A 144,179-nucleotide genomic window follows, 5' to 3' on the forward strand; every position below is an offset into this window, starting at 1 on the left:
CCTGCCACATGCTTTTTTCAATGTGCAAAGCCCAACTGTCAGTTGCCTCTTCACACAATGCATTCTGGGTAACTAGCATACAAGGTTCTTGGGTGGTCATTTTCACTTTGACCAACATAAACTTTGTCCTGACATCCATCATGAACCAAGTTTCCTCAAGGTTAACAAGATGCAGTCTTTAAAAAAAAAAAAAGGCAGGATCCTATTAATGAAGCTTTTAAGTATTCTTAATAAGAATAAATTACCATCTATAGAAGAAAGATTTCAAAAACTAATAATCAAGTGTAATTTGGAACTATTTTTGAATAAAGAACTTGATTAAGCCAATTTCTCAAAAATTACAAGAAGTATTTTGTCATGTGATTTTTAAAATTAGTTCTTAAATTTTTAAGCAAAAAGTATGTGATTTAAGTGAAGTTCTACTTCCAAGTACTTTCAAAAACAACAGTGACTTAGGCAAATGAGATTAAGATGCTTTTTTTAACAAGTAATTAATTATTTATTGGCTGCTAGGAAGCACTCTGTTTCATCTATGCCTTCTGTGAGGATATACTAAACATATGTTCATTAAATATTTTATAATATTCCACTTTCTTAAAACATCATGACAAATAGATATCACGACTCACAGCTTACCTATCTTGACGTATTTTCAGCTTAAACTGCTCTTTCAGACAGTGACTCATCTTGTAATAATGTTCATACACTTCCCAGCTAAACAACCACTTTATTCTTCCTAGTACATGGGCCTCATTCACTGTGTGTTAGTGCAGTTTAAAGTCAGGCTCGAACCTGTGGATATAACCCATTTAAATACCCAAAGACCCTGACAGTCAAAAGACATTCTTCAAATTTTCTTTCAGAGATGACTAAAATCTGACTTCATAACATTAACTTCATGTAGAAGGAAAAAGTATTGGGACATGTATATTTGATAAAAAAATAAATAATTAATTAAAAATTCAGAAAAATGTTTTTGTTGAATGTAATGTATATGTGATGTCAACAGGAGCTTCACAAGAACATGTTGAAGGTCTTGGTAAACATGAAATTAGGTATAAGTGGCAGTTCTGTTTGGTACAGAATGTATCATCACCACAGGAATTTCTCTTGTGCCAGGCAAACCCTGATCTAGAGAAAACACCCAAGATTTGTTTTCCATATTCTTGATTCCTATGTAAATGGAATTTTACAGCAGGCATGTTGAGTTTCTTTGTTCATTGAACATAATGATATTTGTAAATTTCCGGTTGATATCAAAACTTACTTGTGGTTGCAAGTTTTATTAGTCTGAGTGTTTAATTCCAATTTCTTTTAATTGCAGGTTATTTCCAGTGTGGAGCTATGATGAAAAATGCAACTATAAAACTAAAAAAAATCAAATCACATCAATGTAGCTCTAAGTGCAGCTGCTGAGCTGTGTCTAAGCATACCTGAGCTGAAGACATTTCCCTACTGCATCCAAAGTTCTTATGGTATTTGGCATCCCAGAAAGAAAAAATGAGAAGCTAAGTATCTCTACATCTAAATTACTTACTTTTCTACCTTAGGGAAGAAGGAGTTTGTTTGGCTTCTGGTTTTGGGGGAATACAGTCTATCATGGTAGGAAGGCACATGGCAGTATCCCAGCCATACTCAGGAAGCAGCTAAGAGGTGAATGTTGGTGGGTGTCAGGCTTTCCTGCCCTTTTAGTCCTATGGTCAGCCCACACACCTCACATTTAGAGTGGGCCTTCGCTGCTCCTCAGCTCATCTCCTAGGTGACTCAAATGCACTCAGGTGGACAATCACAGTTAACCACCCAATGACCGGGTACAGAAATCTCTGTTGTTGTAACCCTTTTAGTTGCTGCAGGGTTGATCCCAACATTTCCCTGAAGAGTAAATGTTCAGCCCTTGTTCACTCATTTATTAGCCATTTGTGTACCTCCTGTGGGGATTATGCCCACTGGCTTTCTCTCTCTCTCTCTCTCTCTCTCTCTCTCTCTCTCTCTCTCTCTCTCTCTCTCTCTCTCCCCGAGACAGAGTTTCTCTGTGTAGCTTAGCGCCTTTTCCTGGAACTCACTCGGTAGCCCAGGCTGGCCTGGTACTCACAGAGATCTGCCTGGCTCTGCCTCCCAAAGGCGTGCGCCACCACTGCCTGGCTTTTTCTCTCTTTTTACTTGAATTATAAAACTTATTTATGTTCTGAAGAAAGTGACATATGTCGAATGTTTATGTTAAGACTTTTTTTTTTCCAGAAGCCTGCCTATGTCTTTTTTGTTTCTTTTGTTTTGGTTTGGGGTTTCATGTTGTTCTGTTTGTTTGATTGTTGTTTTGTTTGTTTGTTTGTTTTGTGATGAGGTAGGTTCCCTGGCTGTCTGGGAACTCATTCACCTAATAACCAAGATAGCCTCAAACTCAAAGAGATGTGCCTACCTCTGCCTCCTCTGTGCTGGGATTAGAGGCCTGAGCCATGATGCCTGGCTTCTATTTATTGTCTTAACGGTGAACACTCACGAGCACATGGTTTAGTTTTGTTGAATTTTGGTTGGAAGTTTTTTGTTTTACAGCCATTGACTTCTGAGTCACTTCAGAAAGCTTTGCTCAACAAAAGTAGTGAATATGTTACTATAAAACCTCTGGAAGATTTTCTTTTTAATTTTAGCTTTATATCCAAAACTATAATTCATCTCAAAGTGTTCTTTGTTTATGATATGAGATGATCTTTTTTCCCTTTTTTTAAACTTTTTTAAAAATTATATTTGTGTTTTAATTTTACACATCAGCCATGGGTTCCCTCTGTCCTCCCCCCTCCTGCCCCCACCCACACCTTTCCCCAGCCCCTCCCCTCCATTCCCATCTCCTCCAGGGCCAAGACTCTCCTGGGGATTCATTTAAACCTGGTGGATTCAGTACAGGCAGGTCCTGTCCCCTCCTTCCATGCTGAGCATGTGTCCCTGTATAAGCCCAAGGTTCCAAACAGCCAGCTCATGCACTAAGGACAGGTCCCGGTCCCACAGCCTGGATGCCTCCCAAGCAGTTCAAGCTATTCAATTGCCTCACTTATCCAGAGGGCCTGATCCAGCTGGGGGCTCCACAGCCTTTGGTTCTTTTCTTTATAAATAAGAATAAACGGTATTTTGAGCACTATTATTGAAAATGTGTTAGTTTCTCCATTGAATTGCTTTGCTATTCCAGTTTAAAGCCATTTGCTTTGGCAAATGCAAGTCTGTTTCCACATTCTTCAAAACATTTGAAGCCACGACCTTGTCTCCAGTACAAGGTCTGGTCATGTATGGTTTCCTGAATTTTTCTCCTCTGTGACTCCTGCGACTCTGACGGCTGGAGGGTGACTGTCATCACTTTCTGCTCACCCTTCTCACCACGTGTCTCAATCCTCTCTGACATCATCACATCTCAGCAGGTCACATATGTACATGCCACAGAAGAGCCTTGTTGACTGTCCTCTCTCATAGCAACTCCAGACTACTGCTATCTCCCCTTCCGGGTCATGCCTGGATCGTGGGAGAGTGCCTCTCAGCTCTTTTGTGCTGACTCCCACCTGCCTCAGACAGGAGTCTCTTCCCAGAGCTCTCACAGTTCCCTGACTTGTCCTTAGGCTTCCCAGGGAGGGCTAGTGAAGTCGTGTATTAACATGGTCAACAGCGTAGTGCCCCCCATATACTGAATGCTTGGGGTTTCTAAAGGATTTTCCAGGCTTACTTACTTAAAAAAATAATACTTGGAAGTCCAGTTTTCCTATCATGTGTGGCAACTTCTTCCCTGCCATTTTACAGAAGATGGAAGTAAGTAAGTGCTGGTTCCATGTAGCAAACTCACCACAAGAGTTATGTGCTGTGAAAGAAATGCCCAGAGTAACAATCTGACTGCTGAGCTGTGTTAGCACTGTTCTCTTAGCTATGTGACTGCAGATCATAGACGCTAAAAAGTGCCAACAGTAGGAGCCTTCTGTACACGACACTACGGGTTCACCATTGGACAGTGGACATATCCTCAACAATCACGCCTAGTGTACTAATTTAAACAGCAATGTAGTATAGATGCATCGATAGGGAAGAGTATATGGTGGGATTGGGGTCAAATAAGATGAAAAATTCTCCTCCACTGGTAAAAATAATCAATAGAGAAAGTCTAGAACTAAAAAATCAATAAAGGCAGATGGATCAAGTGTAGGTCAGGGCATTGCACTTGTCATTGGTCTCATGAAGTAAAATCATGCCTATGAAGGATTTGGATTAAAATCAGGACACATATTTAACAGAGCAGAACAGGTGTGTGTGTGTGTGTGTGTGTGTGTGTGTGTGTGTGTGTGTGTGTGTGTGTGTGTGTGTGTGTGTGTGTGTGTGTGTGTGTGTGTGTGCGTGTGTGTGTGTGTGTGTGTGTGTGTGTGTGTGTGTGTGTGTGTGTGTGTGTGTGTGTGTGTCCCCTCTGAGTCGTTGCATGGTCTTCTTTTCTCCTGGATGCATTTTGTACCAAAATATAATTTCTCAGTTTTGAATAATGGTGAGATGTTAGCACTTCCATTTTAAGTAAGGGAGGGAGAGCCATCCGCAGGGAGAAAACAGCCTCATGAATAGGCTGAAATGCACTTCTTTTTGTAATAGCAGCTCACAAGTTTACATAATCACAGCAATAGATTGCGCCAAATAAATGCTCTTTCTAATACACCACGCAGGTAAAAACAGCATTAGGAGCAACATTTCTGAGGGAAATAAGTCATAATGTTAGAGGGAAAGGCACACAGTAAAGGGAGAGGACAGCTCAGACCTGTGTGGCTTACTGGAAATAGCCGCTAAATGGGCTGTGAAAAATGAGAAGCCCAAGGCGAAGGTAGGGTGGTTTATTCGATGGACTTACTTGGGATCTTCTGGTATAGCCAAGCTTTAGTGAAGCTCTATTTCTCCCTCATCTCAAAGTATAAGTAAAAGACTGCTAGCCTTTCCTCCCCTTCTTCCATGGATTCTCTGATTTCCAAGGGAGTGACCTGATAGAGACCTCCAGTTTAGACTCTCTTTTTCTGCATAATGTCTAGCTGAGGGTCTCTGCACCCACTCCCATCCTCTGCTGGAGGAAGCTTCTCTGACAAGTGGACACGGCACTGATCTGTGAGCATAGTAAAACATCATTAGGAATTCTTTCTTTCTTTCTTTCTTTCTTTCTTTCTTTCTTTCTTTCTTTCTTTTCTTTTCTTTTCTTTTTTTCAGTCATGTTTGGTTCTACCCTAGGTCTCTGGGTTATCGAGCCTATGGTTGCTGGCCATCTGAGCAGTGTAGGACATGGGCTCCCTCTTGAGTTAAACCAAACATTGGCTGGCCACTCCCCCACCCAAGTTCTGCGCCACCACTGCCCCAGCACATCTTGCCCACAGGACAGATTGTAGATCGAGGGTTTTGTGGCTGGGTTGGTGTCCAGGTTTCTCTGTCTGTAGTCTGCAGAGTACCTTCCCACACCAAAGAGACTAGAACTTAGGGGTGAAAGCTCCAGGCCTGCACAGGCTCAACTTCTCTACCTTCAATGAGCTGTGTGGAACTCGTCATCAACAATGCAGCCCTGCTTTCAGTTTTCAGAGAGCAACCCTCTGTCCGTCCTAGCATCAGCCTGGAAGACACCAGGAGAACATGGTCCACTGAATCAACTAAGCAGGGCTCTCATGGGCTCATAGAGACCTGAAGTGGCAAGCACGGGGCCTGCATGGGGCTGCACCAGGTCCTCTGAGTATGTTCTATGACCATTAGCTTTCTTGTGGGACAGTGGGAACAGATGTATCTCTGATTCTTTTGTCTGCTCTTGAGATTCCCTCCCTTCTATTGGGTTGCCTTCTCTAGCCTCGGTATGAGAATTTTTAAAATTTTCTTATTGCACCTTGTTTTATCCTGTTTGACTGTCATTTTTTGGAGGCCTGATCTTTTCTGAAGAGAAAAAGGAAGGGGAGTAGATCTGGGGGAGAGGTGAGGAGCAGAGGGAGAGGAAACTGTGGTTGGGATGGACTGTATGAGAGATTCCATTGTCAACAAAAATACAACAAAAGATTGAAACTTTTTTGTTCTCTTCCTGTTCTCACACACACACACACGTGAAGGTGGAGATTAGCGGGCAATCTCCAGTGTAGGAAGTTCTCATCTTACCTCTTGTTTGAGACAAGGGCCCTTGCAAACCACTGTGGATGCCAGGTGAGCTGGTCCACGAGTTTCTGGGGCTTTTCCTGGCCGTGCCTCCCATCTTGCCACAGCAGTGCTGGTACTACAGGTGTGCACAGCCATGTCTAGATATCCTGAGTTTGGGGACGATGCTTGCAGAGTAAGTGCTTCCCCCACTGACCATGTCATCAGCCCCACATTACCTTTTAAACTTTAAAAAATAATCTCCCCATTTGCTGGATCACACACAGAAGTGCTTTAGAAAAAAGCAAATACTTGTTAGCTGTTATCTGAACTACATCCTTTCAGGCATAAATGATTCACCACTTAATTCCATTTAATTCCTTCTTACCTCTTCATACTTCAGAGGAAATTTGGTAAGAAATGAGATGCCCTTATTTATTTTTCAGGATTTTCCTACATACCTATTGCTAACTTTTCCTTTCTACTCAGTATGTAACTTTCTTTACACATGAAAAACACTTGGGGCTGATACAATGAAAGTCATGACCAGAAGCTCCTGGGTTTGAGTAAATTTCTTTCTAAGAGAAGTTAATACATTTTCCACTTGAGCATGCTTTCTTATATGAGAACTCTAGGCATAAATTTCCTTAGAGCCATATGCCATTATTAAGTGAGGGTCCAAGGAACTGCATCCTCTTTCCATTTAGAATATAAAGAAAGTAAAATTAAACCCCAAACTTTGGCTATAGAGACTGAGTTTGTAGGTATCTGGAGTATTTGGTGCTCTTAAGACCAGGTCTGAATATCTTCTGCTTAACTAAATATTGTTAGTTCTGCTCAGAAGATGATTGTGAGTCATTATGTGGATGCTGAGACCCAAACCCAAGCCCTCTGCAAGAGCAGCAAGTGCTCCTAACCTCTGAGCATCTCTCTAGCTAAGATGTCAATTAACATCTAACTCAGTTACACTCAAAGCTAAGTGTACAGAGGATTCCTAGCTGAGAAAAAGGCTGGAAAGCTTTGGAATATGCCTCAGATGGAAACAGAGGGTATTGTAAGCCTTAGACAAAGAACATAGGACCAACTCTAACCAGATGCTGACTAGAAAGATCCTAACAATTAGCAGACACAACTGTGGATCAGGCTAGTTGATCTAGTGGAGAGTTGGGGCTATTTCACTCTAGTGGAGAGAAAGACAACCCTCTAACATTTTCTAAATATAAAGCCAGGGGAGGTATAGACCTTCAGAAATATAAGAAGACAAGGAAGGTCCCATTCAACACTGATGTGTCCTTAAATATATACTTTTTTTTTTTTTTTTTTTTAAGAGATGCATGTATCTTTAGGAAGGGCTTACCTCAGGGTACTCACTCAGGTATACACTTCATAGCTACAAGTATAAAATAGGGTACAATGATATTAAAAGAACATTTTAGTAATAAAGTATATTTGATTGACATGGTAAACTATAGTAATCAATCTATGGCTCACAATAAAATTTAAAATACCACAAAATATTTCGTGTTTAAAATTTTAGAAAATAGTGAAAAGATGTGCTAAAAGTATTTATCTCTAGGAGATAACTCTATATGTACAATATTGAGGGTTTTATTCATTAGACATGGAATTATCTAGTCTCCCATCATGAACATATAGCGTGTCTATAAAAGTGAAGGACAGTTTTAAAGAAGAAAATGATCGTGTCAGTGATGATGATGAGCATAGCCGTGTTTAAATCAGAGAACAAGGAAAGTGTGGACTTGGCACTCCCCAACACCCCAGTCAGTGAAACTTCTGTGAGTCTTCAGTGCTTTTAAAGTATATATTTCCTACTTTAACATTTCCCATTTTGATCCTGTGCTATTTATCACAACCTTCAAATAAGCTAAGGTTGGAGATTTATGGATTCATTATCTGCTCCTTTAGTTACAAGAGCAATGGGATGCCAAAGAGAGAAGATTTCCCTGAGACCACCTTCCTAAAATCTCATGTGTTTGGGAAAACAAATTATGCCTGCTTGAGATGACTCGATCATCCTTGCAGGTTACATGATAATGTGGCACCGGGAGTGTTTTTGCCATTGGCTAGGGAGAATGGGTGACCAGTTCTTACAAGGGTAGAAGGTTCTTGGAGACCTCGGAGCAGATATGTCTTAGACTTACTTTTCTTGAGTAAACGAAATTTGATGCTGTAAAGGGGAAAGAAAGGAGCTAATGCAATCCGGAGTGCGGAGAAGGCGTTGAGAAGTGGAGAGATGGGGTTAGCAAGCGTAAGTCAGACACTGACGCTTTCAGATCCAGGCTGACTATATTGCTGTTGCATTTCCAGGACAGTCTTAAGTTTTAAAATTTGTTTCAATAATTCAAGTCCTTATAATTCTTCCTGATTTTTCCTATGATGTCCATTATTTGCTACTCTAGTGCAGTTTAAAGCTGACCCGTTTGACCATTTCTAGGTAACATAAGTCACCTTTCAAACTACTAATTAGAATTGTGTAAAGTATAATCAAACATCTTTTCTTAGATATACAATAACATTCCAGAAACCCCAAGGTAAAATATACCTTCATTCAAGGATGTTGTACTAGAGCATTGTGATAAAAAAAAAATGGGTAGATTTATGTGATAAGGATAAAAGTGGAGATTTGAGTGTGTGTGTTAGTGTGTGTCTGTGTATTTGTGTCTGTGTGTCTATGTGTATGTGTGTGTGTCTGTGTGTGTTTGTGGGGGTGTGTTCTGTGTGTATGTGCATGTATGTGTGTGTGGAGGAGGTGTCTGTGTGTGTGTGTGTGTGTGTGTGTGTGTGTGTGTTTGTGTGTGTCTATATGTATATGTGTGTGTCTGTGTGTGTTTGTGGGGTTGTCTGTGTGTATATCTGTGTGTCTGTGTGTGTTGGGGAGTGTCTGTGTGTATGTCTGTGTGTGTGTGTGTGTGTGTGTGTGTGTGTGTGTGTGTATACTCTCTTTTCTTTGGGATAGTAACATAAACACTATGTAGACACTCCAGGGATGCATGGGCCTTTAAATATATTCTTTCCATACTCTATGGCTTAATGGAATCTTCTGTTGTGTCTTTTATCTTAACAGGGAGATTTCCTCTCTCCATTGGCCTTGACACTGCCTGGGATTCAGAAGATGAGTTGAATTAAAACATTCAAATCAGAAGGACCAGAGACCATAGCTCACCACACAAAGTGCTACACTGAGTCCCAGGGGAGCCAGATTCATGATAGAAAATCTGTTAATATGGTATTGCTGTCCACTGTCTTCCTCAGACACACATTGTTTTCACAAACCCCTTTGGGTGAGAGGGCACTGCCTGGAACTTCTGTAGTAAATCCAGACTTTCTGACAGGACCCTTCAAAGGAAATGTAGGTAACACAGACATCCAGTGGTTGTACAGGAAATGGCTGCAATAGCTAGAGTGACCCAAATATGTGAAGTGACAAGACCCCTGACTATCCAGGTCCTTTCATATGGACTTTAAAAAATACTGGGAGAAGCTTAGTATTTTATGAAAGACCAATGTGGCCTAAAAATGTCATTTGAATCTTTCAGAACTGTGTGTGCAATGTCAGAAAGAATATAAGCTACACTCAGAGACTACCTGGCATGTCCATAGTAATGCCCCCTTGATAATTCCTTTCAGAATACAACCTTCACTTTGAGTGAGCTGAGAAATTCCCTGGAAGATTGCTGGAGACCAATCTATGTGGACACTGCCCTCCTTTTTAGACACCAGCTGTCACCTCTTTTAGCTCTTCAGGATGTGGCTTCTGGGGCCCTAAAGAAAAATCACCTGAAGTAACAATTTTGTTACTAAGTTACTTGGGGAAACACTACACAGAAAAATGCCAACTTACTAGGTTTTAAGGAAAATGGTGATGAAGAAAATAATAAATAATTTTGCTCTTTCTCTGGGAGAAAGCAGTACATGAGGTACTTGAGGTCAAAGATCATATTTTATTTTCTACAGAGGGAACCTAAGATGAGAGCACTAAGCACTGAGCAGGATGCTTCTGTTTTTTTTCCTCTGCACGAGGGGGTGAGTGAGTACAGAGTACAAAGACACAGTGCCCAGGAAGGGAATCGAGGACAGGTGCAATTGCTAAGAGGAGAATTCCAGAGCTCCACATAAAATTCATGGGCTAATACTCAGCACCCATCTGTGTCACCTCCTTCAGGAGCCGTGTTCTGTCTTCCTTTGGCTTCTTATGGCCTCTCTAACATGCCCGTGAACACAGATCTACCAATGTGATGTGACGAACCACTCTACAAAGCTAGATGTTAGCTTATACTCCTCCTCTGTCACGTGTAATTGCAAGCACAGTTGCTACTGTCATGGAGTAGACGGTCTACTTCAGAAGGGAGGACAGTTATAAAACAAGGGAGATGCTGTGATGAGAGCCCTAGAGGAAATTGGTCCAAATAAGTTTATGATAAACCAAGGTACCCACAGAGTGTAGTCAGAGATGTAAACTACACTTTGTCCTCTTCAGATTCAACGAAGCACACGTCTCAAACTGCAGTTCAGCAATCCAACTTCCTAGCAGTTTTGAGCCACCACAGTAAACCAAGTGACCCTGTAAAAGGGGAGCTGGGGGTGTGTATGATGTGTACAGAGACTGCTAAGGCTGGAGTTGAGCCTACTTCTATGCCACCTCCTGTGGTGCCCTGCAGTCCTATTAGACTCATGCTTTACATATGACTCTGCTGCCTCACTCCCACTGTGTCCTTGAACTCTTACATATTCATAGTGCACATGATATTTACAGAGGGGAGAATTTGTCCTTTTAAATTGACAAAGCTTTTCCTATAGTTGGAGTTTTCCTGCCTGGCCCAGTCAGGACAAATCTCTCTTACCTGCCAGTCCCACAGTCGCTCAGACCCAACCAAGAAAGCACACAGAAACTTACATTGTTTAGAAACTGTATGGCTGTGGCAGGCTGCTTGTTATCTACTTCTTCTCTCTTAAATTAACCCATTTCTGTTAGTCTATACTTTGCCACATGGCTTGTGGCTTACTGGTGTCTTTACATGTTGCTTTTCATGGCGGTGGCTGGCGGTGTCTCTCTCCAGCCTTATACTTCCCAGAATTCTTTTCTCTCTTGTCCCGCCTATACTTCCTGCCTGGCCACTGGCCAATCAGAACTTTATTTACACAGAGCGATATCCACAGCACTTCCCCTTTTCTTTTTTTTTTTTAAAGGAAGGTTTTAACTGTTACTTAGTACAATTACATATAACAAAACAATTATCAAGCAAGAATTACAGTTACAATATTAAAGAAGATATCCTATCTATCTTATATTTGTGAGTCTAAGGTTTTATATCTAACTTATCTTTTATCATAATTGAGGAAATTATAACTATCTAGTCTTCAACCACATCAAAGACCTCAGAAGGATATAATATTACCTGAGGACTGGGAGAAGGCTGCAAGCAACTTTCAGGAGTTTTGCAGGGTAGACAGAGACAGCTGGTAGCCTGAACAGTCACCTAATGTTCCTTTGTAAAGTTGGGGCATTTGTCTTCAGCCCACAGGGCTAGAGTCTCTCGGTCACTTCTCTCAGTGTCCTGTAGAATGTCTGGCAGTTTCCTCTGTGAAGCAGGAACCTGCAGGACCATTTTGTCAAGCAAAGTTTAGTGGTCACCTTTCTGTGGGTCCTGCATGTCCAGTCGATCAAGCAGTCCAGGCAAGAAGAGTTCCTTGTCCAAATGGCTATTTTTGTCAAGGTGAAGATAAACTCCATATGAAGTGTCTTCAATGCCCATCCTCCTCTCTGAAGTAAAACGGTGCTGCCAGGAGCAGACATGTCTCACTTTCCAGAAAGTCTAAATTTTAAAAATATTTTAAATGCCATATTCTGTAGGTCTTTGAAGTATTTGAAGATTACCTATCTATTTGAAATATCTCTATGTATATGTAGAAGACTTAAGTAACATGGCTACAAATATGATTATCATAGATGACTAATTATTAATCTATTTTTAATTATCCATTACAATTTAAAATGAGCTATGCAAACGTAATACCTTAAACATGAGTAGAAATATGCACACAGTATAACAAAATTAACTTTAAGTTTGTATCAATAGACTAAAATCTATACCAATGTAAAACATTTTAAACAAGTTGTTGCTCTTTAGAAGTAAGTTCATTAATCTACCCTTTCATCCTATTATATCTATATCATATCCCCTTTTTATCTTTAGAAAAAGATTGCATTTATAATCAACCTGTTTTAAATAAAATAGTGGTTTTTCTCTGTCCCACACCAGAGGGCTCTTCTGATTTGGGACACAAGAATCTCTTAACCTTTTCTTTTAGCAATATGTCTGGATTTAGAGAAGGAGTGAGCCAATTCCATCTCCAAAGCCAGCTGGGAATTTGGGCGTAGTTTCTCTTACTACTTCCTGCTGGAGGGGGGCGCTGTATCTTTTGGGGACATAAAGAAAATTTTAGGATTATGGAGTAGTCCGTGAGGATAAACCTCTGAGCCAGTTGCCTTGAAACCATTCTGGATGTCAGATCATCTGGGCCATGGTGTCATCAGAGACCTTTCAGGTGGTCTTGGCTGATCAAACCTGATGTATCTTAATCTGGAACAAATCTACAGCCTCTGGCTTTCTGTGGAAACATAAGCAGAGACTCTTTTCCAAAGCAACATATCTTTATATCCAAATTTTGAAGTCAAAGTACCTTTAAAATTTACATATTTGTTTAACTCAACAGCTTTTACGATCAAATCTTTTTTTGTGGTTAAAAATCCCAAAGACAACATAAACCAGATTCTCTGTGTAATATCCATCTTTGTAAGACTGAAACACCACTGTGGCTGCTGGCTCCGCCCACCTCAGCTTCCCAACATGGTGGTGGTACAGTTTACCACCAGCTCTGGGTCTAGAAGCAGTTCTATCAAAGCAGTATATAGCCCAGAAACTTTTTTTTTAACTCGCAAAGGCTAAATCCACCACGCAGCAGAGTAAAGTACCACTTGTAGATTCCTCATTCCAGCCACACTGCAGGTCAGACACACATGCCAGGAACCCGCCATAGTAGCTCAAACCAGCAGGCTGCCACTAACTTGAGAGAAACAACTAGTAAGCTGTTTTTAGCTCCGTTTTAGAATCTTTTTTCTCAGGTTTTAGGTGGAAACTCTTGCCCCACGTTGGGTGCCATTTGTACTTGGAGTTTTCCTGCCTGGCCCAGTCAGGACAAATCTCTCTCTTACCTGCCAGTCCCACAGTCGCTCAGACCCAACCAAGAAAGCACACAGAAACTTACATTGTTTAGAAACTGTATGGCTGTGGCAGGCTGCTTGTTATCTACTTCTTCTCTCTTAAATTAACCCATTTCTGTTAGTCTATACTTTGCCACATGGCTTGTGGCTTACTGGTGTCTTTACATGTTGCTTTTCATGGCGGTGGCTGGCGGTGTCTCTCTCCAGCCTTATACTTCCCAGAATTCTTTTCTCTCTTGTCCCGCCTATACTTCCTGCCTGGCCACTGGCCAATCAGAACTTTATTTACACAGAGCGATATCCACAGCATTCTCCCATGGTGAGTTACCCCTATAATGGTAAATTTATTGTTCGAATTTGTTGTAAATGCAATAAATTGTTAGTCATTCTTGCAATGGTTTCTGTAGAGTTCAGTTATTTCTGGAATCAAAGTTTACTCTGCTGCCCAAATGTATGACTTATGAACAATCATTGGCTTCATCATTGCCATCCAATAGCACAGTCAACACTTGTATCCTTACTTCGCCAATAACATATTTATCATAACAAAAACAATGATTGTTTTCTAAAGGAAGTGTACTTCAGGATCTGTGTTCTCCAGATGGCTTGGAATCTGTTGTACTTTACTTTCAATGGTCACCCACAAGCATTTGAAAGAAGTTGCAGGTTTGGGCTGGTACCCATCCACACATAGCTGTGAATTCCAGGGAGAGCTCAGAGACTTACATGCATCACCTCTTGATGTATGCCAAGCTCCGGGGTGCTCAGGGAAGAGTAGTCATTTTGTAACTAATGTAAATTGCAGTGCCTGTGTGTAGCTCTGTGATTCGAAGTGACATCCTATTAAAGGTGTTCCTGACACAAACAGGATTGGATGGTAAGAGGAGAATTAAACAAGAATTATACTTGGCTGGTAACCTTAGACTAACCATCTTGAAGAAAAGCACAACCACCTCTTTCTTTCCAATTCTTTTTACATCATGATATATTCACTCAAGTAACACCTTTGGAAATTGCAATTTATAAATCAGCACCACTATTTTATATCTTTCTTTGTTTGCTATTATCTGTTAAGACTTTGTCAATGATGAAAGTGTTGTAGTAGAGTCAGATTAATATTCCATGCTAGTTGTGACCTTAGTGTTTTCTTAATTCAAAACAACAGCTAACAAGTGGCCCTGCTTTTGTGACTCAATGATAAGAACATGGACTCTTTCATTAGCCAGCTCAGTAAAATAAACAGAATGAAGAAATAATCTAAACCATGACCTATTCCAAAGCATGCAGTCTCCCTGCTTTCCTAACACTTAATGAGCTACAGTGCAAAGGAAGCCATTTGGTGGACTTGACTGCAATGCAGCCCCCACATGTTTGATTTCTGACTGAAGGTCACAATGAAATGAGAGGTGCTGAGGGTCATACTGCCATTCAATAAAAATTGGTATGAACAATGTAAGCAGTTAAATTCTGCAGTAGTTGTGGGGTAAAAATATTGCAGTTATCATTAAAAGGACATGGACAAACTCTGGCATACAGCAGAGCTTTAAAATGAGTTGGGAGGAAGAGCAGGACTAGGAGAATATTGTATTCACAGTAGAAGATGACAATATATAGCTAGTGCAGGAAAGTGTTGAAGGAGGAATGGGCAAGAGAAGGGGCAGGGGCCAGGCCGTCATAAAGGCAAGATTCTGCTAGCAGTCAGCAAATGCACCAAAAAGAACGGCATCTAGTTACTTGTTATGGAAGACTATCAGTGAACACTGAAAAGGGGGAACATTTGCCATTCTGATTCTGCTTGAAACCAGGCATTGCTTAAACAATTCCTCTAAGGAAATTCTGGACATAATGGTACTGCACTGGTTTTCAACCTGAGACTATCCCCAGGAAGACAAAGTCTAAGTCCTGCACTAGGGGCACAGGAAACACAAAAGTTGAGTCAATGACAGGGTTGGGAAAGAAGTCACCTACTCAAGACCTGCACCTCACATCTAACTTAACTCAAACAGTCTTGCTAATCAGTAATTTCACTGCACTTTGTGATATGTTAAAATGCACGGGACAAAATGGTTAAGTGACTTAGCCAGAATAAGGTGACTAAGATCCCTGGATGACATCTGTCTAGACATAGCTATGAATTCCTGAAGCAACTCAAGAGACAAATGCTCTTTGATGTCAAATTTCATGATACCCATTCTTCTTAAAAGTGTAACCTCAGAACCTGCTACCAGCACTATGCCTAAGGGAAATTGTTAAGATTGTGAATTTTAATAGGATCCTTGGTCACACATTATACAAGTAAATTTTGCAAAGGCACTGTTACCTGACTCCTTGGCTTAATTTGAAGGTCTAGGAATTCCTAGAGGCATTCTTTTCTTTAGATGTATTTTATTTTATTAATTATTTCATGTGTGGATATGTGGGCATAAAAAAATGCAATGGGTGTGAGTGTGTATGCTTGAACATAGGCTAGAAGTGGGTGTTGGAAGCCCTGGAGCAGAAATTATAGGCACTTGTGAGCTCGGTTCTTAGAACTAAACTCAGATTCCCAGCAAGAGCAGTGCATGCATTTAACCGTTGGGCCGTCTCTCCAGCCTCCTAGAGGCTCTCTTAAACTCTCCTGAGTCATGGGAAATGCTACAGATCAGATGAGGGTCTGGACTCATTTCTGAAAAGGACTTTATGAGCATCTGCACATGGCTATGCACAGTTATATTACTCTCTGAGAGGGGGTGACCTCCTAAATCCTATGCATGGTCAATCTAGCCATGTGTTGCCTCCATGCTAACATGTTTCCTGAGAAATGATGAAGGCAGAGAACTCAAAACAAGCATGGAAAAATGTATTACATGTAAACTCTTTTATAAATGGCAATCAGAATAATTGTTTAAATTTAGGCAAATCATGTATGTGGGGATGGGGTGGGAAGGAAATGTTAGTACTAGCATAGTTTCCACTAATGATTATTGGTACACAGCCATCAGAAAGACAGATGGATTTTGAGTCAGTTTTATATCTGTTCCTAACTTCTTGACAGTGTGCCTCCCTGAATCCAACACCTGAGGCTTATGTCACTGGTCCTTGTGGCCACAGATTGCAAATATTAATTCAACAGAGCACTTCCTATGTTCTTTTTTAAAAGTACAGTCAACATGACTAAGATATGAAGTGAATACCCAGGGACCAGAGAATCCTCTGGAATGCCAATATCCTTCTGAATGCCAGTCAGATGCCTCAGATGGCTATGATATCACAATTAGGAAGAAATGAGACTTTTTTGCATCCAAAGTTAGCAGTCATTGCTAACAAGGGGTGTTCTGTTTGGCAAATACACTCTCTGACCAAAACAAAGAATCTATCAAAAGCCATTCAGGTTAAGAGCAAGTGGACAGTGTCCCTGTAGCCATTTAGACAGAAGCCTGTGGCTGCCAGCATGCTATGGGGGAGAGGTGTGTGGCTGGCTTATTCTTCCCATAATGCACTGAAGAACCAGGCCAAGTTCCCCCTAAGAGAATGACCATCAAGTACATGCCCTGTGATTGCTGTTCAGAACTGAGTGCTTTGTAGAAGTTGTAATACTCTGGGGTTTTCATACCTTGACAACCCCAGGGACATCAACGGCTGGTGTTCTTGTGAGATATAGAGTGAAAATCTTCTCAGATGAAATGTTTGAAGCCATGCTATTAATAATGCTGTGTCTAGCAGCTGCCTTTATTTATTCATAAATATAGTTCAAACATAGTCCTTGTCAAAGGAGAGAATTTTTCTTTTACTGTATAAAGGTAATTATTTCAGGTTGGATAAACTTAATGGTGCATTTACCATGTGGGAAGAGCAAAGAAAACACCAGAATAGAATTATATAAAGAAATAATGTAAAAATATGAACTTAAAAGTTATTTTGATCTCTTGAATCTGACACAATTTCCCACCCCTGGGTATTAAACTCATATTTATTTAAAAAGAAATACAAGTGGCAATAAGACATAAATACATGCACAGATGAATTCAGAATACCAGGGAGTTTCTTGATGGATTGTTTTTTTTTTTGTTGTTTGTTTGTTTGTTTTTTACATATCACTGACAAAAGTCAAATATTTCCAAGGCTGTTTCTCTTTGAATCAGTGCCCAAGAGAGACAAACACTCTCTCGCCAAAAAAAAATAAATAAATAAAAAATAACATAGATGAAAGTGCTCTGTGAACTTTAAAGAATCATACATGTATAAAAGAAGTATTATTATTGCCATCTGCCTGGTACATCCTGAGAAGATGGCTTACAGATACATTGGGAGCTTGACTTTATTAATTCATCTCAGGAAACTGAACTTGGCTGAGACCAGTGATTTTTAAATCCTTTGAAAAGGATGCTGCCTGGCATATAGAACCATTACTGCTTTGGCATCCTCATTTCTCCTGCAGGCTCTGTACTGTCACATACTGAGAGATCATTTTTTTCCTCCTTGGCCTCACCTTAAGCCCATCACATTGTATTTCTGCTAAGCCTTGCTGTAGCTGTCCTCAGTCTTATGTACTGATAACTTTACTTGGGATGCTCGTTCTCTCTCCCAGCCACGTCACCCTCCTCTCACTTCTCAATTCAACTGTTCCTAGTTGCCACTCCACGGGACTTCCTCTGCTTGGTTTATCTTGATCAGAATAATTAGTTTCCACTTATTAGTTTCCCTTATACCAAACAGTGTTCAGTGAAGTGTAATTTAGAAAATCTTCCTTTCAAAAAGCCTTCTTTGTCCCAAGATTTTTCCATAGCCCTTTTCCGATTCTGTAGAGCCCAATTCTCCACTGGCACAGGTGCCCCTGTGACTTACATGACCCACGTGCTGCATGTAACATGTCACCTTGAGTGATTACTTGCTGATATTGTCCATTTGGTGTTTCAAGGACTCATCAAAATTACAGAGATGGTGCTACCAGACAGTGATGGATTTTATGAACCTGATATTTATCTGTAGGGAGGCGTTGATTTAAAGTCTTTCTTTTGAACTAAGAATAACACATCTAATTGTTTTATGTTGCAATATGACTCCTCTTTCTCTAAGAAAGACAGAAAAGTCATCAGTGCAGCCCATGGAGACTTTTAACTCTCCATTACCACACTTTCCTTCCCATCTTTCGCTACGCTGGCCATTCTGGATTTTCTTTTGCCCTAAGAATACCCCTGTCCTTGCTGACTGAAGTGTTGTCTGTCACTCTTTGCACTTCCCTGACCCAATCCCTAATAATTGACAGCTCAGCTCACCTGTCACTTTCTCTAAGAGGTGATGTATGAATGAACACCTTGAACACACCTGTGTTCCTTGATATCCTTCATAGAATTGATGGAGACCAAATAAGACCTCAGATGATGGGTTTGATAATGAGATGCTTCTGCTGGTTGAAAAGCTCCTGAAGGCTGACACTGTGGCTTTCTTACAGCATCTGTCAAAACATTCACACAGAGTAGATTTCCAATAGCTGAGGTTCCAGTGTGACTGACATGTGAATTCCTAGTGGAAAGAGGTGATCACAACAGTAAAGGTAAATGACCTGGATAGGCTGTATTCCATGACAATAGTCCAAATATCTGACATTATTCCCAAAGGCTAAATTTAGCAGTTTTTAAATCTGCTTCTGTGTTACAACTGTCTCCTTATTTCCTTTAATTCCTGTTTCAAAATTGTGGGATGAAGAAATAAATTATAGGATAAAAGCATGTCTCTGTTTCATTAAGTTTTCTTCTGTGTTGTGTCAGGTAGAGTCCACAATTAGGACCAAAGGACTCATCACATAGCTAAACACCTTACATAACACATTCCTTAGGGAGAACACAATTCAGTCACTAGACACAATTAAGGAATATTGAACCAAATCTCTTGGAAATAGGATTTCCTCTGGGCAAAATATTCATCCATGGCAAGCATATGTTGAGTGTGATTTGCCTGTAAGTGCAGAGGGCTTCAGTCATAGCACAAGGTCACAGAAGAGAAGGAAGAGTGATGCACTCTTTCGGATTTCTTGTTGCTTGGGGACAGAAAGCAGGGAGCAGCACATTACTTGATTTTCATTTTGCGTATGTTGGTTTCATTTTATAAGTTATTGAATTTGATGGCCATAAACTACAACATCAAAACATATAATTCCCTCTTTACAACTAGAGCAACAACAGCAAAAGCAGGTAATTCTATTGATTCACTCTTCCCAGATAAAGAATGAGATTATATAAAATAGACTTGTAATTGGGTTATAAAAGTCTCTGGGCTCACAAATTATTTATTAGTTCTGCTTGTGTTCCCAGGCCCCACCTCATAGTCCTTTCACTTTATTGCCAAAGAGAATGTGCAGATAATATCCTCTCATACATCTTTTCTTTACTTGAAATAATAATAAAAGAAAAGCAAGAACGTATTTGTCAATGGGATGGTGTCTATCAATCTAATTTTTATTTGCCTTACCCTTACCTTGCCCATTTGCCATTTGATATATGATTTTGTGCTTCTTTCATTATAGGTAATATATGGCAAATATTTTCAGCAATTAGGGCGGTAGGTGAGATGTAAACATGGTATCTTCCAGAAAAATAATACTTCCTGGCCAATGGAAGTGTAGGAAGTGTGAACTTTGAAATAGAGATAAAAGATTGACCTAACAGCAGAAATATGAAAGGTTAAATTTAGATGGTGTTACATACTCACTTGATCACTTATGTTAACTGGAAGATGGTTGTATATGACCACTTCATCTCTTATGTCAAGTTAAAGGATTTTAATAAGTATAGACTTGAGTTTTCTAAAACCAGCTGTGCTGTCTCATTTCAGGGACTTTGAGTCCCAAAACATTCCAGATTTTAAAACCATCTTGTATTTGTTTATACAATGCAAGTGGGAAATTAGTCACTATAAAATACCATAAACAATGTGACTGGCATCTTGATCTCCCCTTCCTCAGACAAATAAATATTGGAGAGCGACCAATTTCTCTTTAACAATTAGATTGGAAAATTAAAGTTAAAAACGGCACATTTTCCCAAATTTTTAGCAATAGAAATGCTAAAATGCTTAGTAACTTAAGACAGTATAATAAAAAATATAGGTAAGAATTATAAAAGTTTATTAACATTTTTTAAGTTGCATATGAGTGTTGAATGCATGTGAGTATACATGTGTATGGAGTACCCTGCTTTATCTCGCCTCTCCACATGCTTCCTCTTTTTTTTTTTTTTCCATTTTTTAAACTTTCTTTTTATGTATTCTTTCTGTCTTTCAAATCATGCAGGTCAATCCTATTCATTTCCCTATTCTTTCATATCTGCCCTTTGCCCTTGTAATCCCCCCAAAAAATAAAATTAAATTTAAGACAAAAAAGAAGGAAAAATCTCAAAATGGAAGCTGTAGTGTGACACAGTGAATCACATAGTATATACCCTTTTGTCCATAGATCTTTACTTGCAAGTGTTCCATACAAAGAGTCATTGATATGGTTGAGGCCTCTGGTTTCTGCTACACTACCGATGCTGGGCCCTCATTGGAATCTTATTGGATATTCTGTTGTTGCCCTGTGTCTTGGAGATCCTGCAGCTTTGAGTCTGCAGGATCGGTCACCTTCACATGTTCCAGCAGATCATAGATTAGATGGATGTTTGGATGGGTCAACACATAACCCTGGTTCTGGGTCTGGATAATTGCAGGGTCTGCCAGCTCCCCCTCTTCCTCACCATCAGGGTGAGCTCTCCAGCATTGCTCCATTCTAGTTCACCCCTTGCTGCAATGAGCAAGGGGTGGGGTCAGTTCTCCTTCTTTCATTCCCTCAGGGTTGGCTCTCCCACACCTGGACCATCAAGGCCAGCTCTGCTGTGTTGCCCTGGCAATGTATAGGGGCCACTCTCCAGAGTGCTACGGCTGGTGAGGGGCAGGGACAGTTCTGCTCTTATCATCTCAGGGCCAGCTGTCCCACCCACCACAGTTGGCAAGGGGCAGTGGAGGAGGCCATGCCCCTCCTACCCCACTATATGGCAGTTAAGGGGCAGGGCCAGATCTTTCATACTCTCAAGCTCTCAGGTCCATTTCACCTGTACCTCTGTCAACGGGATCAGCTCTGTTGTGCTGCTCAAGTGAGGTGCAGGGCCTGCTTTCCTAAGTGCTGCAGCTGATAAGGGGGAGGGCCAGCTTCCTCACTAACCACACATGGTAGGGGCATCCTTTTAAGACAGTGTACTGCACTGAACCTGGAGCTAAGATGATGGCCAGCAAGCCCTAGTAACCCTATTCCTCCATGTAGTACAGGGTAGGCATAGCCACAGCCAGCTTTCCAAGGATGCTGGGGATGCAAATCTCAGATCCTCATGCTTGTTCAGGAAGTATTCTTACCGCTGAGCTATCTTCTCAGCACCTATGAACAATTACATTTTCATCAAACCAAATGGAGTCCAACAAATTGGCCTTTTTAAAACTTCCACAAGTACAGCTTTAAAAATTGTGAGAATAAAACAACAGTATTTGGGAAAATGTGAAACACTAACGTAAACATTATTTTTCTATGTACTTTCCTTGAAGGAGGATCACCTCAAACCAAAAAACCAACAATAACAACAACAACAAAGCCCTTAATTTTCTACAACAGATAAATTAGGGAGTAGGGAGATGCCTCAGTTGGGAAAGTGCTTGTGTGACAAGCAAGACAGTTTGGGTTCAGATCATCAGCACCCATGTAAAATGTCGGGGATGTGGCAGGTACCTGTAATCCCACTTTGAAGGGGTAAAGACAGGAGGATCTCTAGGGTTCGCTGGCCAGTTAGTCTGACTGAACTACTGAGTTTCAGGTCAAGGAAGAGACACAGCCTTAAAGGCAAAACAAACAAACAAGGTAGAAAACAATGCACAAGGCACCGAAGTCAACCTCTGGCTTCCACACACTTGTGCTCACACACACACACACACACACACACACACACACACACACACACACAAAATGTGTATACACAAACATCACATTCAGCTAAACACAAACTAATAAAAAAAGGTAAAGAGTTAAAGCTCGGTTGATAAAACATATGAACAACTTTATTCAGCATCTTCTGTTATATTACAAATATGTACAACTGCAGTAATAAATTAAAAATAAGCAAGCAGAACAGGCCTAAGAAGAGCTCTTCCCCACCCCCCTTATCTCCCCGAGTTCATCTGATCCAAGTGGCTCATTAGCTTCTGCCTAGGCAGCTTTGTTTTCCCAGCAGATCTCAAATGCACAGAGCTGTGCTGCCTTGGCACAGCAGGCAGAGGTGTAGTAAGAGTGGAAACCCTGATGAGGACCACCTGCCATCAAGAAGTGTTGATGAACATTTGTACAGTATGGATAAAACTCTGCACAAATTCCCTGATATTTTTCTCTTCCAGTTCCTCACATTCCTTGCAGCCAGATTCTGTTACATTCTGCAATCAAGAAGAAAGAATTAGATCTGTAAGCAGAATGTATTTCTTCGTTGGGATTATTTTACTACTTGAAACACATGGTGGGGTCTTCAGACATAAAAAAAAACATTGACAAATTAATATCATGTTAAGTAAAACTATAAGAAAGAATTAAGAGATTTGATAGCAGATGTTTCTTCTCACGTTGGGTTAAGATCTTTGCAAATGTACAGGCTATGCATGTTAGACTATGTTCTTCCTGCTTAAAGCCTGTCAAGGGATTCTGTTTCTCTTTTGAAGCCCATGTTTCCCTGAATGTTTCACAGCCTGTGTGAGGTGTCCTTACCTATTGCATCTTTCCATGGCCTTGAATGCTATGCCCTTGAGATACCAAGAGAGCATGTGCCTTTCTGTTACACACACACACACACACACACACACACACACACACACACACACACACACGCATGTATGTGTGTATGAATGTATGCATAAACACCTACTTTTAACATTTTTACACTACTGTTGTCTAACCATTCCTGAGAAGCATAACCATATATTTTCGTTTCCCAGCATTAAGTACAAGGCCTGGAAAACAGTAGCTACTTGAAGGATTTTGGTTGATTTGAACTTCTTAGGCAAATGCCATAAACATTGCTTCAGAGACAACTAGAATATTACAAGTGCAGCAATCATGGATAAACATTTTAGAGATCTTCTAAACTACGAAGTCTGCACCAGCGGAAATCAAAATTAGATTTCACATCCATTAGGCACTTGGAATTCAGATTCCCCAGTGTTCATCAGGCACACACTGAATGGCAGGCTTTCTCATAATGCTTACACTGCTCTCTACTTGGTCCTGAAAACAATGGCAGAGAGGACAGCAAAGCTCCTAAGCAGCCCATCCCCACTGCCACAGTCAACTGAAATCTACACAGATCCCCCAACCCTGCAGTCCTGATCACTTTTCTAGTACTTAATCCAAACAGTCACTTTGGGGTGGCACCAATATGCAACCTAAAGCTCAGCATTGATACTGTCATGAGTTATCTGTTGAATTTCTCGCCATTAATAAATGGCAATAATGTAGCACAGAAGTACTTTAACCATGAATAGATTTACTTGGTAAGTATCTCGAGTGATGAATACCTGTAAGAAGTGTATGTTCTGGAAATTGTAATAAAACATGTTTAAAAAAAAACCCTAAAGTGTCTACGCTCTGAAGCTGACTTACTTATGGTGACAAATGGGCAATTATTGCTTCTAAATAAAAGTGTGGGACATGTGGAGATGGGCACAGACAGTGACAATGTGGGGAAAGCACAGCGAATGTAAATATTGTCATCAGTGAGAAGGTGACATCTGAGCAGACACCCAAGGCAGCAGGCATTTGAGAGGAGAAGCTAAAGCTTCTCAAGGCCATTTCTCTTCCAGTTGAGTCTGCCTACAGACATCCCTGAGTGTCCCGGACACTCATTCCCTGACCTCTGGGTAACATACTAGCTTATTGGCTAACCCTTCTCTACACCGGAACCCTAGATCCCCCATACACACTGGCTTTCTCTGTTCCTACTGTGCTTAATGACTAACTGGCTGGTTCACACATTCACTGATTGGCTATTCACGTTTCTGCCTTCCTTTCTCACAGGGACTCTGGGGGCTTTGGCACAGCATGCTGAAGTACTTATTAAATGAAATAATTTTATTACTGTGTCTCCTCTGGTGACAAAGTTCCTTTGTTTCTACCTTATTTTACTCTATGGTTGTGCCATTCAAGCCACAATTAATTCCATGTACTTCAGGACAGTTTGTGCAACTCACTCCTCGGCTGACCACAGTAGTCACTAGTATTTGCTTTCTCCTAACCCTCCCTGCTCGTGCTTTCTAGGATGTTCCAAATAGTACTTGACTCATTAACACTTCTGCTTATGATGATTCTTCATGATTTTAGAAGGTAAGAAGACAGGAGGTGGAGGAGACTACGACTCTTGTGCAGTTCGCTGCACAAACAGGACCACGTGGTTAGCTCTGGGTTTTCCAAGTGCATCAACATTCAAACAGAAATAAAGACAACTAGATGTCAAAAAAGAAAGGAGATTAGTCTCAAAGACTGATTTTGAGGATTTAGTGCCTTACCAATCTAAAGCAGAAGGAGCAGTATGTGACACTAAGGACTAGCTCAATAAATGTGAGCTACCATTTCTGATGTTAGACACTGGATCACATCAATGTCTATCCACAGCACCTATGCACCTGCTTGTCTCTCCCACTAAAGCACACTGGCTGACACTATTCAGAAATGTCTGTTTACCAAGGGAATCAATGAGCTTAGGAATCTGTGCATGCCTGCTCTGGTACCACCTTTGAATGCCACTCTACTGGCACCAAATTCTTTTCTGTGTGCCCCATGGGAGAATCTGCTTATGTATGAATGCCTTATCCCAAATAAGACAAAACATCAGATGCAGCTCACTATGGCTACTGGATCACTCACCTTGGTAGAAGACAGATTGCTCTTTGCTAGGAGCATCACATTGTTTACTGTTTCATTAAGGCGTGTGTGACTGTACTCGTGTGAAATGACCTGTAATTCCAGCAGAAAGCACTTCATTGCAGTAAGTTTGCAACCAGGCTAAAAACAAGAGTTTCAAAGATCCAGTTTGAGACAAACAAACAATTTTTTTCCATTCTTCATTTTCACATTGATAAGTCTTTGATTTTTTTTAAAAGAAAATATCAACCAATCTCATCTAGTTATCTTACAAAGAAACATAATACCCATACTGCTTAGTTTTAACTCTTAACTTGACACAACCTAGAAGATCATCTTAATGAGCAAGTATCTATCAGCTTAACCTGTAGGCATGTCCCTCGAGGCTTATCTTCATTCTGAATTAATGGAGGAAGACCCAAACTACTGTGGGTGGCACCATTCTCTAGGCAGGGGGCCCTGAGTGGTATAGGAGATAGCTGACAGCAAGCAGGCAAGCAAGTTCTTGCAATTCTCCTGTCTTTGTTCTCAACTGTTAATTGGATGCTTTATGTTCCTGACTGATTTTCCATAATTATGTATAGATGTAGCCATTTTGTTAAATAAGAAACACAGAGCCAATTGCAGAGTTAAAAGCCAAGAGATCAGAGCAATAGTAAAGAGCTATAAACCTTACCCTTCACTGCCGCTCCTGTCCTTCCCTCTGCAAGAGACCTACTTCTGTGTGTTTTCCCTTTTTATAGACTTTCTGTTCTGCCTTCTCATTGGTTGTAAACCCAACCACATGGCCTACTGGTCACTGCGTGTTTGTACAGACCTCCAGGTCTTCTATGGTTGGTATTGAGATTAAAGGCATGTGTCGCCATGCTGGCTGTATCCTTGAACACGCAGAGATCCTGCCTAGCTCTGCCTCCCAAGTGCTGGGATTAAAGGTGTGCAAACCACCACTGCTCAGCTTCTGCTATGGCTTGCTCTGACCCCAAGGCAACTTTATTAATATACAATAAAATCACATTTCAATACAAATAAAATATCACTATAATTATGGACTATGACTTGGAATTGCAAGCCAAATAAAGACTTGCTTCCCCAAATTGTTTCCTGTCTGTGTACTCCTAAGGGATTTTATTTATGTAGGAAGCCACTTTTTTCCCTTATTTGGTTTTGAAATTAAAACTAAAACCAACAACAGTGAAGGAGGGTGGCACTAATGTAAGGAAGGAAATGGGTGTCAAAGGCCACCATTCCTCACTGAGCATGCCTCTTCCACTCTGTGGGTGATACCGCAGTCTCAAAGTAACTGAATATTTGTAAAAAACAGTTAGGGTCAGACTGTATGTTCACATTTTAAGGAGTGATAACTGCCAGTCATTCTGTCCCTACAGTACTGAGCAGAAAGAATTCTAAGAACCTCAAGGGAAAAGTCAAAGCAAAGGCAGGGCCTACTCATGGGCTGGCCAAGCCAGGAAGGGATTGTGAGTGACAGGATAATAGATTTATTGTAAAAGTTGCTTTACAAAACCCTCAATGTTAGAAATGAATAAATAACAAAAAAGAGAGGAAAACATTTAATGGGATTCAACCGTAATTAAAATTAGGACATGTCTGAATCTAAAGTCTAGTCAAAATAGTTTGCTGAGTGCTTTCTGATTAGGAAAAAAGCAGAGAAAAACAGAAAATACACTAAAATCACAGGAGAGCACACCCAGGTGTTTGGTGAACATCTAGTTGTCTGAGTTCCAGACTCTGCCTTCTCCTCACCACATCAGTAGTAGGGTGTACAAATCTTCACCTGGACAAGTTGCGCTTGGCAGTTTTGAACACACAATAAGCAGTTTGGTTTTGAACACACAATAGGCAGTTTGGTTTTGAGCACACAATAGGCAGTTTGGTTTTGAGCACACAATAGGCAGTTTGGTTTTGAGCACACAATAGGCAGTTTGGTTTTGAGCACACAATAGGCAGTTTGGTTTTGAGCACACAATAGGCAGTTTGGTTTTGAGCACACAATAGGCAGTTTGGTTTTGAGCACACAATAGGCAGTTTGGTTTTGAACACACAATAGGCAGTTTGGTTTGGGTTCTAGTTTTGCTTCTGCCTTTGTTACTTTGACAAAATATCCGACAAAGAGCAAAGACTTCGGGGAGAGAGGATGTCTTTTCTGTTCCCAGGTCCAAGTTATGGCCCATCATAGCTGGGAGGTCAAGGCATGGGAACTTAAGACAGCTGCTCAGACGCACAGTCCCGAGCAGAGAGAGAAGTGTGCAGCTGTGCAGCTGTGCAGCTGTGCCCACCTAGTCTTCCTTATTCTCGGTCCAGGGTTCCGCCTGTGAAGCTGGGCTGCCCACATCTGGAACGGATCATCACCACAGTTAACCAGATTAGAAAAATACCCCGCAGACACAGCCTCAGGCAAAAACCCCTGACCTTCTTAGGAGGCTATTTTAAATTGTGACATGCTAACAATTCAAATTAAAATTTCCAAGCAGTGGCATTGGAGATCATCATTTGGCTTTAGTGACAGTGTAGAGTCCAAGAAGGAATCACTTGACCAAATGCCTATAGCCATCACTATAATGAAGCTACTCTGTCATTTAGAAATTCTAGTACATTATTTGGATTATGTTTTTTATCACACAGAGATTAGTGAAAGAACTTCTTGGCAAGTGTAGTGATCCATGTGAAACACAAAACATGGATGCTCATGAGTTGTTTGCTATAAACATTATTGAAGATGGTAACACAGTATAGCACTAGAAATAATGGGTACGTTGGAGACAATTAGATTAAACTATTTAATGTAACTCTAGCATCTAATTCCATGATGATCAAACTGCATCATAGAAACATATAAGAGATTTTGCATGACACTGATGGAAAGGCAATTTTTTTCCATTTTGATTTGGCACCATTACAAAAGCATCTATGTAGCTCTTTGTCCTAAGTCAAACTTCAATGATCCCTTAGAAATGTCATGAGGGAAACACTATGAGAATCCACCATAAGTTAGATTTTAAAACTGTAACTATTTCAGTGAAGTTATGGTAATATGGCTGAAAAATTGGAAAATAGCAATTCTGAAAAATGAACTATACTCACATGAAAGTCACTGTCAGTGTATAAAGTAACATCAATATGAATAGACTGAAACGAAAAGATGAAGTAATATGAAAATTTTAGATATGATAACAACTTCCTGTAGACATTATATTTAGGCCCCTAAATTAACTTTGAATTTTGCAATGATTTTAAGTTCCAGCAATTATGAGAGAGCACACAGAGAGCTGCTGCAATCCCTTCTCTCTGTTACCTTGCTGGCACTTGCTTAGACACAACACAGTTTTCTAACAGCGAAATTCATGTTGATGTAATGTTTCTCCCTTCTCCAGAATTTTCCAGTTTTACCCCCTTGCCCAATCCTATACTGTTATCATTTCTAGAATATGAAAGAAATAGAACCATAGAGAATGCAACCTTTTATGATTGGCTTTTTTAAAAAATAACACTTTGAGCAGATGTGTTATGGGGGGTGGGGAGCACAATGTCTTGAGCTCTTTTGCATTCCTTTATCTGATTCCAGTTCCCTCCATTGATAATAGACTGCATATATTACGTACATTTGTTTACCTGATTAGTGGGCTTTTATACATGGTTACAGTTTGGGTGTTTAATGCCCCAAACTCTTGGGTCCAGGGTGGAAACGGTGACACCTCTGGCAAAAGGATCCAGGAGAGGGCCACAGGTCATTGACATGTGACCTGAAGGGCATTGTAGGACTTTCACCTCTTCATTTTTCCTTATTTTTGCTTTCTGGACATACTGTGACCAACTTGTTTTGCCATTAGAAGCTGGCAGCCCCACCAGAGACCCCAAATCATTAGTTTAAAGCCATCAGTCAAAATACAGTCTTTACTTTTTAAAGTTAATTATCTCAGGTATTTTGCTATAGTCATGGAGAGTTGATGAATACCATTGCAACAGAAAAAATATACAGAATATCAGGGTTCAGTTTCTATGATATTTATGATGGGCTTTGAGAGATAGGCAATGGCATGTACCACCATTGTCACAGTACACCGTGACAATGCTCTGCCGCCTCATCCTTTCCTGCTTTCATTTTTTCTTTTCGTTTTTTTTTTTTTTTTCTGTTTTGTTTTGGTTTGGTTTTTCAAGACAGGGTTTCTCTGTGTAGCTTTGTGCCTTTCCTGGAACTAACTTTGTAGACCAGGCTGGCCTCAAATTCACAAAGATCTGCCTGTCTCTACCTCCTGAGGTGCTGGGATTAAAGGCATGTGCCACCACTGCCCAGCCCTTTCCTGCTTTCTAACCGCTGCCAACCATCCATCTTTGTGTTTGTTCTCTGATTCTGTCTTCTCTACAAGGACAAATAGCTAGAATCACACAGCACGAAGTCTTTGTAGGCACAGCTTTCACTGTATGGTGTGCATTCAAGGTGTTCGTTTCCTTGGCTTGCCCACCTATTTCTTTCTGTCCCTGGATAATACTCTACTGTGTGGATACACCAAAATGAAGATCATGGTGAATAAAAGTGGTAATAGATTTGTTTTCAGTCCCAGGGAGAAGCTGTCTTTCACTTACTAGCAAGAGTGGTAGTTTGAGGTATGCTAGTACATATTTTATATTAAGTTGAAGAAGTTGCTCTCTGTTCCTCCTCTGCTGAGGTATTTTGTCTTGTACCAGTTCTACAGCAGTTTGCTGAAGCTACTATAATTTCATATGAGCTGGATGGCTTAAATAAAGACATGTAATTTTCTCAAATTCTGAAGGCAATCAGTCTCAGAAAGATGTGCCAGCAATGGTCTCCCAAGACTTCTCTTTTTGCCTCATCAATGCCTGTCTTGTATTCTCCTTGGGAGTTCTTCCTCCTGTGAATGAATACCTGTAGGACTGATTTCTGTTCTTCTAAGGACATTGACTATATTGATTTCGAATCATCCTAACGACCCTGTTTTAACTTAAATTGCTCTTTAAATATCCTGTATCAAGACATAATCACATTATGGGGTATGGACAGTAGTTAAGAAAGGAAAATCCCTCTTGTATAAGAGGTGTTGTATTTATCACATCTTTTCTAAATCAATTGATATTATTTCCTTTTTAGGGTCCTGATATGTCAGACTGGATTGCTTGATTGATCTTCAAATAATAAAAATATTTATACTTAGAATAAATACCATATGTTAATAATAAATAATTATTTCTTTTAATACACTGATAGATCGGACTGGCAAAAGCATAATTGAGGAATTTTATATTAAGTTCATGAGAGTTGCTTGTCTTAATTTCATATTTCACATCAGGCTACAATCAATCTCCCAAACTGGGGAGGATGGACTTCCTTTCTCCCATTCCCTGGAGGAGGGTAGGAACATCATTCACAATGCTTCAATAGCTTTCAAGATGCTGGAGCTAAGCCAGCTGTTACTGAAGGTTCTTCTGGGAGGTTCTGTATGGTGAATTGAATGATGTCATTGGTTAGAGTGGCACTTGAACCCTCAACTTCATCATTCTTATGTTTGGGGAGCTTGTGGTCTTTGAAGAATTTGCTGATTTCCTGTAAGTCATTGGTACAAAATGTGAAGTTACACTGGGGGAAACCATGATGAATTTTATCCCCAAAGATTCTTTGCCAATAGCCACCAATCATGCATGATACTAGTGCTTATTAATTTCATTGATTTTTTTTCTCAAATTAGTACCTTTATATTTCAGTGATTTGCCCACCTCTCTCCTGATTTCAGCTTCACTAATTTCTGCTCTGATAATCTATTCTTTTCCTCCCTCTCTTTGTGTTGAACTTATTTTGTGATTGGTCTAATTTAGGTTACTGGTTTGATCTTAGCACTTTCCCTCTTTTCTAGTACACTGATTTAATTTTTAAAGTTTACTCATCCTTAGCAGTTCACATCTTAACATACTGAGTTTCATTTTATTCAGTTCTATGTGGTTTTTTCCATATATTAGAGAATCAGTCTTTAACCCATGAATTATTTAGAAATATATTATTTAATTTATAAATTTGGGGGACTTTCCTATTGTATTATTTTCACCTCCAATTTGATTCTGTTGTGTTCTAAACATACTTTCTGCATGATCAAAATTTGGTAAATTTCATGAATCTTAATTTGTGGCTCAGGATATATTTAGTCTTGGTAACTATTGTTCCATGGGAGTCTTTAAAAGTTTGTTCTGACACTATGGGGTAGAATGCTTCATGCATTAAGTACATCACATTAGTTGGTTTTTTCATGGTGTCTATCTTTCTGGAATTTTTACTTCATAATTTAGTTAGTTATTGGGCTGGAGACAGTGAAATCTACAACTGGAATCTTAAATTTGTTTCTCCTTTGAGCTTGATTTTTGTGTCATGAATTTTGAGACTTTGTTTCTCAGTGCATATATATTAAGAATCAATATTTCTTCCTCATGAATTTTCTTCTGTCATTAATATTGCTGTTGGCATTAGCCATCACATTGGCTTTACTTGATACTAATATATGACTAATCATTGCTGTAGGATAATGCCCTTGTACACTGGTTTAATAAAATGCTGATTCACCAGTAGCCAGGCAGGAAGTGTAGGTGGAGTGAGCAGGCAAGGAGAATTATGGGAAAGAGAAGGGCTCAGTCAGAAGTCACCAGCCAGACACAGAGGAAGCAAGATGTGAAGGCAGAACTGAGAAAAGGTACCAAGCTAAACATAGGTAAGAATTATGGGTTAATTTAAGTGTAAAAGCTAATCAGTAATAATCCTGAGCTAATGGCCATACAGTTTATAAGCAATATAAGCCTTTGTGTGTTTACTTGGATCTGAGTGGCTGTAGGACTGGGCAGGAAACTTCCAGCTACAAATTGTGCCCAATGCAGGGCAAAAATTTCCACTCAAAACATGAGAAATCTTTTTTAAAAGGTTCTAAAATGGAGCCAAGAGCAGCTTCCTAGTTGTGTCTCTCAGGAAAGCTGTGATACAGAGATGCTGAGGCCTGCAGACATGAACCACAGTATGGCGGTTTCACGGCATATGGGTTTGAGTGCAGCATGGTGGATTCCTGCAACTGTACACAGTGGCATCTGTGACCTGTGCAGCACACTGTGTGATGGATTTAGCTTTCGCTTGTATTTTTTTTTTTAAAAAAGAGGTTTTTGGGCTACCCACTGCTGGATGAAGTCATAGACCCACTGCTTCCCAGAGTCTGGTGGTGAGCATGGTTCCACCAAAGCTGGTGGTAAATGTAGTTCTGCCATGTTGGAAACCTGAGGTAGGTGGAGCCAGCAGCCAAAGCTACTATTTCAGTCCTAGTAATGCTATAGTTTAAAGCAATAGACTCACAATAAAACAGATTCAGATGAAATAAACCTATAAATGGTTTACAATGTGTATAAAATATATGAAGGCTTGAAAGATAGAGAAAATAAATATAGACAGTTATATAAAGAAATAGAAAGTTTTAAAAAGTAAAGTCTCTAAGGAAAAAGTAAAAGTAATATAAAAATAAGCCACATTAAGGTGGAAATCACACAGAGAGTCTGGTGTATTGTCTTTGGGAATTTTAAGTGCAGAGACACATTTCATTGTAAAAGCTGCTGAGTTAAATCAATATGTATATTTTAAAGTTATCTTGATATCAAAATTTATGTCTAAGGTTATGTTGCTTTGAAAAAGAGGTTCTGCTTTTGTTTCCACAGAAGATGAGAACCTATGGATTGCTTCTAGGCTAATATATTTGACTAGCCAAGACCCCCTGAAAGGTCTCCAATGACACCATGGTCCAGATGATCCAACACCCAAGTACAACTTCAAGACAACTAGCTCATAAATGCAGCCCCACAGACTACTCCAGTCATGACTTGACCGTAATTCTTAATTTTCTCAGGATCTCCATAAGATTGCCAGTGCCCTCATCCAGCAGGAAGTAGTATGAGAAACTATGCCCAAATTCCCAAAATATTGTTTATAAATGTTTATTTTTATTTAAAGTGAGTTGATTATAAATGCAATATCTTTCTAAAGAATAAAAGGAGATATAAATAAGATAGGATAAAGAGTAACAACTTGTTTAAAATGTTTTCCATTGATATGGATTTTACTTTATTGATACAAATTTAAATTTAATTTTGTTATACTATGTATACATTTCTACTCTTGTTTAAAGTATTTTGTTTATGCAACTCATTTGAAATTATAGTGTATACTTGAGAAATATAGATTAATAATTAGTCTTCTATGATAGTAAAACTTATAGTCATATTAAGTTTTCTAGATATACATAGATTTAATTCAGTTAGGTAGGTAATCTTCAAACACTTCAAATACCTACAGGCATTTAAAATGTTTTAAAAACTGAGACTTTTCTGGATAGTGAGACACGTCTGCTCCTAGCAGCACCAATTTACTTCAAAGAGAAAGATGGGTGTCAAAGATACTTCATATGGAGTTTAACTTCTTCTTGGCAAAAGTAGCCATTTGGGCAAGAAACTGTTCTTGCATGGACTGCTTGACAGAATTTTGTATTGACTGGACATGCAGGACCATAGGAAGGTGACCACTGAATTTTGCAAGGCAAAATGGTCCTTCAGGTTCCTGCTTTGAAGAAGAAACTGCCAGACATTCTACATGACACAGAGAAAAGTGACTGAGAGACTTTAGGTTTGTGGGCTGAAAATAGATGCCCCAACATTGCAGAAGAACTTTGGGTGACTCTCTAGGCAGGCAGCTGTCTTTGTCATGCTAGATTTTTGGAAATTGCTTACAACACACTTCCTGTTTACTTAGGTAATATTATATCCTTCTGGGGTCTTTGATGTAGTCGAAGACTAGATAGTTATAGTTATAACTTTCTTTGGTTATGATAAAAGATAAATTAAATATGGACAACTTTAGACTCACAAATATAGGATAAATAGAATATTTTCTTTAATTTTGCCAATACAAATAGACTAGATATTGTAACTGTAACTCTTACTTGATAACTGTTCTATTATGTTAAAGTTAAAACCTTCCTTTTTGATTAGACAGAAAATGGGAAATGCTGTGGAATAATGTCCTTGTACACTGGTTTTAATAAAACACTGATTGGTCAGTAGCCAGGCAGGAAGTATAGGTGGAGTGAGCAGGCAAGGAGAATTCTGGGAAGGAGAAGGGCTCAGTCAGGAGTCACCAGCCAGACACAGAGGAAGCAAGATGTGAAGGCAGAACTGAGAATAGGTACCAAGCTATATGGCTAAACATAGATAAGAACTATGGTTAATTTAAGTGTAAGAGCTAGTCAGTAATAATCCTGAGCTAATGTTCATATAGTTTATAAGAAATATAAGCCTCTGTGTATTTACTTGGGTCTGAGTGGCTGCAGGACTGGGCAGGACACAGGAAAACTTCCAGCTACAAATTATAGTCTTGATTGCAACTTTCCTCTTCTTGGTATGATTGATGATTTTTCCTTGTATCTAGGTGATAGCTATTATGTTAGGATTCTGTTGTAATATGCAGTCAATCACCTGTTGAGTTGTCTTGCCTGAAGCCTGACTTGCTATTATGTGCTGTGACTCTAATAGCAGCTTAGTTTTCAGGACCTCAATGGACCTTCCATTGTAATCCTCGCTGACTACTGAGGTAAGAATCACTTTTTCATACCAGGCTCCTTGGCTTCTTCAGGAGGTGACAGAAGACACTGGCCTGTGGGGACAAAACATGCCTTCCAGGACTGTCATTTAGGATGGTATTCCTGAGCTTTCTTGACTAGATTCAGCAGGACCTGCTCCTAGGGCATCTGGTTCTTCTAGGCAGGACAAGTTTATCTACAAGACTCGGAAAAGGCACTTCATTCTAGAGCTAATGTCACAGTGGGTATCTTTTATGAAGTCTGTTTTCCAGATAAGAAAATCAGCTTCTGACTTGTGAGGAGTGGGGCTCTTTGGACTACATTTCTTAGAAATTGCATAGTTCCTTGAAAATTTTGTTCACTTTTTTTGATATTACTCTTCTTATAACTTTTCCCATGTCCACACCCTTTCCCTACCATTCCAGCTTTGTGTATTCCTCTTTTTTCTTTTTTCTTAAATCCATGAAGTGCAGCCCACATATCTTATTAGACGTGTGGCCCTTCACTGGCGATAGATAACCTAACAGGGGTGACCCCCTTAAGGAAAACTTATTCTCCCTCTCCCAGCAACTATTAATTGCTAATATTGCCTCAACTGGGAGTGAACTTCATGTCAACCTCTGCACTTGATGCTGGGATTTTATTTGGCTTGAGACTGTGTGGGTCTATCAGTTCATATGCACAGCTGCCATGTTGTGTCATCTACTGCCTCAGGATTTTTCCACCATCTCTTCTACAAAGATCCCTGAATCTTAGGAAGAGTGTATATGATAGAGATGTCCTATTTAGGGCTGAGTATTCCACAGTGATTTATTCTTTGCACCTTGGGCAGCTGTGGATCTCTGTGTAATCACCATCTACTGCAAAGAAGGTTCTCTGATGAGGATTTGGATATGTACTAGTCTATGGGTATAGTGATAAGTCATTAGGAGTCACTTTCATGCTATACATTTAGCAGAATAATAGTAATAAGTTCTCCACTAGAGCATAGGACCCATCTAGCCACAAGTTCTTAGCTCTGATAAAGGTGTAAGTTTTAACAATAATTAGAATTTGAAAGCAATGCCTTATGAGGCTTTGCAAAGTTCATATATTTCTTCATAAATATTATTGTTTCAAATGGTATTTCATGGGATCTTATAGAAAAATACAAGAGATGCATACTTCATAGCTATCATATATTCTTCTGTAAAAATAAATCACATCAATTATCTTATCAAGCGCTGGCTCCTACATACCACAATACCAATCTTCCAGGCAAGATTGGCTAATGGCATGACTGTTTTGAACAACTAACTGATCTTAAGAAACTTCATGCCAAGCACTATAATCCTGATCAAAAGCCCATAACCAGGAGGTCGTACACTCTAGGGTAGAACCTGCTACTGATATTTTCTTAATGGTCATGCTGTCAAATTACCTTCTATATATTTATGGCTGTGTCCACAGACCTGGTATCTTATCAGCCTTGGTCACAGAAACTTCTTTTTTCAGTGTAAAGCAATCAGTGCTGAGGCATAATTAGTCAATGTGCTACCAAGAAGAGACTGACTTCTCTGCTCTAAATGAAATATCTTTATCAACCTTCTCCCTGTCCTGCTCAGGGAGGACAAGCTCAGGGAATATTGAAGAAAAGGAAGCAGAGAAGTGTAAAAGTCGGAGGGTGCAGGAGAGTGCAGTTAGACGCTGTCTTCTGGCTGTGAGGTGGCTCTCATGTGCACAAACTCACAGCAGTTTGTTATTTACACAGGAACTACTAGTCTGCCAAAACGACAGTAATGACTGAGTGTACTCTCGTGGCTCTGCCCCCATAAGGAGCTACGGGCACTTGATAGCTAGTGGGGGAGGGGGAATTATTCTCTTTTGATCATGCTACCACTCCGATTTTCCTGCATTCCTGTAGACAGCCACATAGCCATGTACATACTGGTAACACTAATTGGACTTAGTGGGTTATCATAAAAAGCAAAGAAAAAAAAAAGATACAATGCTGGGAGTGGACACAGTGGGGAGACAGAAAAGGGGGCTTAAGAGGAGTGAAATGGGAAGCAGATATGATTGTATTTTCCTATATTCATGTATGAAATTCTCAGAATAAAAAAATACTTTGCAAATAAAATATATCAAATATGAACTTTAAACAAAAAGAAAAATGAAAATGAGTACTCACTTGAATATCAGATTTAATAATATTTAGATCAGCTAACACATCTTCCCAGTTGGCCTCTGTTTTGGGGAGACCTACCCCAACACAGCTGAAAAACAACCCAGAGACAAACACATGAAAGAGGGCTGTTGTCTGACTGTGTACATATGCAGAGAACAAGCAAGTTCATGCTTTTCTCACTACAGGACAAGCTAGTCTCATTCTGTCTCTGTGATCCAATAGCCCAGTGGGTGAATGGAAACATCAAATATACAGTACAACTTGATACTCTGAGCTAATCGAGGAAGACTGTCCAACCTTGAGGATTAGAGAAAGGCTAATCAGATCGTTTGTTAAGTAACCACGTGCAGTTTGTCACAGTGAAATGGGAATAGCGTCTGATGTGTGGCACACTCAATAAATGTTCTTGAACTATTAATTTTCTTGAAGCACAGGTTCTAGGAGACCTAGGGCTAGCAAGTGTAAAGATTAAGCACTGATCTTTTTCATTGACAATTGTGAGAATAAGTGTCCCTTACAGCATGCTAAATGTGCCCCTTTCATGATGTGCACACTATTCTAATGCTAGGGATGATTTTATAAACACTGAAGACATAGCTCAATACAAGATGGATGATCACAAATTTATTCACTTTGGTTAAAACTGAAATTTAATATTCAGAATAAAAGACACATTGATCATGTGACTGTCGAGTGATTCTTATAGCCTCAAGAAAAACAATTATTCTCAGAAGGGTCATGAGCAAAGTATGTCAGCCAATGACAATCTGCCTAATGAGAATAATTTACATGCAAGATACCAGTAAATGGAATACTTACAGCAAGAAGCTCAATTGCTTTGGGGGATAGAATATGCATGTGGAATACTAGCAAGGTGCAGAAACCCTCAGTTAGGTATTCACCAATCCCTGAGCATCTCCACGGTCCCTGACCATCCTTCTTGTCCTACCCTGAAGACTGAAGGCCACACCAAGTAAACTAAACACAGTGCAGTTTCAACCAGGAGAAATTCAAGGACAAATGATCGTGACCGTTAACATGATAATAGTTATAATTAAAGATTAAATTACCCCCAAATGAAGACATGAATGCCAACCTCAGTTAAAAAATGACTGTTTAGAAGGAAACACAAGTACCACGAGATGGTTGTATTCCTCATATATGGTTTCTGGAAAACATAATCATAGACACTATGATAAATATCTCTAGCTGAAAACATGTAAGACTTCATTTAATTGTATTTTAGGTCCAAAATTGTAAAGATGTTATTTCATAATCAATGGTCTTTATCAGAAACAGTGAAATTTCAGTTATTCTTCTGTTTTGTTTTACTCTAATCTCCAACTGTCTCAATGTATAAAACTCTCTAGTAGACATTTTTCCAGGTGAAGGTCAATGATAAACTGACATTCTTAGCAGTTGACATACACGCCCTTAAGACTGGTCAGCTCTTTCTGTCCTCACTGGCTTCCTCTCATCCTCCATCCTTTTTAGTAGGCCCCATATTATATACAGCACACATTAGTAATGGGAAACAATAACAAGCAACTAATTGTACATTAATTTCATGCAAGTATATGGAAATTAAAACACATTATTATCACATGGAGAAAAATTAGATAAAAATTAAACTGATAAAGGTATTTGGGCCAGATAGTGCATGCCATCACTCCTAGCACTAGAGAGGCAGAGACAAGAAATTCTGTGAGATCAAGCCTGATCTATATGGTGAGTCCCAGGCTACCCAGGGATACATAGTGATGAGACCCTGTCTCAAGAAGTACATGCTTTCCCATTCTATCAGTCATGATGTGACAGCTTTTCCTGGTTATTTAGAACCTTTTTTGTCTGAGACAAACCCCAGATTAGATTCTTTGGCCTAATGCTTTGGTGTTTTCAAAGCTTTGACAGTTACAGAGAGCCATGTCAGCCACCACCTCAACCACCAGAAGTAGGTGTTCTATTTAGTCCCACAGAAAAGATGCATAACACCAGACCTCGCCCTCAGAGGCGTAATTTATGTGGTTGATAGACATTTAGAGAACAAGGGAGACTGGGCAAAGTAAAACAATACATCACCAACAGCATGGGGAGAGCGAGCAGACTGTTAGTCTTGTTTTCAAAAGCCCACATTACTTATCTTTAAAATAAAGACAAACCTTGGGAAAACAGATGTCTGTCACAGTTGAAAATGTTTAGAGAATAATCATGCTACTTATTATAAACTAGAGAGGAGATTAAGGTGACCTTATAAGAAAAGCAATAAGCTATTTTTGTTTGCTTTTTTCTTACCAAAATTTTCATTACTTAATGCCCAGATAAATGCGTAAGTGTTGAAGAGCTGGCTATGGTGATGGGCTTCCAGCAGCCTTCCATCCAGAACACCTCCTGGAATACAACAAACAGTAAATGATGACAACCACCATCACAAATGGCAGGGGCAGGGACAGACAGGAAAGAAGCATCTGCTCCCCAAAGGGACCCTACATGCTCCTTGACACATGCATTGCATCAAACACCCCTGAGAACATTTGGAAACCTGGTCTGGCCTCTTGACTGCCAAAACTAGAACCAGGTTTGCTGGGTACAAAAAACAAAGGCTTTCTTCTCCCCACTGTGTCCCAGATCTAGGAGATTTCAGGGCCCTATCAATCAGAGTTAGAGGTATTCAAATACATAGATTCAAATAACTACCAACTTATGATCTAATTTATAGTAACAGCTATATCTACAGGCTTCAAAGGGACATTTTAGGTCTGCTCTTCAAAATAATCAATTAGAATGCCATTTAAGAATTTTCTCAATAACAAAATTATGTTTTCTCTAACTCAAAGTAGAGGAACATGTAATGATTAAACACTCCCATTGAACTCCATTTTATTAAAATATTTAAACTCAAAAATGTGAAAAATGGACAGTCTTCCTAGACTTAAAAATGATATATATTAATTGACCTTACAAACAAAAATATTAATATCTTTTGCTTCACTCATATAATGTATCACAATTATCTTAATTTTTCACCCTTTTAAGATGCTTTCTAATTTGTAAATATTTGCTGTAAATTATGTTACCTTTATTTTTACATTGTGTGTATATATGTGTCATTATGTGTGTGTCTATGTGTCTGCATGTATGTGTGTGTCTATGTATGTCTGTGTGTGTGTCTGTATGTGTCCATGTGTCTGTATATCTGTGCATCCTTGTGTCTGTGTGTCTCTGTGTGTGTCTTGTGTGACTATGTCTGTGTCTGTCTGTGTGTCTGTGTGTGAGACTATGTGTGTCTGTGTCTGTATCTGCAGGTGTCTGATGCACATATCATAGTTCATGTGTGGAAGTTAGAGAACAAACTGTGGAGGCCTCCTTTCTCCTTCTACAATGTGGGTTTCTGGGATCACTTGGGTCATCAGGCTTGTCAGCAAGTGTCATTAACTACTGAGCCACCTTGCTGTTCTCTATACATGCAGTTCTTAAAAGGGGGAAAAACTAGCATCTACCGGGGTATAAAATGAGGTACTAGAGCATGTGGGCAGTGCCATGCTCCTGTGCGATCTTGACCCCGTGTCCCATGTGGCTCTGGCATTGGACTTGCCCTTCCAGCAGCTGTTCATACTAAACTTGCAATTACAAAGACCAGAAAGGCTGAGCCTTGTTTATACCTGTGGCTGATGTTTGCACCCAAAGCCTAAGTTACCTGACCCACAATGGAAAGCACAAGCAGCAAAGACTCAGAGGCAGCTTGGTCTCCCCAGTCAGCCTCAGTTAACTTTGGACGGTTTCTCTTTACTTTCTGACCTACACCTCAGTAGTGCTTGATTAACTTTTCCTCGGGTCCCCTGCTGTCCTTTGTTTGGGAAAGTGTTCTGACTGGAGCCTTTTTACCAAGGACCACGACTTTCCAGTTCTCCAGGAACAGGAGCTTCTTACAATGTGTCTGCATGGGCTCCTGGCATGGTAACAACCTGCAAGGGACAGGCCACCTAGAGGAGGCAGAAAACTGGATTTAAAACTGTGCAAGACAAGGAAGTGAGTATTGTAAGAACAGAGCAGAGAGGCCCAGGAACTTGAATATGTTAAGGGCTGCAGAACAATCTGCATGGGGTGTTTTCTTTCCATGTTGTAAGTCTTCAGAGCAAAGTGTTATTCTAATCCTAGCTTGACAAATGGGCAGTTGTTAGCTATGAGTGAGGACTGAAATTGTGTGACATTGGGTAAAGCACCTGAGAAAGGACTCGTGTACCTAAGCAGTGTGTTTACAGAGTGCTGAGTCATTTTCTAAACAGCATGAAAGAGGGCAATACAGTGGGTGTGTCACTACTGTACAAAGCAGAATCATTTACTGTCTAGAGCCAGGCAATTAGTAGTTCATACTTGAAAAGTTTTGTAGTTTGGTCATAATTATATCAACATCCACTACAGCTTGAAAGTAGCTGCAGGTGATGAATGGGTTGGCTGCAACCCAATTCAGCTTCATTATCAAAATAGGTGGCTGGAGCTTGAGACTCGCCAAACATCTCATGATAAATAAATATTTGTTTTGCTAACAATGCCTCCCTCCTGATGATCCCATACTCCAGCCTCATTTAAACACAGCTGAAAAAGTCTACGTCTTGCACCTTCTACTGGTGGTTTCTCAGTAACTGTCCTCAGGCTGCCCGGGAGGGTTAGCGGAGCACTACAGGAACCTCACCTAGTTTCCATTAGGACAAGTTGTTAGGAGGAAGCCAGCCTGGCTTACAGCTTCTCCATGTGCTCTGTCCTTCTTACACACACTTTCACCACGGTGAAGCCACGCTGTCACCAAGGCCAGACCGAGGAGGCCGCCTGGTATTGCACTTTCACTGCAGAGCAGTGAGTTCAACACACCTCTTTTCTTTAGAGGTGGCCGGCCTCAGAGGTGTTGTAACGCAACAGGAAATAGATTGGCACATGGCTCTAAAGCTTACAGTCCACCATAAAAAAACAAGTGCCCAGTTAGGGTGGTTTATGCTTTTCAAACATCACCTCACATCAAGATACACAGGCGTGTATATATGAAATAACTTAATGCTCTCGGGGATGATGAAAATGAGGTAAGTTGGTCAGCTGACAAAACTGTCCCAGAATAGACCTCACACATGGAATTAGGATGGAACTGCCAGGTACTGAGCATAAGGTTTGGGCCACTATGCAAGCACTATCCAAGAAACATTAATCAAACAAAAACTAACTTAAAATTGATGTAAAATAAACACAAGGCACTTTAGTTTGTCATTTACAACAGATGAAAAGCACACACAGGAGGCATATACTAGGTGGGCTTTTCCAGGTTTATTTTATTTTATTTTTGATATTTAGTAGAAATGTTTTCAAGGGCTATTTTCATAAGTGTTCTTGAAAAATTCTAGATTAACCAGCTCTGTGGGACAGACATCCTGGACAGCTTCTTTGGAAAACATAACACCCAAACTTAACCCACTGTCCAGAAGCAATCAGTCATTAGGTCATCTCATTCCAGAGATACATTAAAAGCACATTACTCCAACACTCATGAAGGAACACATTCTTCTCAGGCATTTTACATGGGAAGAAAGCTGGAAATTATGGCAGAGAGCTAAAAATGACAATATACCATCTAAAAGGAGTTCTAGAAGGAAATGGAAAAGATTAAGTAGCCAAAAATCCCCAACAGGAAACTTCAAGGAAGTAAAGAAAAACACAAGCATTTACACTGAAGGAAGATAAAAAGGGCAAAAATAAAGTAAGCAGTTTAAAGGACAGACATGCTCACAGCGAGAGTCAGACAGATCTGATGAGGCTATACAAGACCAGGAAACCAAACAGAAGACTACGTTAGCCTGTCTGCACTGAAGAGACAGCAAGCAACGCTGTCTCATACCAGATCTTAGAAAATGTAAGAACTGGGGCTGGGGTGGTGGTGGTGGTGCAGAGGTTAAAAGCACTTGAACTGTCAGCATACTTATGCAGAATTCTGGTAATTATATACACTCATGAAATCATCACAGCCACCATGACATGCACCATATTTATCCCCCATGTGCTCCATCCTTAACTCTAATGTGAGGCAACTACTGACTTATTCATGAACATTTACATACAGTAACAGGAAGCAAAGGGCATGGATGGTTGCCTTGGGAGACAAAGTATGGAGAAAGGGTATAAGTTCATTCTAAAATTACCATTTTTATTTGGGGTATTTTAAGCATATATTCATGTTGACCAATTGAAACAATGAAAAGAAAACTTAACTGTTGGGAGAAAATGCAAGCCAGATAACATGTAACTTTCAAATTCATTAAAAGGCAAAATGATGCAAAGACAATTGGAATACTCTTACAGAAAGCGATAGTCACAGAAGGCAGAAAAGAAACACACACACACACACACACACACACACACACACACACACACAGAGAGAGAGAGAGAGAGAGAGAGAGAGAGAGAGAGAGAGAGAGAAGTAAAACTTATTTATAACGGAGACCAATACACACCAGTAACATTCAGTACACAGGAAAATATAATAAACAGAAATTTGCTTGAAAAACAAATATTAGGATTAGTATGGAAAAGAGGCAGAGAGGGAGATAAATTCCAAAATATGTTTATAAGTAGTTGAATAGAACAGAAAGGAAGTATTCTAAACATATGTACTGGGATAGTACTGGGAATTCAGGTGACATAGAATAGAAAATAAAACCCATGAGAAGACAGAGTGAGTATGAATGTGTACCCAGGTAACAGAAAAGCCCCAAATATATGCTGAAAAGTAACAGGAAGTAAAGTATGTTAGGAAAGTGGTCATGTCCTCCATAAATTTCAGTATAAAGATCAGTAGGACAATTAGTGTCATGTCAGTAAAATTTGCCAATTTCTGTTCTACCAACACTGCACCTGACTGATTTCAAGTTCCTAATGGTTCATCAACCAGATCAGAACCGTCCTGTTGTTGACCATTGATCCCTTGCGGCACTACCTAGGGTAAAGTTTAAACACAACTTTTTGTTCAGTGTGTGTATGTGTGTGTGTGTGTGTGTGTGTGTGAGAGAGAGAGAGAGAGAGAGAGAGAGAGAGAGAGACAGAGAGAGAGAGAGAGACAGAGAGAGAGACAGACAGAGAGAGAGACAGAGAGAGAGGCAGAGAGAGAGAGAGAGACAGACAGACAGACAGACAGACAGAGAGAGACTTCTGTTTTTCAGAAATAACGAATTTCAAAGCATGGGAAACACAACATTCATAAAGCTGATGTGGCATTCAAAGTCTTTATTCTTGGTACAAACTATAGTCTCAACAACTAGAAAATCCTCAAATTACATCTGAGAAACTAGGATTGTGAGACAACAAAATTGAGCTAGTGAATCTTTATTACACTGTTTCCAGCAATACTGATTACAAATCAATAGCAAATAAAAATGACTTAAATACTGTTATAACTTTGTAGTGATCATTTAGTTATCTTGGTGTGAAAAAAGTTATTATGGCCATTTTTCTTAATTTAAATACCTGTTAAAGCATAATAATGAAAATTGTTACATTTTCATAGGACATACATTAAATATATTTATTTTATTATTTATTAATTACAAGGAGTTAAAAATCCAATGAACTCATGAAAAATAGAATAAAGTATTAATAAGATAAACCAGCAAGTCAATGACATAGAAAAAAAAAAAGATTAATAAAACAGAAAATTCCTTGAAAGAAAGTGTGTTGAAAACTAAAATGAAAATTCAAGTATACACATATTAAGAATAAAAATGGCCAGTATGAACATAATTTGAATAAATTATATATTTCTGAAAATCAATCTAAACACTAATATTCTAAGTAAATACAAAGCAGCCTCTCAAGAAAGTGAAGTAAATATGATTATATTAACATCCTCAGAATACACTAAAATCTAGATAAAATTCATGAATTAGGAAGTTTCTAAGTTCTTAACACAAGTTTTCCCAAAAACTCAAGAAGTCTGTGTATTGGTGTAGTAATGCAAGATTACTCTAATTCTGGGGCATCGAAATCTGGTATCACAATTATGATATAATATCTCCCCCAAAGAAATTACTGCTTATTAGATGGAAATAGATGTGAATCCCCAAAATAAAATATAACAGGTTCTACCCAGAAGTGTGTCAAGAGAATAATGTAAGAGGATTAAAAAGATGTTTATCCTTGAAGTGAAGATGATCAGGACCAGAGAACCTCTCATTCCATCAGCCATACCCACAGACAAAAGGAGAAAAGCCATTTATTTACCTTGCAGGTAAAGAAAGTATTTCATAAGTTAGCATAAATTACTAAAACTGACAGTCAAAATATGCTCTGAAGAAGGCCACTAGCATACAAAAGAACAGGTTCTGGCAGACATAAATATGTATTCGAAGTTTAAGGGATGGAAAAATTGAAAACATAATACAATTGCCTAAAACCATGAGTTCAAAAAAGCCTAAGTCAGGAAGACCCCGAGAGGGGAAATGGCAGAGAGCACAGGAGAGAACAACACCCTCCTGTCCTTATATAAGGGCTTCCTGAAAGGATTCTGACTGCTTTGGCTTGTTGGTCACAGCTAACAAGACACTACAGCAAGCAATCACAGCCATTCCTATGCACACTGAAAACCTGCTCTGTGAAAGCAAGCAGCATTTTGTACTTTGGTCTGGATGTTTCTGAAACAAGGTCACATATTCTAAATGACCTACATGCTCATCCCCAGAAAAGCTATTATTAAAAAAAAATATTTGTGCTTTTTACAAAATGGATGGCATTTCAGGTCTCCAGAGCACATATTTGCACATGCAGTACAATGCAACATGCCTTCAGGATAGTTCCTGGGGGCGAAGGGATTAAAACTAAAACTGTCAAGCGTGTCGTAGGAATCTGGACGCTATTGCAGGGCCTTGGCAGTGCTCTGAAGCTAAGATGGCCCTCGAGTGTTCTTCCACTTTAGGAGATAGGAATCAAAAAGTTTGCAAGTATCTGTCCTCTTCCCTCACTCCCACTCAAGGTGCATTGGAGGACAGTGAGCCCTGAGAAGTGTGTGTTTCCTTGGGGATGAGGGAAGAGAAATCTCTAGAGGGATATCATTTTGAGATTAGCAACCCTTAGGCCCAACAATTGGTATAAAATAGTCTTTATTCCTGGGGAAAACAACCACACAGCTACATTCACAAATGGAAGAAATGGACACTCTTACCTCAATACAATCTGATCCTAATATAATTATAAAATGTTAAATATAAATTTACTTGGGTGAGACACAATTAAAAGTCCCCTTCAGCACAATTTTGGGCAGAGGATTGAAATAAAGTAGACACAGAATTACTCCTGAGCCAAAGTCCATATGCCAAACTGATTTACAATCAGTTCCTGAGACTGACTTCAAAACAATCTGTCAATAAAAAAGCAAAATGAGAAGTATACATTCACTGTGCCCTTCAGACAGACAGATTCAGCAGGTCATCCTGGACAGTAGGCTACAGCTGTTTCCCTGAGAAAGTCCCATGAAGGCCTGCTGCAGAGGTATGCAGGTTACCCATAGTGATGCGTATTTTGCCAAAAAGTCATCCTGAGTTAGCAGCAAGCATACAATCAACATTTCCTTCTGTCTGTCTGGCTCCCAATGACAACCTGACCCTACTTCACCTCAAGGAGGATCCAGACTGGCTAGTAATCATAAGGATATAAACACCAGGCTTCCAGGAGAAAACACCCTCCCATCCTGTCTCACAGTAGGACTGCTCAGCAGGTGATGCAGAGGGTCTTAGCAAGAAGGGCAGCTGTGACACAAAGGCTTGGCTTCCTTAAGCCATACCTGCACCAGACTGCCTGAGTTGGAAATGGGTAGGAAGTAAGAAATGTGTCATTCCTAATAACAGCTACTTTCTAAAACCATCAGTCATTAGAAGAAAAATACTGATGTACCTTTCTAAAGAAATACATCTCATCAAGCAGAACAAAGGAGAAAAAAATCTTTAACACATGAAATATGAAAACTGAGTGTATTTAAAAATGGCATGGGGCTGGAGAGATGGTTTAGTGATGCAAAGTACTTACTGCTTTGGTAAAGGACCCAAGTTTGCTTCCCAGGACCTATGTTGGGCAGCTCATAGCCATTACATCTCCAGCTCCAAGGGACCTGATGCTCTCTTCTGTCCACTAGCACCTGCACTCATGTGTGCATACCCCATGCAGACAGATATTACATACATTGTCTAAATATAGTAAGAAGTCTTTAAAATGGCAGGAAAGGAAGTATTATAAAGATCAACCAGGAAGTTAAATGTAAAAGGGTTCTGTGTTAATTGGTATTTTTCAGACCTTTAATACTTGGCATTTGTGAAGAGTTTTCCCTTTCTAAAGAAATGCATTAAAGGCTTCTCATTTCACTCTTAACTTGGGTTTCACTTTCTTAGAGAGCCTATACAGTTCAGTCTTGGTTGTCGCCTTGTTTAGCCTGCAATCAATTAAGAGGAATGCCTATGGAAGGGTCGGGAAGGTTCTTTCCTTTAAGGAGTAGTGGGGAGGGGAGACCCTCCCCTGGTGTAGGCGAGCCCTGCCTCTGGTGGCCTGAGCTAAAGTTCCTGTTGGCTGTTTGCCTTCTCTCTGTGCTGCTGAATGAATCTCCCCTGATGCTGCCATCTTCAGTGACGCTGGCTCCTGCTTCTTCAGTCTCCCAGCATGGATGTAAAAGGAACCTTCATGCCTTCAACCTCAGGCTGGCAGTGAAGCATGTGGACTGAGGCATCTCTCCAGTGTGCAGAGTCCATTAAACTTCCTTGCTCTAACTGTGTAAGCCAACATGATAATTACACATTGTAATAGTGAGTCATTCTATCACTTCTGTTCTGTTGATAAACCAGATGAATACAGAGCCAAACAATACAGAAGTTCAGATCTATGAACCTGATCCCTGCAAGCCAGTACCTAGACATGTTTCCAAACAGCCAGGTGAAGATCTGTCTCCCAGCTCTCTGCCTCATCTGATCTTATGCTGTTTCCCTGTTTCTTTTCAGGGGAAAAATGAAGACATAATCACTATCATGGTGGGCTCAGTGTTATCATGAAGAGAATAATGAAATGCATACAGTACATAAATTAGCTGTGAATACACACGTGATAAAATCTCCTGATGGGAAGGAGAAACATCTGTATCATGGATATGTGAGTAATAAGTGATATTAAACACACATTTCCCAAAATAGAGGAGGCTTTGGAATCAGGTGGCAATGGAGGTAGCTATTAAAAGTGGATAAATTTTGACTCAGGAGAGGTTAGTGCATGAAACCACTGTCTCAGCAGACTCCTTTAATGATGCCACTGTCTGAAGAAGCTCTGAAGGAAGTCAAGCATGAATTGGGCAAGAAGCATGGAGTCAGGCTGGCTGTGACCTTCGCAACCAAACTGAAAAATCTGACTGAATATTTTAGACAATGGGAAACATTCTAGGTTCTATAGACAGTGATGTTGAGCAACAGTTTCATTTGATAGGAATTCATGTGGTATTTTAAAACTTCAGCCACTATGAAAACTCAGCCCAGGAGTTTACTTCTCAGATAAACTGTGACTAAAGCACAATAAACAGTCCTGCTTGACTGGCTTGTTTTGCATCTCCTGCTCATCTGTGCTCATTCTTTACAGGGATGAGAGGCTGTCAGTGGGGAAAGTATGAGAGCTGAACTGATTGCATGTGGAAGTTACAGGTTGACAGCTCACTCTGTAAGCACAGGACTGGTCACTACCAATTAAGACCCTCACATGAACTCTCTCTGTTTCCCCAACACACAGGCTCAACAGAAACTCCTATTGGGGTGGCTTTGGGTTGTTGCCTCAATATCTGAATTTTCAAATATCTGCTGCATCATGTTTTTCTTCATTTGATCTCCACATTGAAGCTAAGCATTAATCTCTCCGCAAATCTGTTCTAGGGATTTCTGGCTCATGTCGCCTTTAGAGATCTCAGTAAAGATAAAAGTAGAAAAGATTTGTCCAAAAATGTCTTAGAAACCATTTCTTCCACCTAAAGCTTGCTTCTGTCTCTTGAACGTTTCCTTCTCATGTTTATACAACTGTTAGTCTAAGACCCAAACAAGAAAAACCTGGAATGGGATCCTCTGCTTTCTTCTTCTTGCAGACTGATTTCAAGCCCCCTCACTCTTGATGACAAAACATATTGATACTCAAGTTTCTTGTACCAGATGGCAGGGTACTTGCTCCCATTTTTAAGAATCTCTAGATTACCCATAATGCTGAGCTGAATGCAACTTCGGCGCTATGGAGATGAACACACTAAAGTGTTCAAGAAATAATGACAAGAACAAAAGTGTGCCTAGGGTCAGATGTTTCCCCCAACCTTTTTGATCTGTGATTATTGGGTCCTAGTTTTGAGCCTAGGAAAGGGTCACCTTTCCATGGCAAGAGGGAAGTGAGTCAGGAGTTGTTAAAGCACTTGAAGACGTGCTCCCGCTTGCTACAGTGATGAGCAGCCAAGAGGAGAGGCCATCTGCAAGCCCTTCTAACAACAGTTTATTCACCGCATTGTTTACCACCCCCCAACATCTCAGAACTTTCAGACTGGCTCTCCACTCTCTGTGGGCAGAAGAAAGGATTCACATTGTTTAGCATTCAGAGCATATATATGAAACTACACATCTTGCATTACTGACCCACTGATTCAAAAAGCACTTCTGAAAAATATATTCTAACCAGAAATTTATGATTAAAATGGCTTTGATCAAATGTTTAATGCTGAAAATGTATAATACGTGATAAAACTTTATACAAAAAACCCAGTTATCAATATTTCCCACAGTTATACTGCCTAATAAAACTAGAAAATTTCATCATTATTAAATATTTCCTGGATCTGTGATTTTCTCTTAAAAATCATATTATAATATAAAATGTTTACTTTAGTTTTAATTATGAACATGTGTACATGAGTGCAGTAGCTGGAGATGCCAGAGATGGCATCAGGTCCCCCAAAACCTAAGTTACAGGTGGTTGTGAGGCACCTGACTGGGTAGGTGCTGTGAACCAAACTTGGGTATTCCACAAGAGCAGAAAGCACTCTTGGAGGCTGAACCATCTCTCCACCCCCACCCCACCCCACATACCATAACTTTAAGAGTACATAAGGAGGCAGCAAATCTGGGTGTTGATTTATTAGTAACTTGTATGCGATGGTAATGGTTAAGCTTATTTTTGCTGGTATCTGAGCAAATGTTTAGAAAAAAATACAGCTGAGCAAAATGGTTTTGAAAGTGGAAAGTATACATATGAGCAAAGTTTCACATTAATAATCTCTTCTGTATACAAGAGCAGTTCAGTTGTCCCAATGTAAACTATTTAGAACTAGAAATATTGTCTACAAGACTCATATCTCAGCTGATATTACTTCAATAAATTTCTATGCTAAATTGTAGTCTGCAGACAGTTTACTACCAGCAAAAAACAATGGCACTTGGCCTCAAAATCTACAAAATGGATCATTAAGTATCTGAGAATTATACACCGCCTACAGAGAAAACTCCCTGCAGGAACAGCCCCCTAGTCAAGCCAACAAATGACTTATCTGGGGTACCCACAGAAATACTGCACACATCTAGCTGAAAAAGAATCTTCTTGCACTTGGGAAACCAGTCAAGTGCTTCTCTTGAGGTGAAGGGTTTCCTCAGATTCCAGGAGAAACAGAAAACATGTAACTTAAAAAGCAGTGAAAGGTGTGCAGAAAATCTGGTTGCCTCAGGCTAGCTCCTTCAGCTAAGTCTAGCTCAGGACTACGCTAGAATGGAATCTTATCAAGCAAAAGGCATGGGGAGAAAAGAAAATGTGTTTCCTGATCACAAACAGCATTTTGGCATCAGTACTGCTTATGGTATAACTCACAAACAGACCGCTAGTTGGGATCACTGATTACTTTTTTATTTATTTTCTTATTTCTATAGAGAATTGTAGAGAAATGCCTTTGTTGTTCAGATTCCTTTTGAACACCAAGACTCCTGGATAGTTTTATATCAATACAAGCTAGAGTTATCAGAGAGGAGGAAACCTCAACTGAGAAAATGCCTCCATAAATTGGGAGGTAGGCAAACCTCTAGGGCATTTTCTTAATTAGTGATTGATTGGATAAAGTCCATCCAGTTCATTGTGGGTGGTGCTACCCTTGGCCTGGTGGTCTTGGGTTATATGAGAAAGCAGGCTGAGCAGCTATAAGCAGCACCCCTCCGTGGCCTCTGCATCAGCTCCTGCCTCCAGGTTCCTGTCTGGTTTTGAGCTTCTGCATTGACTTCCATCAATGAACTGTGATTCAGGTTATGTGAGACAGATAAACCCTTTCCTCTATGAGTTGCTTCTCCTCATCATGTTACATCCCAGAAACAGTAACTCTAACTAGGACACCAAGAAACCTGTATCCAGACCAAATAGAAGATTCATGAGACGTTCATTACCCTTGAAAAAGTTGCTGCCCCTTGTTGTGGATGCTAATCACACATGCCAACTCCTAAGAAAAACTGAAAGGAATAGAGATTCTTATGATTACTCTCAAAAAAGAATTCAAAGCAACAATCCGAAAGTGTTTAACGGAAGAGAGGAAAGAAGGGAGGAAGGGAAGGAGGGAGGAAGGAAACCATGTTGTAATGGGATATAGGCACTCTGTCTCACATCATTCAATTAATATCGAACATAATCGCTGTGTCCCTGAATTACAGGACACATCAGGTGTGAACTGGGGCCACCAAATATCACAGATTTCAGCATGTAAGAGTACAAATCTATGACCATGGAAGTGAAGAGAGGGCCTGTGAGATGAATCAGTAGGTAAGGGCACTTGCAGCCATGTCTGGGGACCTGAGTTCAGTCCTCTGAACCCATATGGTGAAACTGGAAAGGTAATGCATTTCTTTAAAAGAAAGAAAAAGTTGAAACAAGAATTTCTAACAAGGCAGAACTGAAATGAAAGTATATTTGCTGCAGTGAAATAATCTCCAAATGCTTCAATGATAGTGAGAACCATCTCATATGAAGCATGTCTCAGCAGCTTCCTTAGTGTTTCAAATGTCAAAAAAGAGACCCAAAAGGCTCAATATCCATGCACAGGGAGGTGAGTTAGGCAAACTATGTCACTCTTCCCTACAGAAGGCCAGTGGAAAAGCTGTTCTGTAAGAGAAGAGACAGTTCTAAGATGAAGGATATGTCCAAACACCCAAAACAGACACAGCCCTAAGTAAAACCAACATTCAGTGCTGAGCTGTTAATAGCAAGCAGTATGGCAACACATAAAGACACTTTCCGATCAAATTTTATGGAAGTTTACTTTATAACCAAGACATAAAGCCCTCTCCAGGAAGCAGCTTTACAACAGTGCTTTCCATCAATTTCTGACAGAAGCTGCCATCTGACGAGTTTCAGACATTTGATCCAAAGAAATGGAAACAGTAGCATGACATTTATCCCACAGAAGGAAACACATAGACTGAGGAGAACAGACTCTGGGACATGGTACTGGTGTATATTCCTCCCTGTCTCTCACACATAGTCAAACTTCTCCCTCAAGCTACAATAAAACATCCCACTATCAAGCTAGACAATCAGCACACTAGCTTCCAAAGCACATGGCCTCAGCAGTCTCCCTAACAGAAGCCTACAGCTTTATGGAGCCACACACTGACAGAATGGCAATAGAAATGGAAAACAAAACAAAATGAAAACAGATCAACAGCTGCTTCCCTTGCACCATGGCAGCATTGCAAACACACAGCAGCATAGGTGCCTGCATGGTGGAGGCCCCTCTTGTCCTTTTTGTGCCAAATGGCAATGCAAATAGATTCAGTCTGTGTTGGTTGTTATTGTCCTAATTTTATTAGCCAGAAAAATATTTCCCTATGTGCATGTTATCCCTAATATCCTCCCTTCCAGTGGGAGAAGTTATAGCTTAGGCCCCATTTATAATTTTACTGTTCATTTAATTTCCCTTAACACTTTAAAAAGTCCTATGAAGTTTTTGTCTTGTCAAAACTGAGCCATCCATCTCAGGCAGAACCCATCAAAATGACAGCATCAATGTTTCTCATAATATATAACAGAGAACAAGGCAAAATCAACTTTTTAGAAGACAACAGGTAGTCCACTCTAATTGTACTCTACAGTGTTACATTTGGCATTCATTTAGTATTTTAGTCATCTATCTTGGATAGCAGAAATATCTATGTCTCATTTAAAATGCAATCAAGTATAAAGTTAAAAGAGAAGTAGCATTCAAGATAAGTATGATTCTGGCCCAAGAGAATAGAGTCATGTATCTGAGAATACAAAAATCTGTAGTTGGAGTTTTCCTGTGTCCACCCGGCTTCTGCGGCCGCTCAGACCCAAATAAACACACAGAGACTTACATTACTTATAAACTGTATGGCCGTGGCAGGCTTCTTGCTATTCAGTCCTTATATCTTAAATTAACTAATTTCTATAAATCTATACCTTGCCACATGGCTTGTGGCTTACTGGTATCTTTGCATCTCACTTCTCATGGCAGCAGGGGCTGGCAGCATCTCCTGACTCAGCCTTCCACTTCCAAGAATTCTTCTCTCTCTTTATCCCACCTATACTATATTTCCTGCTTGGTTACTGGCCAATCAGCATTTTATTTATCAATCAATCAGAGCAACACATTCACAGCATACAGAAAGACATCCCCAGCAAAAATCTTTTAAGAAAAGCCTTCTAAAGGAAAAAGTCAGCCCTGCAGCTTCCACACAGCAAGTCCCATATAATCTCCCTGAGGCTTTGCTTGAACATGGACACAAGTACACACACCTAGATTTTCTTATCTTTACAAGACCCATGAAAAGATTTCTCATTAGTCAAGCCCAGATTGTTTCCAACAACTAAGATATTGACTCAAGTACATCATAAATTATACTTGTATCATTTATAGTAATTTTAGAATTTAAGTGTGAACACTGCAACCCAGTGGTATTCAGTGACCTCTCCCTAAAGAGTTAGCAAGTAAACTAGATTTAAGCTGTTTAACCATCATACACACTATTCAAAACACACTGGAAGTGATTATAGTCTGTGAACAGACTGTGAGTTTAGCTCTGGCCTGGTGAATGCCAGGAGGAGAGGTAACTTCCTGTTTGGTCAGCATGTAGACAAGCTGTTAAAAAAGAAAGCAATGGTTCTATCAAAAAGTGTTATACCCTACTGCTCAAGAAATGCATGACATGTTTACTCTATTTAAGATCAGTGGAACAACCCTTGTATCATCTCTTCTTTCGTGTTGGCTCTAGATCATTTTTGTTTGTGTGGATTGTTGTGATCTCTAGTTAATTATCTACATGTATATTATTATCATGGATATGATTTTACTTTTCTATGTTTTCTTTATCTTTCTTTTCACTTGTGTGTGTGTGTGTGTGTGTGTATGAGAGAGAGAGAGAGAGGAGAGGGTCTGATTCTGTAATCAAGCTGCCCTATAACTCACTAAAAAGCTAAAACTCATAGCAGCCCTCCTGTCTCAGAAAGCCAAGTCCTGGGATTACAGGCAAGAGCCACCATGCCTTGCTGACTTTTCCTTAATTGATTTTGTATCTTCTGCAGTTCCTTTAGTGCCTCAATGAGACTCACGGCCATTTAACTCAATTAACTGAGAAAAATGAAAGGAAGTAGAAAAATTGTAATTTCCATGGGTATTTAGACATGACACTGGTTAGCCGAATTTCCTCAATGTGCTCACAAGATGGAGGGTAGAATGCAGCATCAAGGCAAGAGATAAAAGAGGGCAGGTTACACTAACAAACACAAGCTAACAAACAAATCAAAAAATATGTAGAGCATAACGAAACATCATTTATGTGATGCTCCACCATCTGGACCTGCTGTTTTACGGGTTGAGGGAGTGTGAAGCTTGCACTGGAGCACTCTGTGGTGGTACTTTTTACAGCGGTATTTGCGACCCACACAGACTGGCTGTACAATGATATGGCTGCTTTCCATATGGCCCATCAATAAAAACCAAGCCCTACAATGAGTGTTGTGTAAGGACAAAGCCCTGGAGTTCAGCCTGCTGCAGGCTAACTGCCACTAATTCTGCCAATTCTTCATGGTTCACAAATTTATGCTTCCCCTAGAAAGTGGGAGAATTATGGGAGGTGGGCGTATGGTGCGATAGATGTCATCCCACAGCGTGTGGTGGGTCACATGATTATGTCATGTCATACTGAACTGTTTACTGGAGATATAGCTGATTAGGGGCATAATTACATCATCCATGGATAACAAAAAAGAAGAAAGAGAGAGGAAGAAAAGAAAGAAGGAAGAAAGGAAGGAAGGAGGGAGGAAGGGAGGAAGGGAGGGAGGGAGGGAAGGGAGGGAAGGGAGGGAAGGGAGGCAGGGAAGGAAGGGAGGAAGGAAATGAAGGAAGTGAAAGGAAAGAAAGGAAGCAAGGAAGGAATGAAGATGTCTTCTAGTTGGTGTAAAAGGAAGGAAGCCAGAGAAATAGAAATTTTTATAAAAATTAGACATAAAATTATATACATTGTATAATATTGATAATTTGAAATGGAGGAGTGTCATGAAATACAATACCAAAGTTCCCAGCTTGGTAAGCAGCATAGCCGATCGCCAGTGTGGAAATATCAACCTCATTCCTAACCTATAAGGACTGAATTCAGTCAACAACCTGTAATGAGCTGGACACTGGCTTGCTTCCAGTGTTTCCAGGTAAGAGCTTGCCTGGCCAACACGTTGCTTTCTACCTCAAGAGACTGGAGAGAATATCTTGGAACCCATGTAACTGTGATATTATTTAAAACAATTGTGATGTTTTAAACCTCAATATTCATGATTTCTTACACAGCAATAGAAAGGCAATTTATATAGCAATGTATTTCACTACAAGTGTTTCAGAAAATTGATATATAATAACTATTATAGTTATTTTGTTTTGCATATAAGTATATATAATATACAACATAGATAATAAATACATATTTACATGTATTTATTATAGAGAAATATTAAATGATTTAATAATAAGTAGTAAGACTATATACAATACATCTAGAGCAGGTTTTTTGGGTAATGGTTTTCTTTATTTAAAGTTATTTTCTCTTTTATTTTTGAGATTATATGACAAAATAACATCATTTCTCCTTTCCCTGTTCTCCCTCAACCCTTCTGCATACTTCTCCTGCTCTCTTTCAAATTTATGTCCTCTTTTTTTCATTAATTGCCACAGCATGAATATATGTATATACACATATATTCCTAAATACAGCCTACCCAGTCTGTATAACACCACTTGTATGTGTTTTAAGGCTGCAGTCTGGTACTGGGTAACCACTGCTGTGCACTTCCCTGACATAGACTATGGCCCCACCATCAGCATTCCTTGGTTGTCTGTAGTTCTTTGAGTAGGGATGTCACATGGCTCCCCCCTCCCCCCACAGTGGCATGTCTACAATTGTTGTCCTTGTTCAGCGCATGTTAGGGCAGTCATGTCAAGGACATTTTATGGGTGTAATTTTGACATTACTTGGAGACACAATCTCACAGAAAACCTCTGGCTCTTACAGTATTTCTGACCCCTCTTACACAATGTTCCTTAAACCTTAGGTGTGGGAATGCTTGAGATATATATATATATATATATATATATATATATATATATATATATATATATATATATATATATATATATATATATATCCAAACACACAGTAAGGCTGTAAGATGTGATTATAGTAACGTCAAATGTTTTGCAAAAACTCATAGTTACTGACTTATTTTCTAAATCAGCACTTCTGAAGAAAAACTGTTCTGGCATTTCATCTGGCTGGGAACTCCATATTCTAGATATGCTATGGTTTATGTGACTTAAATTAAAGTTTCAAATGAGAATGACAATCACATTATCATGTAACCCCACAAAACCCATCCAAGTTAGTCATCTGAATTTGCACCCTACCTGCAATACACTTTAGTTAAGTATAAGAAATAGATTACAACAAGCAAAACAAATTCAAGATCTCAAGAAAAGTCCCTTTAAATGTTTGGGGGTAACGATAAAGAAACAGTAGCCACAAGTATTCTGGATATTAAAATGAACACCAGCCAAAGAGTTGTCTGAAACCCAAAAACCTATAATCAATTATCTAAAATGTCCACATTTCAGAACCTAGCCAGAAGGACCAAATTCTTTCTGATACCTCAGTTTGCTTATCTGTCTGTCTGGGCGTAATTCTTAGCTACAAAAGTATAAACACAGGTATGGAGAAAAAAAGTTGCTCATTTATCTCACTGCACTATTAAGATCCTAATAAGGACATACATTTTCTTAGGTGGGGATGAACTCAGAGTGTGAAATCTCCAGTGCTGTTTCAGGATGAACAGCTTGATAGGTGCACCCAAAACAGGAAAACAGAAGGAAATGACGCGGAACTCCAGAAAGCGAGCTGGTGTGAAAGGCAAACTCATTATCTCCCATGTGTGTTACCAGAGGCAAACATAGTCAGAGACTGGGTATCCAATGCAGGAAAGCACTGGAAGCTGAGGGACACTGGCTTATAATCATGCTAACAAATGAAAAGAGACCACAGAAAGACTGGAGGAAGCAGATGGTCATGCTCAAAGCAGGCAGTATGGTGATGAGGAAACATACCAAAGACATGAGGGAAGTATCTAATTTGGGTGACTGTGGTTGCCCAATATTCTAGGGAAATGTAAAATCATATACAAAACTCACGAAAAATTGTGCCCTTGGCAACCTGAGAAGTGACCTTGTGAATATTGCTCTCCCTAAGACAGTGTTATGTATGTGACATACTATGAAGCAGAACACTTCATCAATTGCAAACACATGAAATCATTGCATGCTTCTTGTTTTCAATGCACGAACCCATTGGTACTGATCCACAAAGGGGCATTCTACTGTAAAAGAAAGAGGGTAATTTTACTACGATTGCCCACTGCAATGCTCTAATAACTATGGGAGCAAATGATACAACCATGAGCAAAGATGATGTCATATTTATCTTCACTGAGCTCACTCTCTAAGGGAAGACAGACAAGCAACCAGCAACTGCTGTTATATAGTGGTATACATTAGAGGAAGATAATGTGTGCAACTGTGTGGGAAGAGCTCAGGTTGGGAAGGCTTTTTGCGAGAAGCATGTTAGTGGAGCTGAGACCTTTGGGGCAATGAGACATTTATTGAGCAGGGTTCAAGATGAGCTGGAAGCACAGCCAAAGGTCAAAAGATATAAAACGATATTTGATATAGCCACAGGCTATGACTGACATACATAATGGGCTATACACTAGAACGTTTTGTTCATTGTCACAGTTTTTATGTAAATGATAGAGATTCAGTTTTTATCAAATGGACAACACTGTGTTTTCTATCTTGCCACACATATCTCAAGAACCATAAGTTATAAAGTCACTAAAACTAGAAACAGGAAATGTGTGTCAGCATAGCCAAGCAGCCTTCTGTCATGAAGGCTTAAAAAGTGATATTTTCTAGTTATGAACAATGTCAAAAAACTACTTGTTTAAAAGGAAAAAAAGAATTATAAGTATCTTTTAGTGGTCAGAGCACTTGCTTAGCATGTTCAGGGCCCTAGATTTTTCATGGCCAGCACTGCTAAAAAAATCAAACAAGAGGATGGTGCACAGAGGCACCCCACCCTCCGCCTGGGTTACACACACGGAAACAAGAGCAGAGCTGAACTGCTGAGCTGCTCTTGTCCACACCAAAAGACAAAATCTAACTCCTGCTAACACTGGAAACAACACAGTGGTCCAGACTCTGAGACTCTCAGACCGCTGGACTTGCTCAGAGACGTGTGTCCTTCCTCCTGACACTGTATCAGATAGCCATCCATCACAAACACCAATCAACAGGAACCTTATCCAGACTGAACTGAAATGGTGGCCTATTTTTCTTATTACTATTTGCTACCTACCTGTGGCCATGAAATATGAAAAATACAATTGGTGGCCATCATAAAGAGAAAATAAATTTACCCTTTACTGTGTGGGAAGTTAAAACCTGCTCCACAATATGTGTGGGCTGAGATGGTCACAACAATCCCACTTATTTTTTATGCCTTTTCCAAAGTCTCCTTACCAAAGTGGGCTTTGTATTTCTCTACTCGAATTGTCATATGTCCCCTCCCTACATGACTAGCTATGAATAAAAAAATATGTGACTTCTGAGGCAAGGACCTAAAGGGTCTGGCCCCTCTGTCCCTGTCTGCATGCAAGAAAATTCAGATGGGACATTGAAGATTGAGTAACACAGAATTTCAGATTATTGCCACCTCCTCCAAGAGCCCAGATGAAAATGAAAAATTCTGGAATTAGCACAAATAATAAATCATGCCATCAATATATATATAAAACTACCCTCTAAGACTTAGAGTGAGTGTCTATATGTACAAAAATTCTGTACTGTAGATTTTAGATACTTATATGAAATAAAATATTGTCTTAAAAGAAATAAGATAATTTCTAGGTTGTAGCTAACCTTGCAATCAATAAAACCATGTTAATAAAATACACTTAATCTCTAATATCTCTGTAAATTAAGGGAATAAATAAATAGACTCATTATTCATGGCTAGTTTAAGAAACTTCTTGATTAGAATGGACAGAATTCCAGAACTCAAATTGTTTTTACTCAAATACTATGTAAAAGTCATTTGTTTGGTTAATATTTAAAAGAATGCAACATCATCCCTTTGATAGCCAAAGAGGAAGCAACCCAACCTGTTGGTGCCAAATTCTGCTTCATGCAGTCTGTTCAGCTCTAGCTCATATCATAATGCTTGTGTGAGCCAAAGACATCACTCTTTGTTTCCTCCAAACCCAGGAAGTCAAACAATATTCTGCATTAACTCCAAAGGCTGATAAAATTAGGGATTTTCTGATATTATTTTGTTAAAATAAAATCAGCATTTAAGAACTCTAGGTTAATTTTGTTGACCTACCTTAATATCTCATTGATAGACACACTTAGAAGCTGCTCACGGTGCTAACAAGAAGGGAGAGATGATTCAGAGTCTATTTTTGGACAGCCTTAGGGAGAGAAGACACCAGTGACTGTTGAGTGCTCATCCCTTTATTACCCCCACCAAGGCCTAGCTGACACTGCCCAGGAGAGGATGGAAAGATTGTAAGAGTTGGGGAAAGGGGAAGAATGTGGAAAAACATCATCTTCTGGACATGACACGGCTGTTGCAATCATGAGCATACAGTGTCTGGGGCTGTCTGCACAGACCTGTGCAAAAAGACATGAAAGCAGGAGGCAGCTGGTTGAGAAGATCGGTGAGAGTGAGATGGGATAAGAGAGAATAATAGGAGATGAATACAATTACAATATATCATATTCCTGTATGTAATTGTCAAAAATAAAAGAATTGACACAAAATTTTCAACTTAAATATTTATATAATTCATATATATTTATTTTATATGCTAATGTAAAATATATAATTATATTTTATATAATTTTAATATTTAAGTTCAGTTTCTATTACTATATGCTTACAACACAGATCATTTCTCAATCATAAACATATGCGTATTTCTCCCCATCATTGCAACCAAGCAATTCCACAGGAGACACCAGTTGAGTCCCTGCTAAACCAGTACACTTCTGAGGCTGCCTAGTTGAGACTGTCAGATCTAATAGGTTGGTGGCTCCATTCCACAAAGTCACCCCGCTTCTGACATTCCAGACAAGCTGTCTGGAATTCCTGGGGATATTCCAGCATCCTTTGTCAGCCCGACTGATTTGCTAGAGCAGCACTCAGAATACAGAGAAACACATTTACTAGTTGTGAAGGGCATTTTAAAGAACAAACAACCATCTAGATGACTGTCTACATATGGCAAGGCCCGGTGGGGGCCCAGCACAGGAGCATCTGCCTGTGTAAGTGAGACGTGCATCTTTTGGAGTAAGAACAATTCTGCAGTCTCCACATGTTCTAAAAAGTCCTCTGAACCCATGTCTCTGGAGATTTTTAAGGAGATTTCCTTGCATTAGCAAGACTGGAAAACAAGAACTACATAGAAATTGCTAACAGACTGAAGGAGAAGGCCTACCCAGGCATGTCTGTCCCTGCAGCTGACTCACAGGACCCTTGTTGAAATGAGATTTTATGATTTACTATCAAGTAAAGCTGAAAAGAGAATTTCTCTAAGGCCAACTGCAAGAAGAGAGTAGAATGGGGAAGCTGGGAACTGTTTTAGTGACTATGATAGTAATGAAGAAGAAAAGGGTAAGGATAGCTTTAATTTCTATGTTCTCCATTTAAGAAGAAAGCTTCCACAATGGGAGAGCGGGGGGGGGGGGGGGCAGGAGGTGGTAATGGGGGGACCACTGGTTGAGTCCTGCTCTCGCAGTCAGAAAAGCTCTCCTAGCAGAGCAGCCAAACATGCCCTCACACTGCCTTCATGTGGCAGCAAATGCCAGGCCTGCCTATCCAGTAACCATAGAGAAAGAGACATTTTAAGTCACCTCTGTGCAGAGATTAACCCAGGCCCAGATGTCTGCCGTCCCACCAAGCACCTGCCCTCCTGCAACAGACACAGAAGAAGACGAGATACTACAGTGCTCTGGGCCAAATTGGGTCAGAGAATATTTACCTTGTTGTGTTCCACATTTTTATTCCTTAATTACACACACTTATAAGATTATATCTTATCTTATATATAACTTATATTACATTTGAAATTATATATTATATACTTTTACTTTTAACATTATAAATACTTGTATTATATATATATATATATTATATTTATAATATTAAATACACCAAATATGTATTAAATACACTGTTTTTACTTTTTAAATTATAATTTTACTAAAAATTATATATAATATATTTTAAATTATACTCATAATTTAAAAGATAGGAGTGAAGTACAAATATGTTAATATGTCTATATTATATATGTTAATACATATACATTCCATGTGTATATAAAGAATGAGGATCAGAACACAAATCACATATCTATAAATACTAAAATGTTAAACTGTGGCCTTTTGTTTCCAAAAGGGCTTGTCAATTCCTGGCTTTTGGGATATTTCTACTTGTATAACCCATTACTATACTCTCAAATATAATAATCTAAAATAAAAATAAATTCTCAGCTACAACACCCTGTTCTTGCAACTCTCCATTTCTTCTAAAGCCAACAGAATATGGTCAGTCATCACCCAGAAGTGTCCTTGGCTGGAGATCTCTTTGATCTCAGCCTTTTCTACTCTCCCTTATCACCATGATATTGGAAGACACACAGCCTGAGCTGAGTGCATCTTGGGGCTAGCTCCCTGCATCTGTCTGTTGCTCATATTTTGATTATACTGTGTGCTCCTGATGGTGGGCTTAAGTTAGCATCACTTAGTTAAGTAAGCACTGTAATGTGTCAAGTCCTCTTCTTAACCCTTGCATTCAAATGTACTTGCAAAGTCCTGCTCTGTATTTCTGACTTCATTTCCCATTTAGTTTCCAACAGGAAGACCTATTGCCTTTTTACTTTGACTATGATGATGACTTTTCCATATCCTACTTATATTCTATATCTTCAAACATCAAAACAGAATATTTTACTATCAATGATGACTTGAACAGTAGCTGAGGATGATCAGGGGCTTACTACTGACAGATCACTATTCTCATCTATTTCATGTTACAACAACTTTGAAAGGAGGGCATATCATAATTTAAAATATAATATAGCTGAGGTATAAAGAAGTTACATACTGTCTTATACTATTGCTGCAATAGTGTAAAGCATCTTAGGAAGGAAAGGGCTTGATTGGCTTACATTTCCACATCACTGTTCATCACTGAAGAAAGTCAGGGCAGGAACTCCAGCAGGGCAGGAACCTGGAGGCAAGAGCTGATGCAGAGGCCATGGACGGTTACTGGCTTGGTCTTCATGGCTTGCTTAACCTATTTTCTTATAGAGTGCAGGACCGCTAGTCCAGGAGTGTCACCAGCTATAATGGGCCGGGCCCTCATCTATTATTTGCTAATTAAGAAAATGCCCTTACATGCTTGTGTACAGCCTGATCTTCTAGAGGCATTTTCTCAACCAAAGCTCCCTCCTCTCAGATGACTCTAGCTTGTGTAAAGTTGACACAAAACCAGCCAGCAGGCATCTTAATGCAAGATTACCCAGATCACAGCAGCATCAGAACAGGAACTTGGGCAGCCTCACTTTAGAATTAAGCCACTGTTATCTCCAGTGGAGAGTCCCCACTATGTAGGCGTCTCAGGATTCAACCTTGAACATGAACTTTGGTCTAGATCTGGTTTCTCCATATAAAGAAAAGAAATCCTGTCAGTGAAGGCTCAGCATGAGGATGTCCCAGAGAAGAGAAGGATGCGATACATTCTACTATTCTTCCAAGAGGGTGCAACAGCAAAGCAAACCAAAGCAGCAGGCACAGACTAACTCCTCATGCCAGAGCTGACACCCACGGGATGTGGACTGAAGATCACCAGGGGTGGACTTAGTATTATGCATCCAGAAATACCAGCACGAAAGTCATCCTAGTCCAGAAGTAACCAAATGTGACAATGTAGCAAGGGCGAGAGTTACTCAAGCAGAAAGAGGGCCAGAGTCAACACTGAAACCTCCTCTTTGGAAAGCACCGGGAAGTTTCTGCCCAAACTCACAGAGAACTTGAATAGTAGCTAAGGAGAATTTGCACTGGAATAGCAGTGGTAAGATGCCTATGGGAGGCTGAACCTGGCTAGTCAGAGAGAATGTAGCCACACAGCCTGGGGGATAGATGGGCTCAGGAGAGCACCAGGGTTTTCTCTCAAAGAGCCCCCCACCTTGAAGAAAACAAGGGTGGGCACATATTCTAGGTACACGTGGCATTAGTGCAGAAACAGCCATTTAACATATTAGTAAAATCACAAAATGGTGTAAATACAACTATATAATGTGTTCACCCCACAACCTTTTAGTGCTCAAATTATATTCCTGGTAAAGTGAGCTTTACTCACTGTGGCAGCAGACAAAGCTTAATGTCCCATAATAAAAATGTTAATAATGCCAGATTACAGAGTAGTAAGATAACCTATTGTACCAGAAAATTAAAATGATGAGATTAAATAAATAAATTCATTAAGGGTTGACGATAGTGATGAAGATAATTCCTCACATATCCATTAGAGCTGAGTAACCCCCAGTGTTCTAACAATGTGTTATGTGCATTAAGAGATAAATAAACACACTCACATTATCAAATACTCAGAGAATTTAACAAAAAGGCCAAAAAAGTTTTTCAAAAACATATGTGATTCAACACCACCCTTCCTTCCTCTAACAGAAGCCCTCAAAAGCAGAAAGTGTTCTGTTTCTTCATCTTGCTGGCTGAACGAAATGTATCCTTTTTAAAAGGTAAGTAGAGTGTGAGAGTGGAGAAACAGCAGGTCTGGGTTAAGCCACAGGTGGATAGACATGTTCTCCTTACAGATAGTCCCTGCAGAGGTTCCGGGTAGACTTGCTCACCTTCTTCAGTCAGTCCATGTTTTCCCTGGATAAGCACACCATCATCTCACTGATGGTGACTCGTGTGCTATGGCTTTTAAAGCATTGGGATACAAGTCAAGTGCATGCAAGCTGTGCTAAGGCCTATGGATCTACACATGCCTGGGACATCTATGAGGCAGATATGATGGCAGTCCCCATTTTATAAGTAAAAATAAACAATAAACAGGCTGGAGGCTTGTAGGAGGTTGTAATACAAAACTAAGTGGCAGATCTCAGATCCAAATTTCACTCAGCTAAATACTGTGAGGACTAAACACATAGAGGGTTATAGAAATACAGTTTTCAGTATTTCAAAAGAGAAAATGTAATGGCCATGACTTCTATGATCATGCAATTAACAAAGCTGAGCAAACACCTGAGATGCCACAGAAATTAGAGTTGGCATCTATGATGTGTCTGGAGAAAGGCCAATGATAGACAAAAACTAAGTAACCAATGACTTCCTTACATATCCCAGCTCTATGTAGGAGAAATATCTAACTCTCAGTAGCCACTAGATTATACAGTACTTAGGAATGGTTATTATAATGACAAGACTGGTATTACCTAAAAAGTAAACAAGAGCAGTTTGGAAAATAGATAGATAATTAAATAATTTCAAATATGGACTTACCCCTTGAATAGAAATACTACACATTACAAAAATATCATATTTTCCCAAAAAATATTTCCTAAGAAATGAAAATGAAAGCAAAGTTGGCATACAAGAGGAAATGAAATCGTATTGCAGTGTGTTCCTAAGTTCATCTAGAAGAATCCATTGCTACGGACACTTTTAAATAGTGAAAAAATAAAGAGGAAGCGGACTAAGTGGAACTTACAATGGACTAGTTGGTGAAAAGAATGTGTTCCTCAGCACTGAAATGATTCTAGCTCTGAAACCTTCAAATCTGCATATTGATGCAGCAGGTAATAGGAATAACTTAGCCAAGTCTATGAAACAGTTCATCAGCTCTTTCAGAGAAAGCATGTAGTCTCAACTCGTATTGTGAGAAACTGAGGATTTTTTTAACAAAGCTATTCAGTGAAAACGTATCTGATATCTGACTAATGATATTAACCTTTAGAAAAGGAAGAAAGCAGATTTGATGACATGAAAGTATTAAGTTCTATAAATTAATACAGAGTAAAAATTATAAGATTAATAACTTTATAAAGTAAAATAAATATATCACAATATGGTTTCTTAATATATGAAGTGATTATAAAATTAAAAATACAAATATTTCTAACTATAAAGAAATTAAGCAGACAGTTTCAAAGTATGAAAAAAATGAATGAATATACTAATGGAACTCAGTTTCTATACTATTCAAAAGTGATATAACATTTAAAATTTTAAAAGTTGTCAAAAAACTAAGGCTTTGTGAGGTCATGGAATGCCTCAGGAGGTCAAGGCCAATGACGGCTTGAGGTCCATGTCTGCAAGTCACATCGTGAAAAAGAAGAGACAGTTCAAGAGCCGTCCTCTGTTCCTCACGCTGTGTGCCCTTGACCCCAACAAATAATAAATGGATGCAGCTTTTCAATGACAAATTTGCATTCTACTTTAGTTCTCTCTGAAGGCAACATATGAATGTGACAGAAGAAGCTGAGGAGATGTGAGAAATCTGACCGCAGACCCTCAACCCTTGCACATGAGAGGTAGAGGCAGGAAGATCAGGGGTCCATAGCCATCCTCTCTAAATAGGGAGCATATCTGAGGTCAGTCTGCATTGCACAGGTCAAAGGTGAGAAACAAAGCACAATGAAATGATACTCATAAAAATTGCCCTCCAGATGCTGCCTGTCAACTGCATTCTGCTCGACCCCAAGTCTTTAGACAGCCTTTCCCAGTAGTTCCTGTCCATCCTGAAAAATCACCCTGTAGAATACAAGCAAGTTTAGAACCAACTTTCAATCCTTCCTTTCTTCAATAAATACTAGATAATAAGTAACATTTTATGTGGATTTGAATACCTTTTAATGAGCTGAAATGCATTTTGTATTTCTTTTTATGCAAAACGTCTATTCGTGTTCTTTCTTCACACTTAGAGGGCTTGCACCTATCCTTCCCTATTCACGTTCCCATGGTTTCTGTTAGAGAAAATATTCCTACCTACCCCCTCCACCCCCAGCTCCTCACTTTTGTTTTCAGTTTCTCCATATTGGTCTTTTACCCAACCAAGGGAATGTTTTCAATGAGTCAGACTTATATTCTCATTGATGCCTGGTTTAGAAGTTGAACTGAGTAATAGTTGGAAATTCCTAGGGAGCTGCTTTTGGAGTTTCTAAGCAACAAGTGGTCAAAACGTAACAGCTGTACTTCAGCCTGTTTGTTTTTGAGTCCAGTCTCTTCCTCTGTCTGCTTTGTTAGTTAAACTGGTCTAGCATCACTGTTTGTTAGTTAAACTGGTTTAACCTTACTGAGTCACTCCAGATTTTAGCAGAGCCACCTCACTGTACCTTTTACAGAACTGCCTCTAGCATTTTGTCATTATTTATGACATTGTCTTTGGGCTAAAGCTGTCTCTCTGTGTGTGTGTGTGTGTGTGTGTGTGTGTGTGTGTGTGTGTGTGTGTGTGTAGAAATAATCCATGTTTATAAAATGTCTATCTCCTACTTTGTTGAGTCATCATTGTTGTGTGTATATGGATGTATCTGTGTGGTTTCTGTACACGTGTATATTGGGTGTGTATATGTGGGCATGCAGCTGAACATGCAAGTGTGTGAGTGTGCATATGAAGGCCAGAAATCAACATCTAGTATTCTATGATGGTCCTCCACCTTATTTCTTTGAGACAGGATCTCTCTGATACTGGAGCTCATTGATTCAGCAAGGCTAAGTAGCTGAAGAGCTCTGCAGATTATTCTGGCTTTGCCCGCACCCCATTGCTGGAGTTATCAATATGAGTCTCAGAATCCAGCTTTAAACTGATGCTAGGTATGCAAATATGGATCCTCACATTTGTGCACCAGGAAACTTAACTACTAAGCAATCTTACCAGCCCTGAATTATCCTTATTTTTTAAATATCTGCAAAGACTATTAAATACTTTCCAACTGAATTTTTCCATCTGTGGACATTTGCATATGATTTTTCTTTGACTCCAAGGATATGATGAATTATTTTTAGACTTAATAAGCTTTTATTTCTAGTAAAAAAATTACTTGATCATAATATATTATTCTTTCAACAAATAACTATGTTTTAAAATTTACTAAAGTGTTTTGAACTTATGCTCATAAATGAGTAAGCCAGGATATCTATCATAATATTAACATGAGCCAACATTAACTCCAATGACTTCATAAGGAAGATGGTCTAGGATTTCATTGTCTTGAAAAGATAATTATATCAGGGAAGGCAATACAATGCACAGTATATGTCCATAACCACAGCTTTAATGTAGAGAGGAGAAACAGAAAAATGTACCATCTCTATGCACACTTCCTAAACATTTCATTAAAAAAAAAAATGTAACACAATAAAAGGAAATTTCAGCACATGCGGTATGGGTCTAACAAAAATTCCTAAAGTTAGTTCAACTGATTTGTTTGGTGCATTCCACTCGACAACAGCAAAGCTTGTCTCCAAAGGCACCAATTCCATCATTCTCAAGTCCTCCAGAAACATCACCAAAATTAAGCATATGCTGGACCATTAAGAAAGTCATTATTAAATTAAATTGACAGAAATTCTGGCTCTGAAAAATGCAAAGAGAAATGATACAAGAAATTTTCAATTGTTTGAAAATGAAGCAACATGGATTTAAATAATCTGTGGCTGAATATAGAAGTCCCAAGAGACACCAGAAGAGCAACAAAGAACAAAATGATGTCATTTTTAAACACAAGTATTTACTTAAGAAATGAATTTCTAGGAAAGCCAGAGATTATGAACTGGGAAAATAAGAGGAAACAGAGGGGTCAGTTCTGGGAAGAGCTGCAGAGCTGACCGACCATTTCCCAGTACAGACAGCCAAGTAAGTTGCCCTGTAAGGAGTCACTCACAGGCAAAGAAAAAGGAATAAAGTGTTGGTAACTTCTGCCTTGTGAGTCAGAACTGAGTGAAAGCATTTTAGGTTTCCATAGGAAAAGAGAAAAAGTGGAGACAGTGGCTGAATCTCCCTGCTTGGATGTGGTGAAGTTCATGGGCACTTGGGTACAAGTTCTGTCTACTCCAGCTTCATCATGAGAAAATGCCATCGGGAGACATGTCATTTACTTCCCTGCCTTCATCTCTTTGTTCAAAGATGAGCTCTCAGAGATCTGCTGCCCAGAACACAAGCATCCTTCTCTATTTCTTCCAGCAAGCATGTCTGCTCTGATTTACCTCTCATTCACCAGGGAATATTGCTTCTTGGAATCCTTCTCTGATGGTGGTTCACTGGTATCAGTCCTCTGCTGTCTCAGGAGAGGTTCACACAAAAAGCTTGCTAGCCTCAGTTGCTTGGCCTACAAATGCCACAGTTTGGATTCCACAGTATCTTTCATATTACTTAAGTTTTGCTATAGAATTATTTGCGCCTGTCCCCCAACCCCTGCTACCAGGTCCAAAATCTGTGTCCTCTGTATGGTTTCCAGAAAGATATTTAACATTTGGCATTAACTATTGCCATCTTCCTTGTGGAACCAGAAGAGTTCACAGAATATCACTATCGGTGAAGCTGTGCCACTAGGAAGGTTCACAGAGATGATGAAAACCAATTTTCATATATTTTCTAGGATATTTAGTGAGCACCTACAACATATTTGGACATCTGTGGTGGGTAATTGGGTTGTGGGCTTGGCTGAATTGAGAAGATGCCTAACACTGGTAATCTACACTTCCAGGAGCATCTGTGAAGGGGATTTTGAGAAGACTGCTTCCTGGGTGAAGGAGCTGGGCAGATAAGAATCCCCAGGATGGGAATGGCCATGGGAAAATGGAACACAAAAGCAGAAGTAGCGAGCCAGCCTCTGCTCATGCTCCCCTTCCTGGGCAAGTGCACATATTTGTTGCTTTGCCTAAGGACATAAGACTCCAGGTTTCTTTCTTAGTGACCATGGACTTGCACAAGTGGGACTCCATGGACAGCCAGGCCTCTGGTTTAGACTGGGACTGCCCTTGACCCTTCTCCCATAATGAAGCTTCCACCTTTTTCAGTCTGGGCAGATTTTGCTCTCCAGCATTCTTTACAGAATTTTCAGCCTCTGCAATCCTCTGAGTTAGGCAATAAGTCCTCTTTTGCAATAATATATTCTTTTGGTTCTGTTTCTCTGAAGAAGCCTGAGAAATACATCCAATCCCCAAAGAAGTATTTCTAATAAAACTGTTAGAAATCTGCACAGAGTCACACACACACACAAATGCATTCCACTGAGTATTTTCAATATCTACCCAAATTAAAGAAGTTAACTATGGATTTCAATACATTTTACATTGCATTACTATGTACATTAAGATAATATCTACTTCTGTAATGTTACAAGGAAATGTCATTATTGCTGTTAAGCACGCAATGCCACAAATCAAATTTATCATTCTCTTTTCATATGGATCATGTAGACAACTAACTCTAGGATGAATCAAGTAATAAATTACCTTAGTCATTACATAACTGGTAATACGTCTTCCATTTCATGCTTCTGTGTAGGCATCACTTTTACTACAGTGTACACACATTATTTTAATGACCAGGACGATAATGAGAAATACAATTTAAAGCTTTAATTAAATTGGGTTTAACATAGGTTTTTGAACCTATAGACTCTAGCCCTAACTGAAATACAAAAGGAGAAGGCTTAGCGTGGAAGCACATTCAGGAGAGACCCTGATTACCATATTGCAGACACAAATTCTTCTTTGTACAAGCATTTCTTTTCAGAGTGCACAAAGTTGAAGAGTATGAGGAATATTACAGATGAGACTGTGACTACAGGACAGTCACCGCAGTCCAGGACCCCTTCCTGTAGGGCCTAGGATGCTCCTCCATCAAGTGTCCAAAAGGAGTGCTTCTCTAGTGGCAAAATCCTGCTCACGTTGTACATCCTTGAGTCCTTACTGCAGTTAAGAGCAAGGCCACAAAAGAACAAATTTGACTTGGTTGCCTGTATTTTAGATGCAAATTTAAAGAGATTCCTGAGGTCCCTAATTCTACCCAGCCTAAATTGTCAGCTTTCCCTCACATCCACTGGAAAGCTGTGGTTGGCCACCATTATACAGACGGTCAAATGGCTTGTTTTCAAATGTTCAAATCGAGGCATCCAGAGTATGTAGGGAGCCAAGAGGAATTGAAGAAAAAATCCAGGAGGCAGGTGACACTTTTCTTCTGTTTTCAGGAGACTTTTTTGTTATTGGGTTACTATGGGGCAGGGCACGTCCTGTTTAACCTTCTTACATCCCTCAGGTGCAGTTGGATTCAAAGAAAACCCAACCACCATAGTTTATTAGTCCTGTAGTTTATCACAATGGCATTTTTAAAAAAACTATGATGATCACTTATTTTTATCGATATCTCACAGTGGCCAGGTAATTCAGAGCTATAGTATTTTTGCTAAAAATGCACCAAGTTCTATAAATTCAACACTCAGGACATCAACGTGCCTCTTCCTTGAGCCCCTGCAGCAGTCCCTGAAATGTGTTGTCTAAAACACTAAGGAGAAATTGCTTCTTGAGTTCAGGGAAATTGTAACAAGATTTCTAGGAAACAGAGCACTTTCAAGAAAATCTGGGTAGCCCCTGAGTCAATTTCTGTTTACAGTTAATTAGTGCCCAGGGCATGATCTTCGTACTTTTTCTTTCCACGTTTATTACCTTTATCATTTTCCAGTAGCAAAAATGACTGAGCAAGACAAGAATTACCTTTCCTTTATACCAATTCCTATAAAGACTTTCACTTCCATAAACCCTGCTCCTTGCCTCCTGCACTGTCAATCTTGACCTGACCACATGCTACCAAATCTTGTCTAAAGGTAACACAAAAATTACAACTGATAATAAAGATGAAATCTCTGTATTTGCCACTAAGAAGCCAGACCTTGGATTTCTATTTCTTTGGCTTTAATGTTTTTATTTAGCCCTACAAACTGAACTTAGCCAGACATTATTCTCCAAGAGTTTCCAAAGGTTGTGGTTATTCATCAAATAATCAGACCTATGCCATTTTCTAGTCTGCTTGCATTAGGGTACCCCCTGAAGAGATGGATAGTAGAATTGCTTTTGTGTGTAACCTGAAGTATGCCATTCCTTTAGAATTGCCTAATAACAGAGCAGAAAGTGAGGTGCAGAATTTATTCAACATGGATGCCATAATTGGAACAGCACTCTTCACAGGTCAAATCTCATTTGATACCTGTTTTTGTAGGTGAAGCTCTGTTGATGCCAGTCATGTCCATCAATGACCAAGGCTCCTACCCACCCATGTGGTGAAGGTGACTGGTCTGGACAGAGATCTTTTAAATCAAATAGCCTAAAATATTTACAATCTGACTCCAGGCAAAGGAAAATAGCCACATCTATCATGAGGCATATTCTGTGCCCTCTTCAAATGTTTCTAAACTCTGGCTTCTGTTTTTCCACCAATATGCTCATTTTCTCAAAGCTCGACTGTAGACAGCTGTACCTTGTTTGCCATGTCCTATTTGTCTTTGTCACATTACTATAGTGCATGATACAACTCTGTTACAATTGTGCTTACTTGACCTCCTGTAGGCTGGTTGTCTGCTGACATGAGCTTTGTGCTCTAAGGGACCTTACCAGCATGGACCATGAAGAGACACTGCTTCAAGGAGCCAGAGGGCCATATGGCGGGATGGATTCTGCAGGAGCAAAAGGCAGGGCTGAAAGAGATAAATTTACATATTGACTGACCCTCCTTTCCTCAAGATTATTGTTAACTATGGAGCTGATCATTCTGTTAAAGACAAGACTTGTGTGGAGAAAATGTCTAATGTAGGTCTGAATTGTCTCTTTATAAATCTTCCCTAAAGTCTTCAAAATTTCCTATAATATGACTGACACCCATGTTGACTGTAACTCTAATAATAACTCAAAGCAAATAGGATGTCAAAAATGCTTGTGGGCTTTATAGTCCATTACTAAATCTAAGCAAGATGATAAAAGTTAGTGGTATGCACTTGTTCTATGATTCTCCACTCAGGTAATTAGAAATAAAATATATATAATGTCATTTATTAAAGTATATCTGCTTTGGGGGGATTGGTTACACTGTTAGAGAAGCTTAAAATAGTCTACCTCCTATTTTGATATTTGAAAGCACAGGATTTTATGCTTTTTAAAAGAGTAAAATAATAATTTCTACCTTTTAAAATAATTAAAAGACATCTTTGGCACATTACAAAAGGACTATTGCTATGAATGATATCATATTTATAACTTCAATATTATCTTAGATAAACTTTTTGATCATTATTGAGGTAGTAAAAAATTTAAATTAAAAAAAAGAAAGAAAAGGCATTGTGTTGCCCAAAACTCTCAAGCGAGTCTTGTAAGAGGGTTTAGATACTGTCTCTATGACTAACTCATAGACAGGAAAGCTCTCCTCTTTATCATTTAATACCAGCCGTCCACTCCAAGACCTCATCTCTGGTCTGGAAGACTATACAAGGGAGAAGAGGGAAAGGCAGACTGGCCTCACCATTCAAGGACATCCCTACTACAGGGTTAGTACCACACAGAAGCTAGCCACTCCCTCTCCTTCTCTTTTGCCCCTTTCTGGCCCTTCCTCTCCCCTTCCTCCCCATTATGTAAGGGGATAGCCAGTGACAGGAAAACACATCTCTCGCTAGAAAACAAATCAGCTGGCTTCTCGTCCCTAAAATTCCCAGCCTCCAGAATTGGAAGAAACAAATTCGATCTGTTTAAACCCCTTCTCCTCTAGAATTCTGTTATAATACCCACAGCTGACTAATACAAATTATACCACATCCTCATCAGTCAGGATAGTTGATTTGCCATCAGGCTTCTCAGCAAAACTTTGTGTGTTTCCCCTGATGGCCTACTGTGATTCCTATTGCTGTGATAAGCACCATGACCAAAAGCAATTTGGATTGGAAAGGGTTTATTGCAGCCCTCAGTTTACAGTACACTGTGAAGAGAAGTCAGGACAGGAAATTAAGGCAGGAACAGAACAGAGGCCATGGAGAGAAACTGCTCACTGGCCTCTTCTCTATGGCTTGCTCAGCCGGCTTTTTATACCACCCATGCCTCCTGCCCCAGGGTGGCACCATCCACAGTAGACTGAGCCCTCCCACATCAATCATTCAATAAGAAGATGCTGCTGTAGGGAGGCCAGTGGGGTGCTTTTTCAACAGAGATTCCCTCGTGTTGAGGTGACAGAAACAAGCCAGCACCCCAAGAAACCCAAGTGATCTGACCTGAGAAGCTGCAAGACTAAGGGAAGGGACTGAGAGCTGACAGGGAGAGGCTGGCCTACTGGCCTACCCTATGACAGACTACTGGTTAAGGAGAACCCACCCCTGACGAAGGTCCCCCGTCCACAAGTCATCCACTCTGTTAGCAGCAAAGAGAAGCAATTACCTCCAGAGGATAGTCTAGGAGAACTTCAGCCCCTTAGGCCTCTGCCAGCCCCCCACTCTCCAGCTTGAAGCAGTTAGAACCAGAGGAGGCTATACACCAGAAGGCTTGCTACATGGACTGTACTCTTTCCCTTACTGATCTACAGGTCTGGCTTGAATTGAGGCAACATGGACGTAAGATATCAGGATTGGACTAGATAATTAAATAGAGTGAGAATAAGAGAAAATAATAAAAATAAATGATAGAAAATATATATAGAAAACAAATCCCTGTGTATATCCACAGAAAGGAACTGGAAAACACTGTGTACCTTTTGAGGTTTAAAATCTCAGTTTGAATGCATCTATGCATTCAAGTGTTAAGTGCGAGAAAGTAATAACAAGACATTTAAAAGGGTTAAACAGGAAAGATTTAGATATTCTGGTTAATCATTTATCAAAAAACTGTGAACTATATTCTTATTTTGTATAAAGGTACTTAGGCTAGGTGATGCTTGGTAAGGGAAACCATGTCCCTGTCACTTAGCACTCTGAAAATCTAACACTGTGTCATTCAAAGGAGATTAGAAATATATTTAGCTGAACACTATCATTCTTAACACAGTAAACAAGTTAAGATGCTTTGGGTTTTTTTTTTGTTTTTGCTAGTAAACCTCTAGACATTGTGAATGATTATTACCTTCTCTTAATATCTTTTCTGTGTCTGGCTTTCCAGTTCCTAATCTAGTGACTCACATCTTGAAAGTATACAGAGCTGTGCTGTGGTACATTGTAGCCACAAACCCATGTGACCATCTGGGAGTAAATGAAGTGAAATAGCATGAAACCAGAAATCCACTTCCTCACTGAAGCCAACTGCATCTCAAGTGCTAAAACGCTGTATGTGCTTAGTAGCTCCACGTTGGACACTGCAGGGTCAGGGGCTTGCATCATCGCAGATTGTCCAGGCTTAGGGCAGAACTTGCCTGCAGACAGATGTTTGAAACCTGACTTAGCCACCAGCTAGCAATACCATTGGGTGAGTTAATTCAAAATATTTTCATCCATGGAATTAGGAAAGTGCCAATACCTACCTCACAGGATGGTTATGCAATTCTGGTCATTTGTGCAAGCTCCATAAAACAAGCTTTGGTACACAGAAAACACTCAAAACCATTATTATGTTTACACTATAATTTTATTTCTGCAATTGTTTCTTGTAATATTAATGGTGATTGGTTGACTCTGAAGGAAACTGAATCAGATCTAAGAATAGGAACAGGCCGGGCGGTGGTGGCGCACGCCTTTAATCCCAGCACTTGGGAGGCAGAGCCAGGCGGATCTCTGTGAGTTCGAGGCCAGCCTGGTCTACAGAGTGAGATCCAGGAAAGGTGCAAAGCTACACGGAGAAACCCTGTCTCAAAAAACAAAAAACAAAAAAAAAAAATCCAAGAATAGGAACAAGTAGATACGTCCCTGAGAAGACAATGTTCTACTGAGATGACATATCTCTAGATAGAATTTTAAAGTTCTCAGAAAGGCTCTCAAATGTCATCAGGGGATGGCCAAACCCTCACAGCAGAACACAGTGGGCAGAGATGGGCAGATTTTCAAAGGCGGAGAGTTTAAGGTAAGTTTCAGATAACACAAGGACCTTAGTGGTGGAAAACAAGACTAGAGAAGAGTGACGGGAGTCGTGCCGTTTTGGTGGAAGGAAGCTCTGAAGTCCTAGATCCTCCAGAATATCCATTTTCTTTCCACCCCACAGATGAAGCCATATTGTGTTTATTTAGATTACAGCATCAAAATAGTCTGGTTAGCCTTGACTTTACTAGTGGTCAGTTCTATGTGTCCATTCCTTGACTTTACTAGTGGTCAGTTCTACGTGTCCATTCCTTCACATATTACCTTTACATGACAGATTGTTTCACATGTGTGCCACTTTAAATTGTAGAAATTGATATGGAAGGCTGTTTCCTGAATTTGGGGGATTTGCTGTTAAAGATAAACTACCTCCCTCCAGTTCACAAAAATGTAATAAACACAAAAGGTTCCCAGGTATGCATTTAAAATACAGGCTCTGCTTTTGATTCCTTCTGGTATTTATATAAGAAATTCCATATAAGATTTATTCTTCATTATATAAATCAGCAAATCATCACTAAATTATTTTCTAGCCCTGCCACTAGAGATAATTGTTTAACTGTTAAAGTGTACGCTATGATTTATAGCAGCCACACTGATACCAGTCCCAGTGCAATCACTCGGCACTTCCGTGGAAGACATACCTCATCTGTTTGTCTCAGGAAATATCACATGACAACTGTAATGACGAGGACTTGCTATTACCTGCTGATAATATCCCGTCAAAAGAAACGACAGCTTAATGACACAGCACCGCTCCTTCTGGCAAATAACCAGATCCCACTATTTCTGTTGCCTCCTGCAGAGGCACGGCAGCAGGATTGCCACAGTTCTCAGAAAGAACGCCATCAAATAAAGCAATCTAGGACACAGTCATTGTTTTATTAAACACTGATGTGCTTTTGACCACAAAAGCCCTGATGCCTATCCAGTCTATAGACAGTCTCACCAAGACTGACTGCCATTCTTCTGTGCCTTAGTTATTCCTGTCGCTGAGACCTCAGACACCACTCATTCTGAATACTTGGCCTTTTGTACATTGTAGAGAGTGATTTACACTGTATACCTGAATCGACAGAGCAGCCACTCATTCCTGGAGTGGTCCCGGGCATCTTATAAGGCACTGTTTGCTGGGCCCCTTCTTGACAAGGAACATCTAATAGCAAGCCAGCAGCTTGCTGAACTGCTGAGAGCCAGGCTGTTTCTATTAACAAAGTGTATTTGCTAGTTGGCATAGTAAACTGCTGAGCTCCTGTGTGACGAATGTGGCTGCTGGTTCCCTCTCCCTGTCCTGGACAGCTGAGTCTATACTGTCAACTTTTACTAAGGGTGGTGTGCAATTATCTGGGGGAGAGACTTTAGAGCACTGGCCCTCATGACAAGGACTTAATTTATAATTATATCTTCTCTCCATTGGCCTCATTAACTAATCTTGTTCAAGTGGGTCAACTATTACCCCAGTAAAGTAGTGTGCATTAGGCTGTTACTAAGAATGGGCATTTTTAACTTAATTGTTTTTGATGTTTTCTCTGCTTTCTATAACTTCTCTCATCCTGTTCAGATTCAGTGTAAAGAAAATGCAGTTTCCAGCCATCAGCAAATACTGCCTCACTCATCATGGAATCATGTTTGTTATACCCTAAGAATCGGCTCCTTCCAGGATTCCAGGATTGGTCACAAGATGCTATAGGTGGCTACAGTTTTGTTTTTTAAGATGTCAGGTCTATTTTGAAGGTTACACTTTGGGTTTTATTTTGACTCATTGAGGGAGGAACTAAAGGATCTAGCAGATACACATGTATAACTTGCTTCTTGCATCAGGACAATCTCTACATAAGGAAGGCTACAATCCTACACAACTGAACTACTGAAAAGTAGATTCTTTAACACACACACAGGTTGCTGACAAAGGTGACTGAAAAGGCTTTTTTATAACTTAGAACTTAAAATATTCTAAAAGTTGAGGGGAATGAGTGGAAGGAGGGGAGCGAGAGGGGGAACTGTGGTTGGTATAAAAAAATGGAAAGGAAAAAAAAACTTTTACATTAAAAAAATCCTAGAAGAAATCAAAAATAAAGTAGAGGAAAAGACAAACAAAAAATGGGAAGAACAATATAAAAAAACTAGAGGAAAGGACAATTAAAGAAGAAGAAAACAATATGTCCTTGAAAGAAAATCATGAAAAAGAAAGGGAGATAGTCCAAGACCTGAAGAGGGAAATAGAAAAAATGAAGAAGACACTAGCAGAAGGAATTCTGGAAATAGAAAATCTGAGTAAACAAACAGGAACTTCAGAGGCAAGTATAACCAACAGAATGCAAGAGATGGAAGAGAGGATCTCTGGTGTTGAAGATACGTTAGAAGAAATAGATTCATCAGTCAAAGAAAACACTAAAACCAACAAAGTCATGACCCAAAATGTCCAAGAAATTCGGGACACCATGAAAAGACCAAACCTACAAATAATAGGGATAGAGGAAGAAGAATACCAACTCAAAGGCACAGAAAATATATTTAACAAGATCATAGAAGAAAACTTTCCCCACTTAAAGTACAAAATGCCTATGAAGATACAAAAAGCCTATACAACACCAAACAGACTAGACCCCCCCAAAAAAGTTCCCTCGCCACATAATAATTAAACAACGAAATGTACAGAATAAAGAAAGAATATTAAGGGCAGCAAAGGGAAAAGGCCAAGTGACATATAAAGCCAAACCCATCAGAAAAACACCCGATTTCTCAATGGAGACTTTGAAAGCCAGAAGGACCTGGACAGATATAATGCAGACACTAAGAGACCACGGATGCCAGCCTAGACTAATATACCCAGCAAAACTTTCAATCATCATAGATGGAGTGAACAAGACCTTCCAAGACAAAACCAGATTTAAACAATAGTTATCCACAAACCTAGCCCTACAGAAAGAACTAGAAGGAAAATTCCAACCTAAGGAAGGCAGATACACCCATGAAAGCACAGGCAATAGATAACACCACAGTAGTAAACCCCAAAGAAGACAAGTACACACACACTGCCACCAAAAATAAAAATAAAAATAACAACAGGAACGAACAATCACTGGTCATTAATATCCCTTAATATCAATGGACTTAATTCACCTATAAAAAGACACAAACTAACAGAATGGATACAAAAACAGGACCCATCTTTCTGCTGCATACAAGAAACACACCTCAAATTCAAAGACAGACACCTCCTAAGAATAAAGGCTGGGAAAAGACTTTCCAATCAACTGGTCTTAAGAAGCAAGCTGGTGTAGCCATCCTAATCTCCAGCAAAAATAGACTTCAAACTAAAATCAATCAAAAGAGATGATGAAGGACATTACATACTCATCGCAGGAATGATCCACCAAGATGAAGTCTCAATTCTGAACATTTATGCCTCAAACACAAGGGCACCCACATATGTAAAAGAAATATTAACTAAAGCTTAAATCACATATAAAACCCCACACATTAATAGTGGGAGACTTCAACACCCCACTTTCATCTCTGGACAGATCGGCCAAATTGCTTTCTAGGTGAGTAATATTCAGCGTATCCCTAGCATTTGCTGGTGTGACAAAAATTCATTTCTAGGATGCAGAACCTCTCTGTCTTTGGATGCCTTGTGTGAACAATGGTGGAGGGTTTACAAACTTCTAGTATATTCTCATGCACACTACCACATTTCCATTAAATTACTAAAACAATAATAGTTGGTATCACACTGAAGCTGAAGAATTCTTGATGAAATCTGGGTCTTCCCTCACTTTAACAAACTTCCCTACTTTATGAAGTAGATGGGAAGCCAAGAAACATGAATGCAAATTTTGGTTCTGTCTTCGAATGGCTTCATGACATAAGACAACTTATCTTCGAAATAAGGAAATTATATTGGAGGTAGTTCTAATTCAGTGTCTAAGGACCACATCTGGGGTCAGAGTTGACTATCACAGTGTATATTGAATCCAACTATGTTTTTCCTTTCTTTGGAATGTCAGATTTAACAGCCCAGGAATTTGTTCTTATCACCTTAATATTCCTGAGGAGAAAATACACAGAATTTGAACATAGTCTAGATTTATACAGTGAGGTAGAGTTTGTGTTTAAATCACACACACACAACCATCTTTCACTAGTTTACCTGGCATTATGCCAGTTTGCCCACACTAACTTCAGTTCCAAATGGATGCAACTTGTCCTAATTATCCAGAATTGTGATGATTGGGTTTGCAACTCCACATGGATTGTCTACACATAAGAGGGCAATTATTAGCAGATTTTGAGTTTTTTGTTTTACATTTTAGAATTAACTGTCCTATATCATCATTGCCATGAACCAAATGCTACTACAGTGATGTCACTGTAATCTACTGTTTGCAAATAGCTCCCTTGAGGATCAGAACCAGGTACTGGTCCAAAGTGATCCTCCTCCTACCTCACCATAGCTTGATTATCACCCTTGCTCCCTGACACTTTTGCTAAAGTCATTACACTCTCCTTTTTGCAGCATTTAGCACACCATCATACTCTGTCTCAAAGTTCCATTACCGGGGTCTTCAGCACTCCTTCCAAGGTTGAACTGATGTTCTACTCCTCATCATGTCCCAGGAATATTTTTTCATAGTTCTGTATTAAATTCAATATTTCCTATGTTTTTCTATGCATACAGTTTTGCAGGATCACACTCTTGCTTACTCCTCTATTTCCTATGTTTTTCTATGCATACAGTTTTGCAGGATCACATTCTTGCTTACTCCTCTATTTCCTATGTTTTTCTATGCATACAGTTTTGCAGGATCACATTCTTGCTTACTCCTCTTAGAGCTCGACGTTGGCTTTCTTTGCACTGGCGAGAACACACTGCCATGTTTTCTTGTTCTAAGTCATCTTCTATCTATTCAGCTCTCAAAGAAGCCACAATTTATTGAGGAGAATGTGTTTCAGCTGTGGGAAGTTGTATGATTTGTTTTACTAATGTATTATGCTGGCTAATGATAATTTACTATTGAAAAATGTACTATTTTTATACCTTTCTGGTAAACTTGCTGAACTCTCTAAAACAATTTAGTAGCCTGTTATTTTATATGAGTTTCATCTCTAAATTATGAAATTTTATATTCTCTTCTTTACATTTTTATAATTGTTACTAATTGTTACCAGTGGAGACTACTAGCAAATAATATTCTTCATAGTAAGAACAGAATCTAAAGTGAGATGCAAGTTCAAATCCCATTTCTACCACTTTCTCACTGAGAGCACTCAGCAAGTCATTTAGGTTATGGTGTTTCAGTGTATGAATAGGAAGTTAACCTTCATAAGTTGGAAGAATTGATTAAGTTAAAGTCTTTGGCACTATGGAGAATAAAGAAATGTGTATAAATATTTACTGAACAGAGTTAACAATGAAAGATTCACAACCCTGTCTTGGAGGTTTATGGAAATAGTCCCCCAGGAAGCGTAAAAACCACTGGATCAGGTTTATGTCAGGAGGAAGAACCATACATACACCAGTAGAAGGTGATGTTGGATGAAATAGTACAAGCCCAAGAAAGGCAGCATGTCCTGATTCCTGGCAGTCAAAGAAAAAATGCGTACAAAGCCATCATTCTACACATGGGATACTCTACTCCAGATATACAACTATTAACTTTTCCATCAGATAATACATCTCTGGAGGGTTTTGTCATCACTTCTGTCTCTCACATAATCTGGCAGAGAACCATGCACAAGAAAATGTTCAGTAGACAGGCACCATTGTCAACAGACCTTCTACACTGCTGTTAGTCTTCCAGAATTAAAATCCTTGGCATAGAAGAGCTATTTGGTAAATAACAGTAGCTGGAGTTAAGAAAGGCCAAGGTTAGTAAAGTAAGTACATTCATTCCATGTCAAACAAGACATCAGCAAAACTATGTCACAAGTTTCTTCACAGGCAACCACTAGGACATTGCTTTACAAGAGTAGCATCTAAAACTGTGAAATACAGGTTTGTAAATCTAATCATGGGACTGACATTTAGAAGTGACATAGTAATGCTAAGACTATATGTTTGATCTTTTGTACTCTTGAAAGAAGGGGCACTAAATAAATTATATACTAACTATATCTATATTTTTAAACTTCTCTCATCCTCTTATGCTAACTTGTTTCTAAAATACTTGGCAACTAGAATTAAGAAAACTAAAGAACTCCTGTTTGAGTGAATTTAGAGATTAGAGTTGCCATATTTCAATTTTCTTTCATTTATGAAAGTGTTTTCTTTGAAATAGAAAAATTACCCACTCTAAAATTTAAAAGAGGCATGAAATATTAAACAGCCCTGGGTTGGTTCTATTATGTTTCCTTGATTCTAAAACATCCACATTTTTTATAATGAATCCAAGTATTCTATATGTATCCTGGATCAAATGAGGCTCCCAGGAATTCTCAGTTCATTTCTTGACCCTGAAAATAAGGATTACACTGGGAAGAATTCTCAACAGCCATGTGATCTGATTAGGGGTAATTCATACTAGGTCAAATCTAACTGAACACGTTTTTTTCGGAACCTTAACTCTCTTAACACTCAGCAAGGATGAATGGCTTAGAGGCAACAAAAATGACATTTGTAAAGCCCTACTATCTTGTAGGCAAGGTGGCAGGCAGGTAGACAAGGATTCTGTGTTTCCCCAAGGTCAGCTCTTCCAACCCCATCATCACAGCTCTGCTCATCCTGTGTACCTGAGAGGATCTGCATGAATATGTTTCTATTTAATTAAGTATTATCTGAAGCTTCTTTCTATGCAGGAAATTCTGAAGCATATAGTTCAACAAATAAATAATATGTATTAATAAATCAATTCTCCTTGAACTAGCTCTTCTTTTTCTTTCCAATTGTTTTATATTTGTGCTGTTTGTCTTTGTGTCTGTGTGTGTTTGTTTTGTTGGTTGGTTGTTTCGCTGACTGGTTGGTTGGTTGGTTGGTCATCTGGCTTTGGAAGACAAGATATTACCAATGTAGCCCAAGCCGGTCTTAAATTCAGCATCCTTCTTCCTCTACCTACCAAGTGCTAATATTGCTTGGTAAGTTCACAAAGGTAGAGTGTAAAGGAATTTCCAGGAGTAAGACAGGAAATTGGGTTGAAGTTTGATTTTGCATGGAAAATGTTAGAAAGAAGGTGACTCTTTAAAGACAGATATGTAAGAACAGGCACAGGTGGATAGAAATGGTGTCAGAAGATGGCGGACAGAGCAAGTTTGACAGGCAAGCAAGGATATGTGAAGTTTAACCTTCTTTCTTGAAGACCTGGGAACTGACCACAGCTTTCCTGAAGACTGTCATTGAGCCCTGCTTCTCCCAATGTAACCAGCTCTGTGACAATTCATTGTGTATGTGACCTGCATCTTCTATATATCTCTCTGCCTCCTGGAGAAGGGTCTTACAACTGGCCACAACTGATGATTTTTTTACTTGCTAATTTACAAACTATGCTCTGGGTCATCTGCTCTCCATGTCAGTACTCCCAATGACTAATATTTTCAACTGTATGGCCTGTGTTTATCACAGTCCTGAGATTCCAAAATCAGTTTCTCCTTTTCTTGTTTTAGGCATAATATCTATCCCTAGTACCTTTAATTTTTCTATCTCCTAGGACTGATATCTTAACCCTCCCAAATCTTCTCTCATGGCTCTCACTGACTTAAAATTTGCCAAGTGCTTAGAATACAGCCTGTACATTCTAGGCACTCAACATTACTGGTGACTGAAGAAAATAATTCGATGAATAAAGTAAATTATTAGATTCTCTTTGAACATAACTCTTCCTTCTTTTCCCCAGTAGTATTATGGGTGTTTACTTGTCTGGTTGATTGGTTGCTTGCATTTAGAAACAAGGTCTCACAATGCATCTCAGGCTGGCCTTGAACTCAACATCTTCATGTCTCTGCTTATTGAGGACTGGAATTGCCAGGTATGGACAATCATGCCTAGTCTCCCCTATTTTAAACAGGTTTGTATTCCTCGGTAGCAATACAGCATTCATTCATTCACACATTCATTCAAGTTTATATTAGAAACAACCATATGCTAGAACCAACAAATGACAAAGCTATGTCAATGAAGAAAATGTTCACAAGTCATTAAACAAACCTTATATACAAGTCCAGAGTTCCTTTATATGAACATAAATAAATCTCTGAAAACTGAATATTTTTCTACACTTTATCAGTTAGTCAAACATGAACAGATATGCATCTCTTTATCAATTGCTGTTGAATTGGTATCTGAATACGTTTTATTGTTGCCACTTGTACCATAAAATATCATCTAACTTTTTAAAAACCTGGAAACTAACTCTGTGTTTCCAATTCCACTAGAGTTTCCAAAGTATTACAAACAGGGTCATATTAGACAGCAACAGAGGTGTAAAGGAGGGAGGCAGGGACTGCTGTCGAGCATATAATTTGAAGACTGTCAATCACAGAACGCTGCTACAGAAACGGGGTACTTGAGTCAAGCCCCAAAGGAGGTAAAGGAGAGTGGAAATATCTCAGATAAGAGAATTCCAGGCAAAAAGTAATAGCAAGTTCAAAGGTTCTTGGGCAAGAACATAGCATTATGGTTGATAATTATAAAAGGAGGTGTCTGTTTGTTAATCAGTGAGCCAAGGAAAAGAAGAACAGATGAGATGCTAAGGGTGCCAGTCACTGTAATGAATTTGGTTTTTACTTGGAGTTAGAGAAGAAAGCAGAGGAAGGTTTGTAAGAGGACAGTAGCATGACCCAGTAGTTTCTTTACAATACCACCCTGTGTGGAGCATAATTTCCAGAAATAGCTACCATAAAAGCAATGGCTTCCAGCCTATGGTTATGCATGTCAGTCTACTCATCAAGAAATGATGTCTATGCCCTCTAATCCTGAGTAGAGGATGGCCATATAAGGTCCTCTTCCCAGAAGAACAGCACAAGTGTGGCAGAGAGGACCGAATTCCCAGTCCTTAGATGTTGGCCGCTTCTCCCTCTGTCTCACAGGAGCGGAATGTGATGTGAAGTGGATAGAGCTCCCACCCCTTACCAAGAAGATATCTGCAATTGACACCAATTTACAAAGGAAAAAATTAGTTTTCTCCGACATGGATGTTTACCGCACTTAACAGTAGGTCACATGTCCAGCAATAGATGGCCAACACAAAATGAACTCAGGGGGATTTTTGTAGACTCTTTGCTTCATATTGCTTTGTTTGGGCATTTTTGTATCTTGGGGGTGTTTTGCTTATATATTATGGTTTCCAATGTTCTGCTTTTATGGGTCTTATGTGTGTGTGTTTCTTGTGTTTTTACTTTTAAAAAACCCTCTGATCAGTGGTGGTTTTGTTTGTTTGTTTGCCTGTTTGCTTTGTATGGAAAGAAAGAAGGGGAGTGGAGTTGGGTGGGGAGGGAGGTGGGATGGACCTTGGAAGATAAAGGGGAGGGGAAACTAGGATAAAAATACATAGTACAAAAAACAATCTTTCAACTAAAAAGAACAACAAAACCAAGTCTGACACCCAGAAATCCTCAAATCCTCATGCTATCAGAAAGTTCACTCAGCAAGAGGAAAAGCCTTAGGAGGACAACTAAGCCAGTCAAGCAACAGGACCAGCAACAGAAACATGCTCCATACAGACAGCCCTGTGTCCACCTGAGCCTTGAGCCACAATGACCCACACTTGCTGAGGACACTGGTATTGAAGGAGGGGAGAATACCATCACCATTGTTTTTTGTCCAAGTCTTTAGCCCCGCCCAAAATCATTTTTTTAAAGTTTATGACACTAAGTTTAGGGTAACAATTTACATAAGCAATTAATGATACTGAAATTAATAGATCAGGCAGGGGAGAGCTGAGAAAAGGCAAAGATACTGTCAGTAAAGACTAGTGAGGTGGTGATGTTCTGTTCCTAGAGTCTAAAGAAAGGACAATTCATGCACATTACATTGCGGAATGTTATTGGTAGCACTGTGGCCTGCAATAATATTGAAGGAACAAAATAGACTTATGAAAGTGACAATGGCTGAATTTAGCTACTAAACCAAATATAGGAGCAGAAAAATATGGGAGCTTCAAGGTGGCTGTGATGGGCCATCCTTGTAATCACACCCCTGGAGAGGTGAGGCAGAACAGGTGCATCACAAATCACGACCAGTATAGCGACATTGCAAGTTCCAAGGCAGTATGAACTACATGACACTCTTTCTCAAAAACAAAAAAAGTACTTGCCTAGTTAGAAATAAAATGGATTTTCTCTTTGCTTGTCTAGACATCAACAAATTCTCAAAGAAACACATGGTTTAGGGGCAAAGATCATATCTGAGGTCCATTAGAACTGTGTTCTCTCAGGTTAAAGTTCAATCACTTGTGTAGCTGAACTTCTCGTTAAGATCTGAGAAATTTTTAAGGTCACATCTTGCAGATCTTACCGGTCAGTCTAAAGAGCTCTAAAGCACTTTATGGGCTCTCTCTATAGTATCCTGAATCACAGACAAAATAAAGAGGAGCCAGTCTCAGGAGCACTGTACTAGTATTTTTTCTTAACGGACCTCAACAAAACTCAAAAGAAGGCCCAAATTTTTAAAGATGTTTAAAATTAAAAGCAAAAACAGAATACCAGCAAATACATAAAAAAAAAAGTGCACAGGCGGTCTAACTCTGAAAGCAGGAAGTACACAACTTAATTGAAAATGTCAGCTATTTCTTAGGGAAAGAAGAGTAAAGGCCCAAAGAGACAAATATCCAAAGAATGAAGATAAAAATCCAAGAGAACTGTTCTCTGGTATTTAGTACTCTATTTGGTGCCTTGAACCTGGGCAAACAAGGCCTAAATACGAGGTGAACTAAAGTCTCGTGCAATAACCAACTTTATTCAGAGCATAGGACAGTTTATACACTGAGGGTTAAGAAGAGTCACCTGGATAAAACATGCTTTTCCATAGAGGTATATGAATATGAAGAGCTGAGGCAAACTCACTCCTATCTGCTAAACCTTGGAGGGATATGAAAGTACATTCCAAGAATAATTCTGTGTTCTGAAGAAAATGAGATTATGAGTCTTATTATCTTGGAGTTTTCTCAAAAGAACCCAGAATGCCCTTCATGGGACTCCATTCTTGGACTGTGACACTCTGGAAACAAATTTGAGCTTTCACTAGGCACATTTTCTGCTCTGAGGGAGGAGGAAAATAAGGCACTAGGCCTGGCTGGGTTTCGCATTGCTAGGCACTGATGACTACCATAGCCATTCTTTGTCTCATTTTTAAATGGCACTATCTATTGTCATTGTCCTGATTATGTCATATCACTGTGGCTGGGGGCAGGAGAAAGTGGCTATTATTTTTAGGTCAGAGATCTCAGCACTCAGGAAACAAACAGAATCAGAAAAAATATATCCATCATTTAAAGATCTAAGTTTAAAACTTCAAGCCTGAGCTACAGACAGTGATATAATAAGCCATAGGCAGAAGGAGCCTAAGAGTGTCAAAGTCCATCATTACTATCATTTAGATACTGAATGTTATTTAAAAGCATGACTGTGTAATCTGGTGGCAAAGTCAGTGTGGGCATGAGAAAAACAGAAATTAAAAATAACTCATGCTGACTTACTCATTGGTTATTTACAGAACTTAAAGAAGGGGATTATCACCAAAAAACATAGGAAGGTAGATTAAGGAGTAAAGTTGAGAATCCAATGTATTAAACATCTAATCAAGGATGATGGACAGACTTTGAATGTGAGTCTGGAGTTCATGTGGGAGATCATAACTAGCGGCATAAATTTATGAATCATCAGCCCATGAAAGCATTAAAATCTGAGTCAGGAGTAAGGATGAGATCACCAGGAGAGAAAGTCCAAGCAGAGACGAGGTTTAACAACCGGCCTCTGAGACTTTCCTATATCTACATGTTGAGAAATAAACAACTAGTTAAGGAGTGAAACAGTTGCTAGTGAGGTAATATATGGGGATGGGGTGGGAAAGACACATGCAAAGAGAACCAGGAACGAGCCTTGGAGTTAACTACACCTAGATTCATCGAATCTTTAGCAAGAGAAGTGGGCATGTAACGTGTAGCAGTTTCCTCCCAGATTCAAACTTTCTATCTTCTAGGGAAGCTCCTTAAGACAAAAAGTAAACAACTCAAAGTTGCTCCAGGAAGTCCCGGAAACCCACCAGATTCACTAGGCCCTTCCCTCCCAGAATAACCAATCAAGACTGTTGAGAGTTATTCTCAGAAAGGTCAAGACAGACTTGTTGCGGGATGCCTGGTAGAAGCAGCAGCTACATGTGCTGCCTGGAAAAGCCTCAGACCAACTGAGTCACCTGCAAAGGGCACCTTCCAACTCTTTGAGCTGCCAGCAGGCTGTCACTTTTTGTCCCACTTTGTAAACTGTCATCCATGTTAAGTGAGCTTTGGTGACTCAGCTGTCTTTGAGTCATTTCTGCTCCTATAAGTGACCCCTCACCCATATTTCTGTAAGTAAAACCAATTTTAAAAAGTGGGACTTTGGTGGGATACATAGTTGGGTCAGTTAGGGGCTTCATATCTGGGATAAATAGGTGTGTGTGTGTGTGTGTGTGTGTGTGTGTGTGTGTGTGTGTGTGTGTTTCATCCCCACAGAAAAAGTCTTCTCTCATAACGGTATAAAAATTTTTATATGGTGGGATAAATACCAGACATAGAGGAAATAAATACAAAAAAAAGTAAAACAAAAATTAGGCTAATTTTTCTTTATATGAGAAATTAGGATGTAGGTGACAGGAAAGGTCCACTAGGAAGAAAGAGGGCAGGGAAAGACTGTGAGAAAGGATAACTAGAGTTATGTCCTTGAATGAAAACAGGCAGAAGACTGTACACTTGAATTAACTACTTGAATTTCCAGATGATTGATTTCCTTAGTTCTAATTTGTCTTTTCCATCAATAATTCTATCCCAAAACATTTTCCTGAAATATTGATCTTATTACCTTAGTTGAACATTTTTCCCCTGTGACTTCTGTCTCCTACTTCCTTTACAACCCTGTTCAGCTGTCAAACTCCTGGGTAATGTGGTTGGGTTTTACTAAAGTTAATACAAATCAACCCTACGACCAGCTCCTGTGGACGCATAAAGAATACACTGTCCTGTCAATGTGTGTGTGTGTGTGTGTGTGTACAAGCATGAGTATGCACGTGGAAATCTGAGGTGAATATCAGATGTTTTCTTCAGTTACTTTCTACCTCGTTTTGTGAAACAGCATCTCACTGAACCCAGCACTTACAGACCCCCGAGGCACGATTCATGACGTGTGATGGAATGACAAATCTGTAAGGTGAAGAGGCAGCATGGCAGGAGCTGGGTCTGGAGGATATGATGAGGAAGCATTGTTTATGCCAGCCATACAGACACTCAGTTCTTTCAATCACCAGGGACCCTCCACAGGAGCCCAACCAGGTTCTTTCATGCTCCCACTCTGCCAGCTTCTCCAGAAGCCGGGGGAGGGTGAAGATGAGGCTGAACTGGGTCAGAGCTCTCCTGAGCACCCTACAACCTGACAAAGGGGAGGTTCTAAAGGAACTGACAAGTGACACCCTGTGCATGCAGAGGATCTTCTGATGGATGGGCCTGAGTTCTGATTTCCCTGTCCCTTCTCTTGATTACCCTCTCCTCCCCCACCTAGAGTCTCACCATGTACCTTGATCTTCCCTGGTGCCACCTGCAGGGAAAATGTTCACATAGGAGACGCCTTTAATCAAAGAGTTAACATTCCTGACTTCTCTGCTGCTTCCATACACATTTCCAATAGCTCTTAGTTTTATGCCTAGTTCTTACTTATTATAAGTTCACAGGTTGTTTGAATTATGCATTAAAAATAGGAAAAATAACCCAAGTAGTCTTGAATAATAAGATGTATTAATAATAATATTTTATTTTAATTTTATGTACTTACTTGTTGTAGAGAGCTAAGAACAAAAGTTGAATACAGTAGGGTTGGAGAAAGGATAATTCAGTTCTTAAGTGTTTGCTTTACAGACCTGAGGACAAGAGTTTGATCACTAGAATACACATTTCAAAAGAGTGAGGCACGTTGACCTGAGATTGCAATCCAATCGATGCCAGGGAAGCAGAAGCAGGCACATCTCTACAGCTTAACAGTCAAACAGCCCATCCCTACTAATGAGTTCCAGGCCCATGACAAACTCTGTCTCAAGAGAAAATAAATGATGAATGCTTGAGGAATTGCCCCCCTCCAACACACACACACACATACACACACACACACACACACACACACACACTCCCTATATCCAACATAAACACAAAACAAAACTGGAAAAACATACGTTTAACTATGAAGGTTTTCAGCGAAGGGAAAGTTCCTTGAACGCCTCAGAGCTTGGTCATAAGTTCTCAAGCGCTGCTTTGTTTTGTACATTTCAGGTGGAAAGTACAAGAGTAAACTGTCTATCAAGAAATATGACTCAGTGTTATTGGACACCAGGGACATCTCTGGGCCTCTTTCTGTGTCACAACAATGACTACAGCTCCCCTCCCCCACCAACCCTGTGTGCATCCCTTCTCCCAGCCCCACCCTTGATCATTTTCAGTTTCTATTTCTTCATTTGGCAAAATAATGTCTGTCATCCTCCTAACCTGTTCTGCGACCTCTGCAGATATAGGACAAATGAGCATTTGGAGCAAACCCACATTTTTACACTCAGATACATAGATGCCCGTCATACTGCCTCTCTATAGGCCTCTCCCCTGCCGTGGGATAAAACACTTCCAACCAATGCACACAAACACTCCAGGAGGATGTGTGCAGACACTGACAACAGAAATGGCTCAAGGAACCTCACTTCCTATTCTGATCCAGCACCGATGCCTTACTTTGATTAACTTTATTATCAGTGTGTGTGTGTGTGTGTGTGTGTGTGTGTGTGTTTGTGTGTGTGTGTGTGTGTGCGCGCACGCAAAATGGGGTGGGAGGCACGTGTGCCCTGGCACATGTGTGAGGTCAGAGGACAGGTTCATGGAGTGGGTTCTCTTTCCATCTGTACATGGATTCCATGGTTTGAACTCAGGTCTCCAGGCTTACCATGTAGCCAGATCCTTTATTCAACAAGCCACATTGCTGGCCTCAAATAACACTTAAGAAAGAGATGACATTGTTTAATATAAAGCAAAGCAATCCCTCAAATGATGGCCAATGCCTGCCCCCGGCATTATTTGTCACTGCACTGAGCAAAAAGATCATGACACCCACAAAAACAGTATTGATAGAGTCAATCTTAACCTCAGTGTATGGCTAGCTGGACCTTTAAGAAAGCCAATGTCTCCCTAGCTGGACCCTACTCCACACTGAAGCCAATGTCTCCCTAGCTGGACCCTACAGAAAGCCACACTGACTATGTCTCCCTAGCTGGACCCTACTCCACACTGACAATGTCTCCCTAGCTGGACCCTACTCCACACTGACTATGTCTCCCTAGCTGGACCCTACTCCACGTGGAAGGGCATGACACTGCCATCTTTTACTTTCTCCCTTTTGTACAGTAGGAATTAACATGTAATGTATTACAATTCAATGGGGTTGTGCCCATGACGTGCCAGCATGGTTCCCGAGGCACCAGAGCCTTCCTGTTAGTAAGTTTCTGGCTCACATTTGGTTCCTTCTGAATACATTGTTAACAATTTTTACTTCAGTATCTCAGTCAGGATTTCTAGGTTAACCTTGCTTTTCCATTCAATATAATCCAGATATAATTTAAAATAGCCCTTCTATCTGCTGACAGCTGCTAACATACACACACATATATTCAAACCTACATGATATATAAACATGTACATATATACATGCATGTGTAATTTTTATATCAGTTAGCTGAAACACAATATAAAATAATTATTAATTGCATTCTACTTCTCCCCAAACCACTAACTTTCTCTCAACACCACTATAGAATTTTTTCTACCAATGCAAAAGTAGCAAACCACAGCAATATTGAGTTGCAGCCACCTCCTGCTGTTGCTGGATCCACTGAATAGAGGCATACAAGAGCTGATGTTGGGGCTGAGAGAAGAAGGAACATGGCTCCTTGCCAACCCTACCACCTTAGTCCTCTAAAGAAGCCATCTCACTGAGCAGCTATCACATCTTCACTCATGATGTAATAGGAGAATCTTCTTTTCCCATCTCTCTTTGAGTCCTAGCTCCCTACTTGGACAGATGGAGTGACAAGTAGAGGGATTCAAATAAAGAAACCAATCCAGATTTGCCCATCGTGAGTCATTATTAAAAACCTGATATACATTAAGCAGATATTTTCATTCAGAAACCATAAATTTCCCTAAGTGATCAAATACATACAGATATTATGTAATAGTTAATCTTTCAATATATAATGAATAATATTAGCTACAAAAGTAATTTGAAAACAAAACTCTAGCATCACAACATTGGCCCAAATGAAGTAGTAATCGTCACTGTCAAACTGTGGGAAATAGTTCAAAGGGAATAATTAATTATTTTTTTATCAGCTTTGCAATCTTGGGTCTGTCTGGGTTGGAAGAGGTCAACCCTCCCAAACCCTGTCTCCTTGCATAAGTTATGGAGTTAGTTTACACACTGATTACCATATGCACTATCATTCATACTTACTGGGTGCTACAAATGTCATTATGACACTTTCTACATATATGTATACTTGGAACAATATTTGGAGCTTAGAATTTAAGTTGTTGGCTGTTACTTGTGTTCCTACCCTAAACTCAGGCTGAAGACAGTATTTCCTGTGCTGCCATTAGCCAACATTCAGATTTAGGAGAAACCAGTCAGATGTTTAAAGTCTAAAACGTTTTAAAAGGCTTGGATCAGACACCCACTTCTAGAGCTGATTAGTATCACAAACATTTCCCTCAGGAAAATCCACAAACCTGAAGCATTCATTTTTCAGCTTTCCTGAAACTGCTGAGAGGCAGCACACCTTAGCTGGAGTGCTTCCCACGGTCAAAATTCTTCAGTCTTCATATTCTATTTCAACAACCTTAAGCTATTGTTTTTTCATCTTCAAATTAGTTTATAAAATATGCGTCATTGACAAATTTTATATCATGCAGTATAGCTACTGACGTTTCCTAGAATTGAAACCAGATTTCAATAAGAAAGCACCATAGTAGTTTTCCTTAATCCACCAGCAATCTACAGGAAAATTCCAAGCAGACCTAGCTTCCCATCACACTGTAAAGCTGCCCCCAGAAATACCATCCAAACTATGAAAAGCCTGTCATGGACCTGAGCTAGGGAAAACCTACCCCCTATCAGGTTGCAAAACAGATGACAAGGCAGGAGGCCCCATGGGAGTCGGACTCCACTCTCCCAGAAGGTGGAAGAGAGAAGCATAAAATCAGGACGTGCAGACACTTACAACATGCCTGAAGCACTTCCTGGTGGTTCGACATTAAGTCAAACTCTTGATTTTACTTTTTTCACTCTAAAAGACTCAAATAACGCTTTGTCTCTCTCTTGTCGTTTATTTCCATTGCCGTTCCTCCAGGAGTAGCTTCCTCTCTTCTGAAGCCCACTAAGCTTTCTGTAGAAAATCCTCTAAATTATTCAGTGTTGATAAGAATCTAACTTGCAGCCTCTACACAGAAAGATGGCTAATCCTACTCATCTGATTATTTACCAAATCAAACTGGAGGACCTAGCCAGTTCGATAATCTCCTCTACTACAGAAAAAGGTGAGGGTGACTTATAACCAGAGACCTGCCACCAATAAGAGTATTAGAAATCAATTTAAAATCGCCAGAGGAAAGTAGATGCAGGCAGTCACTTCGTTTCCATTTCCACTCCGATGACTCTGGTAGAGTCTGGAACCTGCATCATTTACAGTGTTTACATGTTTACACGTCCTTGGGTGTTAGCATAGCCTTAAATGCAAGGGTTATAGAAATTCTTTTGAGCTTCACATCCCTGCAGCGTTGCAGTCTCAAAACCACTTGAAAAAGTTAGCCGGTTTTTCATCTAACGCCCCCGTGAGTACAGATTTGATTTTAGGACAATTCGCTGCCCTCCGATCTGGCATTGCAGACAGACAACTGCGATGATAAGCTTTAGGTGATTCAAGCTAAGTTGTCGCTAATACAGACCCAGGCCTATAACCATCCCTGCACATTTCTTTCCCTAGAAGACGCATCTTCATCAAGGAAGGGGCGAGAGAGTCTAGAGCACGCATCCATTCACCAGGGCCAGCATAAGTTTGCAAGGGGGATGTGGCAAGGAGAGAAGCGCTAGTACCTTTCCTGACCTCTCTGAGCTCGGTTAGATGTGGAACTCAGCCTTCCAAGCAGCAGGATCCTGTCTTCGTCCAACTCTGCCACTGGGCGGGGGCAGACAGACGCGCGTTGCTCCCCCTGGGCCTCCTCTGGCAAGGTCCCTGCAGTGCAGAGCGAGGTGTACCTCAAGCTGCGGGACGCAGCCGGCTGGAGAGACTCGCAGGAGGACCGGCAAGCTGCCCTACTCTGCAGGGGGGCGGGATGTAGAGGAGAACCCCCGGAGAAGAATGTCTGGACAGAAGGGAAAACGCTCTGAATATAGTGCCACTGAGTATTGAAGTATCGGTCAAGAGGGCGGGGCAGCTTGGCCCGAAGCTGGTGGGGAGAAGTGTGCCTGAGCAGAGCCAGAGCTGGGAGGGGCCCTGTGCGTAGGCTTTCGGGAAAAATTCCATTGCTGATCCACCACCACCAGCACCACCACCTCCCATTCTGTACCTCCATGAGTTCTGGCTGCAGGGTGCAGGCAGGAGCCAGTGCGAGCAATCGAGGTACGAGGGGGGAATCATCTGGGGTTTCCCCTCGCGCTTTCCAGCCGGGGAATCTCAACCCCATCTAAAAGAAAAGTGAAAGAAAAAGAGCCCAGGCTTAGGCGGAGATCAACATCCTGGAGCAGGCTGCGGGAGGCGCACCCGCTCCTGAGCCACCACACCAGGTGCCCACATGATTCTGCTACTGCCAGGCCCCCAGGGCTCAGAACCTGAAGGGCAACTGAGAGCAGAGATCAGTCCCCGCCCCCGGGCAGTTGGCCACAGCCTCTGTGTGTCCTGGAATGCCTTGGCCTTCTGTAAAGTCTCAAGGAGCTGGCATGAGTTCACAGGTTGCATACATCTACAGCAACTGGCCTTGCGGGGAGGCTGGAAGGCTTCCCCAGAAAATCTCGGAGACCTGGACTCAGCCTGCACCAGGAGGTTTGGTCTGGAATGAGCGGTCCTCCAGAACAATCCTTGACCAGCTGCAGAGTCTGGAAAAGGGAAGTTTCTGAACTCTTCTTACTAGAAGCTGTGTGGGACCTTTGAGCTACGAGAGTAAGTAGTTCAGTATAAAACATTGCACTTGTCTTTATCAAGACATGGTTACAGAAGCATCTGTAAGTTGCGAATGATTACATTAATGGGAGTCAGCTACATGTCCATCTCAGGCAGCAGGAGAGCCCCGGTTCCCAGCTTTGTAAAACACCTCTGAGAACAGCATGCATGTGAATCAGTGAAAAGCCCCACTGGCTTGGGTTTCCCAAAGCTTTTAAGAAATCCAGGAGGAAATAACAAGGACACTGGCACTTAGTTGAAAATGCAACTATGTTCTCTTTGTATCATTTTAGAAAATGGTAAAACTAAAATATTAGAATGATTAAATATTAACTGTGCATAGCATTCCACATGAAAAATTTTTATGAGAAGTTTGAAGTTTGTGAAAACAAACTTATCTTGTGTCACATCAAGTTTTATATTTGAAACAAAATCTAATAGATGTTTTGGTAACAGTCACTCCAAACTTTACTATAATCATCAAAAGTGAAAACAAGTATTTTTACAACCATTTAAAATGTTGCTATCATTATAAATTATATTTAAAGAAATGTAAGAATCTGACTGGAGAAACGACTTGATGGTTCAGAGTGCTCGCTGCTCTTGCAGAAGACTGAAGTTCCATTCCCAGGATCCTCCTGAGATGATCCACAAACATCTGTAACTCCTGCTCCAGAGGATACAACAGCTCTGGCCTCCTGAGGGACGTGGACTTACACACACACACACACACACACACACACACACACACACACACAGAGGGGGAGGTGAATACATTTATTAAAAAATCAAAATGGAGGAATCATTTTTGTCATAACAATATAATGAATTTTCTTGAATCACGCCAGTGAGTTTCAAGCCCAGTCACATTTCCGTCATAGTAAGTTGAAGCTCTGCTTTGCCAAATGAGCATGCACTGAGAAGAGGCCCGAAGCAGAGTTGAATTTCATCACAGGGATGTAACAGCATTGAACATCCCAGTATGTGAGTTACATAGAGGTGAAGAAGTAGGTTACACCTCAAGCCTCAACTTGGTCAGCTGGTAGACAGATCACGTGGCCAACAATAAGATACTTCATGGACCACACCCAGTACCTCCTAGCAGGGCCAGATGTGCTGCTGCCAGAAAACACAATCGGTCCCAAAGGTCTCTTCTGTTCATGTGCTCCTCTGAGGCAGATGCTTTCAGAAGGACTTCACCAGCCCTGGGATCCAGGCCATACTGGCTGTCCCCAGGACTGATCAGGCAGCCCTGCCTGACAATACACTTTTAAACCTCAGCAGCCACCATGTGTTAAATGTTCTGAGCTAATAGAGAATTTTCATAATACTTTATGAAACCAGTGAGCGCTTCTTCATGACCTGAACTTTAAAGAATATTCTCAGCCTATAAAAACAATAAAGCTGGGCTATAACTACTGTCTCCACACACACACACACACACACACACACACACACACATATAGAGAGATATAGATATAGATATAGATATAGATAGATAGATAGATAGATAGATAGATAGATAGATAGATAGATAGAGTAGGCTCTGGACTAAGAAGCTGAATGATGTATGAAGCATTTATGCAGATTTGTGGTAAAAATAACAGCAATAACTATAAAGTCAAATGGAGCATTGTAGCCACAGGACTCATTGTGTTCTAGTGCCTCTCAAATATGTAGGGCAAAATTTGTTTTCTTAATTACAGATTTAAAAAATGAAGTTTTTAATTACTCATGAGTGCCTGCAATCCAATGACATTGACTTTGCAGCATAATTTGTTTTTGTTGCATTTCAAACAGAAAATTTTAATATATACAACTTGTATTTTCACTTGCCACAGGCTGTTTGGCAAGATATTGAAAATTACTCACACCAATGAGCAAGTAAATTCCACTGCATAAATTAAAAGGAAAGACCAAGATTGATGAAATAATCTTAAAATTGCCATAAGAGAACTTTGAAAATTACAACATGAGAAGAATTGAAAACTAAATGGAGTGCATGGAAATCTCTATAACAGCGATTTTCAAAGGATAAACAAGGAAATCAGAGGTGAATAAGTTAAATAAAATATCTGATCATTTCCCAAAGATTGCTGTCTTTAAAACCAATTACTAGATGGGTGTGGTGGCTTGTACCCATCTGCCAGGGCTTAGGATTCTGAAGTCACAAGTTCAGTGCTTGCTTACATGGGCTGCCTCAAAAAAAAAGGGGGGGGGTTAATAATATTTCAACAGATTTTTGAGTAAAAGAAGAAGTTAAATGTTAGCTCCTACAATTTAATGACTCAGCGCATAGCAGTGGCCTCATTTATAGGATAAGTTGGTGACAGAGGAGGAAGATGTTGGTCTTTGGATCTTTGGAAAGTAGCTTGGCCACCTCAAGTTTCCTTGAGAGTATGTTTAAAATGTGCAAATCTGAAAGATGTGCTGATCCCCCCCCACCAGCCACGCCACCCCCCCTTCCCTCCCTTTTCTCTCCTTTCCTCCCTCGAAGTAAGAAAATTCACTTGCTTGTCCAGATGGGTTAAGTTTTCAAAACTTGGGGGGCTGCGAGAATGAGCTCTGCTAGCTGTTGCTCCTGTCCGTCTTCCACAGTGGTTGGCTACTATGTTGTTATTTTTTTAAAATTATTTTTAGTTCGGTTTCACACACTGCTGGGGCATATACACTATAAAATTCTATGCATGCATACAAATCAGCACAAATGTTAGCACATGTGTGCTCTCAGTAACATTACAAAGTATGTAAGACATCACCTTCGTTTTATAAATGTTAAATCGGGGCGGAGGGAGATTATTCTCTATTTGTTTCTCTCACCATTTTGCTCGTTTTTTTGTTTTTGTTTTGGAATGTTGGAGTACATGGATTTTTTTTTTCCATCCACCTCATGCTGCAAGGCAATTGACTGATGCATAAGGTCTTGAACTTAAGAAGTCTAGCTTGAGAACCGACCACTCTGCTCTGCTCCTTCTAGACTGATAACTACATGTCATTGCTTCTGAAATACAGGCTGGACAGGAAACAAGGGAGGGCCCCTCGGGGAGGCTCTTTCCAGGAGTTGAGCCACCAGGAGGGAGGATGCTCATCACTTACCTTGAATTTCCACCTGCTGAGCTCTTGTTTCCCTAATGAAAGCACGCTGACTATTACAGCCCGGCTACAAATGTGGGTCGTTTGAATAAAGTGATTGACAGCAGGCTGGCAGAGAGCTGTTGAAAAGTTTTAAAGCCACAGAGTCAGTGGCAGACAGGTTACTGCTAGTTCTCAATCAGATGGGCAACTGTGTTGAAGTGTGGTATCTGGGTGTATCCATGGCAAAGTAAGAGATGACCAGGGTTCAAGGTGGAGACAGATAGACCCAAGGAAGTGTTTGATAGTGCATGTACACTTCTTGATGATAGTGCATGTACACTTCTTGATGATAGTGCATGTACACTTCTTGATGATAGTGCATGTACACTTCTTGATGATAGTGCATGTACACTTCTTGATGATAGTGCATGTACACTTCTTGATGATAGTGCATGTACACTTCTTGATGATAGTGCATGTACACTTCTTGATGATAGTGCATGTACACTTCTTGATGATAGTGCATGTACACTTATTGATGATAGTGCATTTAAATAGAAAAAGGTAGTGAATTCATTTGGCAACAGACCTATTCTGAACAGGCTTCTGAAACTGACGTTCTCAGTCAGAATCTAATACAAACCTCATAGATTGCCCCTCTTGGGTCTCTCCCTGAGTGTATACAGAGGCAAACCAATATTGCTGACATTTACTTCAATGCTCTGTGCCACATACACTTGTGGACAGTGATAAACACACATGAAATTATTGTCTGGCTTATTCTGTTCCATGTATTTATTAGTTGAGGGGGGAGGGGTGAGCACATGCCAGGCACACACACAGACCTCAGTAAAAGAACAGCACATCACAGTGTCTGGCTCACCTGTGTTCTCAGCAGAGCGCTTACAGGAGTGCCTTACATTCAGGCATTCAGGCAAACTAAGCCAAGCCCTCCTTCCCTTCTCTCCCTTATGTAAAAATCCACTTGAAATACATCAAAGGCATAAATATAAATTTTAAAACCTTGAAACTAAATGCACATTAGTCAAGATTCTCTAAATTGGTTCTCAGTCTTCCTAATGCTGCAGCCCTTTAATACAGTTCTTCAAGTTGTGGTGACCCCCAACCAAAAAATTATTTTCATTGTTGCTACTTCATAACCATAATTTTGCTACTGTTACAAATCACACTGTAAATATTTTCAGAGCTACAAGTTTGTCGAAGGGGTCATGACCCACGGCTTGAGAACTGCTACTCTAGAAGGACAGAAAGGATGGAATATATATTTAAAGAGGCTTTATTAGATTGGCTCACACAGGAGATGAATCCAACAAAGGTTGTCTCCACATCACAGAGGCTGAGATGGTAGTAGCTGCTCAGTGGCCTAGGCTGAATGTCGGCCTCAGTGGGCCCTGTCTGACTCTTAAGACCCGGAAGATCCTCGAGTGCCACTGGCCTTAGTCAGTGTTGAAGAAGGTCAGAGAAACTAAGAGTTTAAGTCAGTAAGGAACTGCAGCAGCCTCGGCAGCCGGGGCAAATGAGCCTGTCAGAACCACGGGAAAGCAAATAAAGGCAGTCAGATGAAAAGCAAAGCTGTTCCCTCATCCCAGATGCCACGTTCAGGTAATGTGAAGGCCTACACTTGACTTTACAGGCTCCATCTTAGGGAAAGGGCCACGATCTCAGACCACCTGCTGTACTCAGTTCCAGGAAGGACCTCAGGAATGTGCCATGACAACTGGAATGGATACAGAGCAGTATCCTCCTGCAGACATCCTGTCTGTGGTTTATGACCCTTGAAGCGATCTAGATAATCCTGCTGAGCAGTCCAGATAATATTATTCAGTCAGTTGTGGTTCCCGCCAAAAGCCTAACCCAATGGTTTAAATGTGGTTTCCCACCCAAAGTCTAGACCAATAGTTTCAAAAAATCACCTTGCCCCATATCTCTTCTACCTAATCCCAAGTTGCCAATTCCCGGCTTGTGGTTTTTCCTTATAAAAACTCTACATCTGGGTTCATGGCCGTTGCCACATTTCCTTCCATCTGCCGTGCCGTAGCCCAGGTGAACCTGAATAAAAGGACCCTTACATGCTTGCATCGGAAACCGGCTCCTGGTGATCTCTGGGGGTTTTGCGAAACAAGTACAACAGTGGCTCCTCCCATTTCAAATACCCTGACTCGATTTGTCAGGGTTAACTAGACTTTAGATTCTGTTTCTCTAAATATATGGGATTTAAGAGAATGGCTTACAGGCTGTGGTCTAACTATTTCAACAATGACTGTTTCCCAGTGGAACGGTCAAGAATCCAATGGTCATTCAGTCTAGGAGTCTGGGTGTGTCAGTTGGTTTTCAGTATGTGTCAGAATCTCGAAGATTCTGGTACAATACCAGTGAAGGAATAGACTTCCAGTGAGAGTGAGGGCAAGCAGGCAAAGAGTAAGAGCTTCCTTCTTCCATGCCCTTTGTATAGGCAGCCAGAAGAGGGTGTGGCCCAGATTTAAGATGGGTCTCTCAGATGATCCAATTAAAAAAAAACAGGTGTGCCCAGTGCCTGGGTTTCAGTTAATTGCAGATGTGGTCCAGCTGATGATCAAGAGCAGCCATCACACTGATCAAGAAAGCTCTTACAGGAGACCAAAGGCTTGCCTCTTATTCAGCTCCAGATGCAGTCAATCTGACAACCAAAATGAACCATCACAATGGAATCCTTTTTTAAATCATAAGAGAAACTCTACAAGGCAGAGCTTTTTTAGAACAATTCTCCTGAGCACAGAAAACAGAAATAAAAATATATAAACGAATTCCATTAAACTCACAATCTTCTGCATAGAAAAAGAGAATCAAAACAGTAAAGAGAGAACCCACAGATTTGGAGAAAATTCTTGCAAAATACCCATCTTATAAGAGGTCAAAACCCAAATGTCCAACTCAACATCAATAGGTCTGAAATCAAAGTTTCTAGCATTGCATAAATGTGTATCAGAATAGACATTTTTTCAAAGAAGACATAAATGGGCAAGAAGTACTTGAAAACAACAACAAAAAACACTGTATAGCTCTAAAAGTGTAAATGTGAACTGTAGCCTTTGTGGAATAAGTACAAAAGTTCCTTAAAGATGGAAAAGAGCTATCATATGACAGAACAGCCCTGCTCAGGGATGCATACAGAGAAACTGAATCAGTCTAAGAAAGAGACGTCTGCACTCTTCAGCGTCTCACCTCCCTGTTGGCATTGCCAAGAGACAGAAGTAAAGTAGAGAAAATGTGGTGCAGACAACATGGGGAAACACTCACCCTTTATACAAGTGTGAGACCTTGTCATTTGCCACAAAATGAAAGAAGCAGAATCCATTTCATTCTATAAAATAAGCCAGGCACAGAAGAACAAATAATGTCTGATATCATTCATATGAGGAGTCCAAAGAGTTCATCTAGAAATAGAAATTAAAATGATGATTACTAGAAGTTGGGGGGCGAAGCTGGAATAAATAAAAGGTAATCATGGATGCTAAGTTACAGATTGAGGGAAGAAAGACTTTCTGAGTCATTATAAGGGGTGACAACTACAGGTGTTAATAACATATCATTTATGTATACTTAAAAATTGTAATAGATGACTTTGAATGCTTTTGCCATGAAGAAGTGATGGTGGTTTGAGGGAGGAGATTAATATATTTAATTTAATGTAAACATTATGTCATAAATATATATATATATATGTGTGTGTGTATATATATACATATATATATGTATATATATATATATAAAACATTACATGGTACACCTATGATGGCTTAAATGCCCCATTAGTTTGCATATTTGAACAATTACTTCCTAGTTGGTGGCAAAGGTTTGGAAGGTTATGGAATTTTTAGGAGGTGGAGCCTTACAGGAGAAAGTATGTCACTGAGTGAGCTTTGAAGGATTAGACTGCTCTCACCCCTGCTTCCTGGGGACAGAAGAAATGTGATCAGCCATCTTGTTCCAGGGCCATGCCTTCTCCACTCATGATGAAGCTTTTCCTTCAGGAACCAAGAGCTAAGGTGAACCCTATAGTTGCTTCTGGTCACAGTATTTTGTCACAAAAACAGAAGAGTAAGTACTACAATGCATTATTGATATGTATAATTTGCACGTATCAATTAAATATAAAAAGTAAGCATGATGGCACTTGGTTGTGATTTCAACACCTGCAAGTTTATGTCTGAAAGATTTTGAGTTTCAGACCAGGGTGCTGCATAGGGAGACCCTGTCACCAGAAGCCACCACCAATGATAATAAAAACAAGTTTTTTAATGTAACTTAATAAAAATGGGTATTAAATAATGTGGAACTAAAGGCTGGTGAAAACTAGCATTGCTTCATTATAAAATTTGGTTGTGGATTTAAAAAAAATCATTCGGAAACAGTTGAAACAACAGATTAAATTGAAGGTGGGTGATATAGCATTTGAGTTCTTACCCAAACAAAATAAAAAATGTGTTACTTTCCAAGGAAACAAAAGAAGACATTAAAACCTTTACTGTTGGTACATAGAAAGAGAAACTCACACAAACACTGAATGGTCATTCCCCTGAAAAGTGGCTTTCAAAGCAGAGGCCTGACAATTTTATTGTGTTTGCAGCATGAATTAGAAATGAGATGACTGAGCATAAAAATGAAATCTTATGTTCACAAAGTGGGTTTTGTGTTCAAACCTAGTAAAAATATTTTTTAAAATGCCATAATAATCCATGCTTTGTATTTGAAGATACCTCTGTCCACACATAACTGTTCAAACTTGGGTAAAGAAGTTATAACAACAGCCTTGCTGTTGGGTTTGCACATGTCTCGCACATTTGTCTCCAGGTCTCCCTTTTAAAATCTCCACTCATTTGTATTTACAACTAAGTGTATTTGAGAAGATAAGTAGGATAGAGAAAGGCCTTTGACAGACCTCAACTAACGCTATCATAGCATGTTTTTACCCTCCTCTCCCGCTTGCTCCCTCTGTCTATGCAGGGTTTAGCCAAGACTGCAGAGGTGCGTAAGCATAATCTTCTCTTTACAAAGACATTGTCCCATAGCTTTTTTATTTATTTTAAATTTCCCTGCCACAGTATCATTTAGACATAGAATTAGAGTCTAATATCTTCATTGAATTCTTGGATGAATTTAATGAAGACATGTATGAAAAATAGCATAAAGAACTAATTCCTAAATTCTACTTAGAGTCTCACTGCAATACACAGATTTTTATATCCTCTCTTGGAGGCAGTGCTAGTTCACAATCATAGACAAAGCACCCAAAAGTAATTGTGAAACATTTCTCTTTGGGATACCCAGAGTTCGTTCGGCTCATAACTGTATTACTGGATCATTTTGAACTCAAACTACAGTTTCTAATGGAATGCCAAATGTCGCGTCCAGCTGAACTTTTGAAGAATTGCCCATAAAATCTGATACCTACCCCCATTATCTTGGAAGATTTTTTTTTCATCTCCAATTTCCCTTAGCTTTATTGTCAAGTATAGTGAGGATAGTGATTATCTTTTCACTAAAACGTTTTCTATATGTACTTTTATATTAACCGCTTCTGAGTCTTGGAGAATCTCACACATGCATAGGATGAAATCAACCGGTACATGCCTTTTCCCCGTTCTCCCCTTTCCCCGGCCCTCCTGCCCACCCCCAACACCTGCCCTTCTCAACCTCATGTCCTTTTGCTTTTTATAAAGCACTAAGTCCCATTACTCCTGCCCGTACATGGATGGCCTGGAGAGCTACCCATGACTACACTAAGGAAGAAGAGTTTTTCCTCTCCAGTAGCTATCAACTGCCAGTAGCTCCACCCACAGTAAGGGAAGTAAACTCCCATCTATGTGGGATTTGGGCTGGGTGGATCTGGAGTGTAGCCCTTGTGCGGACAGGACAGCTGATGTGAGTTCATGAATGCAATCATATGTCGTGTCCAGAAGACAAGATGGTATTTCACCGATGACCTCTGAAGCAGCTGTTTCAGGCATTCTCATTAGCTAATCTACTAGATTTTATTTTTTTATCTTATATAATTGTGATTATCCTAATCACTGTCTTGCTGTCTGCTTCCTGAGACTCCAGGCAAAGTACAGAGTCTTTCTTGACATAAAGCTCCTCCTCTCATTCCATGCTCATGCATTAAGCCAAGTCCTCCTGTCTCTTGTCGGGGCATCTCTACTTCAAGGAGACTTCAGGCATGGCTCCTCTTTCTCCCCACGAGGCCTTCTTGCTTGACCACACTTGGTTTGGAGTTGGTGGACGTTGTTTTTTCAAGCTATTTTAGATATGTGTGTTTCCTCATTTCATGGTGAGGCAAGCACAGAGACTGTCTCCCTCCCCTCTTCTCCACTTCTGTCCCACTTCTTGCCATCTTCCTCCTCACTGAATTAATACACAAAGTCATAGAAGCAGGTAGGCTGGAACCTCAGCACTGGAAGATAATAAATCTTAAGAGAAGAATTAAAGCTTTTCCTTGTGATGATCACACTTAAAACATTCTTTTAGATTTCCATTATAAAATTACATTTTCAGAGTAAAAAATAATATATATCCTTTTCACTAAGCATTAACATTCTACTCCCATATCAGCCAATATTCTTCAAAATCCATGCTTGATGAATATGTAGTATTGTTTTAATAAACAGTATTATTTTGTGAGATATTTTGAAAATACTACATTTTTGCAATATTTTGCACTTGACATCATAGCAACCATCTTTGTATACTATATATTTCGGCATATACCTGGCATATAGTTGTTAACAAAGTATTATTAAAATTTTTACCTATAGGAGTTGGAGAGATGAGTAAGTGGTTAAAAACACTGCGGTTCTTCCAGAGGACCCATGTTCAATTCCCAGCACCCACATGGTAGGTCACAACTCCAGTTCTGGGGTCTGACACCTTCTTCTAGCCTCTGTGAGCACTCCACACATGTGGTGTATAGACATATATTCAGGCAAACACATGAAATAAATAAAATCTCAAAAAAATTAAAATTATTACCTACATGCTATTATGAGAGCCCCACAACCCTGTACCATGCTGATGATCAGAAATATGAAGTAGTCTATGCATCTAAATTAAAATGTTCTTAATCAATGGGTATCATACCATCTGCACAGATTGTATTTGTTAACATTTTCTTAATAGCTATTGAGTATTGTTTATATTGAGAATGGTTCTGATGTTTTAACTTTTGGTGCTTTTACTGTGAATTAGAAAAATAATACTCTCAAAAAGAGAAAAAGAATACTCTTTATATGAATGAAATAAGCACTTTTCAATAAAATAAGCAACTGCAGAAGGGTTTGGTTATTAATTGTCTTTATCATTCAACCAAGTTTTTTTTTTTTTTTTTTTTTTGTTTTTTTAAAGACAGAGTTTCTCTGTGTAGTTTTGGTGCCTATCCTGGACCTTACTCTGTAGACCAGGTTGGCCTTGAACTCACAGAGATCCGCCTGGCTCTGCCTCCTCAGTGCTGGGATTAAAGGTGTGTGCCACCACCGCCTGGCCAAGATTATCTTATAAGTAAATCTTTTTTGGCTTGTATAGCTATAATACAATATTTTATGGCAAAATATATTTTCTGCCAAGTTCATTAAATGAGTTTGACCCCCTTTCAAATTTGTGAGGCATTTGACACACATGAATGTATGTAGCATATATGACATTATTAAATAACTATGTGGTACAATCTAACATTACCCAGACCATGGAAGCTCCATGGTACCCTTCCCAGTTTAGTGCATCATTTCTTTCTGTGTCTCAGACGCTCCTTCATAAGTATATTCTCCAGGGCATATTATTCCTAACAAACATCACAGGTGTCTTCCTCCGATGCCTTCCATCTCTCTGTAGTGCATGGTTACTGACCTGTTTGTCAGGTGTTTCTGATCTTCTATTCCTAACAAAGCGCTTTGCTCTGTATTTAGTGGATAGCACAGGAAACATGATATAGGAGAGGGATGAAAGATAGTTGTTATAGAGATTTTTAACGAAGTGTTATGAGAAAAGAAGTGACTCCAACAGACCCAGAATACCATTCTAAATCACACACACATGTTCTCAAACTATATCCACATGTTACTTACATTCATAGGATATTTAGTTTAAGGTTCCTTTCAATCTACTGGCTGCTTTCAGCAGATGATTGCCACAACACACACACACACACACACACACACACACACACACACACACACACTATTCTGAGTCAGAGACATGAACATATGATCAAAGCTGTGCATTTAGCTTAGGCTATAAAACTGATGACATGGGCAATCCAAGGCACAATGAGGTTGGTTTCACTGTTCTCTTACAATCAAGTTAAACTTAAACAGGCTGAGTACACAGCAGGATAGACAGCTGGGTACACAGTCTCAAATGATCTCGAGTCATATTATTAACTTGGCTGCAAGGCTCTGCAAAAGTCCAATCTCTTGGGAGTCAATAGATATTTTCAGAAAATTTATCAACAAGAAAGTAAGAAAGAAAGAAAGAAAGAAAAGAAGGAAGGAAAGAAGGAAGGATGAAAGAAAGGTAGGAAAGAAGGAAGGAAGGAAGGGAAAAAGAAAGGAAGAAAGAGGGGGTTGGGGATTTAGCTCAGTGGTAGAGCACTCGCCTAGCAAGCGCAAGGCCCTGGGTTCGATCCTCAGCTTAAAAAAAAAAAAAAGGAAGAAAGAAAGAAAGAAATCCCACCACTAGCTGAGGAGCTATGAGGATGTGATGGCTGCTGAGAGAAGAAAAGTCAGTTTGTTTTTATTTTTAAATGATGTGACCCCTGGTAGACTGAGGTCACACCCCAGAGCAGACACCAATCCCAAGTCTAACTGGGCAATACTAACTGGGCAATATAAGCTGGACATGATGGGGAATGAAGACATGACAAAAAGTAATCTCAAAGTTGGGTGAGAAGGGATGGAGCAATGATAGCAATGTAATGGAGGAGTTGAGGACAATGAACATGTTCAAAACACTCAGTGTATGAAATTCTCATGTAGTTAATAAACACTGTAATAGAAAGAAATACACTATATAGGGCATGAGGAATAATCTTGAGGTTGAATGAGAGAGAGTTAGCTCGAAGTTACCAAAACTATAGATCTGAGTCAGTGGGCAACTGTACCATTCACATATAGACGAGGGCTCCCTTTCTTGACTTAAGAGAATTTCTATTAACTTCTTCAGATTTCATTAATTTATAACATCGTTAATTCTTTCTCATACATCTAAAATACTTTCTGGCATTCTTTATGGAATTTCTAAGAATCTTGTAGCACTCAACATTGTTTAAAAACAGTGGTTTTGTGTGACAATTCAGCATTATCATTTTGTTCACAGTCTCCGGTGCTCAGAGAAACAGCCATTGTATTTACTGCCACATTGGCTACGCCAGACCCCGTGGTGTTTCCATCCCATCAGGATGCTTTTCACTTGGGTGGGCAAATGAAGTCCCGGCCTGTTGCAAGGATGCTCGGCCACGACAATGGATCACACGCCTCTCTTGATAGACTGTGTTCTGTGATTGTATCTCACACCCCTCGCCCTTGACTAACTTCCTCCCTGTGTCTGCTTTCTCCTCTCAGCCCCAACCAGATTTAATTTCAATTAAAAAAGGGGGGATTCTCTGTGAGAAAACATGAGAATCTTTCTTTTTTGACCACTCTCTGAGAAGTGGGTTTTGCTTCTGTGTGGGCCCACAGCGGAGGTGGGGAGATTTGCAGGACACAGAGCTCGGTGCTATGACTCTTTTAGGAAGGTGTCAGCTCAGCCACAGGTGTCCAGTTACTTGGCTATTATCTTTCGAGCATGGGGGTCTATTACTGTTACCCTTCAGTTCCCTGTGCTAAAGTGTATCCATTCATTTTACTTGGTTTCAGAGCGTCTTTTCCACCAGCTCAGTGGCACCTGCAACCCCTGTCACTCCAGACTGCTGGGATGTTGTCCTGTCACTCAGCTGGCCGAAGTCAAAGATGCCAGGAACAACATTGATCTAGCAACACTGTGTGGTAAGTTCCCATTGTTCAGCCATGGGTAGGTGAACTTGACACTAATCCTTTCCCTCCAGTCAGACCTGCAGTTTACACAGCTGTGATGGTCTGACTAGGAGGTTCTGAGGTTAATATTTAAGACACCATTACAGGTGCTCTGCTCAGTGTTAAGAATGAGGCAGGCTCACACCATGAGTTGGCTCTTCGGCTTCTGAATCTGTCTTTGGCTCCCTGGCTCATCTCTTCCCTCTCTCCCAGTGAGAGGTGTGCCTTGGCAAAGATGAGAGGGATGCCACAGTTTTAGAAAGCTATCCCACTCAGAGAGATGAAAGAAAAATTGGGACATAGGGAAGAAAGCTCTAGAAACTGCAATAAGGGTGGAAAATATGGGAGATTCAAGAAAAGGTTTTGTCCTCTATTTGTGTAAGTGAGTACAAAGCTATATATATATAATAAATATAATTTTACCAAATACAATCTGATATGCAAATAATTTAGCTATTTTGATAAGATGTATTTTGTACAGTGTCGAAGACAGATATGGTGACTCACACTTATAAATACCAGAACTTGGGTGGCAGAAACAAAGAGTCAGGCCAGTCCAGGCTACACAGGGAGATTCTGTCTCAAACAAAAAAGATGAATTTAAAAAAAATGGTTAAGGAGTTAACACATTATCAGTGTGGTTCATAAATTCCTAGGACTATACTTTTCTGGAAATGTTTAGATCAAAATATCTCAATGGGGATTATAACTGTGTACAATAAACATAGGTTAATGTCTATTTTTTGTTTTGTTTTTGTTTTTTGAGACAGAGTTTCTTTGTGTCTTTTTGGTGCCTGTCCTGATCTCGCTCTGTAGAGCAGGCAGGCCTTGAACTCACAGAGATCCACCTGGCTATGCCTCTCAAGTGCTGGGATTTAAGGGCTGCACCACCACTGCCTTGCTAAATTTTTTAAAACATGTTATATTGTGTTAAACAAAATGGAAACCCTCAGAAATGACTATGAGCAATTTGAATTAGTTATGGAACATTTAAATCTCAATGTCCTAATTTAACATGCTTGATATTACATGATATTTGTAATACATACTTACATATATAAAGTTTGGTATGTATACATATGTGTGTGTGCATATATACCAAAGCCTCATCATTTTAAAAACTTTTCTTTAGACTCAACCCATGGCAAAATTGCATCATTTTAATAGAAAATGTTTAGTGAGCATTTGGAATATGCTAGGTACAGAATACCTGTACATGCTCTCATCCTGCATCTCAGCAGTGAGGTATGGGTAATACTTGCTGACTTTTAGACTTGATAGAATGAGGTTCAAGGAATTCACATGTCTTCCCGATCACTAGGACTTAGCAGTAGATATGCATGTGTGCCAGACTTCAAATCACTTCCTCTTCTCTGTGTTGCTTTTCAATAATTTGTGAATATGTTTTAATGTCTGGGGATGTCATATAATTATGCACTGTGGTTATGATCAAAGCCATCCCTCATTCCCTCCCTTCCTACTCTTTCCGTCCCCCATACAAGTTTTCCCTCCCAACCAAAGGCAAACAGTTTTTAACCCACTGAGTTGAATTTGTGCCACCAGTATATGTGTGGGTGTAGAGCCATCCACTGGCACACAGTCAACCTACCAGGAGTGCCTCCCCTGAGAAAATGTATTCCCTTCCCTAGTAACCATCAATTGGCTTAAGCTCCTCAGCTATGGGTGGGACTTCATGAGCCCCGCCCCATTATACTAGAATTTTGAATAGCTGGGTCTTTGTTGTAAAGACAGTTGAGCTTCTAAGATTGCGATGAAAGGAGGGTACTGCAGATAATCAGTGGACCAGAAGAGGATGGGAGACATGGCCCTATCTGATGCAGAGGTTTATGAAGTTGTACAGCGCCCAGCTAGTACACCCACATCACTGATAACTCTTTGTGATACTTCAGCAATGAAACTTTAAGATTTCTGTTTCAAATTGTCTGCATTCTTTTCTTCAAATGGACACTGAGTTTGAAGACACAGCCAATCATGAATGCATTGGAACACAACTCTAGAAATGAGCTGTCAGGGATGGAGAGATGGCTCAGCAGTTAAGAACCCTGGCTGCTCTTGTATTATATTATAAACTCAAATCTACTGTTAAAACTACATTCTAAGTGAAATTCAAAACTTACAGTTTTATTTATTTTTTCCTTATTAACCTGCAGGTCACAATATCTTAAAAGTTGTAGGTGGCAAATTTTAGATTGAACTATATTTTTAAGCATTTGATACATGACTGTATGTCTTCGGAAAAGCCACAAACTAATCACAAATACAAAGTGTGTTAGTGCCTACTGAGCAAACATCATCATCCGCCACCCGGAGCCTTTCCTCTCAGCAGCGACCCCTGCCTACTGGGTGGGGCACCCCTCCTCTTATCCTCAGGGTTTGCAGTCTCCAAACTGGGGTCACCAGTGGTTTTGGCTCACTCCTCAGTCATGTATTTATGTGTGTGGCTGCTTTTCTGTTTGTTCTGTTGATATAGATAAAATTGGATGAAACAAGAAGCCTGCCACGGCCATACAGTTTGTAAGTAATATTTGTCTCTGTGTGCTTTCTTGGTTGGGTCTGAGCGACTGTGGGACTGGCAGGAAAACTCTAACTACACTCTGTTTTTCATTTTTCTTCCCCAGACAGGATCTTTCCATGGAACCAAAGCTGGCCTTCAACTTGTAAGCCTCTTCCCTCAGTCTCTCAAGCACTGGAGGTACAGATGTGCACCACTGTGCCTGTCCCTCAGTCACTGGTTAGGAAACCTGTGCTTCACACATAATCTTTCTCAGTGATTCATAGCTTTACACATAATAATGTGTTTACCCCATGTCTTTTGTTCAGTTTGGGAGGACAGAATCTCACTCTAGCTTAGATTTGCCTTGAGACTCAGTATGTAGACAAATTTGGCTTCAGACATCAGTCTCCCAAGTACTGGTATGATATGTATGACCCAATTGATTAATGATGAGCTTTAATAAGTTTTTAAAAATTTTTTATTACATTGACACTCCATGTAACACCCTCATATATCCATTTGTGTGTTCATGTGCATGTGTGTGTGTGTTTGTGTGTGTGTGTGTGTGTGTGTTACATAAGAAACAAAGTACACTGGGAAAATATACAAACTGAATCCTGCGAATCAGGCAAACTGTCTGACAAAGTGCTTATTATTATTTATGTAGTCAACAGTGTAGAACCTCAAGTTTCTCTACACATTCATGGAAATAATTGCAATCTTATTTGTGATCTATTATGAGAGAAATTTCAGCTTTTCAATTAACATCAGAAGACCTTTTTTAAATTGTGCAATGTTAATAGAATAATCCAGAAACATTGTTTCTTTATTCTTTGTGTTAAATCATCCAAATACAATTGTAGCTTCTTCATCAAGTGTTTCTTACATTCCTAATGGCTTTTCTTTTACTTTAAAGTCATGGTGTCAGGTGCACATAAAATTCATGAACAACAGACAATAGCACGTTGGGATATTGTGCCCTACATAGTGTATAAAACTGCCACATTGTATTTATTTTATCTGACTGGGAATACATTTTTTTTCTGATATTACTGGGAAGCATTTCTGATAATTTATTTCTGGTAAAATATTTGCCTGGTACATTGTTCTAAGTCTTTAGCCTTGATACGTTTGGCTTCATAGTATTTCATAGATGTTTCTTGCATAGCATTAATGATTGGGATTTTAATATTTGGATTTATGCTGCTATTTACACAGTTTGAAAACGTCTGTTCGTCTGTTCAAATTATATAATTAGTATTGTATTGGTATGTTGGGACTCTTCAAGCCTCTGCTTTGTGCTTGTTTACATATATTCTTATTTGTTTCTTTTACATATTCCTTTATTTATATTGCTGACTTGAGTTAGATTTTCTTTCAATTTGGAAAGTCTAGATTAAATTTTTATACCTCTAGTGGTTATAATTTAGTTTTTATGTAAGTAATTTCTATAGTAGCTAGTTACAGACTCCTTGCTTACAGTTTAATCTCTACTCTGTTATGAAAATATACTCACTAAAGCTACATTTCTATCAAAATTTCTGGTCACATTATTGTAATCTCTTTAACCCTAAACTAATTATGATGATTCCTGAGTTTCATATTTCTAAAAACACACAGGATTTGGACTTCTCTGACTCTACTATTTCAGTTTGAATAATTTGGAGAATTTTTCCCATGTGTCATTGTGTGTATCCATAATTTACTCCCTTGCATTACTGAGTACTATCCCATTCCAGAAAATCTCAGAATTGGTTGGGTATTATGTTTCCAAATAATTGTTATTATGAATATAACTATAATAAAAACAATCATTCTGATATAAGCCTTTCTTGGTGTGTGTGTGTGTGTGTGTGTGTGTGTGTGTGTGTGTGCGTGTGTGTGTGGTGTGTGTGAGGGGGGAGGTTGTGGAATATTAATTTAAGATGTGTTACATTTGTTTATGCTGTGAAATATCTGTTGAATAATGCAAAGACAAGTTACATTTGTTTGATTTACATAAAATTAACCTGCAGTCAGGAGGCTGAGCCAGCAAGTAGCTGACAGGAAGTGGTAGGGAGGAACCAAATGTAGCTAGGATTCTTAAATGGGGGTTGAGCAGAAGGACACCCTTGTAGTTAGAGTTTTCCTGCCTGGCCCAAAGTCAGGACAAATCTCTGTCACCCTCCAGGCCCATAGACGCTCAGAACCAATCAAGTGAACACGTAGAAACTTACATTGTTTAGAAACTGTATGGCCATGGCAGGCTTCTTGTTATCTACTTCTTCTATCTTAAATTAACCCATTTCTATTAATCTATATTTTGCCACGTGGCTCATGGCTTACCATTACCTTACATCTTCCTTGTCATGGTCGCAGCTGGTAGAATCTCTGCCCCAGCCTTTCACCTCCCAGAATTCACTTCTCTCTTGTCCCACCTATAATTCCTGCCTGGCCACTGGCCAATCAGAATTTTATTTACACAGAGTGATATCCACAGCATACCCTGTCTTATGTGGAGACTCTAGCTAGGAGAGAAGGTTAGTCACTTGCTATTCAGCCTCTCTGAGCAAGCAGAATTTCACCTCAGCCCTTGAATCCTGAGTTCCATAGAGGGATAGAGATCTAGATAATGTTCCTTTTGGTGGCCTTGGTAGAGCCTGTGCCTGAGGGGACAGAATTCCCACCTGGTCAATGAGGCTGAAGAGCTACTGGGGCAGCTACTGAATTAATGGTAGTGTGTGTGTGTGTGTGTGTGTGTGTGTGTGTGTGTGTGTGTGTATAAGGATGGGGAAAAATCTAGGAGATTATCCTATTTAACAGTCAAAGAAGTTTGCCTAGAATAGTTTCTCAGTTTCTGGCAGATTTCAGATTTCTGAGTCAGAAGCAAAACATGTTATTCTTTTTGTCTTTTAGGTTTAGATTTTATTTTATGTATGTAAGTGATTTTACCTGCATATATGTATGTGCACCACATGTGTGCCTTGCCCACGGAAGTTAAGAGAAAGTGTTGGATTCCCTGGACCTGGAGTTACAGATTGCTATGAACCACTACACCACCAACTGGGAACAGAGCCCTGTGGGTCATCTGTAAAACTATCCAGTGTTCTTAACTGCTAAGTCAGTTCTCCAGGACAAAACCATTATTCTTTGCAGTACTATAAGCACCTTTAATACAAAGATAGTTGAATTAAATATCTGGTCTCTGCTCTTGTGAGGAACAGTAGTGGGACTCAGTGAATACCATGCATGAAATGGTCATAGTCTAGCTCAGACACAGGCAACCTGAATCCTTGATGTGAGGATGGAAGGAAACCCATTGAAAGGACCGGTGTTGGCACAAGACACCCCAAGACCAAGTTCTCAGCACAGAGGAGATTTATTTGCCCCAGAGGGACAGAGGGCAGGGAATAAGAGATAAAGACAGGAGAGAGAGGACCAGGGAGAAGGGGAAGGGAACCAGGGGAAGGGAGAAGGGGTACATGTCCTGGAGGAGACAGATGTGGCCCATAGGCAAATGTGATTTATAAAGGTAAAAGGGGAAACCAGTCTTAGGATGTTTAATTTTGATTGGACAGGTTAGTTAGGGCAGCCAAAAGGGGCTTTTGATTGCTGGACTTCAATATTTTGATAGATGGACCTTGGCAGTCAGCCTCTGGCAGAGGAAGTGGCCAAATAAGGAAACAGACCTTGGTGGCGGGCTTTAGTAATGTAATCTAACAGTTCTTAGCACGGCAGAGGGAATGGGGAGGAGGGCAAGACCTGCTAGGGCCAGGCTCACCATGCTCAGGTCTATTAGAGCCCTTCATTAATGACTTTACTGTATTATTTTGTGTGAACTGGTCTTTGAACTGGGTGGAGATGTTGTTTGTACAATGTAAGAATTTTTGCTATAAACACACCTTAGGAGAGACTTTCTGAATCCATCCTAACATGTAAATCACCAATTAACTGTCACTGTCATCCTCACAACAAGAAAACGTCTAGTCAAAGTAAAGGTCAGCAAGTCTTCGTAACAACCAAGGGAACTGATGTCAAAGGACAAGTTCCCTCCAGACTGGATCGACAAGAGGACATGGAGTCACACTTTACCAGGAACAGAAACGGAATGGTAGGCATCTCAAGAGTAACTAATGAATTGCTGGGTATTAATTATAAACAAGGTCAACAGATTTAAAAGAGCTGAGGTTCAGCCTCACAGGAGTGGGGTTGACCTCACGTTTTCAAGAGTTTTAGCCACAGAAGCTTAACTATGTTCTCAGGGTAGAGAACACAGGAAAACCTCCCCTCCTGTCAGGTAAGGGAAGTAAAAAGATATTTTCAAATATGGCCAGAGTATGTTGTATTCATTAGTAAACCTCTTCTCGGAGAAAAGAATTATTACTTTTTTATTATTCTAAGAAAAGAAATATTACATATTACTACAACCTCACAAATAAAGGCTTTGTCGGAATATAACCAAGCTAAGGAGGGTAAAATCTGCAGCCTGGGCCTTCATTACTTCCTATCCAAATGAAAAGTGTGGGGAAAGCAGGAACCACGGTATAGTTGTCAGCCAGAGGCCATGTCCACTGAAAACATGAGGCCACTCACAGGACTATGGGTTACTTGCTTTTCCCCACACATTCTTTAAAGCAATCTTCTCAGAACTGAAAGACTCCTACAAGGAAGGAGGAGGAAAACACATGACAATGCTCACAAAGAAAATAAATGTCATGTCTGGGAAACCTGAAACAAAGATTAGTGAGGGACCTAAGGTCGCAGGAACAGGAACTGCTGACCAGGGGAGCTGCCTAGCTGAGACTGTTGACTTGGCCTGTTGAGCAGCTGCCAAGTCCTGAATATTTTCTTTCACACATCATGTTCTCATCATTTTCACACCACATTGGGATACTTGGCTCTTCTCCTTAAACTCTTTCCTTCTAGCCCTTTGCACTTGAGAAACTTTTGCGAACACATCTTCCAACTCACTGATGTTTTCTTTGTGGTGAGACTACTGATAAGCCCACTTGTGAAACTCTTCACTTGTAGGGTTTTGATTTCTAGCATTTCCTTTTGATATCTTCTTAGAATTTGTTTCTCTCTACTTGCAGCATCCATCATTATTATGATTTTATCTACCGTTTCATTAAAATCTACTATGATTTACAATATTTAAGATATTGTTTTTGTCTCTCAAAGGTGTATACATTGAAACATATTCCTAGTGTGGTCATGTCAAGGAGGAGAGACATTTCAGAAAGTGATGTTGGCTTCTCTGGACTACTTTTGGAATTCCATTTGGGAAAGAGAAAAGTGTCTACAGCATGATAGTTGGGTTTGAGGAGTGCCCACAGAGGGGTCAATGTTGATCCTGAAGAATTAATCTCTCATGAGAGTGAGTTGCTATGGAAGAGAACCCAATTCTCTGGCGTTGTGTCTGGCCATAATGTCTTTTCTACTGTGATCATACAATGGTGGGGTTTTCATCACAACACTCTCACCATAGGCCAATTCATGTGACACTTCTCTCTTTAATTTTGAATCAGTTAAACTGAGAGGTATAATTACCACTTGGTGTGATTTACACAGACTTGCCTTGTCTGTCATAACTAGAGAAGAGAAGAGACCCAGATAGTTCTTACCACATCAATCATAGTTATTTTAAATTCCCAACCTGGGAATACACAAAGCATAACTTTATATTTTTTCTTTTCTATACTATATACATAAAAAGGAATTTTGTTGCATTATTTGTATGTACTGTTTTCATTGACTTCTAACCCAAACTGATGTCTGGTTATCTTTGTGGCTGCTTTGACCTGTGGACTGCTTTCATTATTTTAAAATATCTTATAGTATTCCATATATTTTATTTTCCTTAATTTAGAATTTAATGCCATTACATCAGTGAAGATGCTGTGTATCTTTTTTAATATTTCTAAGTTCACCAAATATGATTTCTAGCATATGTGATCTGTTCTACTTCTCTGCAAATAAGTTCATCAAAGATTTTCTTCTCTTCATTGCACATTTTTATTTTCAATGTTTTTATTCTCAAAGAAAATGGAAATTTGTCTTTCATAATATCTCTCTAATGAAATTTTCTGTATCTCTAGTAAGAACAACAATGATCTCCCAAAGACATCTTGCCTTACTTCCCAGAACCTGTGAATGGCATAACAACACTTGCCACTTCTGACTGTTTCCTGTGACTTTCCTCTTATTTCTTTGCATGTCTTGATTTTATTCTTTGATGCTGGGCATTGAACGGACCAATAACCCAGTTAACAACACTTGATGCTAGAGAAACACACACACACAAAGTGGACTGAGTTGCAGTTATTTCTGTCATTGATTCAAATGACACTGCAGGTTTGGACTTGTTTGAAGACAGCATCAAGACACTACTTAGCAGCATTGGAGGTCTGAGTGCTTGGATGCTTTGTCTGGGTTTACTTTACTCATCACCTTCAGATAGTCCCTAAGAACTGCATTTAACAGGAGATATTTACCAACTCTTGGGCCAACGTAATATAAGAATATTCCTTATGTTCTAAGAGACTGGAATTTTTGCTGGACCTAACAAAGTTAAACAATAGATTTTTAGGTCACTTAAGACTTAACACTGTTATCCTACAGTGTATTTAGCCTGTCTATTTAACTTGCCTTTAAATACCACTGTAATAACCAACCCTACTTGTCTTGGATTTCCCACGTAATCAATTTTTACAGCCTAAGTTAATGCATAGATGTAAGTTACATACTTAAGTCATGTACTCTTCAAAGTCCCTGACAAAAAGGTAATGGATATGTTTGTGTTTGTTATGATAACCCTTTGGTGAAAACAGCAACTAAAAGTTGGAAGCAACCTGATAAAATGAAAAATCCACCATAAATGTTGAATTGATATATGGATACTTCTTGAGAAACAATGGCATTTGTAATATTGTTTGTTATCTGGGTCAGCTGAGGTCAATTGGAAGCAGTGACTAATCCCTTGTAAAATCCAATTAAATATATCTAAGAAGTAAACCATTCCTTCCCTCGTGTGATGCTTTATGTGCTGTTCTGTAAACACAAAGCAAAGCCCTTTTGTTAGGGACAGGCACTCAGACACAGACAGGGTCACAAGACAGTGTTCAGGCAAACAGATTTAGATTCATACAATAGACAGACAGAGGACAGAAGACACATAGAGAGAAAAACTAAAGAATTCAAATTTTGGCTCACTCTTGGTCAAGTGACACCAAGGGAGAGTACTTTATTGATTTCTGTCTCTAATACTACACTGATGCATTATTGGAGTTCAGATTATTATTAATGCATCCAAAATGACTACAATCCCTAACACTGTTCAGTAAAACAGGTCTTTCAATACATGCTTATTGAGGTCTTTCTATGCAGCTGTGGTTTCAAGATGATTAGAACATTAACTCCCTCAACTTGTTTGGAAGTAATGGGTCTTTTATAATGTAATCTTAGAAGTATTAAGAGAGATAAATTCAGGGTAGAGTGTTTTGAAACATAAGCTATGGCAAAAAAAAAAAACCCCACAAAACCCAAAAATCAAAAACAAACAAACAAAACAAAACAAAAAAAACAGACTTGCCAGTAACCTAGGAGAAGCCTTTTTAGTGGAGCAAAGATAAACTATACTAATTGAGAGAGAGAGAGAGAGACAGAGACAGAAAGAGAGAGAGGGAGAGAGAAGGAGGAGGAGGAAGAAGAGGAGGAGGAGAAGGAGGAAGAGGAAGAGAGAGGAAGGAATTTATCCTCAGAAGTGGGAGCTATGAATTCCAAGAAGCAAAATAGAACACAGCAAGTCCTGGAGACTACAATGATTGTATTCTATGTAGGATAAAGCATAAACTATAAAACAATATATATGTGCATATATTTGACACATGCATAGCATATAGATATTTGTGTGCTTTTTTATTTTTTATTTTTTGGTTTTTCAAGACAGGGTTTCTCTGTGTAGCTTTGTGCCTTTCCTGGAACTTTCTTGGTAGCCCAGGCTGGCCTCGAACTCACAGAGATCCGCCTGGCTCTACCTCCCGAGTGCTGGGATTAAAGACATGTGCTACCACCACCCGGCTTGTGTGAAATTTTTAAGAAGGTATATTCTATAAGAAATTATTTTGAAATATGTAAAAAAACAAATCAATGACATTAAGACATATCCGCAAGCCCACTGAGCAGTGGTCATGAGTTTTGCAAGTAATGATCTTATTAAACATTGTGAAATTATCAGAATCCTGTGGTCTGTTTGTGTGACTACAGACAGATTTACTAAATTACTCTTACAGCTATTGGTGAAATTATTAAGGCCACTCCACGTAGTTAAAAGGGAGGTTTATTTTGTAGGGTAACTTACAAATGAAGGGGTAGGTTGCAGGGTCTGGCAAAGGTATAACACAGTCCGGTGGTGTTCTCTGGAGAACTCTGCTTGGTCTACCTCCTGCGTCCCCGAACCAAGAGAGCGACCTCCTCTTGATCCTTGGTCTTCCGCTCCCTCCTCTGCCCCGCCTTGTGGGCGTGATCATTACTGAAGCCTCAATGGGGGTTGGAACTTCCAGGCCAATGCTGGGATGGCTATCCACTACATACAGCAGCCTCATCCAAAATCATTTCTAGTTCTAAGGTTAATATTGTCAAATACTGAATCTCCAACCTGAAGTTACATTACCTATGAAGGCGACAGGCAGCAAGCAAATAGGAAATGTGAAGATCTCACAGCCCTCATGTTTCATCACATTGTTTTTTCAAGAATCATAAAGTTTACTGTTTTCTTTCCCATCATTTGGCACATATCCAAGGCACATTAGAAAATTAGAAATCATAAATTACTTTGTAGAAAAATAATCAGCCCCTCCCTTCTATACATCTGCAAATATCTCCAAGAATGTGCACAAAATCATGTCCTCTTTACAAAGTCCTTTGAAAATGGACTCAGGATGAACCCATGTTTGCAACTTTAGGATCAGGAACATAAAAAAATAATGGAATCTATAGAAAGTTATAAAAAGGAACCAATAGCAACGGATTCTAACTTAAACTCTGACCTGGCTTAGAGTGCTGTAACTTGTGAATTTGAATCAAAAGACTTCAGAAGTGCCAAAGCTGCTCTCCAGTAGCCATCGCAGAAATGGCTACATGTGCACACGTGCAGTGACCCAAGTGTCTGTTGTTAGGTAAGTGAGGGCCAACTTTCCCCATAGGTGTGGTATAGAACAAGGCAAAATGGTAGATCCTTTTCACTGGGATGGACATCAAAATGGCATTCAGGCACTTTCCAGTTCAAGTGTTTCCAGGTTCCATTTCTTCATCCCAACAGGCTGCTTCTCTTCCTGGCATCCAGTTCCACAGGACTGACATTGCTTCTCTGACTTCTCCCGGACATGGGGATCCTTCTAGCATAGGGTTTGCCCACTTATCCACACCACAGACACCCAGCACCTTCCAGCCAAAGGAGGCCTCTCTGGGGGCCCCTTGTTTGCTTCCTCAGAAGCCTGACATCTGCTCCGGTCTGATGGGTCCTTCTGAATTCCCGAGACACTCTGCTTCTCTGACTCCTGAGAACCTCCAGTAAGATCAGGCACACTTCCGTCCCTTCCCAAAGTTTCCCTTGAGGTTCTTTCCTGGAACTGCTTCCCAGGGTGAACGAGGCAAAACTGTCTCCTAAAAGGTTCTTCTGGAAGGTCATACATTTTGGGATCCCATTTTTTCCTGATCTGGACGGTCACACACTCCTTATGGTCTGTCTCAGCGACACTGTCTAAGGATGCAACACAACTTGGCACTACTTGCAGCAACTCCATTATTTTTGAGTCCTGTTGTGCGCAGTCCACGGCCGTGTACTGCCTCTTGTTCAGGATGTCAACAGATGCTCCGTGGAACAGAAGCAGCTCCACCACCAATACATGCCTTCCCATCACAGCCTCGTGCAGGGCTGTGTTGCCTTTGTTGTTGGAAGCATTGATGGAGGCCCCATGCTGTAGCAACAGTGCAGCAACTTCATGATGACCACTAGAGCAGGCGTAAATGATGGGCGTGTTCCCGCCAATGTCCTTTTTATTAGGTTTTGCATTGGCATCTAACAGACATTTCACCACCTGAAAGTGACCCTGCCGGCAGGCCAGGTGGAGCGGCACAGCTTGGCTTGTATTTCTGGCACTTGAGTAGGTACCATGCTTCAGCAAGAGGGGGACAAGCCTGTCCGGCCATGCAAGGCAGCCATATGCAGGGGAGAGGAGATGTCCTGGTTGGTCACATTCACACCAAGCCCACTGGCAGAAATCCTTGCCAGTTTCTTCTGGGCTGGAACACACTTGGGGCACTGGCATAAGGGGTGACAGAATTCTAGATCCACCATGCTGATGGCCTCATCCACATCATCTAGGTCATCCTTCGTCCACTCCAAAAGGTAATGAAGCATTTCAAGAACTCCATCAGCAACTGCTCTTAGAAGCTTTTCTACCTCTCCATAGTCCCTTTTCACCTCTTCTTGCCTGAAGCTCGCCATGATGTAGCAAAAGCTGGAGGCAGAGGAGCCCTGGCTGATGGAATCCACCAAGCGTGGTGGGGACTGCACAGGGACTTCAGCAAGCCGTGGCCTCCTTTCCAAGGATAGACAATGAGCTTCCATGATAGACAGAATCTTGGAGTTCAATGCACACTTGAGTGGTGTTTCCTTCATTCTGTTCGGGGGCTCCATTCTGCAGCAGCGTCTCTATGATGCCCGGGTAATCCCAGTGTGCAGCAACGTGCAGGGCTGTGTCTCCTTTCTCATTTCCAATATCCAGTCTGCAGGCCTGGACATCATAGTAGACCAGAGCCCTCACACAGTCCTCAGTCCGTAGGTGCAGGCCAGGTGCAGTGGGTGTTACCGTTGTTGTCCTGCACCTCGGTGCTGGCCTTGTAGTGCTGCAGCAGTAGCATCACACTTTGGAAGCCTTTCTGACATGGCAGATGGAGGGGAGTGGAGCCATGACAGTCGGTGGCGTTCACTATGGCACCTCTGGAGACCAGGAAGTCAATGAGGGACGCCTGACCACAGAGGGCAGCCACCTGGAGGGGGTCTGACCCCTGTCATCTCTGGAGAAAGGAGTGACAACTGATGGGTCATTCAACCTCCCAGAGATGAGCTTCTCACAGTCCTCGCAGGAACAATGTGGGTGGCACATCTTTTGCATGGCATCTTTGTCCTGGTCATCTTGGCTTAGAAGTCTTTCCACTTCTTTTTGATTACCAGATGCAATGTGCTTAAACAGGCAGTCAATGGGTGTTGACGTCATCTGGGACAGTAAGTTCATCCTCTGCTTGAGAAATAGTCTGTCACCAAATACCTCGGCATCAGGCGGCTTTGTAGAGAGACTTCCTTGCTGGATGTATTAAATTGCAGCCTCAACTGAGGTCAGGCAGTAGCCCAGCTGCTCATCTTTGGCCGAGCTGCTAAATCTGAAGTTTTTGTTGTATCTCAAATTTGCCACCCAGTTAGGGATCTCTGTTTTCACAAGCAGATACAACAGGACAGAGAGAAAATCATTGGCACACATGGTCTCCACATTCATTCTTTGGCTGGGAGACTGTGTCATGAGCTGCACCACCTTCTGCAGGCACAGCAGCTTCTGCTGTGGGGATGTGCACTTGTTCAGCTGGCCCAGCTCTCTCTTTCCTCCAGGGATGTTGAAGCTGAACTCAGGTTTCACACCAATGTTTTTCTGCTGAAGATCTTGAAGGCTTCTTGTGATTTTGTTAAAGGCAGCATCCTCACTCGCCTCCATGGTCCCCACACACTTAAAGACCAGGTTGTAAATATCATGGTGGATGTACATCTCTACTGCCTGCTTCCTCAGGTTCATCTGGGCTTCCTGCTTTGCAAGAACCTTCAGGTGAGAGTCTCTGAGAAGATGCTGGAGGCATTTGGTGTAGAGAGCATTTACAGAGTCTATGTGGTGATGGAGACTCTTTCTTTCACACTCTCTGAATGCCCGTTGGAAAGAGGCAATGTTCTTGTCAAATCTCTCTGAGTGTCTTCCCAAAAATTCTCTTACATCTTCAATGGTTTTCCAGGAAAAATGATCTGAGGGTGCTGAAGATTCTTCTGAAGTCTTTCTCTTCTCCAAAGGATGCACAAAGCAGAGAATGCTGAAGCTCTCTTCTTTTTCATTGTAGAAAGTCCCTTCAAAGAGGATGGGCACAGAGAGAAGACAAGCAAAACCAACTCCTAGCTTAATCCTGTTTCCTTCAATGAGGACATCCTTTAATCCCAGCACTTGGGAGGCATAGGCAGGCAGATGTCTATAAGTTCAAGGCCCTTCTGATATACAGAGTGAGTTCCAAGCCAGCCATGGCTACAAAATGAGATCCTTTCCATCTAAGGTCTGAAAGTGTCCTTTGGTGGGCACCAAAATGTAGGACTCGAACTGGTAAGAGGACTGAATGCTGCTGGGCAGGCTTCCTCTACAGGGCACCAAGACAATGCCATGGATCTGGGCCACCTTGCTGTACAAGTCAGGCTGCCACTTCTGAAGGGCCAGGTAGAAAGATATAGAGAGAGCCATATGGACTTCAGGGGGGTCCAAGTGAGCTTCTTAAGAGGCTACATAGTTTCACCTCTGAGCTATGACAGCACCTCCCAGATTCTGGGCTGGGATTTCAGTGCCCACCACCTGGGTGCGGCCTTCATCACATTTTAATGGCATTTTCCACACCCTACCATCCTATCTGAAGGGCCTCAGTTTCTCACACAAAGAGCCTTTCACAAATCTAGAATCTTTGTTTGTTTGTTTAATTGCACATCCATTTTTTCAGGGTCATGTGTTACATGTTTTTTCATTGATACAGTCCTATTCAATGGATACTTCTAAAATAATGTATTACTGTCAAAGAAGGCACAACTATTTCATAGGTACATTTAGCTGAGCTCAGTTAAAATGTGTGTCTACTAGGAGGTCCTATGTTCAGACAAGGTGACAATGAGTTTTAGCCATCACAACCACGCAAACTAAACTCACATAAAAAAAAAAAAAACCTTACTATAGTTTTTATACCCACCCACCAAAAAGACACCCTGATGGGTGTGAGAACAGTAATTGAAATTGTATTTATTACCAGCCATAGGAGTCATGGAACTTTTCAGTATTTCCAAATTTTGTATATTAAACTTCATTTATATCATAGGTAACTACATTAAAATATTGGTTATCCTTTCTTTCTCTGTATCCATATGGCCCACCTACTTGCAAGTGACAGAAAAATCATCTAGAAACAAAAGGACCTTTGTTGCTTACCTATGCCTTCAGGTCCTAAGCATGTTTGAGGTAGCTGTGTAACAATGCTGTTTTACTGCCTATTTGGGTTGCTATAATAAAGGACTGCAGTGTTTCAGGTTTAAATTGAGGTGTTTGGTCCATTTGTTTCTATTGTTGTACAGAGTGATGGGTATGAATCTAACCTTATTCTTCTGCATCTAACATCCAATTTCCTCAGCATCATTTGTTGAAGGTATCTTTTCTCCAGTGAGTGTTTTTTAGCACTTCCTCAAATATCACACGGCTGTAGTTATGAGTGCTCATGTTTGCGTCTCCTGGCGTAGTCCATCGTCTCCCAGGGCCTGGCTTACCTCACTCAATATCATCTTTTCTAGATCCTGTGGCTAGTAATAAATACAAATTTAATTATAGTCCTCCTAGTTTTTTCCCAAAGTCCTCACCACCAAATGCCATTATTTTGAGATTATGGTTTCAACACATGGATTTCAAGGGGCAGAACTGTTGCCCCCCACAGTCCACTTGGCGTCCCCTTGGCTTCGTCATGGCTACAGAGTACATCTGCTGCTCAAAGCCTCATATCTCTACAGAATCTAAAGCCAGAAAAAAACAGTCTGTAAGAACCTCGAGTCTTCTTTTTATTGCTGAGAAGGAAAACATCCTAAAACTTGCATCCATCATTTGTTGGCCAAAACTGAGTAATAGTCCCATGAACCTATTGAAGTCAGCTAAGACAACCACTCTCTAATTGTGTAGAACGTGTACTGTTTCCTTGGGAAGCAATATCTTCCAGCCAATATGCTGAGAGTCTAGGACTAAAAGTAAGTTAGAGGTTACTGGTGAATTCCAATAGGTTTAAATGGTTCTTATCCTCACTTTAGAGACGGGAACCAAAACTCAGTAATTATTATACTGAAATACCATGATGACGGTTTAAAAAAAAAAAAAAGATACTTTGCAAACATTGAGTAAAACACATCCTAGTCAACTGATGAGATGGCAAACCAAATCACTAAGAATGATTCGGTTTTGGAGTCTGATGAGTTAAAACCTGTTAACTAAATCTCACCCTTTCCAGATAATACTTAGGTGGGAATTAACACTTACTCCTCATCTTTCTAGTTTTCATTTTATTTCGTTTTTACTCAGTTGGGCTTCTGGTACCGGCTTCCAATTTTTTACAACAATAAATAATTTTTAGTAGTGTTTATACAAACTGTCAGGAAACAATCAACATTTCCTGTCTTATGTTCTTTTCCTGCAGCTGTGACAATATCCCTTGCAAAAAGGGTTTATTTGGCTCACCATCCCAGGTGACAGTCCTTTCTGTAGTAGAACCAATGTGCAAGAACTTGAAGCAGCCAATACATTAGACCCACAATCAAGAACAGAGAGTACTGACTTAGTGCATGCATGCCAGTACCCAGCATGTTCCCTGGACTCTCAGTACAGGATTTCCTGCTTAAGAAATGGCACTTCTCACAATAGGAGAGCATTCCCACCTCAATTAATACAACCAAAATAATCCCTCATACACATGATCTGAGGTCCATTCCCAGATGATTTTATGTTTGTCAAACTGGCAATTAACACTAACCATCACATTTCATGCTAAGGGATACATCACAAATCTTGCATCTATGGCTCAGGAAACATTCAGAAGAAGGGGTCCAAAGACTCAGAACACCAGGAAGTCTGCTGTGAAACTGTCTCTCCTAGAAATGGCCACATAAATAAGATCAGAACAAATGGCACTATCAATGCGTAGATAGAGATCCTTGAGTTCTCTGAGATACTCGAGTATTGATATTATTTATATTGTTACCTTCTCTTACTACCATCTGGGTACCTCAGCATAGACCCCAGTTTTGAAAACTAATATAGATATTTTCCTATCACTCATCGTTTCTGCTAATAGTTCTACTACAAATGTGCTCTAGAATGAACGCTCCTCTCTCTTCTCTTTTGTTCTTTACTCCACTACAAGCGTACAGCAGATGGATTTAAAAACAACTACTAAACCTCAACATTTTTCTAGCAAAGAAAGTGTAATAAAAATTTTACTGTAATACTTAATCTTTTTAAAGTTCATGTCAAAACTTCTGTTTATTTTAAGTACATTGCCTATAATTTCAGAAAAGACTATTACTTGAAAAATATTTGCAGGGGTTTCATACTAAAACGTAACTATTAGTATTTTAATAAGTGTATAATTTAGACTTGATACTCTGATTTGTCACAGAGGGTTCTATTAAATGTCTTCATTTAAAAATGATATTTGTATGATATGAAAACATCATTTTGTTTAATCTTAGAAAATACTCATATCATAGTTATATGTGAAAACTAAGGTAAATATAAAGAAATTATGCTTCTGTTGGCTTGATTCATACAAGGAACTCCTTATTATAGTCATCTAAACATTGCCTTTGACTACCAGTTTACCACATATATAAGGCAATGCTCCAGAATACCAAGCATTCATATCATCATGAAAGGTTTGGAGGTAAATTCTATGCTCCAAAGCCTTCCTTTGATCACCAGATTTGAAACACAGAAGTCAAATTTGAAAGAACTTTTAGTGGCAAATATGGCATTGTTCAACTAACAATTTCTGACATATGCACATGAAGTGATTTTGACACTTAATTATTGGTGAGCTTATGATGCAATGAAGAAATTCCTATCAACACCGTAAGTGTGGCTGGAAACTCCCTCACACAATCCCTAGATGTGCAGAGAGTACCTAGTGTCTCTTCATGGCTGATCTCAGTCGTTCTCTAGAAAACCCTGTTGCTGTGTTCTGAATGTTTGTGTCACCCTCCAGACTAATGCTGGGACCTGATTCCTGATGCAGCAGAATTAAATGGTGTGGCCTTTATGGGGTGAGTTCTGTGGTTCTCCCTTCATAGATGACACTAGTGTCACACAAAAAAGGCTTGGGTAGCATGAGATATGGCCTTTTTCCTTCTGTCCTCTGCCATGTAAAGACATCTGGGAAGCAGGATCTACCAGTAACTTGGTGTTGGACTTTTCATCCTCTAGAACTGTGAAGAAAAGTGGGTCTTATCTATATATTATTCAGTTGAGTTTTTTTTTTTTCAGCACAAACATAAGGAAACTGTGAAAGTATATGGAGAACTTAGATTGAGATTATATATAAAATGTTCAGTCTCTTCTCAAGAAACATTTGGTGGAGCCTACCAAAGCCAATTAGACTAAGAGGGATGAGTTCAGGGCTTCTTATTGCCAGGACTGTCACCAAGGAATGTCTTTTTCTCAAGGAATCCTATTGACAATGCTGAGATTTTATTTAGTCTCTTATGGCAAGGTACTTATCCTTAGTGTGTTGGTACCTGCTGTGCAACAGTTTCCTCCAAGATTGAAACATTCCAGCCTGATGGGAAGCTCCTTAAGTAGGAAGACAAACAACTCAAGAGCTCAGAAAGTCCCTGAAACTGACAAGATTCACTAGACCCCTCCTTGCCAGAATAAGCAATAAAAGTTTAGAGTCCCTCTCAGATGGAAGGAAGCTGAGCAGCAAGGAAGACTCTCAGAAGAGCCCAACTCAGACCAGCTACCTGGAAGAAGCAGAAACCAGCCAGCTGCTTGAAAGAGGTTTAGATCAACTGAGTCACTTGGGAAGGACACTCTCCAGCCTGTTGAGTTGCCTGCAGGGTGTGCAAGTGTTTCCAGGTTCCCAGCTTTTGTAAGCTGTCATTCATGCGGGTGGGCTATGATGTCTTTGAGTCAGTTTTGCTCCTATAAATAATCCCTTACCCATGTAACTGTAAGCAACCCTAATAAAACTTATTAGTTCACCAAGTTGGACTTTGGTGGTATCTGTACTTTGATCTGTCCTGGGTTCTCTGTCTGGGGAGAGTATACGTGTGTGTTTCATTTCCCCATGAAAACTTTTGTCACACAACAGTACCTACTAGGTTTTATAACTGTAAAATTCTTTGTAATTCTTTGTCTTTGTAATTACTAAGCATTAGGAGCCATTTTGAAGGGCAATTTTATTTTGTTTTCTATTATTGACCATGATGGACTATTTCCTAAAAGACAAATGTACTAATTGGGACAAGCTAGATTATGCTGAGATGATCCAGGTAACCCAGCACTCTACAGAAGGGAACTGAGATGTGTATGATTAGTTTGCAACACTCTAACTCTGTCTTCCAACTCCTGGACCCACTTGGGGGTGATCAGGGCCACCACCCTCCTGAGAACGTTGATTTATGTTCTTTCAGTCACATTACAATCAGCTGTGGAACCTTGAAGGCTGTGGGTAGGGCAACCTCGGAGTCAGGCATCACTTGTGAGGCTTGCCTCCAATGAGTTAGCTGAATGGTTAAGGGTTGGTGTCTTAAGGTGAGTAGGACAATCCATCCAATTTCGAAGTTCTGGGTCTTTAGCCAGTTCCTGAGCCCTTGCAGGATCCTTCTGAGGAAGTAATCCTAGAACTCCATAGGGTTTCCCACAGTGGACCCTGGTGAACTGCCAACATTTGATTATTCAGCAATCTGTTCCGGTTGCCAGCTCAATTGGTTCCATACTCTGACTGACCCTAACGTCCCAAGTCAACTCTTGTTTATAAAGAAAATCTATTCTGAGCTCTTCATCCTGTGGAATGATAGGTTTCCGACCTTGAACCAACTTGTGGATTATACCTTACTGGAATAAGTAATTCTTCAGATATCAGGGTGACAATAGCCCAAGAATACACAGCTAGAGTCATGCAGACAGTTGCACTCATTTGGAAATAGGAAGGCTATACCATACCGGGGAGCTGGCACCCTGCAAAGGCAAACCCAGAAGTGAGTCCATGTGGCAACCTAAACAGTGTGGGATGGAGATGAAGCCTGAAGCTTCTGGACAAGGCAAAAAATGGAAATATCAGGATGAAGGTGGGACAGAGATTGAGTCTAAAGCTTTGGGACAAGGAACAAAATCAAAATGCCTGGATGAGGGGGGAATGGATTTGGAGTCTGAAGAACCCTGCAAAAACTCGGAAGAGGATACTTCAGGAACAGCAAGATCTAGAGCTTCAAAGTCAACAGCCATGCAAGGATCAGCTATGGGAACCCCAGCAAGAAAGTCTAAGACAACTAAGGCCCCTAGAGTGGACCAAAGGTTCACAGGAACAGGCTGTAGCTGGGAGAAAGTCTAGGGATGGTGGCAAGGGTCGCAAGTGGCCCTGTTGCATCATGGAGGAATATGTCAAAAACCACCAAAGGCAAATGTACCAAAGTTTGCTGCAGCATCTTCCACCCAGTGATCATATGAACTCTGACCTACACAGAGCTCACACAACTCAGTGTGATCTTTAACAATCTACTGTTGTTTCAACAAGAGAATGTCTCTCACCAGACAGAAGATTGAAGATGTGTGCAGAGAACTCTTCTGATACACAGAAGAAAGATGCAGTAAACCTTGAAGGAAGAAGTGGACACCACTTGGAGCCTGACTTGCTAGGAGCAGAGGCTCAAGCCTTCTTGCATAGTAGCAGAGCAGTAGGTCACTCCCCAACAAGATGCCAGTAGTTATAGCAGAGAAAAAGACTGATGCAGAACAAGAAAAGGGCAGAGGAATGGATGAAGTCCTTGATGTTACAGAGGACATGGAAAAAGAAATAAAAATGCACTAGTTCTAGGACCCCAGGAAGAAATCTTAACTAGTGCATTCAAGTTGCAAATTACTGGAGGAGATATCAAGACACTAGAGAATGGTCAATGACTCAATGATGAAGTCATCAATTTTTACATGATCTTCTGGTTGAAAGAAACAAAACTAAAAGCTACCCAGCTCTTCACATGTTCAGTACTTTCTTTTATTCCAAACTAAAGCATGGTGGCTACAGTTCTGTTAAATGATGGACTCAAGGAATGAAACTGTTTGAAAAAGAAATTATTTTCATGTCTACTCACCAGAAGGTACATTGGAGCCTGATAGTAATCGACCTAAGAAAAATTATATGCCTTGACTCAATGGGACAGACAGGGCAGAGTATTTGTGAGACCATCTTTGAGTATTTACAAAATGAGAGTAAAACTCAAAGGAACATTGAGCTGGACCCAGTGGAATGAAAGCGATACAGTATGACAACAAAGGAGATTCCTTGGGGTTGGGGATTTAGCTCAGTGGTAGAATGCTTGCCTAGCAAGCACAAGCCCTGGGTTCAGTCCTCAGCTTTGGAAAAAAAAGAAAGAAAAAGAAACTCTTAAAAAAGAGATTCCTCAACAACTGAATGGGAGTGACTGTGGAATTTTTACTTGTAAATATGCAGAGTACATTTCTAGAAACCAACCAATTATCTTTTCTCAGGAACACATGCCCATCTTTAGGAAGAGGATGGTGTGGGAGATCCTGCATGGTCACTTACTGTAACAGTGTCCACCTGGTTGCTATGGCACCCTGCACTTTTCCATCGATGTTTCTATATACCTCAAGCAAGATGGGTTGAAAAGATTTAAAACAGATACTGAGCTGCCTGACATGGATGAAGCCCACTCTCTTCAATGTAGTCCTGACCTGGGGAGTCCTGCCCAATGCCATCTGTAGCTGCAAGTAACAACTGCAAGCTTGGAAAGAGCAATTCAACCCACACAAGAACACATGTTCAAACAACATTGTTTTAATGTTGGGTTTAGTTTACAAATTGTTTTTATGTTGGATTTAGTTTATAAATTGTTTTAATGTTGGGTTTAGTTTATGAATAGTTTTGTCTGCTTCCCCTACCAATGATTGTTTATGTTTTCACTAACTCATTTACAAACATTGGCAACTGCCATTCTTCAATATTCTATAATTACCAGCTCTATTCCTTGTTTGAACTGTTTATTCCTGAAAGGAATGCCCATCACAACATCATTCCCTGCTTAAGATGAGGAGGGACATCAGCAGGAAGAGGCAGGAAGTGCTGACTGGCATCTCTGATGCTGGAGTTGTATCTGTGAAATTGAAGCTGGAGAATAGTACAAGAAAGGACAATGAACCGCACAGACAGATGCCATTCTAACCCATCACACTCTACCAGACTTGCATAGGATTCAGAACTGCGGCCAAGCTACTGACTGACTGCTCAGCACTGCTGAGCAAAGCACCGTGGTTATTTGAAGACACATTCTTTCCCAGAATTAAGGAGAGTTGCCTTAGTTTTGGGAAGTTGATTAGAAGTAACTATAATAGTAAATATCCATTTCTACCCCAGGTTTCATTGACTCCAAACCTCAGCTTTGCTAGGGCTATATTGAATTATTTGAAAAGTTTTATTCGATTTAAAGTGATGTGGGGTTTTTTTTGTTTGTTTTTTTACTTAATTCATTAGATTAATATTTCTGTATCCCATTCCCACTGTTTAAGTGGGGATTTAGGGTTGATATTGCTAACTATACAATAATCCATTTTACATGTGATAAATTGTATTTAACTTTTCTGTTCAATATTTTGCAGTTGTGTTTATGCAATTTTTATTTAATAAAGTTTAAAGTTGTTTAGAACATATTTTGGAAAAAAACAAAAAAAGAAACACTTTGGCAGTCCAAGAGTTTGATATACAGGCTTTTTATGTATTTATAATAATTTTATATTTTACTCCAGTTAAGAAAAAACTTCCTTATTTTTTGAAATTATAATATAATTACAACAATTCTTCCTTCCTTTACCTCCCTGTAACTACTCTCATGTGCTTCCCGGGCTCTCTCTTACATTCATGGCCTCTTTTGCTTTCATTATTGTTTTACACACACACACACACACACACACACACACACACACACACACACACACTGTAATATATGTAGTATATGTATACATATATATCCATCTCTAAATCCATAAATTCAACTTGATTGGTCTATATATCGTTACTTGTGTCTTGTGTGCACATGATCTCAGGACTGGCCACTTGGGGCTCTCCCTGGAGAAGACCATTTCTTCCACTCATAGAGCTCCCTCAGATATGTAGTTTTGAGGTAAAATTCATTTTTTTATGCCATCCCTTGACCGTGGGTTGTTTCTGGGAGTTTCTTCCTCCCTTTGAGATCTGACTGGTAGCTGAGCTGGACAGGAGCTTGTTGATCGCTAGGCACAGCATCCTTGAACTGCTCCTGATGTTCTCAGGATCCCTGAATAATATTCTTCCCACCCACTAATCTATGATGCTGACACCTGGGCCTGACTATCTTATGGCTTCATTCAGACTGTGGCTCTTTGCCTTAAGACAGCTGTTCTCAACCTGTGGGTCATGACCCTTTGTGGAGTCAAAAGACCCTTTCATGGGGATTGCATATCAGATAACCATAGTGCAATTCATAGCAGTAGCAAAATTACAGATATGAAGTAGCAACGAAAATAATTTATTTATGGTTGAGAGTTACCACAACATGAGGAACTGTATTAAAGTGTCACAGCATTAGGAAGGGTGAGAACCACTGCCTTAATATCTGATGATCTCTAACCTACAGCCTGGATCCCACCAAGCTCTCAGGATGCTATGTCTACAATGGGCAGCTTTTTATTTCCATTTATTACCACATAAGTATCCTCTGCCTTGCCATAGATCCAGGGTTTTCCCCCTCACTATTTCAAAAGCTATTTCTGATGAAGTATGAACCTCCTGAGACTCCTACTAAGTCTCTTCACATGCTATGTAATCCACAACACATGGCATCAAGGGAAATCTTGTGGGCAGCTGACTTTGAAGACCTTCTATCAGCTAAGCCCACAGCTAAATGCATGTTGGTGAGGACGTCTTGAAGCAGGTGCTTTTGGACCCTCCACTGCCTACTGGCAGGAGAGCAAGAGAGGTGAGGGTACCTTTGCTTTCTAGTTACTTCCAAAATACTTTCTACATATTTCTAAAGCAATTGCTAAGTGTTGGAGAGAAAATGAATATTCCCACTTTTCCTACTTCCTCTCACCCAGAAAACATAAGATACAGTCCTGTCTCTTTTGGGACTCTCTGGTTGCACCTTTCAAAAATTCTGATCACTGATGAATAGTTAGTTGTGAGGGCATGTCCTTAACTGAGAAAGCTTTGAAAGATTAGGTTGTGATATTTTTGCCATATGCTTGTAAGTGCATACACTGGATATTAAAGAAAACATTTACTTACTCATAGCTAAGAAAAAAGTTCAAAATTCATGGCTTTTATAGTTTCCTTCTGAATTATAACCTCAAAGAGAGTATCTCCATCACACTGAGAGAAGCTTCCAGGTCAGCCCAGGGGATCTAGCTTTGGATGTTTTAAATAAAACCCAAAGGAATTTAGACAAATACATTTTTAAAAAGAAAGTAAGCAAAAGCTCACCAAATGTATAGATGGATTTCCACAAAGCCTGGATGGTTTTTAAAATGTCATGCTCCATGGTGACAATGTCTGCTGTTACTCACTTAGGCCATTCGGGTTTTCCATGTGTGTCAATGAGCTCACTCTCAGGTTTTAGCCAAGAGTTACTGTTACTCTTGATTAAGAGTGGATTTGGTGGACTTCCATTTTGCGTTCCCTGATTCTTCCTTTCTCTAGTGCAGAACTGAGTGTCATACATGATTCAGGTTACAGAGTTTGAGCTGATGTCTCCTTCACTTACAAATGCCCATTAATACTTGGCTTCTTCTCAGTATTTCCAGACTGTAACTTGAAGCACTTTAAAGACAGAACTCAAGAACTCACTGATACAACAGGCTTTTCAATATGGATTAAGTCTTCAATGACAGGCTCTTTTTAAAAACATGTTTTAGTTGAAATAAAATTACACAACTTTTCCCCTTCCCTTTTGTACCTCCTCTGCATCTCTCAGCTACCCTCCCTCATCCCTCCAATCCTTCCCATGCCCCTTCTTATTTGATTAGCTTTTACACACACACACACACACACACACACACACACACACACACACACACGTGACTGGCTGAGTCCATTTTTGTTGGTTGTGTGTATGTGGTTTCAAGGCTGACCACTCTGCATGGACAAACAAATGAGGATCATCCTGTGAGAGGCTCATTCTCCCTTTGCCTGTGGTCGTCAGCTGATCAGTGGCCTGTGGCACTATGCCTAGGAGTGGAAGGCCTTGAGTTTCCTTCTTCTGCATTAATGTGCCCATGGACACCGCCATTGCTCCTGTCTTATTTATGCAGCATTTCTTGAAGCCTTTTGGGGCAGACCTCCTTATATTGGGGTCTTAGAGTCTTCAGCCCCTGTTCTGTGATGTTCTCTGAGCCATAGAGGAAGGAGCTATGATGTAGATGTTCTTCACTGTAGCTGGGCTCCCCACAGTCTGTTCATCTTAAACCTTTCTGAACTCCACTGTAAATGTAAGAAGTTTATACACCATTACTTGCGTACATCACAGAATTGTGCTAGGCCCTCCAGTTTGCACAAATCTTCCCTTGGGGCTGATTTCTCTTTCTATGCTCCCAGAATTTGGGTTGACAATGCCTAACTTGAAGGATATTTGTGAGATCTGTAGAATTATGGTCTGGTGTCTAAAGCACAGAGGCACAATAATGAACAGCAATCGACATTGAACAAAACATTCATTTAATCCCTTCGGTTTTACCTTGCATCCGTCTGTCTATGCCAACCTTTTAGTTGTTCTTTTTTTTTTTGGTTTTTGATTTTTGGTTTTTCTTTTTCTTTTTTGGAATTGCCAGCTGCATAAATAGAGGTAATTAGGTATTCTGGACTTGCTTTTTTTAGAAAGATAGCATTTTTCAAAGTCCTTCCTTTTTTTTAGAGGCCTTATTTCAATCCCCAGTAAAATCTGCCTTTAATGTATTAGGACATTATGGCTGCATTGCCTAATTTGAATTGTATTCCATAAAACCCCTTGTCTCCAGAAGTTTGCCTTCTGGATATCATGATATTAAATTATTCTATGTGAAAATCTGAAGCTTCAGGGTATTTGAATATTTCAGAATAGCAGCCTATTGGATTGGTGAAGCATTTTCATCAGCTTTGATTGTACCTCCAAGGAACAAGGAATTTGGGGAGCTGAAGTGGCTTCCCCAAGCTTATGCGTGTCATCTCTAACACCTTTACCTTTGTAGGTAAATGGAAAACCAGAGATGTGAAATGGCCAGGGTCCTGTGCAAACATGTTGGTATTCTTAGAACCAACTATACAGTGTAACCATAAAAATATGCTTCTCAAAATAAAATATGCACTGAAGTTAAAAGTAGATATGACAGGAATGTATTTTTTAAATATTAAACTGATTTTATTTCTCCATTAGTTTGGAGCCGCTCACTTCATTGGCAGCCTCTCACTTTTGAAATAAGCTCAAGGCTTCTTTCTCAAAGGAAGAGGGAGAGTCCTGACTAGAGCCAAGGGGTCAGTACCAACTAATTCATGGTTCAAACCTTAACTGCTTGGTTTGTAGCAAGAGAATGGTTCTGATAAGCCAAATGTTGTCCGAAAAGAGAAGACCTCCCAAGTTGTTTTATTTTACTCTTTCATGTCCTAAGAGGCTTATTTGAAAGTCTTAATCATACATTATTTTTTATGAAGGGAGGGCTGCCCAGATCAGCAGGGAAGGGAGCAAACAAGCCCTTAAAGTCTGGTGATTGGCAGAAAGATAGGGAGTGGGAAGGAACAGGAGAGTCATGCCCCAAGCTCTGGTCTGTCTCAGTCAAGTCTAAATGTCTGCCTTTTCTCCATGGCAACCAGCTGTCCAAGTGCACCTCCTCTCATAATTACTCAATTTATCGCTAAGTTCCAGGCAAGCGCCTCCCACCACCTTGTCTTCTCTTACGCCATCAGATTTTCAGTTTCTCCTGAATACTGTGTTATTACCCCAAAAAATAAAAAATTAACTTCTGCTCTTCTGCCAGTATTGGCCACATGGAGGGTGAGTGAATGCTCTCAGCATACACTGAGTATTCACTTAGTTTTGGATGCTTTGTGTGTAGATAAGGGCATAAACAGGAGCACGGTGTAATGGGAAGGTGAGGGCAATGCCGGTCACTTAGTGTACGCTGAGAGTATTCACTTAGTGTACGTTGAGAATATTCACTTAGTGTACGCTGAGAGTATTCACTTAGTGTACGCTGAGAATATTCACTTAGTGTACGCTGAGAATATTCACTTAGTGTACGCTGAGAATATTCACTTAGTGTACGCTGAGAATATTCACTTAGTGTACGCTGAGAATATTCACATAGTGTACGCTGAGAATATTCACTTAGTGTATGCTTAGTGTAGCTGCCAAAAGTATTTATCCATAAAACTCAAATGAATCTATTTACTATTTGCTGGTAAATAGCCTCTCCACAAAGGCAAACATCGCTTGTGTTTATATTATCCTAGATTTCTTTTGCATTTTTAAGGCTCAATATATGTTGGGAGTCTAAATTACTGTGAGTTAACCATTCCTGTGTTAGCATGGAGTGTTTCCATATGTGGGAGACTGTAAATATAAGCACTATAAAATTTTACGTATAGGTTTTTGGGAATGTATGTTTTTCTTTTCTGTTCCCCACTTAAAAGTGAAAATGATGTATGATGGGATATGATGTGGTTATATCTCACTTAAAAAGAAACTGAAAGTTTGCTTCCAAAGATGATTGGGTTATTTAGTCTTCCACCAGTGAGAAGTGGTAGAGCCTGGGAGGCTGCATGTCCATCACCACTTGTCATGGTCAGTCCTGGCCGGCTTTGCTATCTTACTGCACTGGGAAATATTACCTGGGAATTATCTAACAGACATGGATTTCTTTTCTTTGTTTCTAAAATGGGGGGCAAACTGTTCAAAATGTCACCATCGAGAGTGACTAGCTGTGTGAGTATTTTATTTTACTGCTTTATTTTATTTTGTTTTATTTTGTTTGCAGGCCACTCACTCTGTAACCTAGGCAAGCCCAGAGCTGCCAAAGCCTAAGCAGGCTTCAGAGTCATGGAAATCCACTTGCATCAGCTTCCTGTAATGCAGTTCAGGGGAGACCAGCTCCCCCCAAATGCTCCAGGGCTGTGAATAGAAGACCTTGGAGAAGCAAAGGCTTACAAAAAAATCTTATCTATATGAGTGCTAGACCTTTTCTACCTGAAGGGAAAAATAAGGAAACACACAAGCTTTCTGACGGCAATTTTCTCTTTTACTTCATCTTAAAAAATCTCTTTCTCTGAAAATCTGTCTCTACAAAGCTATATCTCTTAACACACAGCTATATATCTCTTTACACCATACAAACATCTCAGAATCTCTTTCTAAAAATCTCTCTTGCTCTATCTCCTGCCTAGTCATTCATTCTCTTTTCTCAGCTCCCTCTGCACATGCATGTGCGTGCACACACACATGCACACACACATGCACACACACTCACACATGCGCACACACACACGTGCACACACACACACTCTCACACTAACTGCATACCTCTTTTCACCGTTTCTTCACATAGCTCTTTCATACAGCCCCCTCATAGCTCTTTACATACAGTGATGTATTTCTTATCACTGCTTCATTTATTCACTCTTTACTCGTTCATTCTCTCACTCACTTAGTTTCTCTCACTCACTCTCTCATCCTTCTTACCCACCTCTCAACCAAACTCTAGACAATTATATCCTACATTTTCAGGGTCTGACCCATTCTCACAATGCATAATAAGTTACACAGATTTTTCTCAGGCTGGGAGGATCACACTGGCCGGCCAGTGAGCAATGCTTGGCCAAGCACATAGTCTGAGTGGTTAGAGTTCCCAGACAGAAAGTGACATTGAAATTCAGGACTAGCAATAAACAGTTAGTTGGCTGAATCTTGAGGCTAGGACTATGTGCAGTCAATTACTGTGGGGGGTTATGTCTCAATGTAAACAGCCTGACCTTGATTTAGCAATAAACACCTGGGAACTGGTCCTTGTGTATTTTCTGTAGGGGCAGCTTAGTCTATTTTTAATATGTCCTGAAGTCTGAAATTAGCTGTCTTTGTGACCGAGAATACTGTTACTTTCCTGTATCAGTTATGGAAAATATTCTAGTATTATTTCTTTTTTGAATAATAAATGTTTTATTTTTCTTCAATAAAAGATAAGAAATTCTTCCCAAAGGAACATCTTTACACTAGAAAGACAAATAACAAATATATTCAAATAACAAAATACACTAATTCAATACACAAAGGCCACTAAAACTCACATTTAAAAGGTGTAGTCAAAAAGTGCTGGAGAATGAACTATATCTATTCATTCAAAATTCAAAATGGCACTTCATAGATTTCTTAAGGATTAAAGCCACTTTTGTTCATCCCGAATATTTGATTTAGCAATAATACTTCAGAAAGAAAAGCATATGGTCAGTGTTCAGCCCCCTGCACCACATATGAAGTGGGCACTATCCGGGGGCAATCCATTAATGGTTTGAGGAGGTCTCTAATAAGGTGCCCCCTGTTACCTTCGTTGACTCCACTGGCATGAGTTACACTACACCCCTACGTGCCAATAGAAAAACTCCAGTTGTAGACTGTTTTATGGTCATGGGGAAAATGAATGTGAGGATTCTATCACTGCAATAGAGAATTGAACAGTGATCACTCTAACGGAGCTCATATCTCTAAATCTATCTATACCATCCACGTCTCTGTCTATCTATGAATCTATCTATGTATCATCTAATATCAATCAATCTATCTGTCTATCTAACTATCTATCTATCTATCTATCTATCTATCATCTAGTTTATCAGGTATCATGTTCATTCTATTAATTCTGCACATCCTGAGAACCCTGAGTATTACAGACTGTGGCATCACAAGTAGTTATCAGGCAACAGAATCATAAGGATAAGTCTTAAAATTTCTGAAAAAGGCTTTTCAATTTTCCGACACTACAGTTACTAAATCCTACATTCTGTTGACTTTGTTAGATATTTTTATATATTTGCTGCATTTATTTTATTGAATATGATGATTTCCTTCTTTATCCATTTTCCAGAAAACAAAATAATTTTATTTTTTATGACTGAATAAAACCATATTGTGTGTATATGTTATAATTTTATTACCTATTCATTTTTTGTGAATAAGATGTTTTTTCTTGGTTTCAATCACTTTAAGTTCATTATTTGTATTTAGAAAGTTACTGGTATTTTTCATGTTCATATAGCACCCTAATACTCTGCTGAAAGTGTTTGTCAATTAGAAAATTTTTTTTATAATTTAATTTAATTTTACATATCAGCCATGGGTTCCCCTGTCCTCCCTTAGTATTATTTCTAATCATCAGAATTATACAGATTAAACAGAGATCTTCATCCTGATGGTCCTCAGTTATATGTGTGCATGCCCAAAGATATAAAACACATTACCAAAGTGGGCTGTGGAAAGAACCCCACATCTGTTCTTTTTAGGGATGTAAGTGGTGGCACATGAGAAAGTTACAGACAGAAATCAACCAGTTTCCACAGTCTGTGCCCCCAGGGACTTTGCCTAGTGGGGCTCCCAAAAAGAGAGTTACTAGTCTGGTGGGTGGGGTCAACCTCTTAAACACTAGTTGTCACCTGCTGTATACTACCACAGCCTCCTGCATCTCTGAGCTAAGATTATAGGCATAAGCCTCTTCTTCCCATTTAAATATTTTTCCCAGATATTCTTTATGAAGTCAAGTGCTTTTCTATCCCTGGGGGTTGGGTTTTTTTTTTTTTGAGAATTATTATTAAGTTGAATTTTGTGGAGTTTTCTGCACTTACTGAGTTCATCATCTAGCTGCTAGCCTCCACTAAATTTACATGGTGGTGAATTACATTGATTAGTTTCTGAGTGTTATGGGCAGCCATGCATTGCTGATGCCCTCTAGTGAGGAGATATTTTCCTTTTATTTTTGCTTTCTGCCAAGAAGGAGTAATATAATATATAAACCATTCTAATTGGGTGACACAGAGTTTAATCATTACATTTTATATTTTTCCTAAATATATTTTAATTCTATGCAGTAGTAAGGAAAAACTCCTAAAACTTGGATTTACACTAGTAGTTTTCTTCTTCTGTCGGTTTGCAGTCCATTTTGTAAGTCAGTAAATCTCTTTGCATTTCTTTTGACTGATCCATAAATGTAGGGTTTCATCAATGAAATCCAAGCTCCTGCATATGTCACCGACTGCCAGGATCTTTGAAAATCCTCACATTTTGTAAGAAATTGGACTGAGACTTTTGGTTCTTGTGGACTGACCATGTACAGTCTTTCACAATTTACCCTCCATCAGCTCCTGTAGCATTACTAGAATCATACCTGCTTACTGGATTCACTGCCTTTTCTGAAGTGAGCTGAGCGTCACATTTTATCCAGGGAGGAAAGGAGAGGTGGTATTTATAAGCTGGGAGTTTAGTGGAAGCTACTGAAGAGGTAAAGGTGGTGTTGACTCCCTGGAGTTAAGGTTCCTCTCCACCTGAGCTCACAGTCCATAATTCTGGAAAGAGCTCTCAGGCAGAGATGTGCACTCCAATTGCTCTCAGGGTGAACTGCAGGACAATGGAGTGGGTCAGGCCTGCAGGACTCACGGTATGCACAGTTGCCTGGCCAAGAAAGGCGATCAAAGTGATCATAAGGAAAGGCAGGCTGGAGTGAGTTTCAGAGTAGGAGCAGATGAACTGATTATTAGAGTCCAGATCACTATCTCAAGAATCTTTCTGCTCAAGTAGGGCAAAGAAATGGTCCAACAACCCATGGAGAGTTCAAGTTGAGAGAGGCTCAAACAATGACAATTGCAACATCTTAACAGATGGTACTGAGTCAGTAAACAAGCGGGAAAGCTATTCCTTAGAAGTCCATGAGAATTACAGTGAAGCAGGAGGGTCTTGGACCCAAAAGGGAGGAAATAGCTTTGTCTGGGAACAGAGAGAAGGAAGAGGAAGAGAATGCATGTTTGAAGGTGAGTGAGTGAATCCAGGGATTCTCTAGAGTTCACCTGCTTGTTCTCGGTTTCTTAGAAAAACAGAACGCCTTGCCTTGCTGTTGTCTGAGGATGATGATAGAAGGCAAGTTATGTGGAACTGCAGGAGAAGGGAGGGGAAGGGGAAGCCATAGAACAGCTATACAGCAGCGGGAACGAGCAAGAGTAGGACTAAACGAGACAACGTGCTTAGTCAACAGACTGGATGTTCATCTGAGATGCCTAACAGGACCTGCAAGTTAGATGAACAGAGAGACAGTTTGAACTTCTGATTGATGTATACTAAATGATATGTGGAATCATAAAACATAATGATTCTTTAACTTAATAATTTACCTTTAATTTTGAGTTGTGTGTGGGTGTGTCTGTCTGGGAATGTCTGTCTGTCTGGGTGTGTATGTCTAGGTGGGTGTAATATACATGTATATTGCAGGTGACTGAAGAGGTCAGAGGCATCAGATGCACTGGAGCTGGAGTTACTTGCAAATATAAGCTTCCAAAGTCAAGTCCTCTGCAAGAGGATAACAGTAGCATGCCCTGTTAACCACTGAACCAGTTCTCCATTCCCCAGAATCATAAAAAATTTAACCTTAAATTTCATATTTTAAACTTAATGTTATTATGTCTTATTCCTGAAAACCTTTATGAACAGAAGCAGAGATATAGGAGTAGCTATACAGACCCTGTGTAATAAGAAACAACATTCTATGCTAAGTCCCCCAAACAGTAAGATCTACTGGGAAGCCCTTGCTTGATTTCAATTCATCTTTCTCTCTTAGTCATTCAGCATTTTTCACGTGTGTGTGTGTGTGTGTGTGTGTGTGTGTGTGTGTGTGTGTGTGTACAGGTGATCTCATTATATAACTGTCACAGACTCCAGTGCATTACAACTCATAAGTAAATGGCACTGAAGAATAGAAAAGGCTTGGACAAAAGCTGATATAGGAGTAATCTAGAAACAATTCTTAATAAATTATCAGTGTTAACAATTTATTGGATACCATATCAAAGTTATGCTCACTGGTGCTGGGAATCCACTCTGCAATCGCTTTCCATGTCATCAGTGTGAGATTTTAAATATCTTGCCAGAAACTTTATCCATTGTAACATACTGAAATTATAAAGGCAATGTGAGTTTTTGTCCAAGTTCATGGCACTTGACAGCGTGGACAAGGCGAACTTCACCCATCCAGGAAGCTCCACAGTCACTGAGGGGCCAAAAGAATTGCATGCCCCACATCTCCAAGGGGCAGCTTCTGGAGGAACTTCCTACTGAAAGGGAATTGTGCTAGAAAATGTGGTGCTAAAGGCAGCCTCATTCCGCCACCAGCAAGAACGCTGGGAACCAGCTGATGGCAAGAAATTTAGACCTCTTGTACTCAGGGAAGTTGCTTAAACTTGTTAGGATGCTGACGAAGTCTTATGGTTAGACTTGGTTGACGGAGTCATGCTGGTTGTGACACTAGGCTGTCAGACCCATGAGCTTCTGGGGGTTTCCCTGTCTCTGCTACCCATCTTGCTGTAGGAGCAGTGGGGTTATAGCTGCACACTAATACCTCTGGCTTTACATGGATGTCATGGCTTGCATTACAAAGGCTTTGCACCCAGCATGCTATCTCCCCAGCCTACATTTTTACGGGTTTTTATTTCCATGTGATGAATGTTCAATTTGTGTTAAATAAATTATAATAAACTGCTGTGGGATGTTCTGTATGTCAAACGTGTTGCTCTGATTGGGTAAAATAAATAAAGTGCTGATTGGCCAGTTGCCAGGCAGGAAAGATAGGATAGGAGGGACAAGGAGGAGAATTCTGAGAAGTAAAGGCTGGGAGGGAGACACTGCCAGCTGCCGCCATGACAAGGACGATGTAAGGTACTGGTAAGCCACAAGCCATGTGGCAAAGTATAGATTAATATAAATGGGCTAAATATAAGAGTAAGAGCTAGACAATGGTAGGCCTGAGCTAATGGCCAAACAATTTAAATAATGTAAGTGTGTTTATTTTATAAGTGGGCTATCTAACAGGGCTTGGCGGGGGCTGGAGAGAAGGTCTCCAGCTACAATAAACAGTTAATTTTATCGACAAATTAAATAAATTACAGTTTGGAAATACTTTAGACTCTATTCAAAATTTGATGTTTGAATTTTTTATGAAGCATCTCAAAGTTGTCTGATAAGTTTGTACTTACATGGAGCAGCAGTGATGACCATCAGTACTTGAACATTTGTATTGACAGTTACTCTAATTTTACTTCTAATTTCAAAAAGCCATCATTAGGTACTTCCATGAACCAAGGATTATAGATTCTAAGTAGCAAAGATGCTTTCATAAACTAAAGTAAAAAGAGAAAGCAGGGCATTGCACTGAATTTCTGAATCTGGGACACTAAAAAGAGTGAAACCCAGGAAAAGTTGTCCACTGTTTAGAGGAAATGGAGACCTCCAGAGGCTGATGTTCAGTTGTATAGTACTATCCACTGTGGATCTGCAGCGCCTGCTAATGGAAGCAGATGTGCATTGTGTGTGCATTGTATGTGTCCCCACCACACAGCCCAACACCCTGCTGTCACATGCCAGCCATTGTGGATCTGAGCTCAGATTAGTGCAGCATTGACTGTAATGCTCTGGCATGAATGTGACACACCAGTGTGTCCCTTCAAAGATACTTTTGATGACAAATCTAGTTAAACATTTAAAGCAATCTTTAAATAAACTAAACTGTAATCATAAAATAAACTGTAAACAAACTGCATATTTAATTTTGTGCTTCCATTTTAAAACACAAATTCTGTGTATATATTTATCTTGAAAGCAGTTTGTCCATCACAGCTTAACTTATTCTTAAGTGCTTAACATTACAAATTCTATTAGATTCCATAAAGGTGTCTTGTTACATGGTGAATAGATTTTAAAGTCCCTATTTAAACATTTATTCTACAAATTACACTCACTGTATAAATGCTTTTGTGGTAGTATCTATTTGTAATTTTTTGAGGTTGAGGAGAGACTAATTAAACAAAATAAACTATTTCACAGGAAGGAATGCTGACTCTTGACATAATCTAATCACTTAAGCATCAGAGCCCCAGGAATGGTGGATCAGCTTAGCATGACTCTGGCCATCTTGCATTGTGTCATAATCACCATGACTTCAGAGTTTTAGAAAACCTTTGGAATGGAAGGTGGGCATCTATTACTTAAATAAGATGCCAAAAATGTACTTGACTCTGTTATTAGCTTAATTTTAAACCATCTGTTATGAAATCACTCTACTTAACATTTTCTTTGTCCCAATAAC

The 144,179-nt window shown here is 39.9% G+C and overlaps 1 protein-coding gene and 2 pseudogenes across 4 annotated transcripts; 1 reads left to right on the forward strand and 2 right to left on the reverse strand.

The window, feature by feature from the left end:
• Positions 1-22,437: 22,437 nt before the first annotated feature.
• Positions 22,438-94,367, reverse strand: Il15 (interleukin 15). 4 transcript variants are annotated; one of them, XM_036188744.1, is made up of 7 exons: positions 94,060-94,367; positions 39,318-39,413; positions 38,096-38,193; positions 37,029-37,113; positions 28,338-28,382; positions 25,242-25,379; positions 22,438-22,765 (listed from the first exon to the last, which is right to left on the reverse strand). In XM_036188744.1, the coding sequence occupies exons 2-7, from the start codon at positions 39,327-39,329 to the stop codon at positions 22,655-22,657; spliced, it is 489 nt and encodes a 162-aa protein (XP_036044637.1). In that variant the 5' UTR covers positions 39,330-39,413; positions 94,060-94,367; the 3' UTR covers positions 22,438-22,654. The 4 variants fall into 4 exon arrangements, with proteins under 4 accessions (XP_036044637.1, XP_036044640.1, XP_036044636.1 ...); XM_036188747.1 differs by having other exon boundaries at positions 25,242-25,331; positions 94,050-94,367; XM_036188743.1 differs by having other exon boundaries at positions 94,050-94,367.
• Positions 94,368-120,134: 25,767 nt separating this feature from the next.
• Positions 120,135-123,287, reverse strand: LOC118583862 (annotated as a pseudogene).
• Positions 123,288-128,823: 5,536 nt separating this feature from the next.
• LOC118583511 lies at positions 128,824-130,385 on the forward strand (annotated as a pseudogene).
• Positions 130,386-144,179: the final 13,794 nt, after the last annotated feature.

The sequence above is a fragment of the Onychomys torridus genome, chromosome 5 (genome assembly GCF_903995425.1).
Source record: "Onychomys torridus chromosome 5, mOncTor1.1, whole genome shotgun sequence".
Taxonomy (NCBI): Eukaryota; Metazoa; Chordata; class Mammalia; order Rodentia; family Cricetidae; genus Onychomys; species Onychomys torridus.

Excerpts from the sequence above, each read along its gene's own strand:
- Il15 (XM_036188744.1), bottom strand. Across the intron at positions 37,114-38,095 it reads ATTCATGTCTTCATTTGGGG|CTGTGTTGGGGTAGGTCTCC; the intron begins GTAATTTAATCT and ends GTTGTTTTTCAG. Across the intron at positions 22,766-25,241 it reads GCAATCTGTCTTCTACCAAG|AATGTAACAGAATCTGGCTG; the intron begins GTGAGTGATCCA and ends TCTTGATTGCAG.